General features: G+C 45.6%; 1 protein-coding gene across 1 annotated transcript; it reads left to right on the top strand.

The window, feature by feature from the left end:
* The first annotated feature begins 245 nt into the window (after nt 1-245).
* Nucleotides 246-98,266, top strand: LOC143808729 (cytochrome P450 2K4-like). The gene is made up of 10 exons (XM_077291671.1): nt 246-428; nt 15,774-15,936; nt 32,578-32,727; nt 53,375-53,535; nt 54,654-54,827; nt 71,539-71,646; nt 90,407-90,440; nt 92,578-92,762; nt 97,199-97,340; nt 97,920-98,266. The coding sequence occupies exons 1-10, from the start codon at nt 255-257 to the stop codon at nt 98,111-98,113; spliced, it is 1,485 nt and encodes a 494-aa protein (XP_077147786.1). The 5' UTR covers nt 246-254; the 3' UTR covers nt 98,114-98,266.
* The last annotated feature ends 5,319 nt before the right edge of the window (nt 98,267-103,585 follow it).

Below are 103,585 nucleotides of genomic sequence, written 5' to 3'. Positions count from 1 at the left end.
GGGCATGGGTGGCATATTTTTGTGTAAGAAAGCAGCCTTGTGTAGTCTTATACAATTCCATTACCACCCCGCTATGGTAGTTCTAGTTGAACTCAACCTTTGGCATCAGTGTTTGCTCTCTTTCTATCTCAAAACAGATTTCAAAATGTTTACTAATGGCTCAAACTTTGACCTCTTTTAATTATTTATAGTCCTTAATTTATAATCCTTTTCAATCTCAAATCCCGAGTAAATTCATCCAGATAGAGTTACAAATGGAGGTCATAGCTATTGTGTTAATAACATTATTCACTCTCTATATTATACATTATTTATACAACTGGATGAATAACAAGAACAAAACATTTCCTCCGGGACCCAGAAAACTGCCACTGATTGGAAATCTGCATATTGTGTTCTTAAAGGGGCTTCATCAAACTATATTAAAGGTAAGTGACAATCTCTTTTATATGACTTTTTATACAACTAACAAGGTAACTAGGGGATTTGTTGGAAGTGCTCGCCAATATTAAAGTGGAAAGTAAAGGTTGGGGGCACCCCTGGTCAAAACTACTGTTGTGCACAGTTAAGCAAGCAGAACATGAAATGATCTCTAAAAGGACTAAAGTTAAAGGTGACACATTTCCTTTGTATGTTAGACAAAAAAAATATATATTTTTTTCATCTTTTACATTTTTTAAAGTACAAAATGGAAAATTGGCCAATGCAAAAGTTTGGGCACCCTACATGGTTAGTATCTTGTAGCACCACCTTTTGATAGCACCACAGCTTGTAAATCCTATCTGTAGCCAGCTAGGAGTCTTTCACTTCTTTTTTTGAGGGATTTTCATCCAATCTTCCTTTTAAATTTCTTCCAGTTCTGTGAGATTCCTGGGTCGTCTTGCATGCACTGCTATTTTGAGGTATAGCCACAGACTTTTATTTATGGTAAGATCAGTTGACTGCGAGGGCCATTGTAAAACCTTCAGCTTGCACCTTTTGTGGTAATCTGTTGTGGATTTCATCTTTTAACCTTCAGATTTTCTTTATAGATAATGTTATGTTTGCATCAATAATTTGTTGAAATGTCATTAAATCCAGTCTTTCTTCTACTCATGAAAATTTCCTTGTGCCATTAGCTGCAACTAGTGTTGAGTGATACCTTCCGATACTTGAAAGTATCGGTATCCGATAGTATCGGCCGATACCCGAAAAATATCGGATATCGCCGATACCGATACCCGATACCAATACAAGTCAATGGGACACAAGTATCGGAAGCTATCCTGGATGGTTCCCAGGGTCTGAAGGAGAGGAAACTCTCCTTCAGGCCCTGGGATCCATATTCATGTAAAAAATAAAGAATTAAAATAAAAAATATGGATATACTCACCCGTCCGGCGGCCCCTGGACCTTACCGATGTAACAGGCAGCCTCTGTTCCTAAGAATGAGGAGTTTAGGATCTTTGATGACGTCGCGGCTTGTGATTGGTCGCGTGACCGCTCATGTGACCGCTCACGCGACCAATCACAAGCCGCGACGTCATCGCAGGTCCTAAACTCCTCATTCTTAGGAATGGAGGCTGCCGGTTACATCGGTAAGGTCCAGGGGCCGCCAGACGGGTGAGTATATCCATAATTTTTATTTTAATTCTTTATTTTTTACATGAATATGGATCCCAGGGCCTGAAGGAGAGTCTCCTTTCCTCCAGACCCTGGGAACCATACACTGGGAACTTCCGATTCCGATTTTCGATATCACAAAAATATCGGAACTCGGTATTGGAATTCCGATACCGCAAGTATCGGCCGATACCCAATACTTGCGGTATCGGAATGCTCAACACTAGCTGCAACACAACTCCAAAACATGAAAACCCAATGCTTAATGGTTGGTGAGATGTCCTTTTCCTAATATTCTGTGCCCTTTTTTCTTCAATAAAAACTGTTGGAGAGAAATAGCGCAATAAGGTTTTATCCGAGATTAAGTAGTCAATCCATGGTAATAGCCCTCACCAGATGTAGCTTAAGACAAGCATTGGAAAGATTCACTGCCGCAGATCCATGAAGGACCGGCCATTGAGAATACAATATAGGAGAACGTGGTCAAATTCTGCGCTGCTCAATCATTGTAGTCCAAAGGTATTATTAAAAGTGGTTTTTATTCAACTAGTTTCTGAGTACCAGATGAAGGAGTTCTTTGAAACTCAGAAATGTGTTGAATAAAAAACACTTTTAATAATACCTTTGGACTACGATGATTCAGCAATGCAGAATTTAACCACACTCTTCTATATTGTTTTCTTTTTTCTTCACACATACCTTTGATCATTGTGGCAAAAAGCGTTCTATTTTAACCTGATCGGTATACAGGTATACAGGGCTTGTTTCCAAAATGCATCAGGCTTGTTTAGATGTTTTTTTCATTATGGATTTTAGGGTGAGGATTAGTGTTGAGCGATACCGTCCGATACTTGAAAGTATCGGTATCGGAAAGTATCGGCCGATACCGGCAAAGTATCGGATCCAATCCGATACCGATACCCGATACCAATACAAGTCAATGGGACTCAAGTATCGGACGGTATTCCTGATGGTTCCCAGGGTCTGAAGGAGAGGAAACTCTCCTTCAGACCCTGGGATCCATATAAATGTGTAAAATAAAGAATTAAAATAAAAAATATTGCTATACTCACCTGTCCGACGCAGCCTGCACCTCAGCGAGGGAACCGGCAGCGTTGTTTGTTTAAAATTCGCGCTTTTACTTGGTTACGTGAAGTCCCGGCTTGTGATTGGTCAGGGCGGCCATGTTGCCGGGACGCGGACCAATCACAGCAAGCCGTGACGAAATTACGTCACGGCTTGCTGTGATTGGTCCGCGTCCCGGCAACATGGCGCCGTGACCAATCATAAGCCGGGACGTCACTGGAGGCTGGACACGCGCGCTTTTTAAAATACGTGCATGTCCAGCCTCCCGTGACGTCACGGCTTGTGATTGGTTAATGGCGGCCATGTTGCCGGGACGCGGACCAATCACAGCAAGCCGTGACGTAATTTCGTCACGGCTTGCTGTGATTGGTCCGCGTCCCGGCAACATGGCCGCCCTGACCAATCACAAGCCGGGACTTCACGTAACCAAGTAAAAGCGCGAAATTTAAACAAACAACGCTGCCGGTTCCCTCGCTGAGGTCCAGGCTGCGTCGGAGAGGTGAGTATAGCAATATTTTTTATTTTAATTCTCTCTTTTACACATTATTACATTAATGTTGTTGCAATACCCGATACCCGATACCACAAAAGTATCGGATCTCGGTATCGGAAATTCCGATACAGCAAATATCGGCCGATACCCGATACTTGCAGTATCGGAATGCTCAACACTAGTGAGGATGCAAGAGAGGTTTTCTTCTGATGACTCTTCCATGAAGTATTGTATTTGTACAAGCATCTCTGAACATTAGAACAATGTACCACAACTCCAGAGTCTGCTAAATCTTTCCTTTCTGCTAAGTCTTTTGCAGTCAAGTGAGGGTTCTAATTTTTCTCTCTAGGAATCTTACAAGCATCTCTCACTGATATTTTGCTTGGTCTTCCAGACCTTATCTGGACCTCCACTGTTCATCTTAATTTCTATTTCTTAATTCCATTTCAAACTAAGGAAAGGCAACTTGAAAACACTTTGCTATATGTATACAGTATATATGCATAACCTAAAATACAAAGGAAATGTGTCATCTTTACTTTAGTGCTTTTAGAGATCATTTCATCTTCAGTTTGCTTAACTGTTCAAAATAATTGTAGCTTTGACCAGGGGTGCCCAAACTTTTACATGACATTGTAGACTGTTCATCTGTGCTACCTCCTAAGTGATCAACTGAATTAAGTAGAGGAAACCTATTTACAAATGTTCAATTGTCCCGAAGTTGCACTACAGGTAAAGTTCAGTTTTACACATTTCTCATAAAAATAAATAAGCTAAAGGTCATAATTGAAACTATAGTTTAATCTCCAAATGATGTGCTTTAGTAATTATGACAGTTTAGGCACAAAGCATTTAGGCTTGTCATGTTTAATACAGGTAAGACAAAAAATAATTTGGCTTATGTAAATGGTCGTAGTTTGGTTTTCCCATTTTTTCAACATGAACAAGATAGCAGAAGAAGGTTACAACTGCTGGAGAATGATTCTAGAAATGTGTGAGTTTGCCAAAATATGATTTTGTCAGATTCAATCAAATTCAGCAAGCAAATTCAATTTGCATCAAATTTATTTATATTTATTCAAATTTTCCATTTATCGATTCTTGTTATGCTCTGAGGTCCCTCCACTCCTTAGAGAGTAATAAAAGGGGTAAAAAAAGTGTAAAATTCACCTCTACCTTGCTCTTGACTAAGCCTCAAGATGCTTTGACAAGGCCTCACAAAGTCTTGATAATCTGAGGGGTGATGCACATAATGACATTGCCTGAGTTCTAGTCTGTGACGCACATTATGACATGGCATATGAGCTAAAGTCCATTTACACTTCTTGACATGTAACACTTTAAGGCCTACTGATCAGCTACTTGTTTGCTGATTGACTGTTGTTTAATAGCCTCTTCAAACAGGCCAACCGAGCATCAGATGTGCAGTGAAAGAAGTGTAATAGTGCAGATCTTAACACGGGATGATGTGCTGCTGAAAATGATGATCATATGTGCAACTCTAATGATCATTTCACAAGATGAATGGAGCTGTGAAACGAGTGTTCTTAAGAATGATACTTGTACAGTGTAAATTTACCTCTGCTTAGTGACAAATGTCATCATGTTGTGGGAAGCCTAGCAGCAGAATCCGTTTTTTTTGGCAATTTGTTCTGTTGTTATCTAACAAAATAGTGGGCCAAAATTTTTCTGGATTTGTTTTAGAGATATAAAAGGGTGAAAAAAAAAAAAAATGTTAAGATTGGTGGATTGCGCTAGATAAAATAAATAATAAAGCATAATCAAAACCCGGGGTCCACCGTGCAGAGATGGAAAACTGCTGCTAGTGAATAATGATCGAATACATGGCGAATGATTACCCATACACACTGGGTTGAACACCACTCAATGTGAACAGCACATGAACTGAACTCGCACACAGAAATGAAACAGATGCTCTGCAACTGAGCTATATCACTTGCACACAGAAACGAAAGAGATGCTCGGCAACTGAGCTGTTTCACTCATACACAGAAACGGAACAGATGCTCTGTATAATACCCTGACTAGAGTTGTGCCCTTTCTGGAACTCTACTGTGCTAACTGCACACATGTAGGAACCAGTTGCTAAGCCAACAGCTAATTGCCCCCACTGATGCTAGTTGCCTGCCTATGTATACAGTCCCAAGGCAACACAGGCACAAAACACATGCAGACAGAGTAGTAGAGTATCCACTGGAAAACGCCATGCATAAATGATACTAGCACACCGGCATGTGCCTCTGAGAGCCTTTTATAAACTAGACACATGTCCAGATGGATAGGACCTTGTCCGTGGACTAATCCTTAGCTGCCACATCACCAGGGCAGCTGATGTCCGTCTACAAATAAGAAGATGCCACCTTACAGACATGCTCAGTAAGGTGACTTCTGGACATAGACTCCAGAGCTTCAAGCTTTAGCTGCCTATCACTGATTGCTGTAGACTTGGCTGGAGAGCCAGCAGTAAGCAAACGAACACTGTGAGCTTGAGCAAGACATTGGGACCGACGTCTATGCTCAGCAGCACCCACAGTGGCCGAATCTGAATGGGAGACTGCAAAGGCAGATAAGGCTTTGGATCTATCCCATGCAGCGGGAAGATCCCAAGGCCTAACATTATCCCCCTTAACATCCCCTCCCTGTTGACGTTTGCCATGCTTGGTAGTCACCACAAGCTGGGAGGCGTGGATGTGCTCTTGCTCTTCGGCCAAAGCTCTCCTTTGCTGCAACTGCTCAGTTGTCCTTTTAATACCACCTGGGGGCACTTAGGCCTTAAGACACAGCGTCTCACAGAAACTGCCACATTCCTGTATGCTCCCTGTCACCCAATCAATCTGGGGAGAATGGCTGCACAGCCAAGGCATGCCCAGAAGTATCTAATTCATACCCTCAGGAATGACAAGAAACAAGACTGTCTCCTGATGTCTTTGAGACATATTGAGAGTAAGAGGTAGTCTGATGGAAAATCGGGGTGGGTAAAATAGACCCAATAGCCACTCGGATGGACATCGGCTTAGGAAGCATCACTACTGGGAATGCGTGCCATTGGGAGAAGGTAGCAGACATGAAATTTCCCTCTGCTCCGGAGTCCACGCAAGCCCTAGCATTGAGAGTAATCGACCCAAATGACAAAGAAACCCCAAAGGCCAATTTGCAAGACGCATCAGCTGGCACTAGTGAGCCTCTGCCTAAAGCCACCAGATGCTGTGATTGTCTCTGATGCTTGGGACATTCATTGGCAAAATAACTAGACTGCCTGCAGGCAAAAAATAGTACAGAGTGGGTGGTAGATTCCGCTCAAGAGACATCCATGGGCTCTACAGGATCATCTGCCTGAGTTGAGGCAATTATGGGTTTGGTAAAGTTCAGAGCCAACTGAATCCCAGAACTACTCTGAGCTCGCTCCAATCCCCATTCAACATGCCGGAGATTTATGTGAGAGGACACAGATGTTAATACCTCCAGAGTGGTGGGCATCTCTCTAGTGGCCAAAGCATCCCTGATATGAACCCTTCCAAAAGACAGGTATTAAAACCTTATCAGGCCACTCCACCTTTGAAGCCAGAGTATGGAATTAGATGGCAAATTGGCTAACGAAGGACGAACCCTGAGTTAATGCCAGGAGTTGGAGTGCGGTATCATGGGTTACCTGTGGCCCAAAAAGAACGCTTTCAGGACACCCAAAAAATGAGAGGCATTAAGGATCAGTTGGTCACCTCCTTCCCATAACTGTGCTGTCCATTTCAATGCTCTGCCTGAAGAGAAGGAAATCACAAATCCCACCTTGGTTCATTCAGTTGGGAATCGCACAGCCAGTAACTCCAAATAGATAGAGCACTGATTCACGAACCCTCTACAGGCCTTGCATTCCCCAGGAAATTTGTTGGGCAGCAAAAAACATGGCACAGAGGGAACAGGGACCACAGCAGAAACCATAGAAGCTGCTTTGCTAGCTGCCTGATCTGCCACAGAAGCCAAATCGACAGCTGCAGCCGACTGCTCAAGTGAGGACAACTTGCTCACCAGCTGTTGAATTGCTGGAGTTACTGCTCATCCGCCATCTGTAGCCAGACCCTGGCATTAGTATACTGTTAGGGTTGGCGGATTGTGCTAAATAAAATAAATAAAAAACCGCAATCGCAACCCGGGGTCCACCTTGCAGAGATGGAACACTGCTGCTAGTAAATAATGATGGAATACACAGCGAGCGATTACCTGTACACACTGGGTTGAATGCCACTCAGTGTGAGCAGCACATGAACTGCACTCGCACACAGAAATGAAGCAGATGCTATGCAACTGAGCTGTGTCACTCGCACACAGAAATGAAAGAGATGCTCTGCAACTGAGCTGTGTCACTCTCACACAGAAATGGAACAGATGCTCTGCAACTGAGCTGTGTCACTCATACACAGAAATGAAAGAGATGGCTCAGCAACTGAGCTATGTCACTCGCACACAGAAATGGAACAGATGCTCTGCAACTGAGTTGTGTCACTCGCACACAGAAATGAAAGCGATGCTCTGCAACTGAGCTGTGTCACTCACACTCTGAAATCAAAGACATGCTCTGCAACTGAGCTGTGTCACTCGCACACAGAAATGGAACAGATGCTCTGTATAATACCCTGACTACGGTTGTACTTAATCTGGAACTCTACTGTGCTTACCGCATACATGTAGTAACCAGATGCTAAGCCAATGGCTAATTGCCCCCACTGACACTAGCTTCCTGCCAATGTGTACAGTCCCTAGGCTAGGCAGACACACAACACATGCAGACAGAGTGGTAGAGTATCCACTGACAACAGCCACACATAAATTATACTATCACACCTGCAAGCGCCTCTGAAAGCCTTATATACACTAGACTCATAATCAGACGTACAGGACTGTGCCCGTGGACCAATTCAGAACTGCCACATCACCAGTGCAGCTTACATCCATCCATAAATGAGAAGACGCCACCTCACAGACATGCTCAGTAAGGTGATTTCTGGACTTAGACTCCAGAGCTTCAGGCTTCAGCTGCCTATCACTCGTTGCTATAGATTTGGCTGGAGAGCCAGCAGTAACCAAACGAACACTGTGAGCCTGAGCAAGATGCTGGGACTAACGCTCTGACTGGGAGACGGCAGAGGCAGATAAGGCTTGGGATATATCCCATGCAGCGGGAAGATCCTGATGCCTTACAATATATATATATATATATATATATATATATATATATATATATATATATATATATATATATATATATATATATATATATATATATATATATGTACAGTGGGGAAAATAGGTATTTGATCCCTTGCTGAATTTGTAAGTTTGTCCACTGACAAACAACATGAACAGTCTATCATTTTAAGGGTAGGTTCATTTTAACATTGAGAGATAGAATATCAAAAATAAAATCCAGAAAATTATACTGTATAAATTATATAAATTTATTTGCATTTTGCAGTGAGAAATAAGTATTTGATCTCTCTGGCAAACAAGACTTAATACTTGTGGCAAAAACCCTTGTTGGCAAGCACAGCAGTCAGATGTTTTTTGTAGTTGATGATGAGGTTTGCGCACATGTCAGAAGGAATTTTGGTCCACTCCTCTTTGCAGATCTTCTCTAAATCAGTAACATTTTGAGGCTGTCGCTTGGATTAAGGTCTGTAGACTGGCTAAGCCACTCCATGACCTTAATGTGCTTCTGTTTGAGCCACTCCTTTGTTGCCTTGGCTGTATGTTTTTGGTCATTTTCTTGTTGGAAGACTAAGCCACAACCCTTTTTAATGTCCTGGAGGAGGGAAGGAGGTTGTCATACAGGATTTTATGGTACATGGCTCCATCTATTCTCCCATTGATGCAGAGAAGTAGTCATGTGCCATTAGCAGAGAAACACCCCAAAACATAATGTTTCCACCTCCATGATTGACAGTTCCTTTGATCAAAGGCAGCGTTTTTCTTCCTCCAAACAAGACGAGTTGAGTTAATGCCAAAGACCTCAATTTTTGTCTCATCTGACCTCAGCACTTTCTCCCAATCACTCACAAAATCATCCATGTGTTCATTGGTAAACTTCAGACGGGCCTGTACATGTGCCTTCTTGAGCAGGGGGACCTTGCGGGCACTGCAGGATTTTAAACATTTACGGTGTAATGTGTTACCATTGGTTTTCTTGGTGACTGTGGTCCCAGCTGCCTTGAGATAATTAACAAGCTCCCTTTGTGTAGTTTTAGGCTGATCTCTCGTCTTCCTCATGATCAAGCATACCTCACGAGGTGAGATTTTGCATGGTGCTCCAGATCGATGCTGATTGACAGTCATTTTGCATTTCTTCCATTTTCTCACTATTGCACCAACAGTTGTCTCCTTCTCACCCAGCGTATTACTTATGGTTTTGTAGCCCTCTCCAGCTTTGAGCAGGTCTTTGATCTTGTCCTTTTAAAGCTGTTTGTTCTTGCCCATATTGTAGAGGTTAGAGTCTGACTGATTAATTGAGTCTGAGGACAGGAGTGTATTATAAAGGTGACTATGTACAGTAAGACAGCTGTCTTTGATGCAGGTAACAAGTTGATTAGGAGAGTCTAACTGGTCTGTAGGAGCCAGAACTCTTAATGGTTACTAGGGGATCAGATACTTATTTATAATTGCAAAATGCAAATAAATTTATATAATCTATAAAGTGTGATTTTCTTGATTTTATTTTTGATATTCTATCTCTCAATGTTAATATTAACCTACCCTTAAAATTATAGACTGTTCATGTCTTTGTCAGTGGGCAAAATCAGCAAGGAATACTTATTCCCTCCCAATACTACTCAGTTGGGAGTGGAATGAGGTATCTCGGGAACCATGTCTTTAACAGTTATGCTGGTTTATTTCACTCCTCATAAACTACATGACAGGAAAACTTAACTACAGCCTTTGTTCTGTACAAAATTAAACATAGTAAAAATTCCATACAATATTGGGGGTTTGCCCACTTGGGTAACAGTTCAGCTTCTTAGTCATTTAGCAACGGCACATAATCCTAGAGATCCGCACACCTCTATACACTGAACATGTGTGAGACAAACAGGCCCCATTTTACAATGAGAACCACACCAGGGGTTTTAATATTGTGAAAAGCTGTCCAACCAAATTCAGCTGCACACATTATTATTATTATTATTATTCATTGTTATAGCGCCATTTATTCCATGGCGCTTTACAAGTGAGGAGGGGTATACATAATAAAAACAAAAATAAAAACAAGTACAATAATCTTAAACAATACAAGTCATAACTGGTACAGGAGGAGAGAGGACCCTGCCCGCGAAGGCTCACAATCTACAAGGGATGGGTGAGAATACAGTAGGCGAGGATAGAGCTGGTCATGCAGCGGTTGGTTGATCGGTGGTTACTGCAGGTTGTAGGCTTGTCGGAAGAGGTGGGTCTTCAGATTCTTTTTGAAGGTTTCGATGGTGGACGAGAGTCTGATGTGTTGTGGTAGAGGGTTCCAGAGTAGGGGTGATACGCGAGAGAAATCTTGTATACGATTGTGGGAAGAGGAGATAAGAGGGGAGTAGAGAAGGAGATCTTGTGAGGATCGGAGGTTGCGTGTAGGAAAGTACCGGGAGATGAGGTCACAGATGTAAGGAGGAGACAGGTTGTGGATGGCTTTGTACGTCATGGTTAGGGTTTTGTACTGGAGTCTCTGGGCAATGGGGAGCCAGTGAAGGGATTGACAGAGGGGAGAGGCCGGAGAATAGCGGGGGGACAGGTGGATTAGTCGGGCAGCAGAGTTTAGAATAGATTGGAGGGGTGCGAGAGTGTTTGAGGGGAGGCCACAGAGCAGGAGGTTGCAGTAGTCAAGGCGAGAGATGATGAGGGCATGGACTAGGGTTTTTGCAGATTCTTGGTTGAGGAATGAACGGATTCGTGCAATATTTTTGAGTTGAAGTCGGCAGGAAGTGGAAAGGGCTTGGATATGTGGTTTGAAGGAGAGATCAGCGTCAAGGATAACCCCGAGGCAGCGAGCTTGTGGGACTGGGGAGAGTGGGCAGCCATTTACTGTAATGGATAGGTTCGTTGGGGGGTCACGTGAGATGGGGGAAAGATGATGAATTCTGTTTTGTCCATGTTAAGTTTCAGAAATCTAGCAGAGAAGAAGGATGAAATAGTGGACAGACATTGAGGGATTCTGGTTAGTAGGGAGGTGATATCTGGTCCAGAGATGTAGATCTGTGTGTCATCAGCATAGAGGTGATACTGAAAGCCATGAGATTCTATGAGCTGTCCCAGGCCAAAGGTGTAAATGGAGAAGAGCAGGGGCCCAAGGACTGAACCTTGAGGAACTCCGACAGATAGGGGGCGAGGTGAGGAGGTGGTGTGTGAGTGGGAGACGCTGAATGTCCGGTCTGTTAGGTATGATGAGATCCAGGATAGGGCCAAGTCTGTGATGCCAAGCGATGAGAGGGTCTGTAATAATAGGGAATGGTCCACTGTGTCAAAGGCAGCCGACAGGTCGAGGAGGAGGAGAACAGAGTAGTGTCGCTTGCTCTTGGCGGATAAGAGGTCATTGGTGACCTTAGTTAGGGCAGTTTCAGTGGAATGGTGTGACCGGAAGCCAGATTGTAAGCGGTCAAAGAGGGAGCAAGAAGAGAGATGGGAGGACAGTTCAAGGTAGACGTGTTGTTCCAGTAGTTTTGAGGCATAGGGGAGAAGTGATATAGGGCGATAGCTAGATACAGAGGATGGGTCAAGAGAGGGCTTTTTGAGGATAGGTGTGATGGAGGCATGTTTAAAGCTTGAGGGGAAAACACCAGTTGTTAGTGATAGGTTGAAGAGATGGGTTAGGGTTGGGATGAAGATTGTGGTGAGGTCTGGGATGAGGTGGGATGGGAGCGGGTCAAGTGCACAGGTGGTGAGATGTGATTTTGAGAGTAGAGTGGCGAGTTGATCTTCTGTAATGGTGGAGAAGTTGGTTTTGGAGGTGGAGGGTAGGGAAGTTGGGAGGAAGGGCTCTGGGGCTTGTTGACCAAAACTGTCTCTGATGTTATCAATCTTCTGCTTCAAGAATGAGGCAAAGTCTTCAGCAGAGATAAGTGGGGAGGGAGGAGGTGCTAGGGGACGGAGGAGAGAATTGAAGGTGTTGAATAACTGTTTAGGGTTGTGAGACAGGGAGGATATGAGAGATGAGAAGTAGGTTTGTTTAGCTGTGGTGAGTGTGGCCTTGAAAGTAGTGAGGGACTGTTTGAATGCGATGAAGTGGTCGTTGGAGTGGGATCTTTTCCATCTGCGCTCAGCAGCCCTGGAAGCTCGCCTCAGTTCTTTGGTCAGGCTGCTGTGCCAGGGCTGTCTGTTGATTTTGCGAGCTTTGGTATGTGTAAGTGGGGCAGCAGATTCCAAAGCTGCAGCGATTGTGGTGTTATATAGAGCGACAGCATCATCCACATTGTGTAAGGAACTTATGTCTGTGAGAGGGAGGAGGGATTCAGAGAATGAATGTAGGTCAAGATGTTTAAGATTTCTGCGAGGGTGTGAAAGTTTGTGGGGTGGGGACTCTAGACATGGAGTGGAGAGAGATGAGAATGTGAGAAGGTTGTGGTCAGAGAGAGGAAGAGGTGAGTTAGAGAGGTTAGATAGGGAGCAGAGGCGGGTGAAGATGAGGTCCAGTGTGTGACCATTTTTGTGAGTGGCTGCAGAAGACCATTGAGTGAGGCCGAAGGAGGAAGAGAGAGATAGAAGTTTAGTGGCAGCTGAGAGGGAGGTGTCAATGGGGATGTTGAAATCGCCCATGATGATAGTGGGGATGTCTGCAGAAAGGAAATGAAGTAGCCAGGTGGTGAAGTGGTCAAAGAAGATGGTGGCTGGTCCTGGGGGGCGGTAAATGACAGCCAGTTGGAGGTTGGAGGGGGAGTAGATGCGCACAGAGTGCACCTCAAAGGAAGGGAGGGTAACAGAGGGTGGCAGTGGGATTGGGGTGAAGGAGCAGTTATCTGACAGGAGAAAACCAACTCCTCCGCCATGCTTGCTGCTGGGGCGGGGTGTGTGAGAAAGGTGGAAGCCACCGTAAGAGAGTGCAGCAGGAGAGGCTGTGTCAGAAGGGGTGAGCCAGGTTTCGGTGATGGCGAGGAAGGAAAGTTTGGTAGTAACAAAAAGATCATGGATGTAGGAAAGCTTGTTACAGACAGAGCGAGCGTTCCACAGAGCTCCTGTTAGTGGGACTGGGGAAGCGGAGGCTGGGTGAATGGGTATAAGGTTAGAGAGGTTACGGAAGTTTGTGATGGAGCGTGGGTGGGAGGTAGAAATGACTGTGGGAATGTGGTGAGGAGGACCAGGATTTGGAGAGATATCACCAGCAATGAGAAAGAGCAGAGATAGTGTTAGCAGGTGGGAGCAGGAGAGGGCGTGAGGGGGCTGCCTGTGCTTTGAGACAGAGGATTGTATGTTAAGGAACAGTTCTGAGGAGGAGGTGAGATGGATGGGGAGGATTGAAGAGGAGATGAACAGTTCCTTACTTGGTGTGGGGATTGGGGGAGGTAGCAGAAAGTGAAAGAATATAGGGGTAAAAGTGACAACAAACAGAAACATTGTTTGCAGTGACAGACCAGTTCCCTTCAGTTCCAATTCAGGTTTTAATTCTAATGTAATCCACACTTTTAGAACACACTTCTAGAAATCACACTGCAGACTGAAGTCATGCAGACTTGTGCTAGGCAATATATGGAAAACTAAGTGCGTTCAGGTGTGGAGCAGAGAGGAGTGGTCTCTGCTCATCTTGGTCAGAGAATTAAGGGTGACCAGATGCATACAATCAAGACTAAGTAAACAAGGTCATAAATATCACAGAGTAAGTTGGGGGTTAGCTGAAAGGCATACCATCACAGTGCTAGGAGCAGAGGAAAGTCTATGTGCAAAGCTGGGTGATGTATTATGTGCACTTCATAGGAGAGCTGGATGAACATACCATCACAATGCTAGGAGCAGAGGAAAGTCTATGTGCAAAGCTGGGTGATGTATTATGTGCACTTCATAGGAGAGCTGGATGAACATACCTGTTGGAAGAATAGAGATGCTTGTTAGAGTGCGATGGTGGCAGGTAGCAGGGCACAGTCTGTATACATCTTTCAGGTTTTAATTCTAATGTAATCCACACTTTTAGAACACACTTCTAGAAATCACACTGCAGACTGCAGACTGCAGACTGCAGACTGCAGACATTAACCCCTTTCCAACATCGGGTGTTAATGTGTGCGGATGTCGGACTCCCTCACTTTGTTGTGGGCTCCGTAGGTGAGCCCACATCTTTCCCAGCACATGTCAGCTGGGAAATCGCAATCTACCTATGGCTATTAACCCGTTAAATGCCACTCTCAAACTCTGGTAGCAGCATTTAGCATTCGCTTCAGGAAATACGCCCATTGGTGACCCCCATCACATGATCATGGGTCACCGATGGGTTGACTTGACAACAGGTAGTCGGCCCTCATAGTAAGTCAGCAATTCTACATACAGGTGATCTGATCATTGCCTGTATGTAACAGAGCCGATCAGACAAGTGCAGCTTCTGGACCACCCTGGGAGACTATTGAAGCATGCAAAAAATAAAAAAAAGTTTTACAAAATATAATTTTTTTAAAAAAAAATATGAAAGTTCAAATCATCCCCCTTTTGCCCCATTCAAAATAAAACAATAAAAAAATCAAACTTACACATATTTGGCATCGCTGAGTTCAAAATCGCCCGATCTATTAATATAAAAAAAAATAACCCTATTGCTAAACGGCGAAATGAGAAAAAAACGCAAAATGCCAGAATCACGTTTTTTTGGTCACCGCAACTTTGCATTAAAATGCAATAATGGGCGATCAAAATATAGTATCTGCCCCTCAGCACGGCACACAAAAAATAAGCCCTTACTCAACCCGAGATCATGAAAAATGGAGATGCTATGGGTATCGGAAAATGGGGCAATTGTTTTTTTTTTATAAACTTGGGATTTTCCTTCACCACTTAAATAATTCATGTTTAGTGTTTATTAACTTGTAATCACCTGGAGAATCATAATGTCAGGTTAGTTTTAGCATTTAGTGAACATGGTGAAAAAAAAACAGTGGGATTGCACTGTTTTTGCAATTTCACTGCGCTTGGAATTTTATTCCTGTTGTCAAGTACATGACATGCTAAAACTAATGGTGTATTTCAAAATTACAACTCGTTCCGCAAAAAACAAGCCATCACATGGCCATTTTCACCCCAAAATAAAAAACTTATGACTCTGGGAAGAAGGATAGCAAAAAATGAAAATGAAAAACCAAAAATATCTCTGGTCATTAAGGGGTTAAAACTAACCCTCTCATGGCCAATTAACCCCTCTTTATACTTTATGTACTAGAGCATTACTCCAGGTTTACATCACAGAGGACATCCACATCTGTGATACATATCTCTCATACACTATGTGTTTGGCAGCCACCATATAAATATATATAATAGTCACGTCTTCATGTCCTGCTGTGTCTCATATCATGAATTCAACATAATGAAGTTATCTAGTATTTATTTTACTATGATTGCCTTTTTGAAGCTCTCAAAGGTCTATGGTCCGGTGTTTAGTATTCAGATGGGCACGACGAAGATGGTGGTGTTAGCTGGATATGATGCTGTTAAAGATGCCCTGATAACGCATGCTGAAGATTTTGAAGAACGACCTAAAGTTCCAATATTTCAGAAAATGGATAATGGAATGGGTAAGATAGTAACAAGGAAAAAGTATCCTATACTATGACTTCTTCATACTTTACCATCATACTTTATTATCAGTTAATGACTGTTAAAAACTCAAAGGGACCTTCCAGAATTTTGCATTGACGACTTGTCCTCTGGAAATCAAAAAGAGAATCAGCCACACTCAAGTAGTTTGAAGATTATGCAAAAAATAGTATTTCCTTATTCATGCGTATAAACATCACAGGGGGCCCCTGATATATGCTGTAGTAGTTGTGGACAATAAGGTTAACATTTCCACCAGGGGCAGTCTTTGTGAAAACCTCACTGAAAAAATAAATACATAATTTAATATGCTGTACATATATACGTGAGCATACACATAAATCAAAATCAGGAACTCCATGTCAAATCAATAAATCCCAGTAGACAGAAATATAGACACTATATACAGTATTATATACAATTATCTGGTGTAGTGCAAAAGATATACAATTATACACTATCTCTGAAAAATACCATCACATATATGCAGGAGCAGCAGGAAAAACGCAAAAGAATCGCATACATTATGCAGAGGTTATATATATTCAGATAGCTCAGGTAAATTGATCAAGGTGTTAAAACAATGTGACAACCTTGTGACAAGAGAAAATGTAAGGGATAACGAAATGTAGGGGCAACTCCCAATTGGGCTAAAGAAAGGAAAATAAATAGGGGATGTCAGGAAAAAAAGCCATAAGTAAAGGAACAAGGGATAATGTAAGAGTAGGAAAAGAAAGGAGATCCAGCTCAACGATGCAGTGAAAAATCCATAACTTTATTCACTTCCAATAGTATAGTGTAAGGATAAAATATGGTATCATGACTAAGGGTGCTGTGCCACCGGAAACGCGTTGATCTTGGATTTTATTCTATTGCACGCTGATGTTTTATCCTTACACTATACTATTGGAAGTGAATAAAGTTATGGATTTTTCACTGCATCGTTGAGCTGGATCTCTGTTGTGAATTCTGTTTGTGGGCTCCCCCGGTGGTGTTTTATGGTAGTGCCACTTATTTGCCTTCTTCTATCCTTGATCACCTGTTGACACCCATTAGGGGAGTTTCCTATTTAAGGCTGCTTGGCTGCTGGTCTGATGCCGGCCAACAATGTATCAGTAGCATTCTGTTGCATTCTCCTGCCTCAAGATCCTGTTCAGCTAAGTTGAATTTTGTTTCTAGTTAATGCTATTTTTGTCCAGCTATTTGCAATGTGACTCTCTGTAGCTGGAAGCTCTCGTGGACTGGAATTGCCACTCCAGTGGCATGGGTTGTCACTGGAGTTTTAAAGTAATTTCAGGATGGTGTTTTTGAGTAGTGTTTTGAAGTTGACCGTGAAGTGACTCTTTCCTGTACTTCTGCTATCTAGTAAGCGGACCTCACTGTGCTAAATCTGCTGTTCATCCTACGTATGTCTTTTCCTCTTGACTCACCGTCAATATCTGTGGGGGGCTGCTATCTTCTTTTGGGGTTCATCTCTGGAGGTAAGGTAGGCCTGTATATTCCTCTGATAGGGGTAGTTAGATCTCCGGCTGGCGCGTGGTGTCTAGGGCATCGTAGGAAACACTCCCCGGCTACTTCCAGTGTCGTGTCAGGTTCAGGTCACGGTCACTTTAGTTCCCATCACCCGAGAGCTAGTCCGTTGTTATTTTGATTTCCCTGCCATTGGGAAAATCATAACAGTTTGGCCGGCCAACATGTGTTAAAACTATGCACTAAAGCAGGAAAGGATATGAAAAGGTTTTTTTTTCCTTCTGTGTTTGGAAAGTGCACCTTAGTGCTTATTTGTATTTCTTGCTTAAACTGCAGTCTTCAGCCTTTTTTTTTTTTCCTCTCCTCTTAATCTCTGAATGGCTTTGGTTACACCTGTTTGAATCATGGATCCACAGAGTTTGGTTGCAGGTCTGAATAACCTGGCTACAAAGGTCCAGAACTTACAAGATTTTGTTATACGTGCTCCAATGTCTGAACCTAAGATCCCTATGCCTGAATTTTTTACCGGAGACAGATCCCGTTTTTTGAATTTCAGAGAGAATTGTAAATTGTTTTTGTCTCTGAAATCTCACTCTGCTGGTGATCCTGCGCAACAGGTTAAAATTGTTATTTCTCTATTGCGGGGTGACCCACAAAGTTGGGCATTTGCATTGTCGCCAGGGGATCCTGCGTTATTAAATGTAGATGCGTTTTTTCTGGCTTTGGGGTTGCTTTATGAAGAACCTAATTTAGAGATTTTGGCTGAGAAAGCCTTGATAGCTCTTTCCCAAGGGCAAGATGAAGCTGAGATATACTGCCAAAGATTTCGTAAGTGGTCGGTGCTTACTAAATGGAATGAGTGCGCTCTGGCAGCTAATTTCAGAGAAGGTCTCTCTGATGCCGTGAAGGATGTCATGGTGGGGTTCCCTGTGCCTACAGGTCTGAATGATGCCATGAAATTGGCTATCCAGATTGATCGGCGTTTAAGGGAGCGCAAATCTGTGCACCATATGGCGGTAACTTTTGAGCAAAAACCTGTGCACCATATGGCGGTATCTTCTGAGCAAAAACCTGTGCACCATATGGCGGTATCTTCTGAGCAAAAACCTGTGCATCATTTGGCGGTGACCTCTGAAGAGGCACCAGAGCATATGCAATGCGATAGTGTATTGTCTAGAGGCGAACGACAGAATTACAGGCGCAAAAATGGGTTGTGCTTCTATTGTGGAGATCCAGCTCATGTTATATCAGCATGCTCTAAACGCATAAAGAAGGTTGATAAAAAGGTTGATAAATCTTTTTCTATGGGTACCTTGCAGTCTAAATTTCTTTTGTCCGTGACATTGATTTGTACTTTATCATCTGTTACTGTGGATGCTTATGTGGATTCTGGCGCCGCTCTGAGTCTCATGGATTGGTCCTTTGCCAAGCGTTGTGGGTTTGATTTAGAGCCTCTGGAGGTTTCTATTCCCTTAAAGGGTATTGATTCTACACCTTTGGCTAGCAATAAACCACAATATTGGACACAAGTTACTATGCATCTTTCCCCAGACCATCAGGAGATTATTCGTTTCCTTGTGTTATATAATCTACATGACATATTAGTACTTGGATTACCATGGTTACAAATTCATAATCCAGTCTTGGACTGGAGATCAATGTCTGTGCTGAGCTGGGGATGTCGGGGGATTCATGGGGATGCACCTTTGGTTCCCATTTCTTCATCTACTCCCTCTGAGATCCCAGCATTTCTGTCAGATTTTTATGATGTCTTTCAGGAGCCTAAAACTGATTCTCTCCCCCCTCACAGAGAGTGTGACTGCGCTATTGAGTTGATTCCCGGTAGTAAATTTCCTAAGGGTCGCTTGTTTAATTTTTCTGTACCTGAACATACTGCTATGCGGGAGTATATCAGAGAATCTTTGGAAAAGGGTCATATTCGCCCCTCTTTGTCTCCACTGGGGGCAGGGTTTTTCTTTGTGGGTAAAAAGGATGGTTCATTGAGACCTTGTATCGACTATCGACTTCTGAATAAGATTACAGTTAAATACCAGTACCCGTTACCTTTACTGACTGATCTTTTTGCTCGCATAAATGGGGCGAAGTGGTTCACTAAGATCGATCTACGTGGTGCGTATAATTTGGTGCGGATTAAGCAGGGGGATGAGTGGAAGACCGCATTTAATACGCCTGAAGGCCATTTTGAGTATTTGGTAATGCCTTTCGGTCTCGCGAATGCCCCTTCCGTTTTTCAGTCCTTTATGCACGATATTTTCCGTGAATATCTGGATAAATTTATGATTGTGTATTTGGATGATATTTTGATTTTTTCGGAGGACTGGGAATCTCATGTTCAACAGGTCAGGAGAGTTTTTCAGGTTTTACGAGCTAATTCTCTATTTGTGAAGGGCTCAAAGTGTATTTTTGGGGTTCAGAGAATTTCCTTTTTGGGATATATTTTTTCCCCTTCATCTATGGAGATGGACCCTGTTAAGGTTCAGGCTATTTGTGATTGGATACAACCTACTTCTCTAAAGAGTCTTCAGAAATTCTTGGGATTTGCTAATTTCTATCGCCGATTCATAGCGGGTTTTTCTGCCATTGATAAACCTTTGACTGATTTGACCAAGAAGGGTGCTGATGTTGCTAATTGGTCCTCTGCGGCTGTGGAGGCCTTTCGGGAGCTTAAGCGCCGTTTTTCTTCTGCTCCTGTGTTGCGCCAGCCTGATGTTTCGCTCCCGTTCCAGGTTGAAGTAGATGCTTCCGAGATCGGAGCAGGTGCAGTTTTGTCGCAGAAAGGTCCTGACTGCTCAGTGATGAGACCATGTGCGTTTTTCTCTCGAAAGTTTTCGCCCGCTGAGCGAAATTATGATGTTGGAAATCGGGAGCTCTTGGCCATGAAGTGGGCATTTGAGGAGTGGCGTCATTGGCTTGAGGGTGCTAGACACCAGGTGGTGGTCTTGACTGACCACAAAAATCTAATTTATCTTGAGTCAGCCAGGCGTCTGAATCCTAGACAGGCGCGCTGGTCGTTGTTTTTCTCTCGATTTAACTTTGTGGTTTCATATCTGCCTGGGTCTAAGAATGTGAGGGCGGATGCCCTCTCTAGGAGTTTTGAGCCTGACTCGCCTGGTGATTCCGAACCTACTGGCATCCTGAAGGATGGGGTGATATTGTCAGCTGTCTCCCCAGACCTGCGGCGCTCTTTGCAGGAGTTTCAGGTGGATAGGCCTGATCGCTGTCCGCCTGGTAGACTGTTTGTCCCTGATGACTGGACCAGTAGAGTTATTTCGGAGGTTCACTCTTCCGCGTTGGCAGGTCATCCTGGAATTTTTGGCACCAGGGATCTGGTGTCTAGGTCCTTCTGGTGGCCTTCCTTGTCTCGAGATGTACGTATTTTTGTGCAGTCTTGTGATGTTTGTGCTCGGGCTAAGCCCTGCTGTTCCCGGGCCAGCGGGTTGTTGTTGCCCTTGCCTATTCCTAAGAGGCCTTGGACGCACATCTCTATGGACTTTATTTCTGACCTTCCTGTTTCTAGTAGGATGTCCGTCATCTGGGTGGTGTGTGACCGTTTTTCCAAGATGGTTCACTTGGTACCTTTGCCCAAATTGCCCTCCTCCTCTGAGCTGGTCCCTCTATTTTTTCAGAATGTTGTGCGTTTGCATGGTATTCCTGAGAATATAGTGTCTGACAGGGGTACTCAGTTTGTGTCTAGATTTTGGCGGGCGTTCTGTGCCAGGATGGGCATCGACTTGTCTTTTTCGTCTGCATTCCATCCTCAGACTAATGGCCAGACTGAGCGTACTAATCAGACCTTGGAGACTTACTTGAGGTGTTTTGTGTCCGCTGATCAGGACGATTGGCTTGATTTTTTGCCATTGGCAGAGTTTGCCCTTAACAATCGGGCCAGTTCTGCCACTTTGGTTTCTCCATTTTTTTGTAATTCAGGGTTTCACCCTCGCTTTTCGTCTGGTCAATTGGAGTCTTCGGATTGTCCTGGAGTAGATGCTGTGGTTGATAGAATGCATCAGATTTGGGGACAGGTTGTGGACAATCTGAAGTTGTCCCAGGAGAAGACTCAACAGTTCACTAATCGTCATCGGCGTGTCGGTCCTCGTCTTTGTGTTGGGGACCTGGTTTGGTTGTCTTCTCGATTTGTTCCTATGAAGGTCTCGTCTCCTAAGTTTAAGCCTCGGTTTATCGGCCCTTATAGGATTCTGGAGGTTCTCAATCCTGTGTCCTTTCGTTTGGACCTCCCAGCATCTTTTACTATTCATAATGTTTTTCATCGGTCATTGTTGCGGAGGTATGAGGTGCCGGTTGTTCCGTCTGCTGATCCTCCTGCTCCTGTGCTGGTTGAGGGTGAGTTGGAGTATGTGGTGGAAAAGATCTTGGACTCCCGTGTTTCCAGACGGAAACTTCAGTATCTGGTTAAGTGGAAAGGCTATGGTCAGGAGGATAATTCTTGGGTGACAGCATCTGATGTTCATGCTCCTGATTTGGTTCGTGCATTTCATAGTGCTCATCCAGATCGCCCTGGTGGTTCTGGTGAGGGTTCGGTGCCCCCTCCTTAAGGGGGGGGTACTGTTGTGAATTCTGTTTGTGGGCTCCCCCGGTGGTGTTTTATGGTAGTGCCACTTATTTGCCTTCTTCTATCCTTGATCACCTGTTGACACCCATTAGGGGAGTTTCCTATTTAAGGCTGCTTGGCTGCTGGTCTGACGCCGGCCAACAATGTATCAGTAGCATTCTGTTGCATTCTCCTACCTCAAGATCCTGTTCAGCTAAGTTGAATTTTGTTTCTAGTTAATGCTATTTTTGTCCAGCTATTTGCAATGTGACTCTCTGTAGCTGGAAGCTCTCGTGGACTGAAATTGCCACTTCAGTGGCATGAGTTGTCACTGGAGTTTTAAAGTAATTTCAGGATGGTGTTTTTGAGTAGTGTTTTGAAGTTGACCGTGAAGTGACTCTTTCCTGTACTTCTGCTATCTAGTAAGCGGACCTCACTGTGCTAAATCTGCTGTTCATCCTACGTATGTCTTTTCCTCTTGACTCACCGTCAATATCTGTGGGGGGCTGCTATCTTCTTTTGGGGTTCATCTCTGGAGGTAAGGTAGGCCTGTATATTCCTCTGATAGGGGTAGTTAGATCTCCGGCTGGCGCGTGGTGTCTAGGGCATCGTAGGAAACACTCCCCGGCTACTTCCAGTGTTGTGTCAGGTTCAGGTCACGGTCACTTTAGTTCCCATCACCCGAGAGCTAGTCCGTTGTTATTTTGATTTCCCTGCCATTGGGAAAATCATAACAGATCTCCTTTCTTTTCCTGTTCGTCTACGCCTTGACACAGCGGCTCCGTGCTCCGAGTCCTTGGGAATGTCAGTATGGTGAGCTGGACTTTGTTTATTTCTATAATGTAAGAGTCCAAGTTCAAGAGGATAGGCTATCAATATTTTATTAGTAGGGGCTTGAACAATGGGACCTCTATGTTCCACTAAACAAGGAGGCAGTGGAAATTACTGAAGAGTCAACACCCCTGCAGAACCTGGAGCAGATGTGTTTGGTACTACAGCTCAACCCTTAAAGAGCACCAGAGCTACAGATGTCACTATTTCCCTCTTGTTCTGCTAATTGATGGGGATCCAGTGGATCTGGTCCTCTATAATTTTACATATGAAAACCTTTAGAGAATTTTTTTTTCACTTAAAGGGAACCGATCTAGTTATTCAGGGTAAAAATTATTTCAAGATCATTGGACCATAGCCAGAGACAAGACTGTGACTGTGCCCTCGTCTGGCTCTTCTCAACACTGCTAGAGGTTATTGACAGGTCTATTACTCATGTATACATGGATCTTCAAATTTCTTTGCGATTTATACAGCCCGCGATTTGGACATCTTAAATCACGTGACAGATTCCCTTTAAATGCATGCATTTTTGGCCAGTAGAAAAATATTTAGAATTGAGAGTCCTCAGTGGTTGATGCCTTTTAATGGCTAACTGAAAATATGGTAACAAATTGGCCAACTTTGGTCAATAATCATTTTTGCATTTGGGTTTCGTTAAAACTTTTGCATCATTTTCCTTCAATCACCTTCAAGCTGCTCTGATTTGACATTGTTGGCTGCAGAATGAGTTTGCTAAGTATCCGATCATGTAGCTGGTCCGAACAGGAGAATTACTGAACCTTATTTTATGTCCTCTTGGCTGATTTATGATCTCAGTGTTCAGCTCAGCTTTCATCTGATCACAAATGAACTAAGGGTGTGTTTCCACAGTCAGGAAATGCTGCATGTTTGACCCTGCGTAGAGCCGAAGCATCGAACCCGCAGTGTCCAGATTTTACAGCATAGTGGAGGGGATTTCCTGAAATCCTGTCTCCACTATGCATTAAAAGACGCCTGCGGCAGACCCGAGTAAACGGACATGCGGCTCGTCTTTTTAGAACGCAGCATGTCTTACAATGCGGAGACGCTCCGTCGCCACACTGTAAATTACCCTTAGATAATCATTAGACGAAGTAGAACCGCATCTAATGATTAGTCACATGTGTAGTAACTGCGTAAATGCAGCTTACTGCATATGTCTCCTAATTTAAATAAGGTGTTTCCTGTTCCACCGCCGGAAGTCCACGTCCACTGCAGTTCTCGCGATAACTTGGCTTACCGTGAGAACTGCCGTGCACGTGACCGGGGGTTTTCATCAGTCACTAGTCTGGTTCTCACGGTCAGCTGATCAGCTGATTGTGAGAACACTGCAGTGTAGGTGATCGCTGGAGAGTTATCTCCAGTGATCATCTACAGGCCCTGCTATGTCTGGATATCAGGTATCCAGAAGTAGCAGAGCTGGACTCGTCATGGGACACTCGTTATTAAGGACTGCATTGGACACAAGGAGTATACTGTTAGTTTATTATTTTTTTCATTTTTTCCAGATGATCAATGGCTTCACTTGGATTACCAAAACAATAACGATGTCAAAACTGTGTGGTGTTTGATTTCTTTAAAATACTTTATTCTGCATGTGTGTGTGTGTGTGTGTGTGTGTGTTTTATTAACCCTTTCACTACTATATGATTAGTAATGATAGGTATCTTATTGATGCCTCTCCATTACTAAGCCAGCTTAATGTCACCTTACAAAGCTGACATTAACCCCTTATTACCCCATATCCAACCGCTACAGGGGAGTGGGAAGAGAGGGGCTAAGCGCCGGAATTGACGACATATCTGGGGCGGCTCCGGGCTGGTATTTGCAGCTAGGGGGGCAATATCCATGGCCCCTTTCTAGGCCATGAATTTCAGCCCGCAGCTGTCTGCGTAGCCTTTCTGGCTATAAATTATAGGGGGACCCCACGTCATTTTTTGGGGGTCCCCTAATTTATTAACCAGTAAAGCCTATATATACAGCTGCAGGCTGATATCCATAGACTGGGAAGCTTCATGGGTATTAACCCCTTCCCAGGCTACATCCATCTGCCCCCAGTCACTGGCTTTCCCTCTCTGGCGCAGAAAATTGCGTGCGAGCCCACACCATTTTTTTTTCATTTTTTTAAATTAAACAGATATTGCGTTTAAGGCTGGGGTCACACTTATGAGAAACTCGCAAGAGTCTCTCGCCTCAATACCCGGCACTGCCACCGGCACTTGGACCGGAGCCTGTTGTGATTTTGCTTTTTGCTCCCTCTAGTGGTCATTAGTGATTTGACTCTGGAGCGTCTGTCTTTTCCTATATCCTCACCTGGGCCGTTAGTTCAGGGGCGTTGCTATATAAGCTCCCTGGACCTTCAGTTCAATGCCTGGCATCGTTGAAATCAGAGCTAATCTGTTGTGCTCTTGTCCTCTGATCCTGGTTCCTGTTTTTCAAGCTAAGTCTGCTTCTTTGCTTTTTGCTTTTGTTTTGTTTGGTATTTTTGTCCAGCTTGTTCCTATCTGTATCCTGACCTTTGCTGGAAGCTCTAGGGGGCTGGTGTTCTCCCCCCGGACCGTTAGACGGTTCGGGGGTTCTTGAATCTCCAGCGTGGATTTTTATAGGGTTTTTGTTGACCAGATAAGTTATCTTGCTATATTCTGCTATTAGTAAGCTGGCCTCTCTTTGCTGAACCTGGTTCATTTCTGTGTTTGTCATTTCCTCTTACCTCACCGTTATTATTTGTGGGGGGCTTGTATCTTGCTTTGGGGTCCCTTTCTCTGGAGGCAAGAGAGGTCTTTGTTTTCTTCTCCTAGGGGTAGTTAGATTCTCCGGCTGGCGCGAGTCATCTAGCGATCACCGTAGGCATGATCCCCGGCTACTTCTAGTGTTGGCGTTAGGAGTAGCTATTTGGTCAACCCAGTTACCACAGCCCTATGAGCTGGATTTTTGTATCTTGCAGACTTACACGTTCCTCTGAGACCCTGTCCACTGGGGTCATAACAGTATGCCAGGCCAGTATTAAATGTTTAATGCATTGCAGAAGTGGGATTATAAGAAAGAAAATTTTGAGGTTTTTTTTTCCCTCTCTCATTTTTTTTTTTCTTTTCCCCTTTACCTCAGAGTGGCTTAAGCTTGCTGCAGACATGAATGTCCAGACCTTGATTACAAGTGTGGACCAGCTTGCCGCTCGTGTGCAGGGTATACAAGATTATGTTACCAGAAATCCTAGGTCTGAACCCAAGATTCCGATTCCTGAACTGTTTTCAGGAGACCGATTTAAGTTTAGGAATTTCAGGAATAATTGTAAATTATTTTTGTCCCTGAAACCTTGTTCGTCTGGAGACTCTGCTCAACAAGTAAAAATTGTTATTTCATTCTTACGGGGTGACCCTCAGGATTGGGCTTTTTCGTTGGCGCCAGGAGATCCGGCATTGGCTGATATTGATGCGTTTTTTCTTGCGCTCGGTTTACTTTATGAGGAACCCAATCTTGAGATTCAGGCAGAGAAAGCCTTGCTGGCTATGTCTCAGGGCCAGGACGAGGCTGAGGTGTATTGCCAAAAATTTCGGAAATGGTCCGTGCTGACACATTGGAACGAGTGTGCACTGGCCGCTAATTTTAGAAATGGCCTTTCTGAGGCCATTAAGAATGTTATGGTGGGTTTTCCCATTCCCACAGGTCTGAATGATACCATGTCCCTGGCTATTCAAATTGACCGGCGGTTGCGGGAGCGCAAAACCGCAAATTCCCTCATGTTGTTGTCTGAACAGACACCTGATGTGATGCAATGTGATAGAAAAACCGCAAATTCCCTCATGGTGTTGTCTGAACGGACACCTGATTTGATGCAATGTGATAGAATCCTGACTAGAAATGAGAGGAAAATTCATAGACGCCGGAATGGCTTGTGCTACTACTGTGGTGATTCTACACATGTTATCTCAGCATGCTCTAAACGTATATCTAAGGTTGTTAGTCCTGTCACCGTTGGTAATTTGCATCCTAAGTTTATTCTGTCTGTAACTTTGATTTGCTCACTGTCATCTTATCCTGTCATGGCGTTTGTAGATTCGGGTGCTGCCCTGAGTCTTATGGATCTCTCATTTGCTAAGCGCTGTGGTTTTATTCTTGAACCATTAGAAAATCCTATCCCTCTTAGGGGTATTGATGCTACGCCATTGGCAGAAAATAAGCCGCAGTATTGGACACAGGTTACCATGTGCATGACTCCTGAACACCGCGAGGTGATACGTTTTCTCGTTCTACATAAGATGCATGATTTGGTTGTTTTGGGGCTGCCATGGTTACAGACCCATAATCCAGTCCTTGACTGGAAGGCTATGTCAGTGTCTAGTTGGGGCTGTCGTGGTATTCATGAGGATTCCCTGATTGTGTCTATTGCTTCTTCTACGCCTTCGGAAGTTCCGGAGTACTTGTCTGATTATCAGGATGTCTTTAGCGAGTCCAGGTCCAGTGCATTGCCTCCTCATAGGGAATGTGACTGTGCAATAGATTTGATTCCAGGCAGTAAATTTCCTAAGGGAAGACTGTTTAATCTGTCGATACCTGAACATACCGCTATGCGTTTATATATCAAGGAGTCTCTGGAGAAAGGACACATCCGTCCGTCTTCTTCCCCTCTTGGTGCGGGATTCTTTTTTGTGGCTAAAAAGGACGGATCTTTGAGGCCTTGTATTGACTATCGGCTTTTAAATAAGATCACTGTCAAATTTCAGTATCCTTTGCCGCTGTTGTCTGACTTGTTTGCCCGGATTAAAGGTGCCAAGTGGTTTACCAAGATAGACCTTCGTGGTGCGTACAACCTTGTGCGCATTAAGCAAGGGGATGAATGGAAAACCGCATTCAATACGCCCGAAGGTCATTTTGAGTACTTGGTGATGCCTTTTGGGCTCTCTAATGCCCCTTCAGTTTTTCAGTCCTTTATGCATGACATTTTCCGGAACTATCTGGATAAATTTCTGATCGTTTATCTGGATGATATTCTGTTTTTTTCTGATAATTGGGACTCGCATGTGGAGCAGGTCAGGATGGTCTTTAAAATTTTGCGTGAAAATTCTTTGTTTGTCAAGGGCTCAAAGTGTCTTTTTGGTGTACAGAAGGTTCCCTTTTTGGGGTTCATTTTTTCCCCTTCTGCTGTGGAGATGGACCCAGTCAAGGTCCGAGCTATTCTTGATTGGACTCAGCCCTCGTCAGTTAAGAGTCTTCAGAAGTTCTTGGGTTTCGCTAACTTCTACCGTCGTTTTATCGCTAACTTTTCTAGCATTGTGAAACCTTTGACGGATATGACCAAGAAGGGCTCCGATGTGGTTAATTGGGCTCCTGCTGCCGTGGAGGCCGTTTTGTCGCAGAGAGGCCCAGGTTGCTCTGTTATGAGACCTTGCGCCTTTTTCTCTAGGAAGTTTTCGCCTGCGGAGCGAAATTATGATGTGGGCAATCGGGAGTTGTTGGCCATGAAATGGGCATTTGAGGAGTGGCGTCATTGGCTCGAGGGTGCTAAGCATCGTGTGGTGGTCTTGACTGATCACAAAAATCTGATGTATCTCGAGTCTGCTAAACGCCTGAATCCTAGACAGGCCCGCTGGTCATTGTTTTTCTCCCGATTTGACTTTGTTGTCTCGTATTTACCAGGTTAAAAGAATGTGAAGGCCGATGCTCTTTCCAGGAGCTTTGTGCCTGATGCTCCTGGAGTCGCTGAACCTGTTGGTATTCTTAAGGATGGTATTATCTTGTCAGCTATTTCTCCTGATCTGCGACGTGTGTTGCAGAGATTTCAGGCTGATAGGCCTGATTCTTGTCCACCTGACAGACTGTTTGTGCCTGATAAGTGGACCAGCAGAGTCATTTCCGAGGTTCATTCCTCGGTGTTGGCAGGTCACCCAGGACTTTTTGGCACCAGAGATCTGGTGGCCAGATCCTTTTGGTGGCCTTCCTTGTCTAGGGATGTGCGGTCATTTGTACAGTCCTGTGGGACTTGTGCTCGAGCTAAGCCTTGCTGTTCTCGTGCCAGCGGGTTGCTCTTGCCCTTGCCTGTCCCTAAGAGACCTTGGACACATATCTCCATGGATTTCATTTCTGATCTTCCGGTGTCTCAGGGCATGTCTGTTATCTGGGTGATATGTGATCGCTTCTCCAAGATGGTCCATTTGGTTCCTTTGCCTAAACTGCCTTCCTCTTCCGATCTGGTTCCTGTGTTTTTCCAGAACGTGGTTCGTTTGCACGGCATCCCTGAGAATATTGTGTCAGACAGAGGATCCCAGTTCGTTTCCAGATTATGGCGATCCTTTTGTAGTAGGATGGGCATTGACTTGTCGTTTTCGTCTGCTTTCCATCCTCAGACTAATGGACAGACGGAGCGAACTAATCAGACTTTGGAGGCTTATTTGAGGTGTTTTGTCTCTGCTGATCAGGACGATTGGGTGACCTTCTTGCCGTTAGCTGAGTTTGCCCTTAATAATCGGGCTAGTTCCGCCACCTTGGTTTCGCCGTTTTTCTGCAACTCTGGTTTCCACCCTCGTTTTTCTTCGGGTCATGTGGAACCTTCTGACTGCCCTGGGGTGGATTCTGTGGTGGATAGGTTGCAGCGGATCTGGAATCTTGTGGTGGACAACTTGAAGTTGTCACAGGAGAGGGCTCAGCGCTTTGCCAACCGCCGCAGCGGTGTGGGTCCCCGACTACGTGTTGGGGATTTGGTGTGGCTTTCTTCCCGCTTTGTTCCTATGAAGGTTTCCTCTCCCAAATTTAAACCTCGTTTTATTGGTCCTTACAAGATATTGGAAATTCTTAATCCTGTATCCTTTCGCCTGGATCTACCTGTGTCGTTTGCTATCCACAACGTGTTTCATAGGTCCTTGTTGCGGCGGTACGTTGTGCCTGTGGTTCCTTCTGCTGAGCCTCCTGCTCCGGTGTTGGTTGAGGGCGAGTTGGAGTACGTGGTGGAGAAGATCTTGGATTCTCGTCTCTCCAGGTGGAGGCTTCAGTACCTGGTCAAGTGGAAGGGCTATGGTCAGGAAGATAATTCCTGGGTGGTCGCCTCTGATGTTCATGCGGCCGATTTTGTCCGTGCCTTTCACGCCACTCATCCTGATCGCCCTGGTGGTCGTGGTGAGGGTTCGGTGACCCCTCACTAAGGGGGGGGGTACTGTTGTGATTTTGCTTTTTGCTCCTTCTAGTGGTCATTAGTGATTTGACTCTGGAGCGTCTGTCTTTTCCTATATCCTCACCTGGGCCGTTAGTTCAGGGGCGTTGCTATATAAGCTCCCTGGACCTTCAGTTCAATGCCTGGCATCGTTGAAATCAGAGCTAATCTGTTGTGCTCTTGTCCTCTGATCCTGGTTCCTGTTTTTCAAGCTAAGTCTGCTTCTTTGCTTTTTGCTTTTGTTTTGTTTGGTATTTTTGTCCAGCTTGTTCCTATCTGTATCCTGACCTTTGCTGGAAGCTCTAGGGGGCTGGTGTTCTCCCCCCGGACCGTTAAACGGTTCGGGGGTTCTTGAATCTCCAGCGTGGATTTTTATAGGGTTTTTGTTGACCAGATAAGTTATCTTGCTATATTCTGCTATTAGTAAGCTGGCCTCTCTTTGCTGAACCTGGTTCATTTCTGTGTTTGTCATTTCCTCTTACCTCACCGTTATTATTTGTGGGGGGCTTGTATCTTGCTTTGGGGTCCCTTTCTCTGGAGGCAAGAGAGGTCTTTGTTTTCTTCTCCTAGGGGTAGTTAGATTCTCCGGCTGGCGCGAGTCATCTAGCGATCACCGTAGGCATGATCCCCGGCTCCTTCTAGTGTTGGCGTTAGGAGTAGCTATTTGGTCAACCCAGTTACCACAGCCCTATGAGCTGGATTTTTGTATCTTGCAGACTTACACGTTCCTCTGAGACCCTGTCCACTGGGGTAATAACAGGAGCCTTCAGCTACATAGAAATACATGCAGCCGCACACTCCGGTCCCAAGTGCCGGGTATTGAGGTGCGAGACTCATGCGAGTTTCTTGCAAGGGTGACCCCGGTCTAACTCAAATTTCGTGTGTGTGTCTTTATTTAAGGCCGGGATCATACATGCGAAAAACTCAGACGAGTCTCGCAGCTTAAAACCCGGCACTGCCGCCATCACTGGGCTACATAGAAATACATGCAACAGCACGCTCCACTCCGGAGTGCCGGAGGCAGTGTCGGGTATTAAGATGTGAGACTCGTCCGAGTTTCTCGCATGTGTGATCCTGGCCTAACTCTTTATTACCATTATATTTATTACTAAACATCGGACTTGGTATTATCTATAGATCTATCTATCTATCTATCTATCTATCTATCTATCTATCTATCTATCTATCTATCTATCTATCTATCTATCAATTATTATCTATCTATCTATCTATCTATCTATCTATCTATCTATCTATCTATCTATCAATTATCTTCTATCTATCTATCCATCCACCTACTGTATGTATCTATCTCTCTGTGTGTGTAAACATTATTCTTCAATGGAGTATGTAAAAGAGGTTGGGCAAGAAATGACATCACAAATCTTTTTTTTTTCTTATTTCTTTATTTAGTTTTCAAAATCACACACAAATCCACATGTAAAAATGCATAAAAAATGCAAGTGACCTGTCAGTGACCTCTGCTGCAGATTTTACCTGCGTCAAATCCTGATGCAATGCTGACCGTTCATACATACCCTAAGGGGAGCCTAGGTAGGGAACATTGCTGTTGCATAGTCTTCCACCAGAATGGGATCACTGATGGATTCTCAGTAAATTTATTCTGCAGCCTGGAATAGACAATACATAGCTTAGTCCATAAAAGGTACACGGTTTATAATTGTTAATGAAACCTACTTGTCTAACAACAGAAAAAAATTCATTAAAATAAAATAAAATTGACCCAGATGTTGTTTAAAAACATCCTGCAATTACTTTTCTTCTTAAATATAATTTTAATTGCCACACCATGATGGACACTATTTTATTTTTGCTGCCTCCATGTGCCGATGTGTCCACCTCTTTAACTTTCCAAAAGTTCAATAGAAGCCCTAATTTCTCACAATAAATACTCTCAATACATTTTCACGACATGCCAACAAAACCCTATGCAGGCACCAAATCACATAAAAACTACTACACATATAACATAATCATCTCCCGACGGAGTATCACAAAGTCATTAACCTTGGAATTTATAACGGCAAAAGGAGTGATGAGGAAGGGCACCTCCATAATAACAGTTGGAATCAGAAAAATCTGATCTCAGCTGGTTAACTTAAAAAAAAACGTGATCTCTTTGACAAAAGAAGAGGCTGTCACTTGGCAACTCAGAGCTTCAACGTCCTCCATAGGTTTTCTATGGGATTGAGGTCTGGAGACTGGCTAGGCCACTCCATGATCTTAATGTGCTTCTTTTTGAGCCACTTCTTTGTTGCCTTGGCTGTAGGTTTTGGGTCATTGTCTTGCTGGAAGACCCAGCCACAACCCATTTTAATGTCCTGGCAGAGGGAAGGAGGTAGTCACTCAGGATTTTATGGTACATGACTCCATCCATTCTCCCACTGCTGCAGTGAAGTAGTCCTTTGCCCTTAGCAGATAAACACCACAAAACATAATGTTTCCCCGTCCGTGCTTGACAATGGGGATATTGTTCGTGGGGTCATAGGCAGCATTTTTCTTCCTCCAAACACGGCGAGTTGAGTTAATTCCAAAGTGAAATCTGATGGCTCCTTTGTTCTCCAGGTCTAAGTTTTTCTCATGGTGAAAACTGGAGGATCATGAGAAGATTCACCATTTCCACTCTACGAGACCTCGGGATGGGCAAGAGGAGCCTAGAGGAGAAAATAACAGAGGAGTGTTCACACTTAATAAAGAACATTAAACATTTTAAAGGTTTGTAGTATAAATAAACAAATATTAAGTTTATTAAAAAGATTTATAGAATACTTTTTTGTAGCAGAAGGAAGATTTCAGAGTGGTCGCCCCAGGGCATACTTCGCTATGGTAAGTATTAAATTTGTCAAGTAAAATGAATGGGTGTGATCATCAAAAGGAGACAAGACTGGGGCAGTTTTGGGAAAAAAAAATACACCAATTTTTTTATATAAATAGAAAAAATCTTTTATGATAACTTTGCATTTCATTGCTTTGAAAAGCCATAAATGACACCTGCAATATTAACGTTACTAAAACATTCTGTCCCATTTGTAGGATCTTCATTTTTTCTCATTCTGATTTATTGACCAAGTAAATACTTATAGGCAGCATGATTTAAAGTCTAGCTATAGTTTTAAATTACCGTACTTTACAGAATAAGCTGTGATGTGTATATATGAGGAGCAATCCCATGTTTGGTCATAGTATAGCTTGTACCCTGCATCTTTTCATTCTTTCATTTACAGTTTTCCTCTCTGTCAGAGGTGTAATGACCACAGTCGCAGCAGTCACTGCTGACACCTGGCCCAGAGGACCAAGGGCATGCCGATGTCAGCAGAGACTTCAACTGGATGTACATCCTTGGAAGCACATCCAGCTGAAGTGTATCGGGTACATGTGCAACAATACATGCCGCCATACGATCAAAGGCTAGCAGCTGACATCGGCATGTGACGGGCAAATGGCAGTGACGTCATACGCTCCTGTCGGACACCGAAGTCAATTGCTGACTTCACAAGAGGAAGCGTTTGGCAGGAAAGTGAAGAGAAGCTGAGTATTTATTTACTTCATGTTATTCACATAAAATATTATTCACATATAATATTACTAATATGTTTATTCCTTAGTCCCATACTCTCCCTTTGTCTCTGTTCTCTTCCAGTCAAACCTTCGTTCTCCTCTCCTTTCCAATTCCTTTCTCACCATGTCTAGGGGATCATTGCACATACGCAGGTTCCGTATGTTTCCTCTTCTTCTTAATTCCCTTATCGCCATGTCCAGGAGATCATTGCGCACACCCAAGTTCTGTATGTTTCCTCTTCTTCTTAATTCCATTATCGCTGTGTCCAGGAGATCATTGCGCACGCGCAGGTTTCGTACACCCCCTCTGACTTCCGGAAGCGCAGACCCACCTGACCGCAGTGCGTTCCACTGTGTGTCACGATGCGCAATTTTGGAAGTCCCATTGGTAAGGTGGGACGACCCTGTAAGCGCGCCCTGATACGAACTCCTTGGAGACTTCCAGAGCTCAGCACCATAGCGTAAACAGTATAAAATTACCCCAAGCACCTTCCTAACCCGTCCACGCCCCTTTTGATGAAGCTATTGCGAAACGGCGCTCGTCGGGCGCTGGGGAGCAGCACCAACACTCCACACATAGCGCCCGGATTTGCTACATTAACAGCTGCATAGCAGGTAATTGACTTATTGCAGTGTATTTCTTTCATTCCCTTTTGACTTCTCAGGCGCTGTATAGGCGGTGTAGTGGTTGTATCACTCCCCAGTTCGAATAGCAATAAGCTTTGCATTGCTGGGCATACCTCCATCTGCCTCTCTGTTTTAGGGAATATAGTAAACCGCAACATATTAATATTCCAGTCGTCTTTTCCTGCGTTTACATTTATTGTCACTGTGCACTTTATCTATTTGTTGTAACTACAAATTTCAGCTGTATTGAGGTTTGAATATTTACAGTTACACAATTTGTTGGATTTGTGCCTGGAAATCTCGCCCTGTATTTGGAGGTTCTTTTTCCCCCCTTTTTTGTTGTGTATAAATATACAAACTTTTAACTATTTATAAGAAATATATAATTTTTAATTGTACCCTTTATCACTTCTTTTCTTTTGTGGCACCTACCATATCAGAATATGTTTTTGATGTATTGTCGAAGTGACTTTAGGCTCTACTACAGTAAATAGGACTTTGGGAATAAACACAGTATGATGGGCCCGCAGCTCCCCTATACATAGTATGATGGGCCCGCAGCTCCCCTATACATAGTATGATGGGCCCGCAGCTCCCCTATACATAGTATGATGGGCCCGCAGCTCCCCTATACACAGTATGATGGGCCCGCAGCTCCCCTATACATAGTATGATGGGCCCGCAGCTCCCCTATACATAGTATGATGGGCCCGCAGCTCCCCTATACATAGTATGATGGGCCCGCAGCTCCCCTATACATAGTATGATGGGCCCGCAGCTCCCCTATACACAGTATGATGGGCCCGCAGCTCCCCTATACATAGTATGATGGGCCCGCAGCTCCCCTATACATAGTATGATGGGCCCGCAGCTCCCCTATACACAGTATGATGGGCCCGCAGCTCCCCTATACATAGTATGATGGGCCCGCAGCTTCCCTATACATAGTATGATGGGCCCGCAGCTCCCCTATACATAGTATGATGGGCCCGCAGCTCCCCTATACATAGTATGATGGGCCCGCAGCTCCCCTATACATTTTATGATGGGCCCGCAGCTCCCCTATACATAGTATGATGGGTCCACAGCTTCCCTATACATAGTATGATGGGCCCGCAGCTCCCCTATACATAGTATGATGGGCCCGCAGCTCCCCTATACATAGTATGATGGGCCCGCAGCTCCCCTATACATAGTATGATGGGCCCGCAGCTCCCCTATACATAGTATGATGGGCCCGCAGCTCCCCTATACATAGTATGATGGGCCCGCAGCTCCCCTATACATAGTATGATGGGCCCGCAGCTCCCCTATACATAGTATGATGGGCCCGCAGCTCCCCTATACATAGTATGACGGGTCCACAGCTTCCCTATACATAGTATGATGGGCCCGCAGCTCCCCTATACATAGTATGATGGGCCCGCAGCTCCCCTATACATAGTATGATGGGCCCGCAGCTCCCCTATACATAGTATGATGGGCCCGCAGCTCCCCTATACATAGTATGATGGGCCCGCAGCTCCCCTATACATAGTATGATGGGCCCGCAGCTCCCTGTCATGATTTGGCAGTCTGCAGTTACTTAAAGTGTCTGCAGACATTTATTCCAAGCCTTAATCAACTTTATAGTAATAAATTTCTTATTAATAAATTATTAAAGCACCACTCTAGGAGAGTTTTTTTTTCCACCGCTGGAGTGGTGTTTTAAGTGCAAGTCCCCTGCCATCGTCATATACTCATCCTCCGGCGTAGTCACTATTTGGTGGCACTGCTGCAGTGCCGCGGCTCTAACTTGTGAGTGCAGCTTCTGACTGGCCAGAAGTGAGAAGCTATGTCACAAGCGCTCAATGTAAGACTATGAGAGTGAGAAAGAGGCCAGAACGAGGCTCCCACAGACTCACACTGATTAGTGACCTCTGCGCTGCTCCATGAAACACTGGAGCCGCGGACAGGTCACAAACTGCAGGAGACAGAGCCGAGCGAAGACAAAAACATATGAAAATGCCAGAAGGTACTCATCAGACAGGGAGCAGGGGACTTGGATTTTCAGCACTACTCCAGAGGTGAAATAAAAAAAAATACTGGAGTAGTGCTGTAAGTGGGATGCAGCTCTTGGTTACAGTATGGAGGCTTCTTATACTAATTTCCATAAAAGACCCAGGTGGTATGTATCAAAAGCCCCCTGCCCCCTTATCTCCAGCCTCCCCAGACAGCAAATTTTACATGTGATGGATATAATATCATAACAAAGCATTATAATATTCAGCCTCCAGTGCCCTATTCCCTTCCCCCACTTTAGCCCCAACAATACCCCCCATCATCTCACATCCACCCCCTCAGTGCCCTGTCCCACCTCAACCACTTTCAGCCCCCACAACACCCCCATGGTCTCACATTCACCCCCAGTGCCCTGTCTCCCCTCCCCCACAATACCCCCATGGTCTCACATTCACCCCCCAGTACCCTGTCCCCCTCACACACTTTCAGCCCCCACAATACCCCCATGGTCTCACATTCACCACCCAGTACCCTGTCCCCCTCACACACTTTCAGCCCCAACAATACCCCAATGGTCTCACATTCACCTCACAGTGACATACCTGAATTTAGTAAACCTAATAAGTTCCATCCCCACTTACTGATGAAGTTTGCAGGCAGGACCAGGAAGTGTCTAAGTGAAATGAAAGGTGGGCACTAGGACCCAGCGTGCTTGAGCCAATCCCAGCATGCACATTGTAAAGAAAAGTTACAGCTGGGGAAAAGCATCATCATCAGGTCAGACAGGCAACACCATTCACTGCAGGAGGGAGACTGCAGCCGGCCACTGTGCTAGCAGCATGCAGAGTCTCCTGTTGTGGATTCTGTTTGTGGGCTCCCTCTGGTGGTTACTGCTGGTACTGGGTAACTTTGGTGGGTTGCGGCCTTTGGTTTCCACCTGTCCATCAGAGGCTGGGTGTTTCCTATTTTACCTGGCCTTTCTGTCATTTCCTTGCCGGCTATCAATGTATTCAGATGTGCTCTGTTTTGTTCCTGCCTACCTGCTCCCAGATCTTTCAGGATAAGCTAAGTGCTGATTTTCAGTTGTTTGGTTTTTTGTCCAGCTTGCTTATTATGTCTCTATGCTAGCTGGTAGCTCTAGTGGACTGAGGTTCTCCCCATGTGCCATGAGTTGGCACATGGGTTCTTGTAATCTCAGGATGGTTTTTTGATTAGGGTTTTTTGCTGACCGCTCAGACCCCTTTGTATCGTTCTGCTTTCTAGTTTACAGCGGGCCTCTATTTGCTAAACCTATATATATCATCTCTATGTGTGTGCCTTCCTCTCATTTCACCGTCAATACATGTGGGGGGCAACTATACCTTTTGGGGTTCGTTCCTCTGGAGGCAAGTGAGGTCTTTATTTTCTCTGCAGTACTAGTTAGCTCTTAGGCAGGTGCGTGGCGTCTAGAACCAACGTAGGCACGCTCCCTGGCTATCTCTAGTTGCGTTTGTCAGGCGTAGGGCAGCGGTCAGCCCAGGTTCCATCACCCTAGAGCTCGTCCGTTATATATTTGTACCTTGCTTGTCCTGTGCTATCCCTAGCCATTGGGATTCATGACAGAATAGCCGGACCACAAAGTGTTAATTGTTTGGGCTGAAGCAGGAGAATAAGAAGTGTTTAAGGGAAATTTTTTTTTTTTTTTTTCCCTTCAGAGTTTTGCTGCCTAGCCCTTAATTGCTGTCTAGCTGCTTCTTACCTCCTCTTAACCCTTGAATGGCTCTGATCTTAGCTGTTTAACATGGATGTCCAGAGTTTGGCTTCCAGCCTGAGTAATCTCGCGGCAAAAGTTCAAAACATACAGGATTTTGTTGTTCACACTCCCATGTCTGAACCTAGAATTCCTATTCCAGAGTTCTTCTCTGGAGATAGATCTACCTTCCTGAATTTCAGGAACAATTGTAAATTGTTTCTTTCTTTAAAATCTCGCTCCTCTGGAGACCCTGCTCAACAGGTCAGGATTGTAATATCTTTCCTGCGGGGCGACCCTCAGAATTGGGCATTTGCATTGGCACCAGGGGATCCTGCATTGCTCAGTGTGGATGCATTTTTTCTGGCATTGGGATTGCTCTATGAGGAACCCAACCTGGAGATTCAGGCTGAAAAGGCTTTGTTAGCCCTCTCTCAGGGGCATGATGAAGCGGAAATATATTGTCAAAAATTTCGGAAATGGTCGGTGCTTACTCAGTGGAATGAGTGCGCCCTGGCTGCAAACTTCAGAAATGGTCTTTCTGAGGCCATTAAGGATATTATGGTGGGGTTCCCTACGCCTACAGGTCTGAATGAGTCTATGGCTATGGCCATACAGATTGATCGGCGTTTTCGGGAGCGCAAACCCGTGCACCAGTTGGCGGTGTCTTCTGAACAGGCACCTGAGACTATGCAATGTGATAGAATTCAGTCCAGAAGTGAACGGCAAAATTATAGGCGGAAAAATGGATTGTGTTTTTATTGTGGTGATTCAGCTCATGTTATATCAGCATGCTCTAAACGCACAAAAAAGCTTGATAAATCTTTTGCCATTGGTACTCTGCAGCCTAAGTTCATTTTGTCTGTGACTCTGATTTTTTCACTGTCTTCCATTTCCGTTGATGCCTATGTGGATTCGGGCGCTGCCCTGAGTCTTATGGATTGGTCATTTGCTAAACGCTGCGGTTTTAGTCTGGAGCCTCTGGAAGTTCCTATTCCTCTGAAGGGAATTGACTCTACACCATTGGCTATGAATAAACCGCAGTATTGGACACAAGTGACCATGCGCATGACTCCCGTTCATCAGGAGGTGATTCGCTTCCTTGTACTGTATAATTTACATGATGTACTAATGCTGGGGCTGCCATGGTTACAAACTCATAATCCTGTCATGGACTGGAAAACAATGTCTGTGTTAAGCTGGGGATGTCAGGGGGTTCATGGTGATGCACCTCCGATTTCAATTGCTTCATCTACTCCTTCTGAGATCCCTGAGTTTTTGTCTGACTATAGGGATGTTTTTGAGGAGCCTAAGCTCAATTCGCTCCCTCCTTATAGAGATTGTGACTGTGCTATAGAATTGATTCCTGGCAGTGAGTTCCCTAAGGGTCGTTTATTTAATCTGTCACTGCCAGAGCATACTGCTATGCGGAATTATATTAAGGAGTCCTTGGAAAAGGGACATATTCGTCCATCTTCGTCCCCTCTGGGAGCAGGTTTTTTTTTCGTGGCAAAAAAAGGATGGTTCCCTGAGGCCTTGTATAGATTATCGCCTTCTGAATAAGATTACAGTCAAATATCAGTATCCATTGCCATTATTGACTGACTTATTTGCTCGCATTAAGGGGGCTAGGTGGTTCACTAAGATAGATCTTCGCGGTGCGTATAATCTGGTGCGGATAAAACAAGGTGATGAGTGGAAAACCGCATTTAATACGCCTGAGGGCCATTTTGAGTATTTGGTAATGCCTTTTGGACTCTCCAATGCTCCGTCAGTCTTTCAGTCCTTTATGCACAATATTTTCCGTGAATATCTGGATAAGTTTATGATTGTGTATTTGGATGATATTTTGGTGTTTTCTGATGACTGGGAGTCTCATGTTCTACAGGTCAGGAAGGTGTTTCAGGTTCTGCGGGCCAATTCTCTGTTTGTGAAGGGCTCAAAGTGTCTCTTCGGAGTCCAGAAGATTTCTTTTTTGGGGTACATTTTTTCTCCTTCTACTATTGAGATGGATCCCGTCAAGGTTCAGGCAATTTGTGACTGGACACAACCTACATCTGTTAAGAGCCTACAGAAGTTCTTGGGGTTTGCTAATTTTTATCGTCGGTTCATTGCAAATTTTTCCAGTATTGTTAAACCTTTGACTGATTTGACTAAAAAGGGTGCTGATGTTGCTAATTGGTCTCCTGCGGCTGTGGGGGCCTTTCAGGAACTTAAGCGCCGGTTTTCTTCTGCTCCTGTGTTGTGTCAACCAGATGTTTCACTTCCTTTTCAGGTTGAGGTTGATGCTTCCGAGATTGGAGCGGGGGCGGTTTTGTCACAGAGAAGTTCTGATGGCTCGGTGATGAAGCCATGTGCATTCTTCTCTAGAAAATTCTCGCCCGCCGAGCGCAATTATGATGTGGGTAATCGGGAGCTTTTGGCCATGAAGTGGGTATTTGAGGAGTGGCGTCATTGGCTTGAGGGTGCTAAACATCGTGTGGTGGTCTTGACTGATCACAAGAATCTCATTTACCTTGAGTCTGCCAGGCGTTTGAATCCTAGACAGGCTCGTTGGTCGTTGTTTTTTTCTCGTTTCAATTTCGTGGTTTCATACCTGCCAGGTTCAAAGAATGTGAAGGCAGATGCTCTTTCCAGGAGTTTTGTGCCTGACTCTCCTGGAGATTCTGGGCCTACTGGTATCCTTAGGGATGGGGTAATATTGTCCGCCGTATCCCCAGACTTGCGACGTGCATTGCAGGAGTTTCAGGTGGATAAACCGGATTGTTGTCCACCAGAAAGACTGTTTGTTCCGGATGATTGGACCAGTAGAGTCATCTCCGAGGTCCATTCTTCTGTGTTGGCTGGTCATCCTGGAATATTTGGTACTAGAGACTTGGTGGCCAGGTCTTTTTGGTGGCCTTCCTTGTCTAGGGATGTGCGTACCTTTGTGCAGTCTTGTGAAGTGTGTGCTCGAGCTAAGCCTTGCTGTTCTCGGGCCAGTGGGTTGTTGTTATCCTTGCCCATCCCGAAGAGGCCTTGGACGCACATTTCCATGGATTTTATTTCTGATCTCCCGGTTTCACAGAAAGTGTCCGTTATCTGGGTTGTGTGTGACCGCTTTTCTAAGATGGTTCATTTGGTGCCCTTGCCTAAGTTGCCTTCCTCCTCTGAGTTGGTCCCTTTATTTTTTCAGAACGTGGTTCGTTTGCATGGGATTCCGGAGAATATCGTTTCTGACAGGGGATCCCAGTTTGTGTCTAGATTTTGGCGGACATTTTGTGCCAAGATGGGCATTGATTTGTCTTTCTCGTCTGCATTCCATCCTCAGACGAATGGCCAGACGGAGCGAACTAATCAGACCTTGGAAACTTATTTGAGGTGTTTTGTTTCTGCTGACCAAGATGACTGGGTTGCTTTTTTGCCACTGGCCGAATTTGCTCTTAATAATCGGGCTAGTTGTGCCACGTTGGTCTCTCCTTTTTTTTGTAATTCGGGGTTTCATCCTCGTTTTTCCTCTGGTCAGGTGGAGTCTTCGGATTGTCCTGGAGTGGACGTGGTGGTGGACAGGCTACATCAAATTTGGAATCAGGTGGTGGACAATTTGAAGTTATCTCAGGAGAAGACTCAGCAGTTTGCTAATCGCCGTCGCCGCGTGGGTCCCCGACTTCTTGTTGGGGATTTGGTGTGGTTGTCTTCTCGTTTTGTCCCTATGAAGGTCTCTTCTCCTAAGTTCAAGCCTCGGTTCATCGGTCCTTATAGGATCTCGGAGATTCTTAACCCTGTATCTTTTCGTTTGGATCTCCCAGCATCGTTTGCTATTCATAATGTGTTCCATCGGTCGTTGTTGCGGAGGTATGAGGTGCCCGTTGTTCCTTCGGTTGAGCCTCCTGCTCCGGTGCTGGTGGAGGGAGAATTGGAGTATGTTGTTGAGAAGATCTTGGATTCTCGTGTTTCCAGACGCAAACTCCAGTATTTGGTTAAGTGGAAGGGTTATGGTCAGGGGGATAATTCCTGGGTGGTCGCCTCCGATGTTCATGCGACTGATTTGGTCCGCGCCTTCCATAGAGCTCACCCTGATCGCCCTGGGGGTTCTCGTGAGGGTTCGGTGACCCCTCCTCAAGGGGGGGTACTGTTGTGGATTCTGTTTGTGGGCTCCCTCTGGTGGTTACTGCTGGTACTGGGTGACTTTGGTGGGTTGCGGCCTTTGGTTTCCACCTGTCCATCAGAGGCTGGGTGTTTCCTATTTTACCTGGCCTTTCTGTCATTTCCTTGCCGGCTATCAATGTATTCAGATGTGCTCTGTTTTGTTCCTGCCTACCTGCTCCCAGATCTTTCAGGATAAGCTAAGTGCTGATTTTCAGTTGTTTGGTTTTTTGTCCAGCTTGCTTATTATGTCTCTGCTAGCTGGTAGCTCTAGTGGACTGAGGTTCTCCCCATGTGCCATGAGTTGGCACATGGGTTCTTGTAATCTCAGGATGGTTTTTTGATTAGGGTTTTTTGCTGACCGCTCAGACCCCTTTGTATCGTTCTGCTTTCTAGTTTACAGCGGGCCTCTATTTGCTAAACCTATATATATCATCTCTATGTGTGTGCCTTCCTCTCATTTCACTGTCAATACATGTGGGGGGCAACTATACCTTTTGGGGTTCGTTCCTCTGGAGGCAAGTGAGGTCTTTATTTTCTCTGCAGTACTAGTTAGCTCTTAGGCTGGTGCGTGGCGTCTAGAACCAACGTAGGCACGCTCCCTGGCTATCTCTAGTTGCGTTTGTCAGGCGTAGGGCAGCGGTCAGCCCAGGTTCCATCACCCTAGAGCTCATCCGTTATATATTTGTACCTTGCTTGTCCTGTGCTATCCCTAGCCATTGGGATTCATGACAGTCTCCGTCAGATGGAGCAGACATTATACTGCTCTGCTCCTATGCTGTGTTCTGCCTCATCACAGATGTGGCCCCGCCCTGGCTCCCGGTGGGCCCCTTCATGTGACAGGGCCCGGGGCGACGGACCACTCTGCCCCCCAGTACCTACACTACAGCGGTGGGGTTACTTTCCTTGGAGCCGCTGTGTACTCTGCACACCCCCACATGTGGGAGTACTGTCCTTTAAGCTGCTTTGTGTGCTGTGCACCCCATCCTGTAGGAATACTGTCCTTTGTGGGTAATTTATCTGGATTGGTGTCTGTTTTTCACTAGAATGTTAAATAAATAATTGCCATTAGCCATCTAGCTGCCCTTTCTAGGGTCAAAACCTAATGTTTGTGGACTGCTATCTGTTTTTACTAGTTTGTGAAAAAAATAATTCCATTAGTTGTCTAGTTGCCATTTCCAGGCCCAAAAACTAATTTTTCTGGACTGTTTTCACCTGTCTATTTTTTACTAGTTCGTGAAATAATTATATGGCATCAGCCAACTAGTTGCCATTTCTAGGCCCAAAAACTATTGTTTCTGCCCTGGTGCCTGTTTTTTACTAGTCTGAAATAATTGACATTAGCCATCTAGGTGCCATTTCTAGGCCCCAAAAAAATGTATCTTTTGTCTGTTTTCTAATACTGTTGCAAAAAAATAAATCTACTCTTCCGCCATCTCTTTGAAAGTATCGTTTAAAAAATCCACTTGCAAAAATGAGAACATTAATTAAGGAATGTGGACGAGATCGCGGTGGTGCTGGTGTAGCTACTGATGGTTGTGGTGATGTAGCTAATCCAGGGAGAGGACATGATCATTTTTTCCCTGCTACGTGCCCAAATATAACACCTTTTTCTGTTGCACGTTATGCGTCCTTTAAAAGGCTTGAATACCGCTGCATGAATGGCGAGGAAACAAAATGTTGAAATGTGTTAGATTGGATGGCTGAGAGTGAATCCAGCTCCTTTGCATTATCTTCCACTCGGTCCACAGTAGAAAGTGCACAGTTGGCATGTTAGGACCATGGTCATCTGGCTTTCACTTCACTCCTTTGCAAATCAGCCAAGCAGTCTGAACTACAAGTCACGCAGCAGTCTTTTCTGCTTTTGACTCCATCGGCTGGGGTTCCGTGGCTCATCCACCTACCACAGCCCCAGAAGTGGAAGAGACTAAGTGCACTGATGCTCAACCTCTTCATAGGTTGGAAGATGAGTGCATGGCATGGTTAGTACACATGGAGAGTGGACCATCATAGCACACATCAGAAGATGACAAAACTCAGTTGTCAACTGCAGTGTCTTTCTGCAGTGTGTTCAGACTGATAAGGAGGACAGAGTTGAGAAGTAGGTGGAAGATGATGCGGGAGATGATGAGTTATAATAATAATCTTTATTTTTTTATATAGCACTAACATATTTTGCAGCGCTTTACAGTTTTGCACACATTATCATCGCTGACCCCGATGGGGCTCACAATCTAAATTCCCTATCAGTATGTCTTTGGAATGTAGGAGGAAACCGGAGTACTGGAGGAAACCCATGCAAACACGGGGAGAACATACAAACTCCTTGCAGATGTTGTCCAAGGTGGATTTAGAACCCAGGACTCAAAAGCTGCAAGGCTGCAGTGCTAACCACTGAGCCACCGTCCTGCCTGCCCTGTTCCTAAACCCCATATGGAGCAGAGGCCATCTTTGTGATGTGCGCAGTTTGGAGGAATAGGAGATGGCCACGCTGCAACAGCAGCTCAGCAAAAAAGGGAGCAGGGTGAAAAGGCACAGTCAGCCGCTACCCCTGACCAAACCACTGAAATTAGCACACCAAAGTCAGCGTAAAGCCAGTCTCACACATCCAGATTTTTCCGGTACATGAAGAAATGGTCCCGGAGCTATCCGTGTCCGTGTGTCCATGTGTGCACGTAGGCCATCCATATGTCATCCGTGTGCTGTCCATGTATATGTGTTTCTCGTCCATGTGCTGTCTGTGTGCTGTCCGTGTGTCCGTATCTTTAAACAATTTGTTTCAATTTTAACCCTATGACTTTAAAAAAGCACACGGACAGCACACGGCCGGCACACGGCCGGCATCCTTGTGCGGTACGTGTTTACACGCACCCATTGACTTGTATGGATCCGTGTGATCTGTGCTTTCCCAAGAACACTGACATGTCTCCGTGTTTTGCACACGAACACACGGTCCATGAAAACGCGCTGACATGTGCAGAGACACATTCATTTTAACGCGTCTACGTGTGTCAGTGTCTCCGGTACATGAGGAAACTGTCACCACACGTACCGGAGCCACTGACGTGTGAAATCAGCCTAAAAGAGCTACCAGGTGTGGCACTACTTCAGGGTACATGCTGCCAACAAGCAACAGGTGGTTTGTACTCTGTGCCGTCAGACCATGAAGCGAGGCATGAATGTTCTTAACCTGAGCACCACCTGTATGATGAGGCATCTGAATTCCAAGCACGAGGTGCAGTAGAGAACACACCTTAAAAATCATGACAGATTAGAGCCTCCTCCTGCTTCCTCTTCTGCTGCAGTCCCAGTCTCTTCCTCTCATTCACGATCAACAGGACCACCTGCCTCTCTGCATTAAGAGGATGTAACAGGATCAGCAGCACCAACACCACAGTGTCACCAAGCATCTCCACACCATCCCATGGAAGTGTTCAGCTATCCATCCCCTAAATACTCAAGAGAAAAAGGAGTTATCCCCCTTCCCACCCACTAGCTATGGTCCTGAATGAAAACACTTCCAAATTACTGGTCTCTGAAATGCTGCCATTCCAGCTGGTAGAGAAGGACAGTTTTAAAAAACTGATGGAGGTGGATGTCCCAAAGAAAGTTTTCCCCAGAAGACACTACTTTTCCAGGTGGGTTATCCCTGCCCTGCACAAACATGTTGTGCACCTATTCTGACTCTTCAAGGCAGTATGAGTCTCTAAATCCTTAGCAATCAATCCCTTAGATAACTGTATGATGTACTCACATGCCAGGCTTCCTCAGACAGTGCCAACTCAGCCATATTGACTTGCAATAAGAGTCCAGGAGAAAAAAGTTGATATTCTCTGAAATCTTGTATTAAGAACTAAGCAGCAAGTGGAAAGAGTAATCCCAAACAGAGGAGTATGCATGTGTATCCAAAGATGGCTACAGCAAACTGATAATGAAGAAGAATGGAGGGGCAAGGGCTAACATAATCAACTACAGAAGAGACAAAAGGACTAACTTAGAGGGAAGAGCATCTCCATAGCAACAACAGAATGCAATGCATAATACAGAAAATACACACATTGTTCCCATTCATGGAACACAACACTCCCCATCTAAAATCTTCAGATTTCACAATGTCTCTGTATGTCGTGACCAGTCATTGCTGTCCAACGCCAACATGGAACCTGAAAAGAGGAGAGAAAAGAAAACACTATGCAACAATAATGCAACAATTCAAGTCCATACTCAAGCGACGACGCGTAGTCCTTGAATAAAAGTAAAAAATATGAATATGAGTTCAGTAGAAAAAAACATCTTTGGGTTGGGGAAGCCGCAACAAGCCATCTATTCCTCCAACCCAACAATCCAATGATAACATTTAATCCAAGGAGAAGTGTTCAAGTCTGGTTTAGCACAGAGCATTTTATGTCCTAACATGGCTGGGGTATGAGGAAGTATGTTCCCTGCTGTGAAGGAGTCCAGCAACAATGTTCAGTTCATGTGACATCCTCCTTTGGTACAAGTAGCATGAGTTCACTGACTGGGCGAAAGAAGATTCGAGTTGAACCTCCTTTTGTCACCTTGACATCTACCTTCCGAGTCTTTCTGTTATTGCTGGGCACAACCTTGGTGATAAGACCCATCAGCCAGTGGTTATGATGAGCTTCTTTGTCTTTTAAAAGGACGAGATCTCCTCCTTGTAGGTTAGGAGTTGGCCTAATTTCCTTGTCAGATTCTGGATCCACCAGCTTATTTGTGTTGCTGATGTATTTATCGTAGGTATCCTCGTAAAAGATACTTGGAGGTGTCAGCCACATGTTGTCACCGAGATTGGATGCAGCTGTGAGTCTCGTTCCTCAGTCAGCTGGGTTTAGATCAGAGGGGATGTGATGTCACTGCTCAGGAGTAGCAAAACATCTGATGCGCTCTAATCGATTACTCATGTAGATGTAGAATTGATTCATTTGGCTATATATATATATATAAATATATATATATATCCGAGTGCCACTCTACTATCTGTGTAGAATGTAAAGGAATCAATTGCAATGTCCATTTAATTTCTCACTACTTCAGTGATTTCTACCGCCAATACTGCGGCACAAAGTTCAAGTCTTGGCACTGGGTGTGCAGGTTTAGGGGTTAATTTGGCCTTACCCAGAATAAAACCACAGTACACTTCATTGTGCACTCCCAAAGTCTTCAGATAGGCTACTGCGGCTATGACTTCTATAGATGCATCGGAAAAAATGTGGACTTCTCTTCTGGTGGCAAGTGAAGAAGAATTTACAGAGTAACAACGTGGTACTTGGAGTTATTCTAAGACCTTTAGTGACTTCTTCCCAGCCTCCCATCTTTGTTGTTTCTGGGATGTTATTGGAGCATCCCAATCGGTACAGTTGTAAGCTGTCATACAGAATCTTGCCTTGAATACTGATGGGTGTGATGAATCCAAGAGGATCATAGATACTGTTTATGATAGATAGGACTCCTCGTTTAGTGAATGGTTTGTCGCAGGGTGACACTTGAAAAGAAAATGTGCCCTTTTTAATATCCCATAGCAGGCTGAGGCTGCGTTGCATGGGAGGGATTTTGAAACCTAAATGGAGGTCTCTTAAGCTCATGGCATAGTCTTCAGATGAAAACACCTCCATTACCTCTTGACTGTTGGAAATATTCTTGTGGAGCCTGAGATTTGATGAAGAGAGCATTTCTTGAGTCCTGGAGAGCAGATCGATAGCCTCTTCACTCGAGGTTAAAGACTTGAGCCCGTCATCCATGTAGAAGTTCTTCTCTACAAACTGATGAGCATCGCGTCCATATTCTCTCTCACCTTCCTGGTCTGCCCGTCTCAGTTTATAGATTGCTACAGCAGGTGAAGGGCTGTTGCTGAAGATGTGTACCTTCATCTGGTAGTCCATGACCTCATTGTGGATATCATTGCCCTTGTGCCATAGGAACCTGAGAAAGTTTCTACTGTCTTCCCTCACGATGATGCAATGAATTATCTCCTGGATGTCAGCCATTATCGCCACGGGTTCCTGCCTGAAGCGAATCAACACTCCTATCAGGCTATTATTCATGTTGAGTCCAGTGAGAAGCAAGCTTTTGATGGAGGCGCCTTTGTGCTGAGCACTGGAGTCAAATACCACCCTCATCTGGTTAGGTTTCCGAGGGTGGTAGACCCTGAAGTAAGGAAAGTACCAGCATTCTTCTTGTTCCTTCAGTTGTGGCATGGGTTCTGCATGATCTCTATCAAAGATGTTTTGCATGAAATCGATGAAATGTCTTTCCATCTCTGGCCTTCTTTTTAAAGTGCGCTGTAGAGAAGAGAACCTTGCTGTTGCTTGCTGCAGATTGTTTTGCAACCTTGTTCTTGAAGAATGAAAGGGTAACAGAGCCACCGATCTGTTGTAGTCATCTTGAGAGAATTCCTTGTCCATAACCCTTATAAATTCTTTATCTTCTCTTGTGGGGGCCAACTTGTTGTCTTCACTTGTGGAATTGAACACTGTTGACCCGAGGTCATCGTCCAAGGGACTGTCCATTTTCGTGCTGTCAAAATGGTGACAATGGCCACTTGGTGTCGCTCAGTTTCTCTTTCACCCAGTAATGATGTGGGCACGGCTGGAAATGAGTGCTGCAACCATTTGGCAGGATGTGTGTCTTGTGGGAGAAGATAGTGTTAGGTCTCTTCATTTTGTCTACGCAGGCATTCCCTATGATCACCCAGCCTAGGTTGAAGCACTGAGTGCGTCGTGTGGACCGTTGATTTGCTGACGTACCTTGTGTAAGGGGAGGATGTCTCTCCCAAGTAGAATCAGGATTTCTGCATTGCGATCAAGAGCTTAGAATGTTGTTGGCTATAGTCTTCAGGTGAGGGGATCTCTTCCTTGTTAGATGGTATCTGATTGCACTCGACGAGTGTGGGTAGAGGTATTTCTACATTATTTTCAAGAGATGTTACCATGAGACCACTGACCCTTCTTCTGAAGACTTCTGAAATGCTCCTGCAGGTGCCACAGGTGTAAGGTTAGGCACTTCCCTTTACATCAAACAGATCAAAGAGTTCTGACCTTGCTAGTGATCGGTTGCTCTGATCATCCAGGATGCTATACACCGTCACAGCCTTCTCTGGGACCCTTGGGATATACCTTTACCAGGCAAATCTTCGCACAAGACTTCTCCAAAAGACCTCCACAGACTTCTGTGCATGAAGATGATACTGTGAGAAGGCTTGCTGCTAGGCCTGTACTCTCCCCGCCATGGCTTGTGGTGGGAGAGGGCATGGGCATAGGGTTAAGCTGGGATGGATGAAGTGCTTGTACGTGGACCTCTCTGTCACACTCCATACACTTGATTGTAACCTTACAGTCCTTAGCAAGGTGTTCGGTAGAAGCACAACATCTGAAGCATACTCAAAACTTCTTTAGAAGCTCCTTGCGTTCTTGGAGTGGTTTATTTCTGAAGCTGATACATTTCTTCAGCGGATGTGGCTTCTTGTGGATGGGATGCTGATGGTATGGATTCTCAACTCTTTAACCCTCATCAGGAACCAATGCTGGTTTGGGAAGAACGTCAGTCTTTTTTACTTATACTGAGCCTCTACGTTTTTTGTCAATTTGACAATGGCTCTCATAATTGGGAGTGAATGAAGCAGTGTCAGTGGGTTCTCCACAGGTGAAGCTTGGGTTGACTTTACACTCTGCAATGTCTTTGATGAACTCGCAGAAGTAGAACAGAGGAAAGGACACCTGGTGTTCCTTTTTGTATCTTGTCCCTAGTGTAGTCCACCTTTCTTGCACGTTATAAGGCAGCTTCGTGATTATGGGTTTCACCCAACATGTGATGTCCAGGTAGCTGAGGCTAGGTAGATGTGTATCTGTCTTGGCCAACTGGAGTTCAAACAGCAGGTCGTTGAGTTCCTGTAATTTTGAAGTGTCCTTGCCGGATATTTTAGGAAAATCATGTAATTGTTTGAGCAGTAGGTCTTCTATAGCTTCAGGACTGCCAAAACTTTTCTCTAGTCTGTCCCATGCGGTCGTGAGACCAGCCGCTGGATCGCTGATGTAAACGGATCTGAGTGTCTTGATTCGCTCAGTGCATCTTGGTCCCAGCCACCTGATCAGCAGGTCCAACTGTTCAGCAGCAGAAATGCAGCGGTCACTAGTTGTGGTTTTAAAAGCACACTTCAACCCCTGTAGTTTTCGAGTTGGTGGCTGAACCTTGTGAGACCGGTGTTGGAGAATTCTCGGCAAAACAAGTACCTCGCAAAGTTGAACATGTCTGTTCTTTCTTACTTTGGGAGCACACTTGCTGGCTGAGTAATGCTGTTCACTTTGTTTGTAGTTTTTGCTATCATATGCTGGGGCAGTAGTGTGCAAGTATCTGACGCTAATAAGCTCAACAAACTTACCAAGAAGGCGGCTGCTGGCCTCCATCTGGACTCTTTTGAGGAAGTATTGGAGGAGAGAATTCAGAAGAAGTGTAGGGCTATAATGATCAATAATACGCACCCCCTATATGAGCTGTTCTTGAAGGAGAAGAGCACATTCAGCAGCCGCCTAATCCTACTAAGGAGTAAGAAGGAGAAATTCAGGAAATCGTTTGTACCTACTGCTATAGGGATGTATAATAATTTCCTAAGGGTGGTAGACAACAATGACTGATTTCTGGTGTACTAATGTCAATTAACAGTGACTTATATAAATGAACTACCCACATTTATTTGTTATGTAATGTTGGTATACTTGGCAAGATTTGTGTTCTAATATTTTATGTACTGCTGTTTGTATTGCTGCTGTAATACCGCAATTTCCCCTGGGATCAAGAAAGTGTATCGTATCATATCGCACATAGTCTGAGCTTTCCTTTGATGCACGGAGGTACTGGACTGCCCATGCAGTAGGTGTACTGTCGGAAAGTGTATTTAGCACTGCAGGGGGTATGATCACAGCAGACGCATCCACCTGTTCATATACAACGTGGGGAAACATTCCTTAAAATGAACCAGTCTTGGATCCGACAAGACTTGCTCATACTTTTGGATAACTGGACAACTAGAACAGCCACACTCAGCCAATCTTCGACTCTTATTGCTACTTGTTCCATTTGGGTGCCTCCTCCCCAATAAACTATGCAGACTACCTCCTCCTCCTCCTCTTACACCTACACTACCATGTCCACCTACTCCTCTAGTTGGACCTCTGCCGCCTGGTGGTAGCTTGTTAATTTATTTTGTGATCATTCTGTATTCTTTGTTCCATTTTTATTTATTGATCTGACTTCATTGTTGGTTTACCTCTCCCTTCTAGGTTGTTTTAAGTGCGCTACATAAAAAAAAGAAAAGCAAGGAAAAAAAATACAAAACATACAAAAAAAGTTGGATTACTACTACCTTGCTTCTTCCACCCATATAGACACCTTCACCTCTTCCTCCACTTGGAATTAAGCCTCGTTGTTCGATATAGCAAATTTTGTTTTATAAGTTGTAGGTTGTTTTAAGTCAGTTCCAAAACAAAAAGAACAGTGTTGGGTTACAGCATCACTGTAAGTAAAGCAGCAATGTGGAGTGCATTTTCAGCAATGACTGTATTGGGGAGCAGCAGTATCATGAAAAATATTATACAGCAGTACTGAGAAGTGTACTTGGAAATCCAGCTCTGGGGTGAAATAAAGAACATTTTGCAGCACTACTGAGCAGTATATCTGGAAATCCAGCTCTGGGCTGGAATAAAGAACATTTTGCAGCACTACTGAGCAGTGTAGCTGGGAATCCAGCTACAGGGGTGAGAAAAATAAATTACTATACACCGCTATCATTTGATCTGCATGTCTGTCTGCTGCTCACTCTTATTCTGATACAACTTCCCCTTTCTATAATCTTGAATAGACATCAATAGTATGATCCCACAGTGAGCTAAAAGTTCCTCTTGTCTTGAGAAGTGCAAGTTTTTGCTGCTTTTCAGAGTGATTGATAAGTTTAAGGGAAAGAGGGAGCAGAAAAAATGACTCATAAGTGGGGAAAGAAATAATTCTCTGATGAAATATTTTATAACGTTTCTTATGTTTGATTGTGTTATTGAGTTACACAAAGATGGTCGAAACAAAAAAAAACACTTTAATATTGTATAGCTGCAAAGTTTACATAAGAGACAAGAGTTGGATATTGCAGTAGATAAGAAAGACTACTATAGTCTTCAAAAAGCAGCAAAATTAATTGACTTATTATAAATTCCAATGAGAAAAGTGAAGTCCTAGAGTGGAGCCAGTTTGGTTTTCAACTGATAAGATACTCATTAAGGTGTTCACAGCCATGATAAATCAAGATAAAGGCAAAAAAACTATTTTCCAGTAATTGTTTATGATTTCAATGCAGTTTTTAAAAACAAGGCTTGCAATAGGTGAAGCATTTGTGTTCTGTGACATACTTTGCCACCTGATGAAGACGGTTTACAGTCGAAACGCGTTGTGGGCTTAAGAAATTACTACCTTGTCCTTGTGTTCTTTGCGCTCCTTTGACCGTTTTCTACATTGTCCCCTATGGCATACCTTAGCACATTCTGGCCATTTTTGATGCACTATGAGCCATCTCTACCTTTTGCATACACTATTCAAAAATCTCTAATAAAGCTAAGATAATAGTATCTGAAACACAAAATTGGATACAGAATTAGTAGTAAACTCTGCACTCAAGAGGATATGTTGTAGAATATTTATTTACAATGTATCAATCCAGTAGATATAACGTTTCAGTCCCCACAGGCCTTCATCAGAAACATGCTGAATTATTGTGGTGAAGAGGGTATGGTGGGAAGGGCCACTGTCAGGAAGCACTTCCTCTTAGGGGATCTTGCCACCATACTCCAGTGCAGACATACCTACGCATTTTTCTAGCTTTACTCCATATAATTTTCACTGGCCCCAGTGAGTATCTATTACTCACTCTCCATCACAACAATGCAGCATTTATCTGATGAAGATCCATGCGGTCCGAAAACATTGTATCTACCAGGTGTTATCTACAGACTGATTCATTGTAAATCAATTCACCATGTTTAGCCACATATCCTCTTGAGTGCCGAATTTTACTACTGCTACTCGTATGGATTGGCTCAGGCACCTCATCTATCTACACCAGAGTGCCATTTATGAGTTTTCTACTCGAAACTGGACACAGATATGTTTTTCATTTTTCTTACAACAGTTGAGCTAAAATTCTGACGCATTTAGCTTAGACAATTTTCCCAACTTTGGTCATTAAAAAAAGGTAAATCGTCTAATCTGCAATATGTTTTATAGAGGGATGAACACATTTTATAACTTGGATTTCTGTATTTCCAGGAGAGCCATTTGATAACACCAGGATCATATCCTCAGCAGTTTCCAATATCATCGTCTCAATGTTATTTGGGAATCGTATGGATTATGAAGATCCACAATTTAACAGGCTCTTGGATTTAATTAATGAAAATGTTCGGCTTCTGGCAGACAAAATGGTTTTAGTTAGGTTACTCTTCTTATTTTTCTTGTTTTATTTTCTTATACAGTAGTATAATATTTCTAATAAAAATGTCATTATATAATGGCAATGGACAGTTCTACCTATGGATAATTTAACTTGGTTTGCTCAAAAACTACCAAGTAGGGTTAGCAACAAAGAATTTGTGGTGATCCAAACACTTGAACCCCTACCAGTTCTGTGATGGAAGATCTGAAATGCCTTGTTGGAATGGAGACGTGTTCTCAGGATTGACCTTCACAAGTTATATCTTATACTGTGAATATTTCATAACTTTGGGTATATATAGACATGAGCAAGTTTATTTGATGTGAATCAGGTCTATTTTTTACAAATAAACCAAAGCTGTGAAATGTAAACAATCTGTAAATTCCCATAATACTTTGCAGCTACCTCATCACATGTTAAAGCCCATATATACAGCAGTTAGTAGCATAGCCTGTGTAAAAGCTGAAGCAGGGAATGCAGCATCCATTCTGTGGTGAATCTGGATAGTAAAGCAACATCATAACTCACAGCTTAGCCATAACTATGGGGAGAAAAAGCCATAAATCACTGAAAAACTGTAAAAATCATGTGTGACAGCAGAAAAGTAAAGAAGATTAGGGTGTGAGGAAAGAGAATAACACAGATTTAATTGTAAGGGTGAGACATTGCAAAGTCTTTTTGTCTGTGAAGCATGACCATGGAGGGAAATAAAGTTGCTGCTTGCTTTACCAGTGAGGTTATAGTGCTGCTGCAATTCAGTAACACTGTATCTATGCATTTAAGTTGAAGCAAGCCACCAATATTGCAGAAAGAAAAATAAATAAATATGTTGAGCATCACTTTGGCATTACTAAGATTGTGATTGCTTTACGTAACTTGAAAAGGGATGGATACAGTCGTAAGAGACCTCAGAGTGTCTGAACACTAGAAACAACCCTTTCAACTGTTGTTGTTACTACTAAACACTTCACAATAATAACACTTACAGGTGACCAGGGCAGATCTGGCAGATCTGTAATTCCAGCATACATATATTAGGAGAGGTGTCCATGTTGTTTTACACTATCATGTACAGTTAACTTTATACATTTTTTCTACATTTTATCATTCCAGTTATACAATTTATATCCAGTTCTGGGAATTTTACCGGGAAGCCACAAAAGATTTCAGAAGAATGTCACGGAGCTGCATACGTTCATTCAGTGCACATTTATGAAGAATCTTAAAGAGTTGGACATGAATGATCAGCGAAGCTTCATTGATGCATTTCTTGCAAAACAGAGAATGGTACGCTATTTTTTTGTCTAGGACTGCTGACACACTTGTCAATTCATTGTTATTTTCCTTAATATAGAGACTAGAGATGGGCGAACCCGAACAGTAAAGTTTGGCGTCTGTATCGAATATCTACTTATGGAGAAACGGGGTCAGTGAGTGCTCACGTCTGCTGGCCCGGCTGTCTTTAGCAAGACTGCATTGACCTGGGCTCTTACCACTGAACGCCCACTCTATCTCCCGGTGGGCAGTGCACTACACAGACAACAAAGGGTTAAGGTAAAACAGTGTGGCAATACTTTATTGAACCACAACACACAATAGCAAACAGAACAATCTCAGCAACTACACCAAGATGGTGCACATTACAGGGCCTCACCCTTCCGCTGACTCGCCGAGATAATGGTAGATGTTATGTTGGAGCTCCCAGGGTAGCTACTGTATCTGTGGTATACACGCAGAGAGGAGGTAACGACAAGTATAGGAAGGTATCCCAGAGCAGTACTGTGTTCTTTCAGCCTGGTCTGATGTACCCTCAGCTGAGATCCTGAAGAGCCTTTTTTAACACGAAGAAAAGAAGTCTCTTTTATACACCAGGCATGTAAGCTATGTACAGACATAAAGGCATCATCGCCTGAAGTATAACGGATAGTCAATAATTCAACCTTAGTGTGCACATTAAATATTCAAATAGAAATGTTATATAGCTAGTAGTCATAAATCCATTTAGGTAGTCACAGGGTATAGTCCTACATGTATAATGGGGCCCATTGTATATACCACAAGTGTAGAACACCTAATCAGAAAGGATCAAACAATTATAGAAAAAGACAGCCAGTCTGGCAGCACAAGTGCAAAACCCTAATTAAGAACATGATGGAACAAACTTATCTTGAGGAATTGGTGTTCCATCCTATCCTGACGCGTTTCCCCTGCTTGACAATCCAGAGGGGTTCATCAGGGGAATGCCGGTAATAGTCGACGGCCAGTTCTAAGTGAGAGGACGCTGCACAGTTTGCAAGTCTGTCTTCTTGACCCACCAGACATAAACACTTCAATCCACAAGCCAATATACAGATAAAAAGTCAGTTCTTTTTGGTTTGCAAAAACATGGCTCTCTGGGAAATTAAGATACAATCTGGTTTCTTCACACTGCTGTTTGGGAACGGACACTGAACACGGACTTCACCAGAAAGTCTATGCTACAGTTCTTATTTGGCCCACAAACACTGGGTATTTGTCACGCTGTCATGTGCATAACAGTGTAGCAAACACTGCTTCTAATCGGCAGTAAAATGATTACTGCCAGACAGCGATCCGCGGTTCCCACGCTGTCAAATGACAGTGTGAGTGTCATGTCGGACGCTGTTCAGACCAGGTCGTCCGACAGACAGCGGTAATTCCGCTTTTGACCACTATTTGCTCATTGGCGTCTGCTAGATTTTGTCTAGCTGTTCCGGGGTTAATTTACCTGATCCTCGGATTGGAAGCTGGGCCATTTCCATGGCCTTTAAATAGTTCTCCTGATCATTGGGCGTCGCCGATTATAGCTTCTGCCTTGCGTTGCTATCTCGGTCTGGAGTGGAGAGCTGGTGGTTGGAGATTCGTTGCTGGTGGTGTATATTCCTTCGTCTTATTTACTCCTTCCTATATTTGTGTTTATTTTGCCCTGCACATTTATAGTGTATTCCTGAGTGTCTGCGGCGTGATCTATATTTTCCTTTATCCTTGTCTGTGCTAACTGTGGGTATTTAAGTATTACCTCTTCACTGGGTGGTGGGTGGAGGTTTCAGCCTAGGGCTGAGCTCAGGAGTTAGGGTGAAGTTCGAGGCCTGAACATGCACACCATCAGTGTAAACTTCAGGTAGAGGGTCAGTCAGGATTTCCCTAGTCTGAGGGAAATTGCAGGAGCCCGAGTTATTAGCTCTCGCTCACCAAGTCTCTCCCTGACATTATAATAGGCCCAACAACAACAACGAAAAAAAAAGAAAAAAAAAGGGGGGTTCTTTTTTTTTGTTTTGTCATGGATCCCATGACTTCCATAACCCTCCAGTTGGAGGCGCTGTCCCTACAGGTCACTGAGTTGAGGGGGGCAGTGTAGCAACAGGGACTAGCAGTGTCCAATGTGCAAGCTGGAGTGACAGGTAGAGTTACTGAGCCTAAATTTCCGTTGCCTGAAAAATTTGCTGGGGAACGCAGTAAATTTGTTTCTTTTCATGAAGCTTGCAAACTATATTTCCGTATGCGCCCGATATCTTTGGGTAATGAGGCTCAGCGTGTGGGCCTGGTGTTGTCATTGTTAAGTGGGGATCCCCAAGCATGGGCGTTTTCTTTGCCATCTGATTCTGCGGCATTTGTCTCTGTGGAAAGTTTTTTTTCTTCTCTTGGGAAAATCTACGATGAACCTGACAGAATGGCTCTGGCAGAATCTAAGATACGCTCTATTCGCCAGGGGGGGCGAGTTTCAGAGGATTACTGTTCTGAATTTCGTCGCTGGGCGATCGATACCCAATGGAATGATGCAGCATTGCGGAGTCAGTTTATACATGGGATTTCTGGAAGGGTTAAAAAAGCCCTTCTGATGTACGAGACTCCTACTTCTCTAGATTCCGCTATGAGTCTGGTTGTCCGCATTGATCGCCATTTGCGTCAGGGGGAGCATGAGACACTGCCTATGGGAGAGGGTTTAGGTTCACGTGAGGTTGCTGCAGGTGAGCCCACGGAGCCTATGCAAATTACAGGGGTGTCACATGTCAAGCATCGAGCCCCTGAGCTCAGGAAGCAGGGAGCCTGTTTTTACTGTGGTAAAACTGGTCATTTTATTAACATCTGTCCTCTGCTGCCTAAGAAAAATGCAACGGCGGAAAACTTCGGAGCTCAGAGGGTGTGGAGGAGACCAGTCTGAGCTTATGTATATCCTCCATGGTGGTTTCTCAGTGCATGCTCCCTGCTAAGGTTTTTGTTGCTGGCAGTGAGCTGCCAATTACTGTTTTTGTGGATAGTGGTTCAGCCACAAATCTCATTGATGAGGGGTTTGCGCGCACAGCAGGTTTTAGGATTGAAAAACTGTCTCATCCTATCCGCGTGGTCACCTTCAATGCTGCTCCTCTCTCTCAGGGGGAGATTACTGAATTTGTGGCTGAGGTGAAACTCCACATTGGAGTTCTACATTCTGAGTGGGTTACATGTAAGGTGCTCAGGAATCATCCTGCTCAGGTTGTTTTGGGTTTTCCTTGGTTGTCTATGCACAACCCGGTAATTGACTGGAAAACTCAGGACATAATTCGGTGGAGCGAGTTCTGCCAGGAGAATTGCCTGGCCACATGTGTGGCTGCGGTGACTTCAAGCGTTCCGGAGTCACTTCAGGATTTTGTGGATGTGTTCTCTGAGAAGGGTTGTTCAGAGTTGCCGCCACATCGTCCTTATGACCGTTTTATCAGGTTTAAACCAGGGGCCAAATTACCTAAAGCAAGGATGTTTAACATCTCCGGTCCGGAGAGACAAGCGTTAAAAGATTACATTGCGGAAAGCTTGAGCAAAGGGCACATCAGGCCATCATCCTCACCGGTGGCAGCAGGGTTCTTCTTTGTGAAGAAGAAAGATGGCGGATTACGCCCGTGTTTGGATTTCAGGGAGTTGAACCAGATTACGGTTCGTGATCCATACCCTATGCCTCTGATACCAGATTTGTTCAACCAGGTGGCAGGTGCTAAGTGGTTCACCAAGCTTGACCTCAGGGGGGCGTACAACCTCATAAGAGTCCGTCAAGGTGATGAGTGGAAGACGGCTTTTAATACCCCTGAGGGTCATTTTGAAAATTTGGTGATGCCGTTTGGGTTGACTAACGCACCTGCAGTGTTCCAACATTTCATCAATGATGTGTTCTCGCATATTTTGGGGAAATTCGTTATCGTGTACCTAGATGACATTCTCATATATTCTTGCGACCGCGAGGCTCATTTAGATCATGTCAGGCAGGTGTTACAGCTTCTCAGAGAGAATAAGCTGTATGCTAAACTTGAGAAATGTGTATTTTCTGTTCAAGAGTTGCCTTTCTTGGGTTATATTGTGTCTGCTTCTGGTTTTAAAATGGACGCCGCTAAGGTGCAGGCGGTGCTGCATTTGGAACGTCCTGATAACCTGAAAGCACTTCAGCGGTTCCTTGGGTTTTCTAACTACTATAGGAAATTTATCAAGGATTTTTCCATCATTGCTAAACCGCTAACTGACATGACTAAAAAGAGTACCAGGTTCTCTGTTTGGCCTGAGGCTGCTGTGCGCGCATTTGAATTTCTTAAGAACAGTTTTGTTTCAGCCCCCATTCTTGTGCAGCCAGACATATCTAAACCATTTGTTGTGGAAGTCAATGCATCTGAGGTTGGTGTGGGGGCGGTACTATCTCAAGGCTCATCTTTGAGTGGTTTACGTCCGTGCGCCTATTTCTCCAAGAAACTGTCGTCCACCGAACGTAACTACGATATCGGCAACAGGGAGTTGTTGACAATTAAGTTGGCCTTTGAGGAATGGTGACACTTCTTGGAGGGGTCGGTCCATCAGGTAACTGTTATTACCGATCATAAGAATCTGCTGTATTTGGAGTCAGCCAAGCGTCTGTCCCCCAGGCAGGCTCGCTGGGCATTGTTTTTCACGCGGTTCAATTTTGTGGTCACTTACAGACCGGGGTCTAAAAACACTAAGGCGGATGCTCTGTCCAGGTGTTTTCCGGGGGGAGAACCTCGGGAGGATCCAGTACCCATCCTCCAAAAGGGTGTTGTGGTTTTGGATCTCACTACCGACGTTGAGGCTGAGATTGCAGAGGCTCAGGAGGAGGTACCATCTGAGCTTCCCGTCAACAAATCTTTTGTTCCGCTCCATCTCCGCCTAAAGGTTTTGGCGGAGCATCATGATGCCATCCTGGCTGGTCACCCAGGGGTTAGAGGTACCTTGGAGTTGGTGTCACGTCGGTTTTGGTGGCCCAAGATCCAACAGGACGTGGTCTCATACGTGTCAGCTTGTACCACGTGCGCTACGGCTAAGACGCCCCGCTCCCGTCCTGTTGGCACACTAATTCCTCTTGAGGTACCTAGTAAGCCATGGACGGAAATCTCCATGGATTTCATCACTGATTTGCCCTCATCAGCTGGAAACACAGTCATCTTGGTGATTGTTGATCGTTTTTCTAAAATGTCGCACTTTGTGTCTTTGCCTGCGTTGCCTAACGCTAAGACTCTGGCTCAGGTATTTGTGCAGGAGGTGGTCAGACTTCATGGGGTTCCGTCTGACATCGTGTCTGATAGGGGGTCTCAGTTTGTGGCAAAATTTTGGAGAGCGTTGTGCTCACGGCTGGGAATCAAGTTATCTCATTCTTCGGCGTTTCATCCTCAGTCAATTGGTCAGACTGAGCGTATCCTTTCTGGCTATAAAATATAGGGGGACCCCATGCCATTTTTTGGGGGTTCCCCTATTTTAATAGCCACTAAAGACTACGCAGACAGCTGCGGGCTGATATTCATAGCAGGCTACAAAAATTGGCCCCCGGCCGTCAGCTTTCCCCCTCTGGCGCAGAAAATTGCGTGGGAGCCCTTGCCATTTTTTTCCGTTTTTTTTTATTAAACGCTCATTAAGGCCTCTTTCACCCTTGTGTCGGTTCGGGTCCGTCGCTATGCGTCGGGCCAATGTACCGACGCACATTGTGAAATTTGCGCATGACTTGGGCACCGGATGCAGTGTTTCAACGCATCCGCTGCCCATTTTGAAGTCCGGGGAGGAGGGAGCGGAGTTTCGGCCGCGCAAGCACGGTAGAAAATGGCGGACGTGAAGGACAAAAAATGTTCACTTGAACGTTTTTTCGTGCCGACGGTCCGACAAAACACGACGGATCCGTTGCACGACGGACGCGACGTATGGCCATCTTTCGCGATCCGTCGCTAATACAAGTCTATGGGTAAAAAAACGCATCCTGCAAGCACATTTGCAGGATCCAGTTTTTTCTGCTGGATCCGTTTTTTTCTGCCAGATCCGTTTTTTCTCATAGAGTTGTATTAACGCCAGATTGCCCCTGATGGCCACATCCGTTTTTTGCCAGATCCGTCAAAAAAGCTGTTTTCGCCAGATGGAAAACACATACAGAGGAACGTTTTTTCTGTCCGGTGAAAAAACTCACAGCGACGGATCCGGCAAAAAACGTATGAAACTGAGATGTGACATGATGAATCCGGCCTCCGAATCCGTTTTTTCATGCATGTTTCCATTCAAATCATGCACATTTTCCATTTATTTATTTATTTCCAAAAACCACATCAAAAAACTGCATCAAAACTGCAACAAAAACTGCATCAAACACCGCATAAAAAAACGCACCAAAAACCTGCATAAAAAAGCACCAAAAACTGCATCAAAATCTGCATCAAAAATAGCATCAAAAACCACACCAAAAACAGCACCAAAAACTGCATCGTAAACAGCATCAAAAACTGCACCAAAAACCTGCACCAAAAACTGCACCAAAAACTGCATCAAAAACAGCATCATAAACAGCATCAAAAATAGCATCAAAAACCGCGCCAAAAACATGCACCAAAAACTGCATCAAAGACAGCATCAAAAACCGAGCCAAAAACCTGCAACAAAAACTACATCAAAAACAGCATAAAAAAACAGCATCAAAAACTGCATCAAAACTGCACCAGTTTTTGATGCATGTTTTGATGCAGTTTTTGGTACAGGTTTTTGGTGCGGTTTTGATGCTGTTTTAGGTGCAGATTTTTATGCAGATTTTGATGCAGTTTTTGGTGCTGTTTTTGATGCAAGTTTTTGTGTGTTTTTTGATACTGTTTTTGATGCAGTTTTTGGTGCAGTTTTTGGTGCTGTGTTTGGTGCTTTTTTGATGTAGGTTTTTGGTACTGTTTTTGGTGCTGTTTTTGAATAAGGTTTTTGGTGTGGTATTTGATGCTGTTTTTGGTGCTTTTTTAATGCAGGCTTTTGGTGCGGTTTTTGAAGCAGTTTTTGATGCAGTTTTTGGTGCAGTTTTGATGCAGTTTTTGATGCTGGTTTTGATGCGGTTTTTGGAAAATAAAAAAAATAAAGGGAAAATGTGCATGATTTGAATGAAAACATATCTGAAAAAACTGATTTGGAGGCCGGATTCATCATTTCACATCTCAGTTTCATACGTTTTTTGCCGGATCCGTCACTGTGCGTGTCTCCGCCGGACAGAAAAAAAGTTCCACTGTATGTGTTTTCCGTCAGGCGGAAACAGCTTTTTTGATGGATCCGGCCAAAAATGGATGAAACATGTGGCCATCAGGCGCAATCCGGCGCTAATACAGCGAGAAAAAATGTATCCGGGGGGGGGAAAACGGATCTGGCAGAAAAAACACTGATCCGGCGGAAAAAAACGGATCCGGCGGAAAAAACAGATCCTGCAAATGTGCTCGCAGGATTTTTTACCCATAGACTAGTATTAGCGACGGATCGCGACGGATGGCCACACGTCGCATCCGTCGTGCAACAGATCCGTCGTGTTTTGTCGGACTGTCGGCACGAAAAAATGTTCAAGTGAACGTTTTTTTTGTCCGACACGTCTGCCATTTTCTACCGCGCATTCGCTGCCGAAACTCCGCCCCCTCCTCCCCGGACTTCAGAATGGGCAGCGGATGCATTGAAACACTGCATCCACTGCCCACGTCGTGGACAAATTTCACAACGTGCGTCGGTACATCGGCCCGACGCATAGTGACGAACCCGTACCGATGCAAAGGTGAACATAGTAACATAGTTAGTAAGGCCGAAAAAAGACATTTGTCCATCCAGTTCAGCCTATATTCCATCATAATAAATCCCCAGATCTACGTCCTTCTACAGAACCTAATCATTGTATGATACAATATTGTTCTGCTCCAGGAAGACATCCAGGCCTCTCTTGAACCCCTCGACTGAGTTCGCCATCACCACCTCCTCAGGCAAGCAATTCCAGATTCTCACTGCCCTAACAGTAAAGAATCCTCTTCTATGTTGGTGGAAAAACCTTCTCTCCTCCAGACGCAAAGAATGCCCCCTTGTGCCCGTCACCTTCCTTGGTATAAACAGATCCTCAGCGAGATATTTGTATTGTCCCCTTATATACTTATACATGGTTATTAGATCGCCCCTCAGTCGTCTTTTTTCTAGACTAAATAATCCTAATTTCGCTAATCTATCTGGGTATTGTAGTTCTCCCATCCCCTTTATTAATTTTGTTGCCCTCCTTTGTACTCTCTCTAGTTCCATTATATCCTTCCTGAGCACCGGTGCCCAAAACTGGACACAGTACTCCATGTGCGGTCTAACTAGGGATTTGTACAGAGGCAGTATAATGCTCTCATCATGTGTATCCAGACCTCTTGAAATGAGCATTGAATTTAAAAAAAAAACGGCGTGGGCTCCCGCGCTATTTTTTGCACCAGAGGCGGAAAGCCGACGGTTGGGGGCCAATATTTGTAGCCTTCTATGAATATCAGCTCACAGCTGTCTGCGTAGCCTTTACTGGCTATTAAAATAGGGGGACCCCCCAAAAAAAATGACGTGGGGTCACCCTATATTTTATATCCAGAAAGGCCAAGCAGACTGCTGTGGGCTGATATTCATGGCCTAGAGAGGGGCCATGGATATTGCGCCCCCCCAACTACAAATACCAGTCCGCAGCCGCCCTGGAAATGGCGCATCTGTAAGATGCACCAATTCCGGCACTTAGCCCCTCTCTTCCCATTCCCGTGTAGCGGTGGGATATGGGGTAATAAGGGGTTAATGTCACCTTGCTATTGTAAGGTGACATTAAGCCGGGTTAATAACGGAGAGGCGTCAATAAGACGCCTATCCGTTATTAATCCAATACTCGTAAAGGGTTAATAAAACACACACACATTAGGAAAAAAGTATTTTAATATTCTTCATTTCACCATACTTACCATACTTCAGCGCCTGCAGAAAATGTAAAATAATAAACCGTATGCTACCTGTCCGCCGTAGTCCAATTAATAACGTGTGTCCCACGACGATCTCCCCTATAGAACAGTGACATCGGGTGATGTCACTGCTCTATAGGACCTTCAGTGACACACTGACAGGAGACAATGGCTCCTGCAGTGCATCACTGAGAGGTTACTTGAGTTCAAAGTCTTACTTTATGGCAATTGCTGCGTGGGAAAATTTCTCACACAGCAGTGGCATAAAGTGAGACTAGGGACTATTTTTTTTACAGCGGCAGAGGAATACAGTGCGGAAGGATACCTTCCTCCCGTCATTGTGTTCCTGGAGCCCCCGGTGAGCGGTCGCATCAGCTGATGCTGCCGTCGTGGGACTCTCGTGGATTTCTGTGGACAGGTAGTATATTGGTTGTTTGTTATTTTAATCTTTTTTACAGATGACACTGGCTTCGGGGAACAAAGTGACAAGTAATGGTGAGTATGTACTCTATGTTATATGTTGTATGTCTGTATGTATGTACTGTATGTAATGTATGAATGTATTGTATGTATGTAGTATGTATGTAGTATGTAGCATGTATGTAGTATGTATGTAGCATATATGTAGTATGTATGTAGCATGTAGTATGTATGTAGAATTTATGTAGTATGTATGTAGCATGTGTGTAGCATGTATGTAGAATGTTGTATGTATGTAGAATGTATGTAGTATGTATGTAGCATGTATGTAGCATGTAGTATGTATGTAGCATGTATGTAGTATGTATGTAGTATGTATGTAGCATGTATGTAGCATTTAGTATCTATGTAGTATGTATGTAGTATGTATGTAATGTATGTAGTATGTATGTAGTATGTATATAACATGTATGTAGCATGTATGTAGTATGTATGTAGTATATAGCATGTATGTAGCATCTATGTATGTTTGTAGTATGCATGTAGCACGTATGTAGTATGTATGTAGTATGTATGTAGTGTGTATGTAGTGTGTATGTAGCATGTATGTAGTATGTTTGTAGCATGTATGTAGTATGTAGCATGTATGTAGTATTTTTTTTTACATTCAACACATTAGCCGTATGATGGGACTACTACTGTCCCATCATTGGCTAATGTGTCAATCACTTTCACTGTAGCAGTCATCATCTGATGGGACTTGTAGTCCCATCGGACGATGCCTGCACACCGCACAGAGCCCCGGCAGCCCATACAGAGCCCCGGAAGGCCCGCACAGACCACCGGCAGCCCATACAGAGCCCCGGGAGGCCCGCACAGAGCCCCAACAGCCCATACAGAGCCCGGGGAGGCCTACACAGACCACCGGCAGCCCATACAAAGCCCCGGCAGGCCCGCACAGACCCTGCCCACACACACAGACATGCACAGTGTCCGCCTATGCACCGCCCACACTCTTCCCCCCTCCAGAACAGGATGTAGAAGGACAGAAAGGGCTTATTTACATTCCGATATTTGTGTCCCATTGACTTGCATTGGTATCGGGTATCGGTATCGGCAATATCAGATATTTTTTGGATATCGGCCGATCCAATCCGATACCGATACTTCTGGATATCGGAAGGTATCGCTCCACATTAGAAATTAGCAAAAAAAAGTGCAGCAGCACTAATGCAAAAAAGTACAATGTAACAGTATGAGGCAGTGACGCACGCTGAGCAGACTACAACCAGATGTGGCTGCAGAACAGGCAAAAAAAAGCTTCTCACACAGCGGTTCCTAAAGTAGCCTGGGTAAAGCACAATAAATCAAATAGCTATCTCAAACTATCCCTCAGTCAGAAAAGCAGCATCCTGTCCCTAACTGAATTCACAGCAAAGTGAACCCAAAATGGCGGCGGCAGCTTTTATAGTGCATCATGACATCATTTCAGTAGCCAATCACAGCCATGCCATTACTTACATGCCTAACATGCATAACAGGATGTGCCCACACTTCTTAGGATTCCTCATTGGCTGAATTAAATCAAACTGGGTCATTGCATTATGGGAACTTCCGATTCCGGTATTCGATATACTGAAAGTATCGGAACTCAGTATCGGAACTCCGATACTGTGAATATCAGCCGATACCCGATATTGCAGTATTGGAATGCTCAACCTTAATAGTGAATTTTCCCCCACAAATATATAACATGCTCTTTAGCTTTGCACTCAAAGTCTCTTCACAGATTAAAAACCCATTTTGTAAGAACTTTCACCTCAAAATGACTCTTATGTGCATAATATGGTGTCCCTGTTAGAGATGGGTGGACCTCTGGATGTTTGGGTCTGGCGGGTTTGGCCAAACAGTTTAAAAAAAGTTCAGGTTCGGGTACCAGAACAGTACCCGGGCCCAAACCTGAACCCCATTTGCTTGAATGGGGGGTCCGAACATCCAATGTTTGCCATGCAGTCATGTACGTGACAGCACAGTAAACACTGCTTCTTATTGGCGGTAAAATCATTACTGCCAGTCAGACAGCCATGGTTCCCACGCTGTCAAATGACAGTGTGAACCCGCAGCTGTGATTGGAGGTATAAAGTTTACCTCCAGTCATTGGTGTTGGCTGATGGGACTACTGCTCCCATTAACCAAGGCCTTCTGCCGCAACTAACAGTGAAAGCAGACGGCAGCTGATGGGAATATTCATTACCTGGCGCCTGCGTTCTAAATAAATAATGATAAAAAAAACTGTAGGTTCCCCTGTGTTTTTGATAATAAGCCAGGCAAAACTGACAGCTGCGGGCTGCAACCCTCAGCTGTCAGTGTCAGCAAGGTTGGTTTTCAGGAATAGAGGATTCCCCAAGCTTTTTTAAAATTATTTAAATAAACAATTTAAAGAAAACGGCGTAGGGTCCCCCCTATTCTTGACAACCAGCCTTGCTAACGCACAAGGCTTGGGGCTGGTATTCTCAGCTGGTAATGAACCATGGATATTGACCCTCCCACCTAAAAATAGCAGCCCGCAGCTGCCTCAGAATAGGCACATCTATTAGATGCGCCAATATTTGTGCTTTGCCCTGCTCTTCCTACTTGGCCTGTAGTGGTGGCAAGAGAGGTTCATATTTGTGGGGTTGGTGTCACCTTTGTATTTTCTGGTGACATCAAGCCCACGGATTAGTAGTGGAGAGGTGTCTATATCCATTACTAATCCTATAGTTACATGGTAAATAGTGATGAGTGAGTATACTCATTGCTCTAGTTTTCCTGAGCACGCTCGGGTGGTCTCCGAGTCTCCAAGGAATTCCCACATGTATTCAGACTGTCCAGCAGCCAGAAATCATGCAGCTGAGGGGAAGAAAACTAAATCTCCGAGCACTAACAAATACCCGGAGATCACCCAAGCCTGGTCGGAAAACCCCCAGCAACGAGTATACTTTCTCATCACTAATGGTATATTAAGACACAGCCAGAATAATGTCTTTTATTTGAAATAAAAACAAACCACACTTTTCCTTTTTTATTTAAAAATAACAAACACAGTTTTATTCATCTAACGTCCATTCCATTGAATCCCTTGTCTCCTGTAATAAATAAATAAAAAAAAAAAACAGTATCCCTCACCTATCCGACGTTCCGCCCCATGCTGTAATCCATGTCTGGGGGATAAATAGTTTACAACATGGAGAGTGACAAGATTTGACCATCCAGCCTGAGAACCACTGATGAATGAGCTGCTGCAAGAGCAGCAGTAACCCCTTCGTGCCACCCGCCGTACTAGTACGGCGCTGCCGGCACTGCATTAGTGCCAGCCGCAGTACTAGTACGGCGGGCCGATCACCGCGGTCTCGCGCTGAGCGCCACGGTGATCGGGTGCGGGTGTCAGCTGTATATGACAGCTGACACCCCGCAGCAATGCCCACGTCCGGCGCTATCGCCGATCGCGGGCATTTAACCCCTCTGATGCCGCTGTCAATAGTGACAGCGGCATAGAGGGGGATCGCGCAGGGACGGGGGCTCCCTGCGCTCTCCCACCGGAGCAACGCGATGAGATCGCGCTGCTCCGGTGACCTGGAAGGAGTCCCCGGATCCAAGATGGCCGTGGGACTCCTTCCGGGTCATGAGATGACCCTGCTTGCCGGCGTCTGCTGAGAATTCCTCATAGCAGGCGCCGGCAAGCCTCTGCAATGTGCCTCTAAGCTCGGTGATCTGACAGAGTGCTGTGCACACTGTCAGATCATCGATCTGTGATGTCCCCCCCTGGGAAAAAGTAAAAAAGTAAAAAAAAAAATGTCCACATGTGTAAAAAAAAAAAAAAAAAATTCCTAAATAAAGAAAAAAATATATATATATTCCCATAAATACATTTCTTTATCTAAATAAAAAAAAAATCACACAATAAAAGTACACATATTTAGTATCGCCACGTCCGTAACGACCCCACCTATAAAACTATATCACTAGTTAACCCCTTCAGTGAACACCGTAAAAAAAAAAAAAAAAAAAAAAAACGAGGCAAAAAACAACGCTTTATTCTCATACCGCCAAACAAAAAGTGGAATAACACGCGATCAAAAAGACGGATAAAAATAACCATGGTACCGCTGAAAACATCATCTTCTCCCGCAAAAAAAAAGCTGCCATACAGCATCATCAGCAGAACAATAAAAAAGTTATAGCTCTCAGAATAAAGCGATGCAAAAACAATTATTTTTTTATATAAAATAGTTTTTATTGTGTAAAAGCGCCAAAACATAAAAAAATTACATAAATGAGGTATCGCTGTAATCGTACTGACCCGAAGAATAAAACTGCTTTATCCTTTTTTACCAAACGCGGAACGGTATAAACGCCCCCCCTAACAGAATTTCAGGAATTGCTGGTTTTTGTTCATTCCGCCTCCCAAAAATCGGAATAAAAAGCCATAAAAAAAGTCATGTACCCGAAAATAGTACCAATAAAAACGTCAACTCGTCCCGCAAAAAAAAAGATCTCACATGACTCTGTGGACCAAAATATGGAAAAATTATAGCTCTCAAAATGTGGTGATGCAAAAACTATTTTTTGCAATATAAAGCGTCTTTTAGTGTGTGATGGCTGCCAACCATAAAAATCTGCCCAAAAAACGCTATAAAAGTAAATCAAATCCCCCTTCATCACCCCCTTAGTTAGGGAAAAATAATAAAATTTTTAAAAATATATTTATTTCCATTTTCCCGTTAGGCTACTTTCACACTAGCGTCGGTACGGGGCCGTCGCGCTGCGTCGGCCCGACATATCGACGCATACTGTGCAAGCGCCACACAACGGGGGCAGCGGATGCTGTTTTTCCACGCATCCGCTGCCCCATTGTGAGGTGCGGGGAGGTGGGGGCGGAGTTCCAACCGCGCATGCGCGGTCGGAAATGGTGGACCGTCGGTACAAAAAAAGTTACATGTAACATTTTTTGCTGCCGGCGGTCCGCCACAACACGACGCAACCGTCGCGCGACGCTTGCGACGTGTGTCAATATGTCGCTAACGTTAGTTTATGGGGAAAAAACGCATCCTGCAGATGACTTTGCAGGATGCGTTTTTTCGCCAAAACGACGCATTGCGACGTATGCAAAAAAAACGCTAGTGTGAAAGTAGCGCTAGGGTTAGGACTAGGGTTAGGGCTAGGGTTAGGGTTGGGGTTAGGGCTAGGGTTAGGGCTGGGGTTAGGGTTGGGGTTAGGGTTTCAGTTAGAATTGGTTTTTTTTCACTGTTTAGGCACATCAGGGGCTCTCCAAATGCGACATGGCGTCCGATCTCAATTCCAGCCAATTCTGCTTTGAAAAACTAAAACAGTGCTCCTTCCCTTCCGAGTTCTCCTGTGCGCACAAACAGTGGTTCCCCCCCATATATGGGGTATCAGCGTTCTCAGGACAAGTTGGACAACAACTTTTGGGGTCCAATTTGTCCTGTTACCCTTGGGAAAATAAAAAAGTGGGGGCTAAAATATAATTTTCGTGGAAAAAAATATATTTTTTATTTTCGCGGCTCTGCGTTATAAACTGTAGTGAAACACTTGGGGGTTCAAAGTTCTCACAACACATCTAGATAAGTTCCGTGGGGGGTCTAGTTTCCAATATGGGGTCACTTGTGGCGGGTTTCTACTGTTTAGGTACATCAGGGGCTCTGCAAATGCAACATGACACCTGCAGACCAATCCATCTAAGTCTGCATTTCAAACGGCGCTCCTTCCCTTCCGAGCTCTGCCATGCGCCCAAACAGTGGTTCCCCCCCATATATGGGGTATCAGCGTACTAAGGACAAATTGGACAATAACTTTTGTGGTCCAATTTCTCCTGTTACCCTTGGGAAAAAAAATTGCGGGCTAAAACATCATTTTGTGGAAATAAAAAATGATTTTTTAATTTTCACAGCGCTACATTCTAAACTTTAGTGAAACAATTTGGGGTTAAAAGTGCTCACCACACATCTAGATAAGTTCCTTAGGGGGTCTTCTTTCCAAAATGGTGTCACTTGTGGGGGTTTCCACTGTTTAGGCACATCAGGGGCTCTCCAAACACGACATGGGTTCCGATCTCAATTCCAGCCAATTTTACATTGAAAAGTCAAATGGCGCTCCTTCCCTTCCGAGCTCTGCCATGTGCCCAATCAATGGTTTACCCCAACATATCAGGTATCTGCGTACTCAGGACAAATTGTACAACAACTTTTTTGGTCCAATTTCTCCTGTTACCCTCGGTAAAATAAAACAAATTGGATCTGAAGTAAAAATTTTGTGAAAAAAAGTTAAATGTTCAATTTTTTTTTAAACATTCCAAAAATTCCTGTGAAGCACCTGAAGGGTTAATAAACTTTTTGAATGTGGTTTTGAGTACCTTGAGGGGTGCAGTTTTTAGAATGGTGTCACTTTTGGGCATTTCCTGTCATATAGACCCCTCAAAGTCACTTCAAGTGTGAGGTGGTCCGTAAAAAAAATGGTTTTGCAAATTTTGTTGCAAAAATGAGAAATCGCTGGTTAAATTTAACCCTTATAACTCCCTAACAAAAAAAAATAATGTTTCCAAAATTGTGCTGATGTAAAGCAGACATGTGGGAAATGTTATTTCTTAACTATATTATGAGATATACCTCTCTAATTTAAGGGCATAAAAACTAAAAGTTTGAAAATTGCTAAATTTTCATAATTTTCGACAAATTTTTGTTTTTTTCACAAATAAATGCAAGTCATATCGAAGAAGTTTTACCACTATCATGAAGTACAATATGTCACGAAAAAACATTCTCAGAATCAGCAGGATCCGTTGAAGCGTTTTAGAGTTATGACCTCATAAAGTGACAGTGGTCAGAATTGTAAAAATTGGCCCTGTCACTTAGGTGAAAACAGGCTTTGGGGTGAAGGGGTTAATGAGCAGTGGTGTCCTCATCGAGGTTACCGCAGGTCACTGAGGCTGCATTCACAGCTGGGCCAAATTCACAGCAGTGAAATTCTCTACATCTGTTAATTATTCTTTGGGTCAGGATGCTGTAGTGTATTAAAAAGCAGCTTTTGTAATGGCAATAAGGACACATTCGATTTACATTTCATGTAAAAAACTGGTGGAAATCCATTGATAAATTAGGATCTGCATCTTTAACCTCCCCACTCTAACCTGAAAAACATAATTGGCTACTTTCTTTTTTGCTTTTCAATTCTTCCATTTAAAGGTCCAAGATTATCTAGTTTACAATGATATGTCTTAATAAGTAATTACTAAAAGACAAATTAGAAATTTTAAAATGGAAATATAAGAAAAAAAAATCTAAAACTTTTATTTTTGGATATTTTAGGAAAAGGCAAATTCCCAGTCCTATTTTCATAATGACAACTTGACCAGTATGATAAGATCTATTTTTACTGCGGGAACAGAGACCACATCTACCACAATCCGCTGGTGTATACTGATGATTAGTGTTGAGCGATACTTTCCGATATCGGAAAGTATCGGAATCGGAAAGTATCGGCCGATACCGTCACAGTATCGGAATCCAATCCGATACCGATACCCGATCCCAATGCAAGTCAATGGGACGAAAATATCGGAATTAAAATAAACCCTTTATACACTTGTAGGTTCATTCTACATGAAGGAAAACAACTAAGAATAATGTAGGATGTATTGGGGGACGTGGCGGAGACATTAAAGGCACAGAGGTTTAGCCCAATCTAATAGAATAGCAGGATTTTTTTTTTTTTTTTATGACGTTCGGCGTTAGAAAGAATTTGACTATGTTATTTTTTTTTTTTATGTCAGATATTGATGTTTCACTACTTCCACGCCCTTCACCTTCTTTTTTACTTCTCCCACGCTTTCTTCTTCATTATCCTCATCATCAGCTTCTTTGACATCAACTTCTTCACCTTCTTCATCTTCTTCTTCATCTTCTACCTATTATTTTTTGGGTTACATTGTTCATATTCTTTTTATTTTACTATTATCTTCATCATATTCTACTTCTTCATCATATTCTTATTTGTGACAGGCATTCCCGTAGTTGTTATCTATAAAAGTTTGAAGATTACACCTTCCGTTCTGCCTGTCACAAAACAGTTACATTTGTCCGCGTTCAGTTTGGCCTGCAGCATCAGGCTTTATCCAGGGGCACCACGAGGAGGAACGGACTCACCCCCATACACTGCTTAGTCTTCTTCTGCTTATAATTTACATAATATTTTTTGCTCTGATATTTTGTGTTATGCTTAATGTCCTTCTGCTCTTTGTTCTGCAGCCTCTTGTTCTTCTGCTTCTCGGTCTTCCAGGTCGTCGTCGTCTCCAGGGTCGTCGTCTCCGGGGTCGTCGTCATCGGGGTCGTCTCCGGGGTCGTCGTCATCGGGGTGGTCTTCAGGGTCATCGTCTCCAGGGTCGTCGTCATCACGGTGGTTGTCGTCTCTGGTGTCGTCGTCATCTTAGGGGTGGTCTTCCGGGTCATCGTGTTTAGTCTCTTGAACTTGGAAATGCAGCAGAAGGTACAAGAAGGCTGAGAGAATGCCGAGAACCAGCTGATGGAACTGGAGCTCAGATGGCTACCCGAAGGTCCAAGAGCCAATGGAACGACCGAGGACCAGCTGACGTTACTGGAACCCGGTTACTAAGCAGGAGGTACCCGTGCTGAAAGCACTACCAAGGACCACCTGACGTTGGTGGAACTCAGATACCCAGAGGGAGGCACCTAAGCCAAAGGCTCTGCCCGGAACCAGCTGACGGTACTGGAACCAGGATGGGGAGCAGAAGGTACAAGAGCAAAAGACACTGCCGAGAACCAGCTGACGGTGCTGGAACCCGGATGGGTAGCCGAAGGTCCAAGAGCCAATGGAACTACCGAGGACCAGCTGACGTTACTGGAACCCGGTTACTAAGCAGGAGGTACCCGTGCCTGAAAGCACTACCAAGGACCACCTGACGTTGGTGGAACTCGGATACCAAAGGGAGGCACCTAAGCCAAAGGCTCTGCCCGGAACCAGCTGACGGTACTGGAACCAGGATGGGGAGCAGAAGGTACAAGAGCAAGTGTCTGCGTGGCTTTTGCAGGACACGATGCCGGCTGCACAGCAGGGGAACAGCTGGCGGTGCTGAACCCCACTGACACATTGGCTGGTGTTTTTCTCTGTGCAGCTAGCACATCTGGGCCCCAACTGGCGGTGTGTTAGAGCCCAGGGACAGCAGGAGAAGGAGGAGGAGCAGGAGCAGGGGGAGGGGAGTGTAGGCCGAAGCCTGCACTGGCGGCAGCTTTGGGTGTGTTGTGTCTGCGTGGCGGTCGCAGGACACGTTGCCGGCTACACAGCAGGGGAACAGCTGGCGGTGCTGGACCCCACTGACACATTGGCGAGGTGTTTGGCTCTGTGCAGCCAGCACTTCCGGACAGCAACGAGCGGTGTTGTAGCCCGGGCTCTGCAGGGGGAGCAGAGTGTAGGCCGAAGCCTACTTGAACCAATTTCAAAGGTAACCTTTAACCCCCCCTCAGGGGTTACAAAGTAGAAGAGCCACAGCTTATGCAGCAGTAGTGCTGCGCAAGTCAAAGGTTGCTCTTGTAATTTTTCTCCTTGCACACGCTGAATGGAACACGTATAACATTTAGCCCTTTATACAGTCAAACTGTGTAATGGAGGCGAGAGTTCCCTTTGTAATGAGACGCAGCACAGATGTCAAGAATCCCACCTTGGTGCTGGGTGCAGCCTCCTGAGCGTTGTTATTTGCTGTACAGGAGTCTGCGCTGTCGTGTTATCCCCTGGCCTAGCGCCGTTAGCGCTGCCCATCTTCTGACATCATTTAATGTCGGCCGTTGCGGTTCGCGATGACCATGAATCCCAGCCCCGCAGTGTCTTAACATTGTTAAAACACTGCGGGGCTGGGATTCAGGGCCTGGCGCAGCACATATGTTCGCCTCTCACACGCGGGTCCTTACACCCGCTTCAGACTGTGCGGCGTCATCTGATCCCTTATCGCATGCCACGGCCATGAAGCCGCACAGTCTGAAGAAGGCGGAAGGAGAGGAGGGACAGGCGAACTGATGCACTGATCCTGCCCATCAATCACACCCTCGCAGTCCCAATAAATAAGACACCGAGGGGCGTTGTGTGGGTCAGGGCGGCCGCAGAGGCGCAGCCAGCCAAACAATGATGCCAGAAGACGGGCAGCGCTACCAAGGGGGTTGCAGCGTGTCATTACAAAGGAAAGTCACACCCCCGGGACGGTTAAATGGTCACACAGAGGACACATTTCAGACGTGTTTTCAGTTCCACATGTGCGAGGAGAATACGTTTATGAGCCACCTTGCACACATGCAGCATTACCGCTGTACAAGGTGGCTGGATAACGTAAAAACGCCTGGGGGAGGGGGGACAGGTTCCCTTCAATTTCAGTTCTTGTGTCTGCGTGGCTTTTGCAGGACACGTTGCCGGCTGCACAGCAGGGGAACAGCTGGCGGTGCTGGACCCCACTGACACATTGGCTGGTGTTTTTCTCTGTGCAGCTAGCACATCTGGGCAAAAACTGGCGGTGTGTTAGAGCCCAGGGACAGCAGGAGGAGGAGCAGGAGGAGGAGGAGCAGGGGGAGGGGAGTGTAGGCCGAAGCCTGCACAGGCGGCAGCTTTGGGTGTGTTGTGTCTGCGTGGCTTTTGCAGGACACGTTGCCGGCTACACAGCAGGGGAACAGCTGGCGGTGCTGGACCCCACTGACACATTGGCGAGGTGTTTGGCTCTGTGCAGCCAGCACTTCCGGACAGCAACTAGCGTTGTTGGAGCCCGGGCTCTGCAGGGGGAGCAGAGTGTAGGCCGAAGCCTAATTGAACCGATTTCAAAAGTCACCTTTAACCCCCCCTCAGGGGTTACAAAGTAGAAGAGCCACAGCTTATGCAGCAGTAGTGCTGCGCAAGTCAAAGGTTGCTCTTGTAATTTTTCTCCTTGCACACGCTGAATGGAACACGTATAACATTTAGCCCTTTATACAGTCAAACTGTGTAATGGAGGCGAGAGTTCCCTTTGTAATGAGACGCAGCACAGATGTCAAGAATCCCACCTTGGTGCTGGGTGCAGCCTCCTGAGCGTTGTTATTTGCTGTACAGGAGTCTGCGCTGTCGTGTTATCCCCTGGCCTAGCGCCGTTAGCGCTGCCCATCTTCTGACATCATTTAATGTCGGCCGTTGCGGTTCGCGATGACCATGAATCCCAGCCCCGCAGTGTCTTAACATTGTTAAAACACTGCGGGGCTGGGATTCAGGGCCTGGCGCAGCACATATGTTCGCCTCTCACACGCGGGTCCTTACACCCGCTTCAGACTGTGCGGCGTCATCTGATCCCTTATCGCATGCCACGGCCATGAAGCCGCACAGTCTGAAGAAGGCGGAAGGAGAGGAGGGACAGGCGAACTGATGCACTGATCCTGCCCATCAATCACACCCTCGCAGTCCCAATAAATAAGACACCGAGGGGCGTTGTGTGGGTCAGGGCGGCCGCAGAGGCGCAGCCAGCCAAACAATGATGCCAGAAGACGGGCAGCGCTACCAAGGGGGTTGCAGCGTGTCATTACAAAGGAAAGTCACACCCCCGGGACGGTTAAATGGTCACACAGAGGACACATTTCAGACGTGTTTTCAGTTCCACATGTGCGAGGAGAATACGTTTATGAGCCACCTTGCACACATGCAGCATTACCGCTGTACAAGGTGGCTGGATAACGTAAAAACGCCTGGGGGAGGGGGGACAGGTTCCCTTCAATTTCAGTTCTTGTGTCTGCGTGGCTTTTGCAGGACACGTTGCCGGCTGCACAGCAGGGGAACAGCTGGCGGTGCTGGACCCCACTGACACATTGGCTGGTGTTTTTCTCTGTGCAGCTAGCACATCTGGGCAAAAACTGGCGGTGTGTTAGAGCCCAGGGACAGCAGGAGGAGGAGCAGGAGGAGGAGGAGCAGGGGGAGGGGAGTGTAGGCCGAAGCCTGCACAGGCGGCAGCTTTGGGTGTGTTGTGTCTGCGTGGCTTTTGCAGGACACGTTGCCGGCTACACAGCAGGGGAACAGCTGGCGGTGCTGGACCCCACTGACACATTGGCGAGGTGTTTGGCTCTGTGCAGCCAGCACTTCCGGACAGCAACTAGCGTTGTTGGAGCCCGGGCTCTGCAGGGGGAGCAGAGTGTAGGCCGAAGCCTAATTGAACCGATTTCAAAAGTCACCTTTAACCCCCCCTCAGGGGTTACAAAGTAGAAGAGCCACAGCTTATGCAGCAGTAGTGCTGCGCAAGTCAAAGGTTGCTCTTGTAATTTTTCTCCTTGCACACGCTGAATGGAACACGTATAACATTTAGCCCTTTATACAGTCAAACTGTGTAATGGAGGCGAGAGTTCCCTTTGTAATGAGACGCAGCACAGATGTCAAGAATCCCACCTTGGTGCTGGGTGCAGCCTCCTGAGCGTTGTTATTTGCTGTACAGGAGTCTGCGCTGTCGTGTTATCCCCTGGCCTAGCGCCGTTAGCGCTGCCCATCTTCTGACATCATTTAATGTCGGCCGTTGCGGTTCGCGATGACCATGAATCCCAGCCCCGCAGTGTCTTAACATTGTTAAAACACTGCGGGGCTGGGATTCAGGGCCTGGCGCAGCACATATGTTCGCCTCTCACACGCGGGTCCTTACACCCGCTTCAGACTGTGCGGCGTCATCTGATCCCTTATCGCATGCCACGGCCATGAAGCCGCACAGTCTGAAGAAGGCGGAAGGAGAGGAGGGACAGGCGAACTGATGCACTGATCCTGCCCATCAATCACACCCTCGCAGTCCCAATAAATAAGACACCGAGGGGCGTTGTGTGGGTCAGGGCGGCCGCAGAGGCGCAGCCAGCCAAACAATGATGCCAGAAGACGGGCAGCGCTACCAAGGGGGTTGCAGCGTGTCATTACAAAGGAAAGTCACACCCCCGGGACGGTTAAATGGTCACACAGAGGACACATTTCAGACGTGTTTTCAGTTCCACATGTGCGAGGAGAATACGTTTATGAGCCACCTTGCACACATGCAGCATTACCGCTGTACAAGGTGGCTGGATAACGTAAAAACGCCTGGGGGAGGGGGGACAGGTTCCCTTCAATTTCAGTTCTTGTGTCTGCGTGGCTTTTGCAGGACACGTTGCCGGCTGCACAGCAGGGGAACAGCTGGCGGTGCTGGACCCCACTGACACATTGGCTGGTGTTTTTCTCTGTGCAGCTAGCACATCTGGGCAAAAACTGGCGGTGTGTTAGAGCCCAGGGACAGCAGGAGGAGGAGCAGGAGGAGGAGGAGCAGGGGGAGGGGAGTGTAGGCCGAAGCCTGCACAGGCGGCAGCTTTGGGTGTGTTGTGTCTGCGTGGCTTTTGCAGGACACGTTGCCGGCTACACAGCAGGGGAACAGCTGGCGGTGCTGGACCCCACTGACACATTGGCGAGGTGTTTGGCTCTGTGCAGCCAGCACTTCCGGACAGCAACTAGCGTTGTTGGAGCCCGGGCTCTGCAGGTGGAGCAGAGTGTAGGCCGAAGCCTAATTGAACCGATTTCAAAAGTCACCTTTAACCCCCCCTCAGGGGTTACAAAGTAGAAGAGCCACAGCTTATGCAGCAGTAGTGCTGCGCAAGTCAAAGGTTGCTCTTGTAATTTTTCTCCTTGCACACGCTGAATGGAACACGTATAACATTTAGCCCTTTATACAGTCAAACTGTGTAATGGAGGCGAGAGTTCCCTTTGTAATGAGACGCAGCACAGATGTCAAGAATCCCACCTTGGTGCTGGGTGCAGCCTCCTGAGCGTTGTTATTTGCTGTACAGGAGTCTGCGCTGTCGTGTTATCCCCTGGCCTAGCGCCGTTAGCGCTGCCCATCTTCTGACATCATTTAATGTCGGCCGTTGCGGTTCGCGATGACCATGAATCCCAGCCCCGCAGTGTCTTAACATTGTTAAAACACTGCGGGGCTGGGATTCAGGGCCTGGCGCAGCACATATGTTCGCCTCTCACACGCGGGTCCTTACACCCGCTTCAGACTGTGCGGCGTCATCTGATCCCTTATCGCATGCCACGGCCATGAAGCCGCACAGTCTGAAGAAGGCGGAAGGAGAGGAGGGACAGGCGAACTGATGCACTGATCCTGCCCATCAATCACACCCTCGCAGTCCCAATAAATAAGACACCGAGGGGCGTTGTGTGGGTCAGGGCGGCCGCAGAGGCGCAGCCAGCCAAACAATGATGCCAGAAGACGGGCAGCGCTACCAAGGGGGTTGCAGCGTGTCATTACAAAGGAAAGTCACACCCCCGGGACGGTTAAATGGTCACACAGAGGACACATTTCAGACGTGTTTTCAGTTCCACATGTGCGAGGAGAATACGTTTATGAGCCACCTTGCACACATGCAGCATTACCGCTGTACAAGGTGGCTGGATAACGTAAAAACGCCTGGGGGAGGGGGGACAGGTTCCCTTCAATTTCAGTTCTTGTGTCTGCGTGGCTTTTGCAGGACACGTTGCCGGCTGCACAGCAGGGGAACAGCTGGCGGTGCTGGACCCCACTGACACATTGGCTGGTGTTTTTCTCTGTGCAGCTAGCACATCTGGGCAAAAACTGGCGGTGTGTTAGAGCCCAGGGACAGCAGGAGGAGGAGCAGGAGGAGGAGGAGCAGGGGGAGGGGAGTGTAGGCCGAAGCCTGCACAGGCGGCAGCTTTGGGTGTGTTGTGTCTGCGTGGCTTTTGCAGGACACGTTGCCGGCTACACAGCAGGGGAACAGCTGGCGGTGCTGGACCCCACTGACACATTGGCGAGGTGTTTGGCTCTGTGCAGCCAGCACTTCCGGACAGCAACTAGCGTTGTTGGAGCCCGGGCTCTGCAGGTGGAGCAGAGTGTAGGCCGAAGCCTAATTGAACCGATTTCAAAAGTCACCTTTAACCCCCCCTCAGGGGTTACAAAGTAGAAGAGCCACAGCTTATGCAGCAGTAGTGCTGCGCAAGTCAAAGGTTGCTCTTGTAATTTTTCTCCTTGCACACGCTGAATGGAACACGTATAACATTTAGCCCTTTATACAGTCAAACTGTGTAATGGAGGCGAGAGTTCCCTTTGTAATGAGACGCAGCACAGATGTCAAGAATCCCACCTTGGTGCTGGGTGCAGCCTCCTGAGCGTTGTTATTTGCTGTACAGGAGTCTGCGCTGTCGTGTTATCCCCTGGCCTAGCGCCGTTAGCGCTGCCCATCTTCTGACATCATTTAATGTCGGCCGTTGCGGTTCGCGATGACCATGAATCCCAGCCCCGCAGTGTCTTAACATTGTTAAAACACTGCGGGGCTGGGATTCAGGGCCTGGCGCAGCACATATGTTCGCCTCTCACACGCGGGTCCTTACACCCGCTTCAGACTGTGCGGCGTCATCTGATCCCTTATCGCATGCCACGGCCATGAAGCCGCACAGTCTGAAGAAGGCGGAAGGAGAGGAGGGACAGGCGAACTGATGCACTGATCCTGCCCATCAATCACACCCTCGCAGTCCCAATAAATAAGACACCGAGGGGCGTTGTGTGGGTCAGGGCGGCCGCAGAGGCGCAGCCAGCCAAACAATGATGCCAGAAGACGGGCAGCGCTACCAAGGAGCTTGTTGCGTGTGTCAATACAAAGTCAAATCACACCTGAGGGACGTTTTAATGGTCACAGAGGACACATTTTAGACGTGTTCACTTCAACATGGGCAAGGAGAATAAGTTTCTGAGCCACCTTGAACACATGCAGCATTACTGCTGTTCAAGGTAGCTGTAAAACATAGAAACACCTGGGGGAGGGGGGACAGGTTCCCTTCAATTTCAGTTCTTGTGTCTGCGTGGCGGTCGCAGGACACGTTGCCGGCTACACAGCAGGGGAACAGCTGGCGGTGCTGAACCCCACTGACACATTGGCTGGTGTTTTTCTCTGTGCAGCTAGCACATCTGGGCAAAAACTGGCGGTGTTAGAGCCCAGGGTCAGCAGGAGGAGCAGGGGGAGCGGAGTGTAGGCCGAAGCCTGCACTCGAGCAAGTTGAAAGGAAACCTTTAACACCCCCCCCCCCAGGCGTTTGTAGCTGAAAGAGCCATTGTGTACAGCACTAATGCTGGAAAAGGTAAACTTAGCTCTTTTAATTATGGTCCTTGTACATGCGGAACCAAACATTTATGAAATGTGTCTCCTCACAGCGTTAAACCGTCCGGTAGGTGGAACTTTCCTTTGTCGTGTGACGCAGCACAGCCATCATTTTTACCCCCTTGGTGCCGTGCGCCCACTCCTCAGCGTTGTTTGAATCTGTCCCGGAGCCTGCGCTGTTAGGTTAGCCCTTGGCCATGCACACATGTTGCGCTGCCCGTCTTCTGACCTCATTTGGTGTCAGGCTGGCTGCGCCTGTGCGGGTGCGCTGGCCGAGATCCCGCCTCGCAGTGTCGTCTAATGTAATCCCACCGCGGGCCTGTGATCCGTGCCCGTGCGCAGTGCATATCCTGTCCTCTCACTCCCCTCCCTACGGCTTTTTCAGACTGTGCGTTGTCACGGCCGTGGCATGCTATTAGGGACCAGCTGACATCGCACAGTCTGAAGAAGCCGTAGGGAGGGGAGTGAGAGGAGAGGATATGCACTGCGCACGGGCACGGATCACAGGCCCGCGGTGGGATTACATTAGACGACATTGCGAGGCGGGATCTCGACCAGCGCACCCGCACAGGCGCAGCCAGCCTGACACCAAATGAGGTCAGAAGACGGGCAGCGCAACATGTGTGCATGGCCAAGGGCTAACCTAACAGCGCAGGCTCCGGGACAGATTCAAACAACGCTGAGGAGTGGGCGCACGGCGCCAAGGGGGTAAAAATGATGGCTGTGCTGCGTCACACGACAAAGGAAAGTTCCACCTACCGGACGGTTTAACGCTGTGTGGGGACACATTTCATAAGTGTTAGGTTCAGCATGTGCAAGGAGCATCACGAAAAGAGGCACTTTTTCCCTTTGCATTATTACTGCTGCACAAGGTGGCTCCTTCAGTAACAAACGCCTGGGGGGGGGGGGGGTCAGGTTCCCTTACATTTAACTTGTTGTGTCTGCGTGGCGGTCGCAGTACACGTTGCCGTATACACAGCAGGGGAACAGCTGGCGGTGCTGAACCCCACTAACACATTGGCGAGGTGTTTGGCTCTGTGCGTACAGCACTTCTGGACGGCAACTAGCGGTGTTGGAGCCCAGGGACAGGTGGAGGAGGAGGAGGTTGGAGGAGGTTGGAGGAGGTAGGAGGGATTGCCACACACACAGCAGGGGAACAGCTGACGTTACTGAACCCCAATAACAGAGGAGGGACTGTTGACTGTGCGTACAGCACTTCTGGACGGCAACTGGCGGTGTTGGAGCCCAGGGACAGGTGGAGGAGGTAGGAGGAGGTAGGAGGGATTGCCACACACACAGCAGGGGAACAGCTGACGTTACTGAACCCCAATAACAGAGGAGGGACTGTTGACTGTGCGTACAGCACTTCTGGACGGCAACTGGCGGTGTTGGAGCCCAGGGACAGGTGGAGGAGGAGGAGGTAGGAGGAGGTTGGAGGAGGTAGGAGGGATTGCCACACACACAGCAGGGGAACAGCTGACGTTACTGAACCCCAATAACAGAGGAGCGACTGTTGACTGTGCGTACAGCACTTCTGGACGGCAACTAGCGGTGTTGGAGCCCAGGGACAGGTGGAGGAGTAGGAGGAGGTTGGAGGAGGTTGGAGGAGGTAGGAGGGATTGCCACACACACAGCAGGGGAACAGCTGACGTTACTGAACCCCAATAACAGAGGAGGGACTGTTGACTGTGCGTACAGCACTTCTGGACGGCAACTGGCGGTGTTGGAGCCCAGGGACAGGTGGAGGAGGAAGGAGGAGGTAGGAGGGATTGCCACACACACAGCAGGGGAACAGCTGACGTTACTGAACCCCAATAACAGAGGAGGGACTGTTGACTGTGCGTACAGCACTTCTGGACGGCAACTGGCGGTGTTGGAGCCCAGGGACAGGTGGAGGAGGAAGGAGGAGGTAGGAGGGATTGCCACACACACAGCAGGGGAACAGCTGACGTTACTGAACCCCAATAACAGAGGAGGGACTGTTGACTGTGCGTACAGCACTTCTGGACGGCAACTAGCGGTGTTGGAGCCCAGGGACAGGTGGAGGAGGAGGAGGTTGGAGGAGGTTGGAGGAGGTAGGAGGGATTGCCACACACACAGCAGGGGAACAGCTGACGTTACTGAACCCCAATAACAGAGGAGGGACTGTTGACTGTGCGTACAGCACTTCTGGACGGCAACTGGCGGTGTTGGAGCCCAGGGACAGGTGGAGGAGGAGGAGGTAGGAGGAGGTTGGAGGAGGTAGGAGGGATTGCCACACACACAGCAGGGGAACAGCTGACGTTACTGAACCCCAATAACAGAGGAGCGACTGTTGACTGTGCGTACAGCACTTCTGGACGGCAACTGGCGGTGTTGGAGCCCAGGGACAGGTGGAGGAGGAAGGAGGAGGTAGGAGGGATTGCCACACACACAGCAGGGGAACAGCTGACGTTACTGAACCCCAATAACAGAGGAGGGACTGTTGACTGTGCGTACAGCACTTCTGGACGGCAACTGGCGGTGTTGGAGCCCAGGGACAGGTGGAGGAGGAGGAGGTAGGAGGAGGTAGGAGGGATTGCCACACACACAGCAGGGGAACAGCTGACGTTACTGAACCCCAATAACAGAGGAGGGACTGTTGACTGTGCGTACAGCACTTCTGGACGGCAACTGGCGGTGTTGGAGCCCAGGGACAGGTGGAGGAGGAGGTAGGAGGAGGTTGGAGGAGGTAGGAGGGATTGCCACACACACAGCAGGGGAACAGCTGACGTTACTGAACCCCAATAACAGAGGAGGGACTGTTGACTGTGCGTACAGCACTTCTGGACGGCAACTGGCGGTGTTGGAGCCCAGGGACAGGTGGAGGAGGAGGAGGTAGGAGGAGGTTGGAGGAGGTAGGAGGGATTGCCACACACACAGCAGGGGAACAGCTGACGTTACTGAACCCCAATAACAGAGGAGCGACTGTTGACTGTGCGTACAGCACTTCTGGACGGCAACTAGCGGTGTTGGAGCCCAGGGACAGGTGGAGGAGGAGGAGTTTGGATGAGGTTGGAGGAGGTTGGAGGGATTGCCACACACACAGCAGGGGAACAGCTGACGTTACTGAACCCCAATAACAGAGGAGGGACTGTTGACTGTGCGTACAGCACTTCTGGACGGCAACTGGCGGTGTTGGAGCCCAGGGACAGGTGGAGGAGGAGGTAGGAGGAGGTTGGAGGAGGTAGGAGGGATTGCCACACACACAGCAGGGGAACAGCTGACGTTACTGAACCCCAATAACAGAGGAGGGACTGTTGACTGTGCGTACAGCACTTCTGGACGGCAACTGGCGGTGTTGGAGCCCAGGGACAGGTGGAGGAGGAGGAGGTAGGAGGAGGTTGGAGGAGGTAGGAGGGATTGCCACACACACAGCAGGGGAACAGCTGACGTTACTGAACCCCAATAACAGAGGAGCGACTGTTGACTGTGCGTACAGCACTTCTGGACGGCAACTAGCGGTGTTGGAGCCCAGGGACAGGTGGAGGAGGAGGAGTTTGGATGAGGTTGGAGGAGGTTGGAGGGATTGCCACACACACAGCAGGGGAACAGCTGACGTTACTGAACCCCAATAACAGAGGAGCGACTGTTGACTGTGCGTACAGCACTACCAGGCAACAACTAGCGGTGTTGGAGCCCAGGGACAGCAGTAGAAGCAGAGGAACACAATGTAGGCCGAAGCCTGATTGGAGAAAGGGAACCTTTAACCCCCCCCCCCAAGGCATTTGTAGCTGAAAGAGCCAGCTTGTGCAGCTCAAAAGATGCAAAAGGAAAAGGTGGCTCTTTTAATTATGCTCCTTGCAAGCACAGAACTAAACACTTATAAAATGTGTCCCCTGAAACCGTGAAACTGTCCCGGAGGTGGGACTTTCCTTCGTAATATGACGCAGCACAGCTGTCATTCCTACCCCCTCGGCGCCGTGCCCCGGCTCCTCATCGTTGTTTGATTCCGTCCCGGAGCCTGCGCTGTTAGGTTATCCCTTGGCCAGGCACACTTAGCGCTGCCCATCTTCTGACATCATTTGGTGTCAGGCTGGCTGCGCTTGTGCGGCCGCGCTGTCCGAGAGCCCGCCTCGCAGTGTGGTCTAATGTAATCCCACCGCGGGCCTGGGATCAGTGGCCATGCGCAGTGCATATCCTCGCCTCTCGCTCCCCTCCCTACGGCTTTTTCAGACTGTGCGCTGCCACGGCCGTGGCATGCTATTACGGATCAGCTGGCACCGCACAGTCTGAAGAAGCCGTAGGGAGTGGAGCGAGAGGCGAGGATATGCACTGCGCATGGCCACTGATCCCAGGCCCGCGGTGGGATTACATTAGACCACACTGCGAGGCGGGCTCTCGGACAGCGCGGCCGCACAGGCGCAGCCAGCCTGACACCAAATGATGTCAGAAGATGGGCAGCGCTAAGTGTGCCTGGCCAAGGGATAACATAACAGCGCAGGCTCCGGGACGGAATCAAACAACGATGAGGAGCCGGGGCACGGCGCCGAGGGGGTAGGAATGACAGCTGTGCTGCGTCATATTACGAAGGAAAGTCCCACCTCCGGGACGGTTTTACGGTATCAGTGGACACATTTTATAAGTGTTAAGTTCTGCGTGTGCAAGGAGCATAATGAAAATAGCTACCTTTTCCTTGTGCAGCATTACTGCTGCACAAGGTGGCTCTTTCAGTAACAAACGCCTTGGGGGGGGGGGGGGACAGGTTCCCTTACATTTCAGTTGTGTCAGCGTGGCGGTCGCAGGACACATTGCCGGCTACACAGCTGGGGATCAGCTGACGTTACTGAAACCCAATAACACTGGGTCGTATGTTTTGACTGTGCAGATGGCACTTCTGAGCCTCAACTGGCGTTGTTGGAGCCCAGGAATGTAAGTTCAGGTGGTTGAAAGATGAACACAACAGGAGACCTGGATAACGTATACAGTGACCTAATTATTTAATCAGGAGGAGGAGTGGCAAATTCCTGCGAGATCCAGGCCTTGTTCATTTTCAGGAAAGTAAGCCGGTCAACGTTATCGGAGGATAGTCGCATGCGACGGTCAGTTAGTACACCACCTGCAGCACTAAAGACACGTTCCGATAATACACTGGCCGCAGGGCAAGACAGCACCTCCAATGCATACTGGCTTAGCTCTGGCCATGTATCCAGCTTTGAGACCCAAAACTTGAAAGGGGAAGAGCCGTCTGGGAGTACAGCAAGAGGGCAAGACATGTAGTCTGTCACCATCTGACGGAACCGTTGCCTCCTGCTGACTGGAGCCGTCTGTGATGGTGTAGACTTTTGTGGGGGGCACACAAAACTGTGCCACAGTTGGGCCATACTGGTCTTGCCTTGGGCAGAGGCACTGCTTCTGCTCCCTCTTTGTGCAGAGCCTCCACCACTGCCTGGACGCACTGAGCTGCTTTGGAATGCACTAGCAGCACTTCTCTCAGTTGGAATGGAGAAGATGATGGAACTGACCAGTGTGTCTTGGTACTCCCGCATTTTTCGCTCCCGGTTCAACGGTGTGATGAGGCTTTCTACGTTGTCCCGGTAGCGAGGATCGAGGAGGGTGAACACCCAGTAATCAGACATGTTGAGAATGTGGTCGATGCGGCGGTCGTTTCTCAGGCACTGCAGCATGTAATCCACCATGTGCTGCAGACTGCCAACTGCCCAAGAAACGCTGTCCCCAGCTGGAGGCGTGATCTCTGCCCGCTCGTCATCACCCCACCCTCGCTGTACACACTGAGTACTGGACAATTGTGTAACTCCCTCCTCTGGACGGATGTCTTCCTCCTCCATTGACTCCTCCTCATCCTCCTCACAAACTGTCCCCTGCCTACGCGTTTGTGAGGAACCACGTGGCGCTGACTGTCCAGAAGATGATGGAAGTGGTGAATCCTCATCCTCCACCTCTTCCACAACATCATCCCTTAGCGCTTGCAGTGATTTTTCAAGCAGGCAGATAAGGGGGACAGTCATGCTGACTAGTGCATCATCTGCACTCGCCATCCGCGTGGAATAATCGAAGGGACGCAAAACCTGGCAGACATCCTTCATAGTGGCCCACTCTGTGGTTGTGAAGTCTGTACGGCGCTGACTGCGACTTTTGTGCGCCTGATACAGCTGGTACTCCATTACAGCTTGCTGCTGCTCACACAACCGCTCCAACATATGTAACGTGGAATTCCACCTGGTAGGTAGGTCACATATGATGCGATGTTCCGGCAGGCGGTGTCGGCGCTGCAGAGCCGCAATGCGCGCTTTTGCCGTGCTGGAACGCCGCAAGTGAGCACACTCTAGGCGGACCTTGTGCAGCAGTGCATCAAGATCCGGATAGTCCCTCAAAAAACTCTGCACGACCAAATTGAGCACATGTGCCAGACATGGGATGTGAGTGAGGTTGCCGAGGCCCAGGGCTGCCACCAGATTTCGGCCATTATCACACACTACCATGCCTGGCTGGAGATTCGCTGGCTCAAACCACACATCGCTCTCCTGCTTGATGGCATTCCAGAGCTCCTGCGCTGTGTGGCTACGATTCCCCAAAAAAATTAATTTCAAGACGGCCTGTTGACGTTTGGCCACGGCTGTGCTCATGTCGGTCGTAACAGGTACACGTTCATCACGGGTCCATGTGGAGGTGGACTGTGACGGCTCCTGCAGCGATGATTCTGAGGAACTGGTGTAAGAGGAGGAGTCAATGCGTACAGAATGGATTCCTGCAATCCTTGGAGTGGGCAGGACACGTCCTGCGCCACTCGCACGGTCTGTACCCGGCTCAACTACATTAACCCAATGGGCAGTGAGGGAAAGGTATCGCCCCTGTCCATGTTGACTGGTCCACGCATCGGTGGTGAGGTGGACCTTGCTACTGACGGCGTTCAGTAGCGCGTGTTTTATGTGTCCCTCCACATGCTTGTGCAGGGCAGGGACGGCTTGCCTGCTGAAGTAAAAGCGGCTGGGCACACTGTACTGTGGGACTGCCAATGACATCAAGTCACGGAAGCTGTCAGTCTCCACCAGCCTGAATGACAGCATTTCCAGTGACAGAAGTTTGGCAATGCCTGCAGTCAGAGCCTGTGCTCGTGGGTGGTTTGACGAGAAAGGCCGCCTTTTCTCCCATGCCTGTACTACCGATGGCTGTAGACTGGGCTGGGAGTGTGTGGTTGACTGGGAAAGTGGTGCTGCGGGTGGAATTACAGCGGGTCTCTGGACAACAGGGCCAGAGGTTCTTCCACGGCGATCCTGGGAGGAAGCCGAACCAGCTGCGTGTGAGCTAGAGGAAGAGGCAACACGAGCTGAAGAGGTGGTAGCTGCCGCTGTTGGTTGGCCTAGCTCTTCAGTGTGTTTGTCTAACTCCGCCGGGTGCCTGTTGCGCACATGTTTCCACATGTTGGAGGTATTGAGGTTGGCGACTTTTTGACCTCTTTTGATTTTTTGATGACACACCTTGCATCTGACATAGCAAATGTCATCTGCAACTGTGTCAAAAAAGGACCAGGCACTGCAAGTCTTGGGAGCCCCCCTTTTGACTTTTGGAAGAGACATGCTCCTTACGGGTGCCAAAGCGGAGGCTGCAGGATCCGCAGTCTTCCCCCTCCCTCTCCCTCTTTGGACCGTACGGGGAATCTCTTCCTCAGAGCTGCTCCCACCACCTTCCTGTCCCTGACGCCAAGATGGGTCAAGGACCTCGTCATCCACACTACCCTCTGCCCCCAACTGCTCCTCCCGGGTAGTCTCAGCAGCAGAGCACGCACCAGTAAGTGGCACCTGAGTGTCATCATCAGCTGATGCGGCCTGCGATGTGGTGAACGGAGCCACTGGCCCACCCGCCTCTTCAGAGGAAGACAGAAAAAGCTGTTGGGCATCACTGCACCCTGCCTCTTCTTCCATTTCTCCAATGCTGCTTGGCTGGCCCCCTGTTTCCAAGCCAAGAGATTCAGAGAACAGAAGTAGAGACGGCTCCTGTCCTGGGCTCTCTGTCTGCCTGGGCAATTTGGCAGGTGGTGAAGAGACAGATGGCTGCTCTCCAGTGCTCTGTGTCTGAGAGGATGTGGCACTAATGGAAGTTGATGCATTAGCTGCCATCCATCCCACAACGGCTTCAATTTGGTCTTCACGCAGCAGCGGTGTACGGCGCTCGGCGACAAAGCTGCGCATGAACGACTGTTCCCTCGTGAAAGTGGGTGCTGATGAGTCACCGGTGCCCGCAGCGGGCACAGAATCCCCACGTCCCCTCCCTGCTCCGCGCCCACGCCCACGTGCCTTACTCACTGCCTTCTTCATCGTGGTTGACTGATAAAGAAAAGCAGAAAAGTACTAACGGCTTTGTGTGCTTATTCCTGAAAAACTCCTCCTAACAGGTATAAGAAACACTAATTAGCTAAAGTGTGGACTAGACTTTAATATGAGTTAATGTGGCCTACACAAATGTAAAGTGGTGTAACTGGTGTGTTTGGTGAACTTTATTATTTATTTCTTTTTTGGGGGCTGAACTGACAACGGATAGAGCTGCAGTCACACGGAGACCGTGCAGACAGACGTTAACGGCGCTGTAAGGCCCAAAAACCCTCCTCTACTTTATCCTATGTAGTGTTTTTCCACAAATTAGCTGGAGACGGGTGGAAAGACACTAATAGGATTTTTTTAAATTAATTAGCAGCAGACTACAGTACTTGAAAAAAAATTAAAATTGATTTGGCGGTATGACGCAGTTAACAACCCTGAGCTGGAGACAACCAAGCTACGGCTGCTCACAGACTACAGGGCGAGCTGCAGTCACACGGAGACCGTGCAGACAGCCGTAAACGGCGCTGCAAGGCCCAAAAACCCTCCTCTACTTTATCCTATGTAGTGTTTTTCCACAAATTAGCTGGAGACGGGTGGAAAGACACTAATAGGATTTTTTTAAATTAATTAGCAGCAGACTACAGTACTTGAAAAAAAATTAAAATTGATTTGGCGGTATGACGCAGTGAACAACCCTGAGCTGGAGACAACCAGGCTATAGCTGCTCACAGACTACAGGGCGAGCTGCAGTCACACGGAGACCGTGCAGACAGCCGTAAACGGCGCTGCAAGGCCCAAAAACCCTCCTCTACTTTATCCTATGTAGTGTTTTTCCACAAATTAGCTGGAGACGGGTGGAAAGACACTAATAGGATTTTTTTAAATTAATTAACAGCAGACTACAGTACTTGAAAAAAAATTAAAATTGATTTGGCGGTATGACGCAGTGAACAACCCTGAGCTGGAGACAACCAAGCTACGGCTGCTCACAGACTACAGGGCGAGCTGCAGTCACACGGAGACCGTGCAGACAGCCGTAAACGGCGCTGCAAGGCCCAAAAACCCTCCTCTACTTTATCCTATGTAGTGTTTTTCCACAAATTAGATGGAGACGGGTGGAAAGACACTAATAGGAATTATTTGAAAAAATGTGCAGCAGCCTGCACTACTTCAAAAAAAAAAAAAAAAAAGGACAGTATGAGGCAATGAACCACCCTCCCTGAACTGAATACAACCAGCTATGGATGGCCTATGTGGCTGCACTCAGACTAGAGAGTGGGCTGCACTCACACACACACACACAGAGAGACCTTGCAGATCGCTGTGAAAACAGCGCTACAAGGCAAAAGCAAGGTGAATAGTAGGTGAACACAGCGGTTGCTAAATTAGCCTTTGGAAAGCACAAAGAAGCAAATCGCTATCTCTAAACTGTCCCTCAGTCAGCAAACAGCGTCCTGTCACTAACTGAATTCACAGCAGAGTGATCGCAAAATGGCGCCAGCGACTTTTAAACTGCATCATGACATCATTTCAGCAGCCAATCACAGCCTTGCCAGTACTTTCATGCCCTCCATGCTAAACAGGATGTGCCCACACTTGGAATCTTTCTCATTGGCTGAATTTCTGAATTTTGAATCATGGAACTTCCGATTCCGGTATCCGATACGCGCCAAGTATCGGAATCCCGGTATCGGAATTCCGATACCGCTAGTATCGGCCGATACCCGATACTTGCGGTATCGGAATGCTCAACACTACTGATGATGATTAAATATCCTCATTATCAAGGTAATTTATATATGATAGCATGGCTTACGCAATCATTTTATACAAACTAGGAAAAACAACTTATGGACAGGGTAAGGGTTAATGAATTGGGCTTAGGGCATGAAAATGTACTTGTGATTGATTTATTTCAAAAATATAACAAAGTCCAAAACTCTTTATAGGGTCAAAGTTGTCCAGTCTTTTGCAAAAAGATTTCTGAATGCTTGCAGGTTGCTCACCATACGCTTTCAGGATTCTCCGGCATTTTTGACGGAAGAGGGTGGTGACTACAAGTGTGCAATTTGTATGCGATTTCCAACAACAAGACTTAGCTCAATTCATTACTATTGAGTGAGGCCAAGCAAGTCTAGTTGTAATCTATCTAAATTGCAGTGTGCATTCTGTAAGGATTCATAAGTCTGAAGTCACATAGAGTGACTGCAGATTTTAAGCAGAAGACCGGACAACTCATTTATTATGGAAAAATTCATTAACACTGTTGTATGACCTGTATTTCACAGGAGTTAAGATGCACCAAAAGTTAATATTTATTCTGCTTGCTTATACAATGTTAACATTCTCTGCAGCACTGTACAGATATTGTTATCACTGTCTACATCCCCTATCAGTAGGTAGTGTGGGAAAAAACTGGAATATCTGGAGGAAACCTAATTTTGTGACAAAAAACTGAAAACTTAAGGACTTGAGTATAAGCCTGGTATGCATGGCCCCCTCATCCCTATCCTGGTATACACGCCCCCTCATCCCTATCCTGGTAAGCATACTCTCATCATCCCCATCCTGATATGTATGGCCTTTTCACCCCCATCCTGGTATGCATGGCCTCCTCATCCCCATCTTGGTATACATGGCCTCCTCATCCCTATCCTAATATGTCTGCCCCCCTCATCCCTATCCTGGTATGCATGGCCTCCTCATCCCTCCTGGTATTCCTGGCCCCCTCATCCCCATCCTGGTATGCATGGCCTTCTCTTCCCTATCCTGATATGCATGGCCTCCTCATCCCCATCCTGGTATTCCTGGCCCCCTCATCCCCATCCTGTTGTGCATTGCCCATTCATCCCTATCCTGGTATGCATCGCCTCCTCATCCCTATCCTGGTATGCATCGCCTCCTCATCCCAATCCTTGGATGCATGGCCACCATATCCCTATCCTGGTATGCATGGCCCCCTCATCCCTATCCTGGTATGCATGGCCTCCTCACCCCTCCTGGTATTCCTGGCCCCCTCATCCCCATCCTGGTATGCATGGCCTTCTCATCCCTATCCTGATATGCATGGCCTCCTCATCCCCATCCTGGTATTCCTGGCCCCCTCATCCCCATCCTGGTATGCATTGCCCATTCATCCCCATCCTGGTATGCATCGCCTCCTCATCCCTATCCTGGTATGCATCGCCTCCTCATCCCAATCCTTGGATGCATGGCCACCATATCCCTATCCTGGTGTACATGGCCTTCATCAGAGAAGCATAAAAATATCCTACTTACCTTCCTGTGCTCCCTCACAGTGTCCTGTTCCAATACCAGCAACTGATTTATGGTTGTAAGCAGTGCATGGCAGTGATGTCATGCACTGCTTACAAGCCGAGGATAGCTGCCGAAATACTCACTGCTCCCCACGCATAGACTATGTGCGTGAAGGGCAGTGAATATTCATTGCCTTTTAATAGCAAGCACAGTAACCTTAGCCGCTGGCTTGCTGCAGCTCTCAGGCAATGATGTGTGCCCACTACTAAAGGGAATGAATATTCACTGCTCTCCACGCCCATGGGAGTGGAGGGCAGTGAAAACTCATTCCCTTAATTAGCAGACACATGTGACTGCCCGTCAGCAGCAGCCAGAGGCTGCGACTACTGTAATAAAGAGCAGTGAATAGTCATTTATTTTTAGCAGTGGGCACAGGCATTAATGGCAGTAGCTGGCTCCTGCCTCCTGTGACCCGCTACTCCGCTGCTGCCGCTCCCTCTCTGTCTTGTGGGACCCTCACTCAAGCATAACATGATGGGGGCTTTTTCAGCACAAAAAATGTGCTAAAAAATTTGGCTTATACTCGAGTATATATGGTAGTTGAGTGTTCTCAATGTTTTTTTGTGCCAATCAGTATCCAATGAATCACTTAATTCAATTTCTTTAGAAAAAGTACAAGAAGAAATTTCAAAAGTAATTGGAGCAGCTGAACCCAATTGTAGCCATCGTCTACAAATGCCCTTCACTAATGCAGTCATACACGAGACCCAGAGATTCACAGACATTATACCATTGAGTTTGCCGCATGAAACAACAAGAGATGTCAACTTTAGAGGCTACCATCTTCCAAAAGTAAGTGAAGCATCAAGAAAACTATAATTTTCCCATTTCTTTGGGTCTACCATCCAAAAATATTATTTATTTAAATTATTTCCATAGTCATACACATTTTCATCTCATTAAGGTACATATATACAGGTGCTTCTCACAAAATTAGAATACCATCAAAAAGTTAATTTATTTCAGTTCTTCAGTACAAAAAGTGAAACTCATTTATTATACAGCTCTGGCAAAAATTAAGAGACCACTGCAAAATGTTCAGTTTGTCTGATGTTTTTCTTTCTAGGTATATTTTTGAGTAAAATGTAAAATTGTTCATTTATTCTATAAACTTATGACAACATGTCTCTGAATTTCCAAGCAATAAATTTTGCATTTTTTTTCTGAAAAAGGAGAAATGGTCAAAATTAAAAACAAAAACCCAGTGCTTTCAGAACTCAAGTAATATAAAAAGAAAATAAGTTCATAATTATTTAGAAACAACAATACTAATGTTTTAACTCAAGAAGAGCTCAGAAATCAATATTTTGTGGAATAACCATGATTTTTAATCACAGCTTTCATGCGTCTTGGCATGCTTTCCACCAGTCTGTCACACTGCTTCTTGCACAAAAATGTAAGCAGATCTTCTTTGTTTGATGGATGGGACTATCCATCATCCTCTTGATTACATTCCAGAGGTTTTCAATGGGGCTCAGGTCTGTAGATTGGGCTGCCCATGACAGGGGTTTGATGTGGTGGTCTCTTAATTTTTGACAGAGCTGTATTATATATAGTCATTACAAACAGAATGATCTATTTCAAGTGTTTATTCATCATTATTATTATTATTAATATTATTATTTATTATTATAGCATCATTTATTCCAAGGCGCTTTACATGTGAGTAGGGGTATACATAATAAAAACAAGTACAATAATCTTAAACAATACAAGTCATGAATAATACAGTAGGAGAGAGGACACTGCCCATGAGGGCTCACAATTTTATTATTATTATTATTATTATTATTATTATTTATTTATATAGCAATCTAAAAGGGATGGGTGAGGATACAATAGGTGAGGGTAGAACTGCTTTTGGAGCGGATTGGTCGATTGGTGGTTACTACAGGTTGTAGGCTTGTCGGAAAAGGTAGGTCTTCAGGTTCTTTTTGAAGGTTTCGATGGTAGGTGAGAGTCTGATATGTTGTGGTAGAGGGTTCCAGAGTAGGTGTGATGTGCAAGAGAAATCTTGTATGTGACTATGGAAAGAGGAGATAAGAGGCTAGTAGAGAAGTAGATCTTGTTAGGATCGGAGGTTTCATGCAGGTAAGTCCTGGGAGATGAGTTCACAGATGTATGGAGGAAACAGGTTGTGGATTGCTTTGTATGTCATGGTTAGGGTTTTGTACTGGAGTCTCTGGGCAATGGGGAGTGAAGGGATTGACAGTGGGGAGAGGCTGGGGAACAGCGGGGGGACAGGTAGATTATTCCAGCAGTAGAGTTTAGAATAGATTGGAGGTGTTTGAGAGTGCTCGAGGGGAGGCCACAGAGCAGGAGGTTGCAGTAGTCAAATCGGGAGATGATGAGGGCATGGACTAGGGTTTTTGCAGATTCTTGGTTTAGGAATGTACGGATCCGTGAAATATTTTTGAGTTGAATGCAGCAGGAAGTGGAAAGGGCTTGGATACGTGGTTTGAAGGAGAGATCAGTGTCAAGGCAGCGAGCTTGTGGGACTGGGGAGAGTGGGCAGCCGTTTACTGTAATGGATAGGGTCGTTGGGGGGGTTGTGTGAGATGGGGGAAAAATTATGAATTCTGTTTTCTCCATGTTAAGTTTTAGAAATCTAGTGGAGAAGAAGGATTAAATAGCGGACAGACATTGAAGGATTCTGGTTAGTAGAGTGGTGATATCTGGTCCAGAGATGTAGATCTGTGTGTCATCAGCATAGAGGTGATACTGAAAGCCATGCAATTCTATGAGCTATCCCAGGCCAAAGGTGTAAATGGAGAAGAGCATTGGCTCTAGGATTGAACCTTGCGGGACTCCGACAAATAGGGGGCAAGGTGAGGAGGTGGTGTGTGAGTGGGAGATGCTGAATGTCCGGTCTGTTAGGTATGTCAAGATCCAGAATAGGGACAAGTCTGTGATACAAAGGGATGAGAGGGTCTGTAATAATAGGGAATGGTCCACTGTGTCAAAGGCAGAGGACAGGTACAGGAGGAGGAGGACAGAGTAGTGACGCTTGCTCTTGGCAGTTAATAAGTCATTGGTGACCTTAGTTAGGGAAGTTTCAGTGGAATGGTGTGACCAGAAGCCAGATTGTAAGTGGTCAAAGTGGGAGCAGGAAGAGAGATGGGAGAACAGTTCAAGATGGATGTGTTGTTCCAGTAGTTTTGAGGCATAAGGGAGAAGTGATATAGGGCGATAGCTAGATGCAGAGGATGGATCAAGAGAGGGCTTTTTGAGGATAGATGTGATTGAGGCACGTTTAAAGCTTGAGGGGAAAACACCAGTTGTTAGTGATAGGTTGAAGAGATGGGTTAGGGTTGGGATGAAGACTGTTAATGTTGATGATTATGGCATACAGCCAATGAAAACCCAAGAGCATTATCCCAGGAAATTAGAATAATTAACAAAAACATCTGCAAAGTCTTCCTAAGCATTTAAAAAGGTCCTTTAGTCTGTTTCAGTAAGATCCACAATCATGGGGAAGACTGCTGACTTGACAGATGTTCCTAAGGCAGTCATTGACAAACTTCAAAAGGAGGGTAAGCTACAAAAGGTCATTGCTAAAGAAGCTGGCTGTTCACAGAGAGCTGTATCCAAGCATATTAATGGAAAGTTGAGTGCAAGGAAAAAGTGTGGTAGAAAAAGGTGCACAAGCAACCGGGATAACCGTAGCCTTGCAAGGATTGTTAAGAAAAGGCTTTTCAAAAATTGGAGGAGATTCACAAGCAGTGGACTGCTGCTAGAGTCATTGCTTCAAGAGCCACCACACACAGACGTATCCAGGACATGGGCTGCACGTGTCTCATTCCTTGTGTCAAGCCACTCATGACTAATAAACAATGCCAGAAGCATCTTACCTGGGCCAAGGAGAAAAAGAACTGGATTGTTGCTCAGTGCTCCAATGTGTTGTTTTCAGATGAAAGTAAATTTTGCATTTCATTTGGAAATCAAGGTCCCAGAGTCTGGAGGAAGAGTGTAAAGGCACACAATCTATGATTCTTGAGGTCTAGTGTGAAGTTTCCACAATCAGTAATGGTTTGGGGAGACATGTCATCCTCTTGTGTAGGTCCTCTGTGTTTTATCAAGACAAAAGTCAGATCAGTCATCTATCAGGAAATTTTAGATCAATTTATGCTTCCCTCTGTCAACAAGCTCTTTGGAGATAGAAATTTGATTCTCCAGGAGGACTTGGCACCTGTCCACACTGCCAAAAGTATCAATACCTGGTTTAAAAACAACAGTATCACTGTGCTTGATTGGCAGCAAACTCACCAGACCTTAAACCCATAGAGAATCTATGGGGTATTGGCAAGAGGAAGATGAGACACCAGATCCAACAATGCAGATGAGCTGAAGGCTGATATCAAAGCAACCTGGGCTTCCATAACACCTTAGCAGTGCCATAGGCTGATCGCCTCCATGCCACGCCGCATTGATGCAGTAACTGATGCAAAAGGAGCCCCGACCAAGTATTGAGTGCATTTACTGAACATACATTTCTGTAGGCCAACATTTCAAATTTTAAAATAATTTTTCAAGCTGGTGTTATAAACTATTCTATAAAGTATTCATAACTTATTATGACTTTTGGGTTTTCATTGGCTCTAAGCCATAATCATCAACATTAACCAAAATAAACACTTGAAATAGATCTCTCTGTTTGTAATGACTTTATCTAATATATGAGTTTCACTTTTTGTATTGAAGAACTGAAATAAATTAACTTTTTGATGATATTCTAATTTTGTGAGAAGCACCTGTATGTGCACTGAAAGTGGCTGGATGAACAATGATATGGCATTTAAGCAGCAAAGTAAATTGGGAAGTATAGATTATTTTATTATTTTCTTACCATTTGTTGCTCTGGGTAGGTTCTCTTCATAACACAGAAAATCTTCTTATGGCAAGGACTGATATCTTGCCGAGTAGTGGTAAAAAAGAAACAAAAATAGAAAAGTACAACAAGACTACCGGGTGTCTCCGTAATCTTAGAGATTTAGGTTAAAGATAACAAAGACTTTGGCACGGGTAGGCTACATTATCCTAAACATAACACAGCCGACATCTGCCACAAATAAACCAGACTTACTGTAGCTCCTGGGCTGGCTCCATACTTTCCTTAATGACTTATCGTGAAAATTTATGTCAATGAGTTAATGTAAATAAAAAATATTATAGTCATAAATGTTAGCAAGTATGAGAGATATATCCTATATGTCATGCCTTTTTTATAGGGTACATACATCATTCCATTGCTGACATCTGTCTTACATGACAAGAAACAATTCAAAGTCCCAAAAGAATTTGACCCAAATAATTTCCTCGACTCAAATGGGCAGTTCGTGAAGAATGAAGCCTTCTTGGCATTTTCAGCAGGTATTCGCTTCATACATTTCTTTAATTCCAGTCACAATTAGGTGCCATTAGCCAAATGGAAGTCTAGAGGAGGACATCACAACCAGACATGAGATTTACATTGTATAGATGGAATTTTTCATAGGTAACCTCACCAATATCTTGACACCACAACCTTCTCTATTTTGTCTCACATATCTCATTACAAGAAAGACACATTGTAAGGGGGGGGGATTTTTATATAGGATGAAAGAGTATATGTAATATGTAAAGCATGGGAGCAGTGGGTTCCTGATCATTGAAATTCATAAGCTTCTAATTCATTGTTTCTCCAGATTTGGATGTCTCTATAGTTTTTGAACTGTATAAGAGGTCCTTAATAGCTTGAAGAGTAACCTAGACAAAGTCTATCTATCTATTTATCTATCTATCTATCTATCTATCTATCTATCTATCTATCTATCTATCTATCTATTTATCTTATATTTATCTTTCGCATCTCTCCATATTTTATTTTAAAGGATTCACTATATCTGTAAAGCAATGCAATCATGTATTTGCTGTTAACTTCATATTTATTGCCTTTGCTTTATTCTGCAGGTCGTAGAGTATGTGCAGGAGAAAATTTGGCCAGAATGGAGCTTTTCCTCTTTTTTACCAACCTTTTACAGAAATTTACTTTCCGACTTCCTCCTGGGGTCAGTGAGGCAAATCTAACCACAACTGTTGGATTTACTCGACCTCCAGTTCCTCAAAAAATTTGTGCTATTCCACGGATCCAAGAAGATGCATAGAAAGCTAGTTATAGAATACATGGGAATATTGGTGAATGATACAGTATCTAGAAAAAATGAACTTTTCTGTAATCTATGTGTGATGTACAGTTGTACAGCAAAATGAATGTCATGCTGTGTTAGCCATTAAACATTTTTGATGTTAAAGGCCATGATCATCCTCAGACTGATCTCTATTTATTGCGCAATCACTTTATAAAAACTAAATTAAGCACATTTCTAAATAATCTTCATTTAAAAGGATTTTTCAGTGGAGATGGTTCAGCGTAATGAAATCTCAAGGTACACCAACACTTTTCATGAAACAGACGAATTAAACTGATTCCTGTGAATTGTTAGCAATCTATTGGGCCTTTTTAGGAATGATGTTATTTCCTAGAAGGTGCAGAACATGAAGTCACTGCTTTCATAGACCACTATCATCATATTCTTTCTGTGTGCATCTCTGGTGATGGAGAAGCTGGACCTGTAATGCTGTCCAGTCTGGAAATTTGACTGTGTATGCTGTCCCTCCCTGCTTTGGTCATTGGGACAAAAAACACCCTACTAATACTCACAGTTTATGGCTGGGAGCTGCCAGATATAGTTTTACTAGCCCTTATCTACATCTCTTTTCCAGCACGTTAAGCATGTGTTACACTTCTTTTGATGTCAGACCTTTTCCTAATGATTCTTCTGCCTTCCGATTTTGTACCATCGCTGCCCTCCTGATTCTACATTGCTGACTTGAACAATCCTGTCAGCCTGCACCACCAGTCAACTATCTACTCCATGGCCCCAACTCAGGGGACCCTGTGTAAGTACAGATCCCTAAACAAAAGTAAAATGCTTAAGGCCAGGGCATCCTAGGGATCTGGTAAATAAAGGGGCTAAAGCCAAGCCTACCTGTAGTAGTCATTATTAAAACTGCCAAGTGATCACAAACAATAGCCCCATTATATCAAGCCCTTCTATATGCAAACTCTAGGTGCATTTTTCCCTCTCAATTTATGCATAACCACGACCTTTCCTCATCTCTATGTTAGTATGTCTATGCTACTCTAAAATTGTAAGGATGGACTTGTTAGCTGACTGAAGCCATATATAACATATCAGTTATATACTGGAGTTACACAGACTATGTGACTGGCACCCTTTATAAGCCATATCTATTTGCATTAAGAATGTTAGACAATCAACCCCCCATGATTGGCAAGTGTGTGAGTGATTATTTTATCAGTATTTTGCATCTGCACTCGCTGCTCATTATCAGGTGGCTTTTTATCATTCTAAAAAACTTTAAGACCAGGTATTGGTCATATGTATATATATATATATATATATATATATATATATATATATATACAGCTCAAAAAAAAAAATAAAGGGAATGCTACAATACCACATCATAGATATCTCTGAATGAAATATTTCAGTTGCACATTTTTATTCATTGCATAGTGGAATGTGTTCAGAACAATAAAACATAGTAATTATCAATGTAAATCAAAATTAATATCCCACGTAGGTCTGGATTTGGAATGATACTCAAAATCAAAGTGGAAAATCAAATTACAGTTTTATCCAACTTCAGTGGAAATGCCTCATGACAAGGAAAAGATGCTCAGTATTGTGTGTGGCCTCCATGTGCCTGTATGACCTCCCTACAACGCCTGGTCATGCTCCTGATAAGGCGGCGGATGGTCTCCTGAGAGATCTCCTCCCAGACCTGGACAAAAGCATACGCCAGCTCCAGGACAGTCTGTGGTGCAAAGTGACGTTGGTGGATGGAGTGAGACATGATGTCCCAGATGTGCTCAATCCGATTCAGGTCTGGGGAATGGGCAGGCCAGCCCATACCTTCAATGCCTTCATCTTGCTGGAACTGCTGACACACTCCAGCCACATGAGGTCTGGCATTGCCCTGCAATAGGGGAAAACCAGGGCCAACCACACCAGGATATGGTCTCACAAGGGGTCGGAGGATCTCATCTTGGTAACTAATGGCAGTCAGGCTACCTCTGGCGAGCACATGGACGGCTGTGTGGCCCTCCAAAGAAATGCCACCGCACACCATTACTGACCAAATGCTAAACCGGTCATGCTGAAGGATGTTGCAGGCAGCTGTTCACTCTCAACAGTGTCTCCAGACTCTGTCATGTTTGTCACATGTGCTCAGTGTGAACCTGCTTTCATCTGTGAAAAGCACAGGGTGCCAGTGGCAAATTTGTCCATCCTGGTGTTCTGTGCAAATGCCAAGCATCCTGCATGGTGTTGGGCTGTGAGCACAACCCCCAACTGTGGACGTCATGCCCTCAGACCATCCTCATGGAGTCGGTTTCTAACTGTTTGTGCAGACACATGCACATTTGTGGCTTGCTGGAGGTCATTTTGCAGGGCTCTGGCAGTGTTCCTCCTGTTCCTCCCTGCACAAAGGCAGAGGTAGTGGTCCTGCTGCTGGGTTGTTGCCCTCCTACGGCCCCCTCCACGTCTCCTGGTGTACAGGCCTGTCTCCTGATAGAGCCTCCAGCCTCTGGACATTAAGCTGACAGGCACAGCAAACCTTCTTGCCACAGCTTGCATTGATGTGCCATTCTGGATGAGCTACACTACCTGAGCCACTTGTGTGGGTTGTAGAGTCCGTTTCATGCTACCACGAGTGTGAAAGCACAACCAACATTCAAAAGTGACCAAAACATCAGCCAGAAAGCACTGGTACTGAGATGTGGTCTGTGGTCACCACCAGCAGAACCACTCCATTATGGAGGGTGTCTTGATAATTGCCAATAATTTACATCTGTTGTCTATTCCATTTGCACAACAGCATGTGAAATTGATTGTCAATCAGTGTTGCTTCTGAAGTGGACAGTTTGATTTCACCGAAGTTTGATTTATTTGGAGTTAGATTCTGTTGTTTAAGTGTTCCCTTTATTTTTTTGAGCAGTGTATATATAAATTCTTAAGATTGTGAACCACTGTGCTAGACTGCAGGCGAACCAGTGCTTTGCACTCACTTAATGAAAGCAGTCTTCTATCAGGGTGTAATAAGGTAATGGCGACAGATTCAGAGGGACACGACAACAGGTAAAGTCATATAGAGAAAATAGCAGATACAGTTCCCTTGGGTGCCGAGCTGTCCAGCACAGCTGACATAGTCTTCTGGCAAAATGTTTGTTTGATGTGTTTTCTTTGTGCGCTTATCAAAACCGAGTAGAAATATCTTTGTTCCTGGTTGAATTTGGAATTTCCTGAAGAAAGGGTCACACTGACCTTGGAACGCGTTGAATAAACCACCGTCTAATTTCATTATCCTTTGGAACTTCATTATTAAGGCAGTGCGGAATTAACCCACATCTCCTACACAGTTCATCATTTGTTCCTAAGTAAAATATTTACTGATAGTGGACTGTATGGAAATTAGTTATTTTCTTGTCTGTGATGCCGCTGTATCTTAAACAACACCCTCCGTGCATGATTTACACCACCCCGAAACCAATGGTCAGACAGAAAGGACAAATCAATGTTCACAGCAAATTTTGAGAAGATTTGTTCTGACTCAGCAGGAGGACTGGTACTCATTCCTACATCTGGCAGAGCTTACCGTTAAAAGTTGGGTCAATAAATCCATATTGAACTTTTTTTATTTTTCTGTAATTACGGTTTTCATCCCCATTTTAGTGAATTTTTCAGGATAAGTTCTGAGTGTAAGGTAAAGTGGAGGTTGTTATAAAAAAGCTCAAGAATGTTTGGAAGGCAGTTTAATGGAATATTGGGGTTGTTCAAGGTTGCCAAAAACAGAAGGTTAATAGAAGATGTTTGGCGGCTCTTGTTTTAAAAGTGGGTGATAGGTTCTGGCTATCATACAGAAACCTTAAACTTAAAATACCATCGCCAAGTAGGGTTCAAAAGTCTGAATTATGATCTGATCTTGCTGATAACCCTGGATTTAGTTGTGACTACTCTTGTAGATTATCACTTCTGCCTTGACTCTCTCTGATTTCAGGTAACTAACCACAGACTTGAGCCTCTGACTATCCATTTGTTGTACTCCCTGGTTTTGACGTACCCTCCTGTCATTTGACCTCAGACTGTTACCTGTTACTCCTTTGTCTCACCCCTCTGTACTATGAGCCCTTCTGATACAGTACCTTGCGAAAGTATTCGGCCCCCTGGAACTTTTCAACCTTTTCCCACATATCCTGCTTCAAACATAATGATACCAAATGTAATTTTTTGGCGAAGAATCAACAACAAGTGGAACACAATTGTGAAGTTGAATGAAATTTATGGGTTATTTTAAATTTTTGTGGAAATTCAAAAACTGAAAAGTGTGGCGTCTGCAAATGATGAAAGGGGGATCTGTACATGATAAAAAGGGGGAATCTGCACATGAAGAAAGGGAGATCTGCACATGATGAATGGGGTCTGCACATGATGAAAGGGGGATCTGCATATGATGAAAGGGGATCTGCATATGATGAAAGGGGGGTTCTACACATCATGAAAGGTGGGATCTGCATATGATGAAAGGGGGGTCTGCAAATGATGAAAGGTGGGATCTGCCCATTATGAAAGGGGGTTCTGCATATGATGAAAGGGGGTTCTGCACAAGATGAAAGGGAGAGGGTTCTGCACATGATGAAGGGGTCTGCACATGATGAAAGGGGGGATTCTGCACATGATTAAATGCGGGGTTCCGCACATGATGAAGGGGGTGTTCTGCACAAGATGAAAGGGGGGTTCTGCACATGATGAAAGGGGTGGGGTCTGCATATGATGAAAGGGGATCTGCATATGATGAAAAGAGGAATCTGCACATGATAAAAAAGGGAATCTGCACATGAAGAGAGGGGGTCTGCACATGATGAAAGGGGGATCTGCATATGATGAAAGGGGATCTGCATATGATGAAAGGGGTTATCTGTAGATGATGAAGGGGGATCTGCATATGATGAAAGGGGATCTGCATATGATGAAAGGGTGGGTTCTACACATCATGAAAGAGGGGATCTGCATATGATGAAAGGGGGAATCTGCACATGATGAAGGGGGTTATCTGTAGATGATGAAGGGGGGTCTGCACATGATGAAAGGGGGATTTGTACATGATGAAAGAGGGATCTGCACTTGATGAAATGGGGGTCTGCACATGATGAAAGGGGGGTCTGTACATGATGAAAGTGGGGATCTGCAAATAATGGAGGGGGGCTTCAAATGATGATGGCAGGGGCCTGCAAATGATGGAGGGGGCTGTAATTTGCAAATGATGGAGTTGGGGCTACAAATGATGGAGGGGGTTGCAAATGATGTAGGGGGCTGCAAATAATGTGAAGGAGGGGACAGGGGATTGCAATGGAATGGAAGGGGACTGCACATGATGAAGTGAAGGGGAAGGGGGACTGCAAATGATGATGTAAGGGACGGGGGAAAACAGCAATTGAATTGAAGGTGGGGGATTGGGAGAGCAAATGAAGACCTAGAGGAGAGCAAATA

This window comes from Ranitomeya variabilis, chromosome 2 (assembly GCF_051348905.1).
Source record: "Ranitomeya variabilis isolate aRanVar5 chromosome 2, aRanVar5.hap1, whole genome shotgun sequence".
Taxonomy (NCBI): Eukaryota; Metazoa; Chordata; class Amphibia; order Anura; family Dendrobatidae; genus Ranitomeya; species Ranitomeya variabilis.
The sequence above is the reverse complement of the archived record's forward strand: the minus strand, read 5'-3'. Positions and strand labels throughout refer to the sequence as shown.

What these genes read in the sequence shown, in the direction of transcription:
- LOC143808729 (XM_077291671.1), top strand. Translation starts at nt 255, where the DNA reads ATGGAGGTCATAGCTATTGTGTTAATAACATTATTCACTCTCTATATT. An exon ending in CTACCACAATCCGCTGGTGT is followed by an intron (nt 71,647 to 90,406) that starts ATACTGATGATT and finishes GAATGCTCAACA; the next exon opens with CTACTGATGATGATTAAATA. An exon ending in CTTCTTGGCATTTTCAGCAG is followed by an intron (nt 97,341 to 97,919) that starts GTATTCGCTTCA and finishes TTTATTCTGCAG; the next exon opens with GTCGTAGAGTATGTGCAGGA.